The sequence below is a fragment of the Sminthopsis crassicaudata genome, chromosome 1 (assembly GCF_048593235.1).
Source record: "Sminthopsis crassicaudata isolate SCR6 chromosome 1, ASM4859323v1, whole genome shotgun sequence".
NCBI lineage: Eukaryota > Metazoa > Chordata > Mammalia > Dasyuromorphia > Dasyuridae > Sminthopsis > Sminthopsis crassicaudata.
Window position 1 is genome coordinate 564864871 of NC_133617.1, and position 144179 is coordinate 565009049.

Genomic DNA, 144179 nt, shown 5'->3' on the forward strand with positions numbered 1-144179 from the left:
GACAGTAAAAGCAACCCAAATCATGTGGGAACAATAAAAAATACATATTCTTTCCACTTCATTGAATCTAGAGAAAACAAGTTTACATCCCAAGAATTTCATTCGATGAAAAGGAACAGCAACAACAAAAAATAATTTCATCTTCCTGTGCAATAATCTATCAAACATTAAACACACAAAAAAAAACCCCCCAGGACTATAGTGACTTATCCATTGGTCATTTCTATCTGAACTCTAGTGAACAAAATGAGAAAAATGAAATAATACTCATTTTTAACCCTAATTGTTGTAAAATATCTCCTCCCCACAGATTGATGGGAACTTTTTCAACTATAAAAGGAGTAAAAACTCCTGTTTCGCCTTCAAAAGTCCATTTCAAAGGGGTAGCACTAACTTCAGTTGCTATTGATCCTCCTACACCAGACATGTAGGTGTCTGCCTTAATCTTTGGCCAGTGACTGGGCCAGTTGACAGCTCTAATGACTGTGGGATCTGCACCTGTGTCTACAACCCTTCTAATGGTATGCCATTTATATAGATAGTGAGCATAGGTCGGTCAGCTGTCACGGCTATTCTCCAGAATATTCCTGGATTTTGTTGCTTGCAGTCAGAATCTGGGTGACTATCACCAGATTGCTTATTAGGAGTCTGTATCAATAAACCTGATGCTACTACTTCCTCTGGTTGATAAGTCTCACATTGTCTACCTGTATTAGTGACTGGGATATTATCTACACATTCCCCAGTTTCTCACATCAGTCTATTGTAAGTACTCTCAGGAGGTGAAATGGTCAAGCCTACTGTAACTGGAGGCAAGGGATAAATAGGCTGGAGAGGAACAGATTTCACCTCTCCAGGGGGTATCTCAGTTGTCCCAGCTGCATACAACTCTATTCACCTCAATTGTAATCCCTTTTTCCCATCATATTGCTTCCTGGCTGATTGATTGGGTAATCCCTTTCTCCCATCAGGTTGCTTCTTGGCTGATTGGTCATATCTGGGTATTGGACTTGTAGGCACTCTCTGGGTGTGGCATCGGCTGCCATCATGCCCCAAGTGTTTTTTGCCTTGGGTCTTGGGGCTGGGCTCCTCATCCCATTTCCCTGAATCAGTCTACACTCTGATGCCCAATGGAAGCCTCTATTGCATTTTGTACATGGGATATTGGGTCTTGTTCTCCCATCCTATTTTCTCACTCTGTCTCTACGCCAACATTGAGCTTTCACATGCCCTACTTTACCACATTGAAAGCATTGACGAGTCTCTCTGGAAGTCCCTTGCCAAAAGGGATCCTGTCTTCCCATGTTGGGATCTTGGGAAGTCTGCATCATAGCTTGGCTATAAAAGGCATTTGTGCCACTGTGGCACAGCATCTTATGATCTTCACTAAACGAGCATCCTTATGTAGTCCCAGTATAATCCTTCTACAAACCTCATTAGCATTTTTTTTTGTAAGTTGCCTTATCAAAATGTCTGTTACTGCATTTTCACCATTAGTTTGTATGCTAGCTGTCTGCAAACGTCCCACAAAATCAACAAAGGGTTCATTTGGTCCTTGTACAATTTTTGTGAAGGACTCACACTTGTCAGTTTTATTGGGGAGAGAAGCCCATGCTTTGATAGCAGCAGCAGCAATTTGCTCCTATGCTGCTACTGAAATGTCTGCATAAGAAGCTACACCTGTTAGTTGGTCACAGGTGATTGAAGTATTAACTCCACTATGACTATTTCTTGGGGCTTGTATCCTACAGAGCTCACTATATTCAGAAACCCACAGCAAGTTTTGTCCAGGTTCTAAGCATGTCCTTGCTATAGATTTCCAGTCACTAGGGGTTAAGACTTCATAAACCAAATTCTGTAATAACATCTTAACATAAGCTGATGTAGCCCCATAAAGAGTGCAAGCCTTTTTCAGGTCTTTGAGGACGTCTATATTAAAAGGAGTATATCTTCTATTTTCTTGGCCTGAAGAGTTAAACTGTTGAATCACCAGAAATATTTGCAGCTTCATATCATCTATATCCTTCCCTTCCTCTGTGGCTTTAAGTACTGCCTTTTTGCAATCTAGTCATAGGAGGGGGTGATTGCTGGGGGGGGAGGTGCCAGTGGTATCATTGCCCCTCCCATTACTCCTCCTCCCTCCATCCCAGAAGGTGAAGCTGATGGGGGTATGTAAATAATCTACTCCCTAGGAAGGGTTGAAGATGCCTCATGAGAGTCGAAATCACCACATCCTTGAACCTCATTTAAGTCTCCATTCCTTCTGGCAATATGGTCATTAGACTGTTCTTTGACTTCCTCTTTTTCTTCACACTTCCTCATCAGCCCGTTCCTAAAACTTTTCCTTTTTCTATAACTTGCAAAATTCTTTAAGGCCAATTGTATTATGTTGTATGTATAAAATGCTTCTGTAGAAATTGAATGAGGACCCCTATCATTGTAGTACTCCCAGAGTTATTTTCCCACAAGTTTCCAATTATCGATATTTATTTCTTCTTCCTCTAAGAACCAAGGGGATGTGTGTCCTAATGTACCCAAGAGTCTAGCAATCTGTTCCCAGGTTATAATTAAACCTTGCCCCTCAATTAGCTTAAGCATGCTTTCTATGTCGCCCCTTTGGGGAGGGGATGGGGACAGGGGAGAACCTTTTCCTAACATCTGCCCATTTCAGCTAGAAAAGGTTACTAGTTCAGCCCTTAAACAAAGTAAGTTCCCTGTTTGTCTATTAAAATACTCGCCCTATTTCCTGGTCACCAGGGGACTTCTTAAGTGAAAGTAGGGTGCTTGGCCCCACATTGGGCGCCAAATGTAATGACTGCATTAGTACTCTGGTTATCTTAGAATTAGCCAGAGTCAGGATAAGCAAAAGTCTTTATTCTTGGTCTTTTGGGGTCACTATCAAGGGATTAGATATAGGAATCTCTACACCTTCTTTCTCTCTCTCCACCACCAAAGAATAATCCTGCTTGTCCTACACTACCCTCTCAACTCTCACACTTTTCTGTCTCCACCCACAGATCGAGCCAGAACAGAATAATTGGGCAGAGTTATCCTCCAAGCATATGTTAATAGAGTATTGTCCAATTGGTGATTGGCCTCAAGTGCTTAGTTAGACTCAGTGCAACTCAGATTTTCAGCCCTTTACAATTATCAGTTAGAAGAAGTATATATAGATAGAAGGCACGGATATAAGTTGATTATGAAGGGATAATATCTTTAAAAAAAGTGATGGGTCAGTTAGTTGGTACAGTGGATGGAGCACCAACCCTGAAGTCAGGAGGATCTGAGTTCAAATCTGGCCTCAGATATTTAACATTTCCTGGCTGTATGACCCTGAGCAAATCACTTAACCTTGATTGCCTCAGAGGGAAAAAATAAAATTAAGGGATGAGAGAGGAATGTACTGGGAGAAAAAGGAAAAGGAGAGGTAGAAAGATGCAAATTGTTTGTCTTAACAAAAAGAGGCAAGAAAAAGTTTTTACAGTGGAAGAGAAAAAAGAGAAGGTCGGAGAGAACTTTACTCTCATCAGAATTGGCTCAAATAGGAAATAATATACATACTCAATAGAGGTATAGAAAGCTATTTTACACCCTGCAGGAAAATAGGAGAGGAATGAGATGTAGGAACGTGATAAAAAAGAGGACATATTGGGAGAGGGAGTGGTCTATAGCAAAATATTTTTGAGGGGGCATAGAGTAAAAGGAGAGAGAGAATAAATATGGGAAATACAATTAGCAATAGTAATTAAAATTATTCAAAGCAAGTTTTTCTTATGGAATATTATTGTTCTCTGGGAAATGATGAGTAGGATGCTCTCAGGGAAAAAACAAACAAACAAACCAACCTGGAAATCCTCCATGAACAAAGTGAAACATATTGCATACAAAATAATTGCAATGTTCTGCCACAACCAGCTGTTAATGACTGTTATTCTTAGTAGTACAATCATTCACAACTACTGTGAAGGACTTATGAAAATCCTATCCATACCCAGACAGAAGGAATTGATCAAGTCTGAATAAAGATTGAAGCACTCTCTACTCTATTTTTAGCTTAATTTTTCTTGAAGGTTTTTATTTTTATTAGGGTGGGAAATCTATTTTTTTTCCACAATTTAACTTTTATGGAAATGTTTTGCATAACTTCACATGTGGTTTCTTAATTGTGGATGGGGATAAGGGAGAGAACCTAGAACCCAAAAATCTAAAAAATATTTTAATTAAAAATTGTTTTGAATGTAACTGTGAAAAGTATTAAATAAATTGTAAAAAGAAATCAAAATTGCATTGAGGTGTTGAGTGATGATGAAGTTTGGGTTGGTTTTGTAGGCAATGTAGAAGTCACTTTCTTTTCCATATTTCTGAACCATTGAACTATGGTGGTGAGATGATTGTTATACTCATCCATATTATTGTGCTAGGATTTGACAGCAATATCAAAAATAACTCTATAAATAATCTTACCAGTCTTTTTCTTCTCAAGGAATGTTACAGAAAAGATTATGGTGAGTGTTCTACCAACTAGCTTTCTGATCCATCAGATGTTATTCCTTTTTTCTTTTTTTTTTTTTTTAAAGTTGTAAGGCAACCAGGGTTAAGTGACTTGCCCATGATCACACATAGCTAGCACATGTCAAATCTCAGGCTGGATTTGAACTCAGACCTACTTGACTTCAGGACCCATGCTCTATTCATCAGAAGTTATTTCTGAGGCATGCTCTTGGACTGACTATTCTGTCCAAAAGTTGTTTGTGCTAATGCTCCCATAAGATTTCATATGAATTACATTGGCTCTGTGACAAATTTGATAATGAAAATAAAAAGATAGTAAATCAAATTGATCACTTTTTCAAATATCCAGACCATTTTTAATCCCAATGCTCATATCTGGGTATCACAGGTAATTACTATGTACCCAATCTTGGGTTTAGCTACATTTTCCTAATCTAATAAAAAGCATTTGAAGCAAATATGGTACAGCAGAAAAAAGTATGATTTGGAGTGAGATTTGGGTTCAAATCATTGGCTTTATCATTCACCACCTATGTGATCAACCCTTTATGTTCTTTGAACTTCAGCTTCTTTATCTAAAAATAAAGGGTGTTTGGAATAGTTGGCTAAAATTTCTCCAAGTTTTAAAACTATGATACCATGAGTTATAAAAAGTATGTGTGTAGTAATGTTCTTGTGAGGGTCAAATGAGAATGTCTTTAAAAATACTTTGTAAATCTTAACTATATAATTATCAATTATATCAGTTTTTTCTCTCTTGGTGGGTATAAGTAGGATAAAGCATATTTCTAATAATGGCTTTTGTACTTTTATAATAAGGATATATTACCCTTATTAATGTAAAATATAATAATATTATATAATATATAATAAGATATATTATCCATGAAATATATGATCAGAAAAGGAGGTAGGCTGGCTTCATCTTAACAGTGATGGATAGTGTTCCAATGGAGGAAGGAAAGACTATTCTATTTGAATAGATTCTTACCTTACAAAGGTAGTTTTTATATAAACATTGTTAAAGATGAAGCAATATATGCAATTGAACTTTAAGCACATTTATCATTTAACACAATACTTGTCATTAGCCAGCAGAAAAGTATTTTATATCATAAAAGGCTATTCATTTTCATTGATTGGTTAGGTGACTAAACATTTTAAAAATGAATTTCTCTTAGCAAAAAAGCTTGTAAAATTCTATGAATTTCCACCACATTTTTGTGAGGTAACATTTCTACTTTATTCTTGTTTTAATCAAAATACAGAAATAAAATTGATTAAAAAGCAGTTTTAAGACTGCATTTGTCTGGTAAGAAGCCAAATACTAAAAACTTTTGTTAAAACCAAAAAGACTAACTACAATTTTTTTTAACTTTTTATTTTTAAAATATATGCATAGATTTTCATAGTTTTCAACATTCACCTGGTGTTACAATTTTTTTCTCTTTCCCTTTCCCTCACCCCCTTCCTTAGACAGTAAGTAAAATATGTGCAATACTTCTATACATATTCCATATTTATCATGCTGCCCAAGAAAAATCAGACCAAAAAGGGAAAAAAAATAAGAAAACAAAATGCAACAACCAAAAAAAAAAAAAAAAGTGAAAATACTATGTTGTGATCCATACTTAGTTCCCACAGTCCTCTCTCTCTGTGATGGTTCTCTCCATCACAAGATCATTAGAACTGGCTTGAATCACTCACTTCTGGAAAGAGTCATGTCCATCAGAATTGATTTTTGCATAATCTTCTTGTTGATGTATACAAGGTTCTTTTGATTCTACTCACTTCAATTAGCAACAGTTCATCTAAATCTCTCCAAGACTTTCTGAAATTCTCCTGTTGATCATTTTCTTACAAAATAATATTCCATAATATTAATATACCATAATTTATTCAGCCATTCCCCAACTGATGGGCATCCACTCAGGTTCCAGTTCCTTGCCACTACAAAAAGGACTGCTACAAACATTTTTGCACATGACCTTTTAGGGATACAGGACCAGTAGAGACACTGCTGAATCAATGGATATGCACAGGATAACAACAAAATTAAGCTAACATATAACTACTATATGTTAAACATCAACTTTGTAACTTCACTAAAATACTTATTCAACAGAATTTGAAAAATAAAAAAATTATATTGTCTTACAGATAATAGTAAACATACATCTTGCTGAATTCTTTTGATTCTTACAGAATGTCCCACATAGACTATTTGTAAATATTTTATTATAAGCTGCTTAGAATAGTTGGCTAAAATTTGTACAAGTTTTAAAACTATGATCCAATGAGTTATAAAATATATGTTTGTAGTAACTTATAAGATTCTCTTGAGGATCAGAAGAGAATGTCTTTAAAAATTCTTTGTAAACCTTAACTATATAAATATCAGTTATATCAGGTTTTAAAATTTTATATTTAGTGTCTTTGTAATTATGGATAGAATAAAACACATATCTTGTAATTATAACTTTATAACATTTTAATTTGCAGCTTTTGGAGGGATAAAAGTCACTATAGTTATTGTAAGCACTTAATAAACCTAAAAGGTTATTATGAGTATTATATTAAATACTTTGGGAGTTCACAATGCCTTTTTTGGAGGGGTTGTTACTGAAAGCTATTTGTGGAACAAAAACCCATTGAAAACCACTGACTAAAAGAACATATACAATAAGTTCCCTTGTAGGAGATTCATGGGACAAGTATGGAAAAGGATGGAAACATGAGATAAGAAGGAATACACTTAGCTTTTTATTCCCTTGTTCAATCTAGATTAATAATAATCTACAGTGGAATTTCAACAGCTCAAATATTGTAACTGAATAGATATTAATTGCCAAAGTACAATGAAGAAAAGATACTCTCTTCCTTTACAACAGAACTCAGTGGAAAGAATGCTGTTTCCAAATTCAAAGGCCTGGGTTTGGTTTCAATTTGATTTGACATTTATTAAGCTTACTATGTGGAGGCCACTGCATATCAGAGTAACCACAACAAAAACAAAACAATGTTGGCTTTAAGTAGAAAGGAACAAAACAATAGAGACAAATATAATACACGAGGGGGCAAAATAAATCACTAGCAATTACTTTGATCAGGGTAGTCTTCACAAAAGAAGTTGTCTAAGCTTAAGCTTTAAGGAAGGCAACAATTCTGATAGTCTGAAGTGAGGAGGAACGAATTTCAAGCACTGGGAACGATGTACAGAGATGACAGAGAGAAGATACAATTCAGCAATAGTTAGTAGTCTATTTTGGATGACAGTTTTTGAATGGGACAAAGATGAAGTATGGAAAAGTAGGTTCAAATTAGTTTATGAAGGTACTTAAAACACCAAAGCGCATTTATATTTTATACTAGAATTCCTGGTAAACCATTCAAAGTTTTTGAGCAAGTAACATGTTAGGCCTTTGCCTTATATCACTGGCTATGTTAAAGATGAATTGGATCATCCACGATTAATCTGACTTATGAAAAATCCTATCCATACCCAGAGAAGGAATGAATTGTGTCTTAATATAAATTGAAGCATTTTTTAAACTAAATTTTGAGGGCTTTTATTTTCATTATGGTGGGAAATACATGTTTTCTTTCACAACTTGACTTTTATTGAAATGTTTTGCATAATCTCACATGTGGTTTCTTAATTGTGAGTGAGGATAAGGGAGAGAACCTAGAACTCAAAATCTTAAAATTGAAATTTTTTTTTAAACTAACTAGGGGAAAATATTAAAATAAAAATAATTGGAAAAGGGAGATATTAAGGTTAGAAATCTATTAATAGACTTTCTCACTCTGCCTTAACTCTCTAAACCTATCCTTTGTTCTTATTGTAACATCTAGTCATCCCATCCTTATTTGCTTTTCCAGTTATCATTCCTGCCTTACTTTCCTTCCTTGAAAATCTTTTAATGCATTTAAAACAAATGCAAAATAAGAAAAAATATAAAAAAAGTATAGCCCAGAAGAACATGAGGATTCAAAATATAATTTTCCATTTCAAGCAAGCATATTTAACAGGAGACATTGTATTCACAAGTGTGCATCTTTGCTACCTTGTACGTTTTTTGTTCTCAGCTGGGCACTTTTTATTTTCTCCCTTTTCTTCCCCCAACTTTCCCCAAGCATACTATAATTAAGCCGAGATATACACCTAACCTATACAAATATAAACCCCCTATGCATATACACATATATAAATATACATCTAAACAATATGGCTAATATCTAATGTAGATTTCTTACTTGAATCCTTTGATTACTATCCCTATTTTTCCCCCAATAAATTCTATTCCTGATCAGTTATTATATTTTGAGTATATCTTATTTCCTATTCCTGCTTACTTTACTTCTACCCATTAACTTCCTTTGCTATTACTTAAAACTTCCCTCTCCCACAGATCCTTCATTTTCTCCTACCCTTCCCCACCTTTATCCCATTTCTTAATCTACATACCTTTATATACCCCACCTAAACCTATTATCTTCCCCTCTTATTTCTTAGCTTTGGAGGGTGTTATATCCTTCTGGATGTATGTGTATTGTTCGCTTTTTAGCCCATTCTTGATGTGTATCCATTATTAGTTCTTTGGACAGATGATTTCAACTAGTCAGTTGACTGAAATCACTAGCAGTTAAAGAGATTATAACCTTTCAGAGAGTCTGTTAAAAGGTAATCAAAGTTGCAAGGCTTTAAAAAATTGGAGGGACTTGAAATGGAGGCAATGACAAGATTTTTTTTAAGCTTGACAGGAAATCTTTAACATTAAGAAAAATAGAAAACGCTAGTTTTAGGGAGTGGATTAAGATTTTAAATAAATTTTTAAAATTTTATTCCTGGGTTTTGTATTCCTTGGCTTCTTACCCAGAGATGGTGCCATTAAGCATGGAGACTCAGGTGGACATGATCTCAGAACTCATTCACTGGTTGTGTCTTTTTGTCTTTTTTGGAGGTTTCTGACAAGCAAAAAAAAAAAAAAAAAAAAAAAAAAAAAAAAAAGTTCACCCAATTTTTGCTATTGCTCTTGCTTCTAACATTCAGGAATGTATACAAAAGTGTAATGAAGTGGGCTTGTGTCCCCTCTTTTTGCTACAAGAGGCCTCTGTGATATTGCAAGCTCAAGTAAACTTGATGAGGACTGGAAACTAAGTTAAAGGCTTTCCTTGGAGTTAGGATTGATGGGACATGGTGATGAAATTAGCTAAAGGGAACTTTGCTTTTTTCCTCCCTTGTTAAACAGATTAGCTCCAAAGTTAGCTATTTGCTTGCTAAACTAGTGGGCAGTATCTTCTCTTTTCAGGAGATGGTTGAAGGACTAAGTGAAGTGCTGAAAGAGAAAGTTTCCCTATAAATTTTATTTTTGTGCAAAAAATTCTTTATCACTTCGAATTACTTCGAACCTCTTTCCCCTTTTCATAAAACAAAATTCAAGGAATTCTACTCATCTAGTGCAATTAATGGTGGCAGTAGGCAAAGATTTGAGGAGAGGTTTTGCCCATTAGGGGAAAGGTAAAACATATTCCTGCTTTAGTGGTTGAAGTACAAGGAAGAATAGAAACTGATTTTATTAAGAAATCCTAGAAGCAATGGAGGTATTGTTATACTATCAGAAAGGCACAAATTTCTCTGAACAGGAGTAAATATAGAAACTCCAAAATACAGAAAAAAAGGGTAGTCATTCTGGGGAAGATGAGCATGCTGCCTGTGATTTGTTTCCCTAGTAATCTTTTAAAGGAAATCTTCCTTAAATACCCAATCCCTGTCTCATTTTGAGGGGATCACTTAGAAATGCTTCAAAATTCCAAATGTGGAGATAGGCTCTTTTCATGCTACCCTTCATTGAAATATTGTTTTTACATCACCATGTCATCATGGTTTTTTTGTTTTTTGGTTTTTTTTGACAAAAAGGTGGGTTTACTTTGAACGAGGTTGTGGGATTTTTCCAAAAATGACCTCAATTGTAAAAGGAAAAGGACAATTCTTCATAAATGAGATTATTCTTAGAGTGGGCCCCACATTTGTAGTGAGGCTCCATCTGTAGCAAGGGGCTGTCCTTGTATGATCTGAAGGAAAGCCAAATAGTTCTCTCTAGCTTCTCCTACCTTTTTTCAAGGGAAACATTACTACTAGAGGGGAAGCAGAAAATTGGGGTAGGAAGGCAGGAGACACTATCTTGTTTTCCTCAGAAAAGATGAGGCTAGAATTATATATTCCCACTTCCTTAAAACTGTATAGGTAATATTAGATTCCACCTAATTTTTGATTGCTTTGCTAGTCTATGTGGAAGTCGATACCCTTTCTTACCTAATATTGGCTCCATAACGGACACACAAAGAATAGCAAATAAGCCTAATTTACTAAATCATAAAATAGAAATGAGAAGATTATATAGGAGAGCATGTGTCAGACAATACAGACTGAAGGGATTCTCATATTGGGAGTCTCCAGAGTAGGAAGGTACAAATAGGGACATATAGGGCTGTCAGGACCTCTCATGTTTTTCCAGAGAATTTTCCTTTAGGCTTCTTCCGTCTCTTCTTTCAAACTGGGAAGCTAGGGATACCAGAAGCTACTTTGTGCTTCAACACTTGATGAGCCCACAGAGGAAGACTATTCCCTGAATTATCTAAAAGTGGGGATTAGCTGAGAACTAAAGGTCTCACTAAGGGCAAGGCCTTCATCTCCACCAATAAGGACAAAGTCTCACACCAATGGACTTCAGAAAAGGGTTTACATTAGGATCATAGATAGAACTTGAAGATTTGAGAGGCTAAGAAAACTGAAGCTCAGAAGTTAGTTGTTGAAGATCATGGTTAATAGTGACAGTCAATACTGCCTTCAAATTTATACTCACTGTACCACAATGGCTCAGAAAATACAGCTGAGCCTGGGCTTGGTAAAATAGCCAAATTTAGGTATTCTCAGATTTGGGCATTTGGAATGAGGGTGACTTGAACATGTGGGAAGGTGTCCAGCATTATATCTAGCCTTCTTTTAACACCAAACTTAAAGAACTGGAAGAAATAGGACAGTTTGATGGTAATATTAATGGGAAGAGATATAGATAGGCCAAGCAGGAATGGATGGATTGGATAATTGGATAGGCAGAACATTCGCCAAAATTACACATATAACATTCCTTAAGAAGAAAAGGATCTCCTTAAGAAGAAAAGGATCTAGGATTTTACCAAGTTAATTTTGACATTACTATGTTATGATAAGTTATAAAATCAACTGTTCAAACATTACAAAAGTTTAGTTGTACAGAAGTTTGTCAGCATCTTGAAATATCACTAAAGAATGACATCTAAAAAAATACTAATTGCACCATACTCCATTAAAAATGTGCATAATCAAGCCCAAATTCAATTCTAGAAATGGTGATATGAGGATTCTGCATACCTACTTTTTTGGGAAAGTTTGTTTCAATTCTTTAGAAAGTTCATTTGAGACCCCAAGTCATTTTAAAAGCATATTCCCAGGAATATCTTAATTATTACTAACATTATGTAAATGTCATTTAAGTTTATAAAGCACTTAAAATCCATCAATTAATTTAAGGATTTAAAAATCCTATGAGGTATTTCAGGTATTTTTACTTCTACTTTACAGAAAAGGAAATTGAGGTTCAGGGGGATTAAGAGATTTTCCCAATCATATCAGTAGTATGCATACATTTAAACCTGGATTTTCTTGGAACCTAGGTCAAAGAAGTCTAGGGGGGAATCTCTTTCTAAACCTTTTCATCAACAAAAAAACCCAAAAAAACCCAAAACAAAACAGAACTATGAATTTAACATATAACTAAAAAAAAAAACAAATGTCCTTTTCACTTCCTTTTTCTCAGCAGCTTCCCACTCCCCAGATCACACTGGGCCAGGAGAGATCCAACAGAATAAGTGGCAAAGGGAGCTCTTCCCCTGAGTATTCATGCCAATGGCCCTTCCTCCCAACAGGTTGATGACTTTCTTAAAGGTACTTCAGAGCCAGTACTCTATCATATAAGTTATATGCCTCCTATGCAGCTCATACTATATGAATGAGTAAAGAATTACTAACTACAATGAGGAATAAGACTGTCACTACAGCTTACAAATTCCTAAATGCTACCATCCCATCTGCCAAGGTACTCTTAAGAATTTCTAGGTTTTTCCATCTATCCTGCAGCTGAATGATCCTTTAAGTGCCATTTCTTCCAACCAGAATGTGAGCTCCTTGAGAGCAGGATTATTATTTATTTTATGCCCAAGGCTCAATATGGTGCTTGACATATTTTAAGGGTTTACAAAATATTCATTCATAAACCATTCTTCCTTTCTCAATTTTACAAACTCATAACCATGCACTATATAAAAACTGCAAAGATAAGCAGCTCAAACAACATCCATAATATACCTTAATGTACTGTCAGGTTCTGTATATTGTAATTGAAAGTGATCACTGGCTATTTAAAACCAGTGACAGCCAATGACTATCCATAACTGAATGCTCTCATCTGTTTTATGTGATTAAGTAATGTAGGACTAGGTGATAATCTGAATCATATTCAGCAACAGTTAAGATTTTTACTTAACTTATTCTGATATAGGTCAGATATGATCTATCTTAGTAGTATTATAAAACTACAGAAATGACTCAAAGATGGAAAAAACTAGATCAAGAAAATATTTTGGGGAAAAAAAGATTGGGATTTTTTCTAGAGAAGGGTAAAAGAGTAATTGATGATTTTTACTTTGGTCAGTAAAAATATATAAAGGGTCATTATAAAGATAACCAAATACACACTGAACAGAGATGATTGGTGGTGGTAAAGGTGTACATCCTTCATTCTTGAAGATCACCAATGACATAATAAGGATAACATCTTGACTTGTGAATTAGAACTGAGACAGAGCTACACAAAACTTCATTATCTCCTTCAAAGTATCAGAGTCCAAAGGCAAAACATAAGTCAAAACAACTGGCAATGGGCTGAAGATTGGTGTAATTTGAAGGGAAAATCCATATCTTCACAGACATATTATACTATTTTTATATTACATTATATTAGTTGCTGAAATAATTTTTTCTTAAGACAAATCAAACATTTATGATCTAAATTTGGCTTAGCTAAGGTGAAGGGGTAATTGAAGAGAATTTTTTTTTTTTTTAAACAGAGGCAGCAACTAGTATATTGAGCTTTACTTTTACTCTTTAATATCTAACAGTATTTACTTATTCTAGTTGCTTAGTAGAATTAAGTTTGCTGCTAATAAGTTGGATGAAAAACTAAAAATAGATTTCAAAGTGATCTTTGTAAGTTCTAGTAATGAGTACACTGAAAATCAAACCAATTACAAGTAATTCTAAAAGATAAAAAGTGCCACTATAATATGTAAAAAGGCATGAGTATACAAATACAATAGATTTAAAGATTTATAGGAAGATGAAATACACTGGTTTTCTGGAATTGTATTCTTACAAAAGTATTATAGGTAAATTTGTTTTATGGGACATTTTTTCTTATTCTAGTAATTAAATGACTTTGTACAAGATGATACCAAAAAGCATCACATGGAAAATCTGATATGAAAGATTAAGGCTGTTTAAAATGAAAATTATAAACTAAATGATTAGGGGTCAGATTTTTATCATAGTGCTATTCCCATACTAACTATAACCATATTGAATTAATTTTAAAAAAACAAATAAATCCAAAGAAAAATAATTAGTAATTATTTAAAGGTCCAGAATATGTAAGAGCAACTATATATAATACAGTAGAAATATATTTCATAAAAATCAGTAATAGAACTGATGGTACTTCAGAGCTCTAGTTCAACCCATTATTCACAAGCTCTTGAGCCCTCAATTTCCTTCTTTATAAAACCTTTAAATAAAAACCTAAAAGTTTAAAGGCTGAAATGAGAACATATGAAAGTGCTTTAAAAATTGTTAAATATGATACAGATTTACATTTGTACTTATCAGAAAGATAGCAACAAAAGTGTTGAATAGCCTGTCTTGTCACTAACAGCTCTTCCCACACCTAGAGACAATTACTTGGTTGAAAAGACAGAAGAAAAACTAAAAGAACACTTTTATAGTCTTTAAGTACATGAAAGGATATTCATAAATCACACAACATTCATTTAATAAAGGGGATGAAAATGGAATAACCATTTATATATTACTATGTGCCATGCACTGTGCTAAACACTTTACAAATCTCATTTAATCAATAAAGTATTTATTGAGGATCTACTGCATTTGTAAGTCTGTGCTATGGAGGAATATAAATGAAAACAAGTTCTTTTGTCCTCCAGGGAGTTTACAGTTTAATTAGAGAAATAAGATATAAATAAAACAAGAGACAGTTACAAAAGCTTTTTACAAATTCATGAATATATAATAACATGGTACAAATTGTATGCATTAAAAGGCTATGGTTCACTGTGGAAAGGGTTAGTCAGGAAAGGTTCTGAAGGCAGTCATGTTGGACTTTAAGGAAATCATGGGCTTTATAGGTGAGAAGATATTTCAATGAATAGCAAATAGCTTAGACATTTAAATCTAAGTTTAAAAAAATTGAATGTCATAATGAAAGTAGGACATTGCTTAAGATCCTGTATGATAAGAATGTGTTAACCTTTTTTTTTTTTTTTTTTTTTTTTTTTGGTTATGTACCATTTCGCCAGTCTGGTGAAATCTGGACTCATTACGAAAAGGCTTTTAAATGTATGAAATAAAACACATAGCATTACAAAGGATTATAGAAATTTTATTATCAAAAATTTTTAAAAATCCACAGACCTCAGATTAAGGACCTCTGCTCTAAAATAATTCTCAATCATATTTCAACCCATCAGTACATATTGCTCAGACACCATTTTCTGCTAGAATCTTTTCCTGATGTCAAATGTTAATGCCCAAACTCCCATGGTACCTTGTCTTTATTTTATATGTATTATGTACATTTATTTTATTATGGCATGTTAGATAAGAGTGTGTGTAAAATCAAAAAGTCAACTTTGTGAATTAAAATCTGAATTAGATACTTACTAGATGTGTGATACTACGTAAGTTAGTTAACCCTGCTTGCCTCAGTTCCTTACATGTAAAATGAACTCAGGAAATGGCAAAGCATTCTAGTATCTTTATCAAGAAAACCCCAAATAAGATCAGAGTCATATACAATTGAAAGAAATAAGCAGAAATGTGTTTATTACATTATAAGTTTACATATATATATATATCCACACTCACACACACACACTCTATATGCTGTGTGTGTATATAAAGATCTGTATATAACTTTTTCTCTTATGTTGTTAGAATGTAAGCTTATTGTGAGGAAGAATAATTTTATTTTTTGTACTTATATTCCCAGTACACATAGGTGCTTAATAAATGATTGAAAGTAAAAGGAGTACTTTACCACTTACATGGTTTTTCCTTCCTGCTTTTCCTATTCCTTTTCTCTTATGAATTCTCTACCTATGGTAGAAACTTACATGCAGGCATTTTCTTCATCTATAAAATGGGGAGCTGGATGATCTCTATGGTCCCTTTTGGCTGTAAATCCTATTAGTCCCCTGAGGTTTGTGGGGCTACCACATGCTATAGAATGAAATGGTTTGAGTAAAATATACAAACTTCTACAAATGGATACAAACTGCTCACAATTTAGTCCCATTTTATTAGTGATCTACTTAGTAATTTGTTGTGATGGGGGGCAGCCAGTCAACTGAAATTAAAGGATACTAACCAGATGTTATCATCATCACAAAGTGGGAGTACTGAACAGGAACCAGAGTGCAGAAACTTCTGGTTTTAGCAATAAACAGTTAAGCAGCTAGACATCTAGTTGTGATTTCCCTTAGGCCTCATTTTTGTTGGAATAAATTCTACTCTGACAAAAAATTGCACCTGACTGGAACATATATGGAGACAATCTCAAAGAAAATGCCCAATTTAGGAGAATGCATTGTCCTGAATTTGAAGTCAAATCTTTTAACTCATAAATTCTTTCCTTCTGTACCTTTTTATGGAGATGGCTGCTGCTTTCAAAAGGAATCAATTACAGTGAGCTCTAAAATGATGACTACCACTCTATGGGTAGCTGCTCCTAGCCCAAGTGCCATTGTATAGGGTAAAAATGGGGCTTCATGAGCAAGATTCCTATAACAATCAGCAGCCTCAGAGAGCCCCATTTCATCACTCTATTCCTACTAGTTAGTATTACAAGTCTCCATTATCATTCTCTTCATCATCTACTTTGTACCTTCCTCTTGCCCCAGGTAACATCCATTTTTTTTTTTTTTTCCTTTTTGGCCAGGGCTCTCCATCAGAAGCTGATACTAGTGTCTAGTTGAATTACTTGAAGAGGGGAGGTAGGGTGCAATCTCTACACTTTTCATTCCAGCATCTTCTCTTGAAGAATCAGTACCTCAGAATTCCTGAAATTGGGACACCAAGTATTTTTGAGCTTTAGGGACTTTATGGGTTATTTAGTCCAACCTAATTCCCTACAAAGTCATAGTTTTGCTCAAGTTCACAGAGTAGAGTCAACATGTGGATCCGGATTATCTACTTCAGATCAAATACTGTTTTTCATTATACCAGAGCTTCAGGATCAGAAATGCTGGGAGTGGTTGGGTGGGAAACAACCATCACCTGTGCATCCCTGAGGATACTGATATCCATGTTATTTTTCTTCTCTCCTCTTTCCCTCCTCCCCCACCCTACATGGGGTTAAATCCCTGCTAGATAGGTCATTTTTTCCCAGAAGTCATTCAGCCTGATTTCTTTCCAGGCCAGCAGAATAGCCTTGGGCTAGGATGTTAAGGAGAGAGACATCACCTAGCTTTCCCCCTACCTTTTCCATCTTACAACTTACTTCCCAACACAGTCTCTGCAATAAAGGCCTCCTGGGCAGTTACAGAACAAACTACTCTGTTCTGGCATTTTTTGTCTTCCAAACTTTCCCTTTAAGTCTCCACTAAAATCTTACCTTCCGTAGGAAACTTTCCTAATGGTTCTCATTCCAGTGCTTCCCTCTTTTATTATTTCCTATGCAGCTTATTTGTTTTCATGTTGTGTAAGACAGATTGTAAGCTCCTAGAGGACAACCACTGTCTTTTACATCTTTTTGTTTCCTCCTCCTTTACCACCTCACTCGGTACGGGAGAATTAAATGTAATTGATTGATTCTCTCAGCCTATGCCCTTCCCGCCTCCGTAAATAACAGGAAAATCGTCGGCCAAAGTCAGTTGACGATTCAACAATCCTAGCTTTCTCCCGCCAAGACAGAAAGGTCAGAGTGGTAAAGTCATTAAGGGCAAGAAAGTCACGAGAAAGTACTGGGCCGGAAATGAAAGCCAACGGGTTTGGGGGCGTGTCCAAGCACAGAATCACCTGGACACCAGAGATGTTCAAGAACTGCGGAAGAAGAAAAACATTCACGGAACAGGCAAGCAGGCAACCTGCAGAGGGAGGGACACCTAACCGAGAAACCTGCTCAGGTGTTGCAGTCATGGGGGTTCTGGGGCGGGGAACTGTTCTAGCCACGTGTGTCCAAGGGCCGGTCATCCCTTCAGCTTCTTAGACTCCGATCTCCAGCAGTTGCTCGTCACTCGGGTACGGCAACCGTTCTCTTCCTCTGGTGTTCCGAAAGGCGCCGCGAGCCCAGCCACACGCACGCGCATGCTCACATGCCAGGCAGCTCGCGCGGTCGCAGCTCCTCCGCCACTTCAGGCCGGGCAGCCGCAGTCTCCCTCTTCCCTCCTCCCTTCCAGGCGCCGGCGTCAAGGACAGGCCCCCTTCCGACGTAGTCCCCTCCCCCTCGCCGAAGTCTAAGGGGCTCCTACGGAAGTCCTTTTTTGTAGAAGGCGCCCCTGCGTCCGCTCGCTGGCTGCGTGCCGCCAAGTCGGCTCTGCGTGTATCTGGAGAGGCGGGACTTCCTGTCCCGCGCTCTCTCGTTTTCCGGCTGGAGCCGGAAGACCCCCCGCTCCTGGAAGGAGTCAGAAATTCCCGGACGGGAAGGTGAAACATTCGGGATCGTCCCGGGGAAAACCGAAGGTGGGATCACCTTGCTCCGGCACCATGGTGAGTCTGCGTATTCAAGGAAGCGTGGGATTGGGGTGCATACAGATTGATGGGAGGTGGGGGAGACCCAAGTGACAAGCCCCGGAGGCGGAGCCCACCCGGCTTCTCGTCCTGCTCTGCAGGTGGCTGCAGGTCCCAGGGCTCTGGCAGAAGCGTCCCTCCCAGCCATCCTCGGTGGATAAGGTACTAGTGGTATCTCTATTTGCTTCTCAAGTTTCCACTGGGAAACTAGCATGTTCGAGACCGAGAAAAACCCTGCTCAGCAGACATCTATTAAATACCTACTGTATGCAGAGCTGAGATGAGGTGAGGACTTTGATGTTAGTAATCAAAGTCTCCGGATGTGTGCGCCTGTGGGAGAAGACCCACTCGCTATCTTGTCAGAAAATAGGATGGTTAGGAAAAAAAAAAGTCATTCTTGAGTATAAAAATGGATGTAAAATATTGTCTTCACGTAGTAGGTATATTTTCCTTCTCCAATTAGTAAAATCAGTCCCCCGAACCTTTAGACTTGAAAGGGTTTGATGCTTGTCTGCCCTCGGTGAATGTTATTAACCTTTATTTGATACTTTTTCAGGGTCAAGTTTGGGATGTCTAGAAAATGCGTCCATAAGGGGTTAGGTGTTTTTTTTTGTTTACTAACCTCTAAAAGATTTGGAAGTCTAACATAGCGAAGTGTAATGTAAGACCCTTTAGTTCATATTTAGTTTTGTACCTCTTAGATTGTATCATATATTGAACGTATAAGTTGGCAGTGTGGTATAATGGGGAGAACACTGGATTGGGGAGTCAGAGAAACTGTGTTTGAGTACAGTTTCTGCTATTTACTGCTGACCTTGAGCAAATCATTTAACCTTCTAGAGCTTCAGTTTCCTTATCTTATTGAGTTAAATGACCTCTAAACTTCCTTTCAGCCTTAAATTCTATGATACAATATAAAATGAATAATCCAATTAGGTGAGTTAGTACACTTTTCTTCGGAAAATTTGTTCACTTGTTCACTTAATTTAAATAGCTTAAAGGACTAGACTTTTACCTTAAGCCTGAAAAAAAGCCTAATTTACATAATTAAAGATTTTTTTTTTAAAAAGACTATATATTTATTGAACATTTCCCAGAATATTAAAATTAGTGGCCCACCCAGTGAATCTTTTAAAAAGTAAATTTGAGTACAAAAGGTAATATTAGTTTGAATAAAGGCTACATCCATGAAATAAGTTTTTTTTTTTCCCTTAAGAAAAAGGATACACTGATTATAAGTCATGCTCCAGTTTTATACAAACCAATCAATCATGAAAGGGGAAAGTGTTTCCTTAGACACGTTTAGTACTACCTGCTGTGTTAAAGATGAAAATTCAAATACCTTCTATCACAATTAATTAATTCATGGGACAGAGCCATAATGGACTTTAAGATCGGGTATGTATATCAGTTATTGGATGAACGATCATATCACTCCAGAAAGCATCCCTTCAAAGGTGGAATAATGAGCCATATTATCATAGATCTAAATCAGTGGCATTTTTTATGTTCTGTCATAGCCTTACCTTTAGCCTTAGTTTCTCCATCTGTGAAGTGGGCTAGAGATCTACTGCCATTTTTTGTGTTCTGTCAGTTAACTTTAGTTTTAGTTTCTTCATCTGTGAAGAGGGCTACAGATAGACATCTGCTTACTCCTGGCCTGAATCACTTAGTTTTTGTGGAAGTGAGAAGTGAGTTAGAGAAGTGAGTTAGATTACTCAAGTCTAAAATTATATTCCAGAGAGTTTAAAACTTTAAATCTTAAGTTGCTATCAGAAGTGATAGCTATAACTTTTTATAAAACCTCAGACCTTTGTTCTTGATGAACAAAGAAGAATATACTTGCATACTTCTTTATATAAACTTGATTTAATTACTGTTGCCATTGCTTAGCATTTTCAGTTCATTAGAGTTGGCTTCTTCTCTAGTTTATTTTTTCTTCATTCCTTAGTTGTGTTTGTTTTTAGTTCTCATAACTATTACTTTAATATATTGTAATGCTCATTTACTTTTTTTTAAAAATTAAGATATTCTGCTTTCCTTTTCTCTAATATGTCATATGCATCCAAATCAACTGGTATATGTAACTAAGAACAATATTCTTAATGTGTTAAATAAATGGGAAAAAAATACCTGGGATTTTTTTTTTTTAAGTTTCTATTTTTTTTTGAAAACTTAGCAAAGGAATAAAAGACTAATCTTCTTTGGTTATGTATCAAAAAGAAAAGGAAAAAATAAATGCAGCCAGTGTATAAAACATAGATCATAGTGTTTTTGACCAACTTTAAAGTATTTTCTAGTCAGGAGAAACATCTTTTTTTCTCCCTAATATATAGAGTCATTTTGTCGACTTTGGAGAAAAGATTTTAAACTTAAACAGATTTGGTTCTTGAAAATCAAAGAACTTTTTAAAGTTTATTTTGGTCCTGAAAGAACATTTCTGATAGAAATTTTACATTACAACAAATGGCAACCTTGAACAAGTTTGCCAAGCTTTGAATAGCTCTTGTTTGCATTTAAAGTTTAGCTCACAATTCATGAAAGGAGCTTGCCTTTAGACTATTAGAGAAGGTCTTCAGGTATCAAGTCACCAGGATACTAATTTTTTTGAGCCATGTAACTATATAATTTTACTCTTTGAAAGAAATAACTTTTAAAAATTTAATACTGCGAATACTTTAAAAGTTTTAATTAGGATAGGTTAATATTGCTTTTTGGCAGATAATTATTTAATTAAATTGGTTTTCAGGCATGATGTCCTATACTTGTAATCCTAGTTACTGGGGAGACAGGTAGAATCTCTTATGCTCAGAAGTTTCAAATTGTAGTGTGGGGTATACTGATTTGGGTGTTCTTCACTAAATATGGTATTAAAATGGTGAGCTCCCTGGAGCTGTGGGCCCAATAGGTTGCCTAAGAAGTGCCCAGGTCACAAATGAACAGGTCAGACCTATTATTAGTAGTAATAGGATTAGACATTTGAACAGACCCTGCATTTCATTTCCATCATGGACAAGAAGGAAAGATCAAGTTTTAAATAAATTTGAAAAACTTGAATATTTTAAATAAATATCATTTAAACAAAAATTTCTTTAAATAAAGAAAAATATGTTATTTACTTTTTACAATTTGTAAATCAGTGTTTTAGGATGTAAATATGTATTTTACTTCACATTTTAATGTCATTTTCCTATGTCTGAAAGGACAAAAACAAATGGTTCACTTATGTTAAAGGAGGGTAGGAAGTTGAATTTAATCTTTAGTTTTGTAATTAAAAGAAATACTTCTATGCTTCTGTTTTATTGTAAATAGTTTATAAAAGTAATAGAAAGTAAAGTAAATAGAAATATGTAAATAGTAAAGTAATAGAAATATGTAGTAATAATAATTTGTTGAATGAATGACTGTTAAAATTCTTCTCTCTTTAAAACCAGGTATTAGGATTTTCATAAAATCTTCCCTGAACAATTTAAATGAATGTAGGGCTTCTTCCTTCCTTTTTATACAAATCAAGTTCTTAGATACTATGGATTTTCTATGTTTTAAGAAGTAAGCTAGCTGAAGAGGACACAGACAAAAGTGAAACAGTTCTTGCCTTCAGTGAGCTTACATTCAAATAGAAAATATACATATGTTTGTGCATTTATATGTGTGTATGTACATATCATAGGTGTTTTCATATACAGGATGTACCAAAAGTCTTATTGTAGTTTTAGACTTTAATAATAGGCAAATTCAATGCAAGGTGGTTTGGGGAGGACTGATGCTGGCAGCTAGTAAGATTCAGTAAAGTTCTCAAGTTCAGGGGCCTAGGCAGTAACACATCTAAGTCAGAGAAGATGATTGGTAAGGTAGTTGATACAGTTTGACTTCCCTGGCACATGCTGCTCTTTTTCTCCCACAGGTACCTGGTTGCCCCTGCCAAACTAACTTGCCTGCCCAGTATATGGAAATTGTTGGGGTATGACTAGCCCCTTTTCAGGAGTTGCTTTTTAGATGATGGCTGTAAGGATATAATCAGATATATGTTTTAGGAAAATACTCATTTTAGTGACTGTGTGGAGGATGTTTTAGAGTAGGGAGAGACTTGATATAGGAAGATCAAATAGGAGACTTGTAATACTCAAGATGAACGCTGATGAATGATTGAACTAATCATAATTGTGAGAGACAGAGAAGAGGAGATGTTTTTAGGGATATGAACAAGATTTTGCAACTGACTGGATATGAGTGGTGAGGGAGAAGAAGACATCACTGAACTTGTGAATTTGACTAGAAAGATACCAATGCCTTCAACAGTAATAGGGAAATTCTGAAGAGGGGTGTTGGGAAGATAATGTTCTTTTTAGAGAAGTTGAGTTTTAGATTCCTATGAGACTTTTCAGTTCTAGTTTGTTCCTTTCTCCTTATTACATTCTACCTTGTCTCATACTCATACTTTTCTTATTAACTTGTAAAATTTTTGAAGGAAGATATTATGGTTGTTTTTAATTTTGTCACTGTAAGTGGTTAGCCTATTTGTTGTTTTAAATGGGATATGTGGAAATAATGACACTAGGCCATAAGGTAGGGGATACCCTGTCCTGACATTTTTTCTTTGTATAGTAACTATGTATTAGGCACTGTGAAGAGGGGGAATAAACATTTATATTGCACATACTCATGAGATACTGTGCTAAGTGCTTTAAAAATAATATTTTATTTGATCCTCATAATAACCTTATGAGCTAAGTGCTATTATTTTCATTTTATAGTTAAATGATATTTAAGATGCCAGATCCTCAGCTTCTGTGATTTAGTTTTATTGAATCTCGAGATTATAATCTGAGACTAATCTGGGGATGTTTTATCATAAAACTAAATATGGGCCCAAATGGTGTTTATAGAGATCGGAACTTGTGAAAAGTTAAAGTTCCTGCCTGCACTGAAAATTAGCTTACATTTGAACTAGATGACCTGTAAGTTTTTTCTGTGGTTTTAGATATTATTGTATATCTTTGGTGTTTGTTTTTAAACAAATTACAGATCTATTATATTTTCATCATGTTAACATGCATCTATGGAATTTTTATTTAGAGCTACAAATTGGGATGCCCATATCACTTTCTCATCATTTATGGAACAGTTAAGAGATCCAACTCTTTGACAATGGTTCTTGTGGAGTTTTCCTTCAGGGGTGGGAAGGGGATGAGTAAAAAACAATGTTACTGAGCAGGGTATCAGCAGCAATCTTTTTGAGTACAGCTTAAGGGAGATGGACTAGGTAATATCTAAATTCTTTTCTAGCTCTTAATATTTTATGAATGTGGTCTTAAGGATGTGGCCTACATGTTTTTATTTTGTTACTACTTACTTTTGACTAGGATTTTCCTTCTCTTCTCATGGCAAAGGCATATAATAGCATTCTTTCCTACCATTTTCTCTGGAATAAGCCCATCTTTGGAAGTTTTCTAAGAAATTTCCACAAATTGATAACAGTAGGTAACACATAGGATGATAGAAAATCATCCTATCCTTTCTTAAAGATTTTTTTCTCTTAATGGAAGAAAACTTTTTGGGGTTACTATCCAATCTTGGGAAGTAATTAATGATCTCCTTCACTGATCATTTTCAAATAGAATCTGGATAACTATTTGTTGGTAGTGTTTGTAGGAGGAATCTATTAAGCTGTTGGGATGCTTGTCTATTAGATATGGTAAACACTTCTGAGTATGGCCAAACCAGATTAAAGTGTGAATTTGGAAAAATTTAACAATAAATATAAATACAATAAAAAACAAATAATGTTAATGTGCCCACAAAAGAATCCTTACTCGAGTTTAATGCCCTGTTTCTGTTTGAGTTTGATGGATTAGATCACCTCTGCATTCTTTACAACTTTTAAGATTCTATGTTTCTGCCACTTAGGTAATTAGTCTTTGGACTGAAATACTGTCATAATATCACCCATTTTTCAGATAAACTCTGGGTGCTGAGGAAATTGCTGAATAGTCTAGAAGAAAGGTAATAGAAGTAGAAGCATGGTTTTCTTCCCTTCCTCATCATGAGTGGCCATCCATCATAAACTCTAGTTCTTAGAGTGGGTTCAGGATTGTAGGAGGATTAATGGTTGGGGGGGTATTAGATGAGAAAGGGTTATTGAGGGATGAATATGTGTATGTTTTCAATCCTTAATAGTAGGGATTTCTTTTATTTTTTGATGTGTGCTTCTTGGAATGTCTTGTGGTCTCCTAAGGTCATCTTTTTAGATTGCTATTGTCATTTAGGTGCTAATGTGCCTTGTACCTTAGACTATAGAAATGGCTCTTTAGGAAAGTACTTCAAAATAGCTAAGACTTTAAAGAAAATAAGCAGAAATCAGTAATTGAATAACCAAATTCGAGGTTGTGATTACTTTGTTCCTTTGATAAACTAATGTACTTACCATTTTTTAGGTAAGGAACCAGTATTTTTGTTATGTTTCTAAATTACTTATCAGTTATTTTATGTGGGTTATATATAAAAAACAACCTTAAGAAGGAATTATCTTTTTTCATAATATATCATTATAAACCCCAACAATTAACTAATGACTTTTGACTTTACTTTTCCTTTTCTCAGTCATATCTTCCTACTTGATTTTAAGAAAATTAATCCTTTTGGATTTAATGAGACAAGGCAAATAACTCAAACTTTATAAGGAATGTTTAATTTTCTCTTAAGTCTGGGGGGAAAAAAACAAAGAGTAAACATAACATAAGGGAGAGGGCATTTCTAAAATGTGAGTGAGCTTGAAATATTTCTGACAGTGTAACTTTGTTGTGTATTCTTTAGGAACACTGCTTGTATGAGGCAGTTGGGCTTTCCACATAAAGTTCTGGGAGAAGGAGGAGAAAATTATTTAGGTGATTTGAAGTGACTTGGATTGGTGAATTGGGTTGGAGGTTAAATTTGTGGAGGAGAGCTTTGGCAAAATTTGGGGGAAATTGAGGAACATATAAAGAATAAAGTAATTTCCTTGTCCAGATATTAATACTGATTCTCCTTCTGAGTTGTAAATGAGATGAGATCAAAGATACTTAAGACAAATATAAAGGAATTAAAAGGGTTAAGGAGTGAAACCTGAAGAGGTACACTCAGGAAGAATAAGTTGAAGTTAGTTGGTAAGACAGTAAGGTAAGTAAGAAAAAGCAAGTGGATAATTAAAATGTTAATCAAATTGATAAAATGGTCTTAGGTGAAACCAATTAAAATATGTGCCTCTGTTAGTATTGAAAAAGAACTTTAGCTTAGAAAGACTTAAATAAACTGATGCTGAGTGAAGTGAGCAGAACCAGGAGAACATTGTACACAGCAGCTACAAGATTGTGTTGAATGAGATATGAAGTGAGATCTTTCAAGACAGTTGTGAAAATCGAGTAAAGCTTCATCTACTTCAGTGTTTGAGTAGGCCTGAAGGACTCTGAACATCTAGTCAAGGACGTAATTGCGTTCCCCTCTCATGATATCTCCTCCCTATTTCAGCCAAATATGGGCAACTATGTACTTATTGGTCAAGTTCAATTTCTTGGGCAGATCTCGAGTTTAGAATGTAAGACTCAGCCACTGCACCTTTAATCCCTAAGGCAAAACACCGCCCCCCACCACCACTGACCCTCATCCTCATTGGCTGAGTCTTACATTCTAAACTCGAGATCTGCCCAAGAAATTGAACTTGACCAATAAGTACATAGTTGTCTGCTCCCAGGAGTGGGACACCCTTCTCCATAGAATGTACAATAAACTTTGCTTTTCTCTAGAGCGCTCTCTCCAGCTTTTTTACTAAATGGTGACCCCTCACCATTTCCGTACCACACAGTGTGATGATCAACTATGAAGAACTTGACTCTTTTCAAGAATGAAGTAATTCAAGGTGTTTGGATGGAAAGTGAGGAAAAGTGCCCTTCATATCCAGAGAAAGAACTGGGGAGACTGAATGTGGATCAAAGTAGATTATTTCCAACTTGTTTTTAAAATTGTTGTTTGCTTTTTTTACTTTTTGATGTGCAGCATGGTGAATATGGAAATATGTTTGGGGGAATTGCACATTTATCTTATTTTGATTGCTTACTGCCTTGGGGAGGGGAGAGGAAGAAAGGGAGAAAATTTTGGAACACAAATAAAATACTATTGGAAAAAAATAAAATACTATTTTAAAAAAGAAAAGGAATTTTAAATGTATTTTGTTGTTGTTGTTAAAAGTTCAGTGGGGTTCTTAAGATTGATGCATGAACAACTCTTAAGTTAATGAAAGAAAATAGATGAGAATATCTCGATTATGGCAGTAGGGAAAGAAATTTTTTATAGTGACCTGCAACATTGTGTTATGTTTGTATTTTGGTTCCAGTGACATGGAACTATTATTATTATTATTATTATTATTATTATTATTATTATTATTATTATCATAGCTTTTTCTTTACAAGATATGCATGGGTAATTTTACAGCATTGACAATTGCCAAGCCTTTTGTTCCAGTTTTTCCCCTCCTTCCCCTCACCCCCTCCCCCTATACATATACAATATATGTATAGATGTTCAAACAGTCATTTTGCTGTACAAAAAGAATCGGACTTTGAAATAGTGTACAATTAGCCTGTGAAGGAAATCAAAAATGCAGGCGGAAAAGAATAGGGGTATTGGGAATTCTATGTAGTGGTTCATATAGTCATTTCCCAGAGTTCTTTCGCTGGGCATAATTGGCTCAGTTCATTATTGCTCTTAGAACTGATTTGGTTCATCTCATTATTGAAGATGAATAGAATTGATCAGAATTGATCATCATATAGTATTCTTGTTGAAGTATATAATGATCTGGTCCTGCTCATTTCATTCAGCATCAGTTCATGTAAGTCTCTCCAAGCCTTTCTGAAATCAATGGAACTATTATGTTAACTTATTATGTTAACTATATTTGAAATTTAGGCTGTTTCTTTTCTTGGGTGAGAATGTGATGGGACTCAAAAGATAACTTCTTTTTTTACAACCAGATTTGTTATGAAGCATGAAGGCTTCTCAAAAAAGACGTGTGGCTTTGGGGGCTGGTGTTGTGTTCCCCTGAGGTTGAGGACAGGATTTTTGATCTAACGTTAAACAGAATAGAAAGAAAATAAAAGGATGGTTGTATAATTAGGACATAAAAAAAGACTTGAAGATCTTTTAGCTTTTTAAAAAAAGTTTCTTTTTATTTTCAGTTTTGAATTCTCTCCCCACTTCTCACCATTCAATGAGAGCAGGAAAAGCAAGACTTGTTGGAAATGTGTAATCAAGCAAAACAAATTCCTGAATTAACCACTTCAAAAAAAGAAGTCTTCAAAGCTTCACTTTGAGTTTACCTTAACTCTCTATCTCTGAGTCTTTTGGAACCGTAGTTGATTTCAGTATTGATAAGAAATACTAGTCTTTCAAACTTGTTTATTTTTACTTTGTTATTGTTATTATAGAAATTGTTCTCTTGCTTTTGCTCACTACACTCTGCATCAGTTCATACAAATCTTTCCAGATACATCCGAAATTGTCTCCATCATTTCTTAGAGCACATACAGACCATAGCATGTTCATTCATTACCCAATTTTTTGCTACCATGAAAAGAGATACTACAAATACTATAAATATTATACTATATATACATATATATACATATATATATATATATATATATATATATATATATATATATATATATATATATATATATATATATATATATATATATATAAAATAAATATTTTTTGTACTTTGGGTATTCTTTTTCTATTTTTTTTTTAATCTTTTGGGGAGTATAGACCCATTAGTATTACTTGATATGCATTTTTAAAACTTTTAGGGCATAGTTCCAAAATACTTTACAGAATGGCTGGACTATTTCACATCTCCACCAGTAGTCTATTAATGCATTCTTCTTCCCTTCTCTTCCATCCCCCATTGCTCCTTCAGCATTTGGCATTTTCCCTATTCCCTCCCCTCCCCCCCTTTTGCCCTCTTTTAAAATTCAGTTAGTTTTGCCAGTCTGATGGGTGTGATATACTTGATGACCTTTTTGAAGGAAAAGTAAGTTGATAACCTTTGAGGAGGACAAAGCTGCCTGCCTTCCTAAGAGTGATAGCTCAGCTAGCATTTTTCTTTTTTTTTTTTTTTTTAGATAATCTAGGAAGAATTAACCTTGGAAATGACACAGAAAAAATGAAAAAAAAAATCTAATTTTTGCCCACTTTAGAAAGAGGGAGAGGAGAAAAGGGGGACAAGAGAGAGAGAGCACATAAATAGCTGCCTTGGTGAATTCAAGTCATCTAGCCCAGATGAAATGCATGTTTAAATCCTAAAAGAACAAACAGATATTGAGAGTATATTATTGGTAATATTGGCAAATGTCCTGATTTTCAAAAAAGGGAAAAAAATAGACTTTGCAAATTTGAAACCAATGAGCTTGACTTTGGTTTCTGAGAAAATTTTACATATCTTTGGAAAATAGCGAGCATTAAGAAAGGAAAGCAGTTATTGCAAAGAGCTAGGGAATTTTCATTAAGGTCAGGAATTGCCATATCAATCTGATTTCTTTTTTGACAGGATTCCTGAATTGGTTAAGATAATTATACTATTATGAAAATTAAAAGTTATATATTTAGGAAATATGCAATGGGAAAGAAAGAGTAATCCATTGTGTGTTAGGTAATGTGCTCAGTGACTAAGGATGCCTTTAATAAAAAGAAAGTCTCTGCCTTCAAGGAACTTATATTGTAAATGGGAAGGAAAAAGTACTCAAAAGGAAGCAGGTAAAGGGGGAAGAGAAAGAAGAGAGGTAACCTGAGTAGGGGCATTATGTTCTTTGCTGTTAAAACATAGTAGAGCAAGCAGATGTGGAGTGGAGAGTAGGTTCAAGAGATAAGTTTTTATTAAATATAAAGGAAGGCTTTGGGAGGAGTTTGATATTCTACTTCCTAGGCCTCCAATCAAAAGTGAGTAGGCTGAGGGATTTAGTATTATTTAAGTCTAGAATTAGCATGGTGATGATTTTTATAGGTGGTGAGCTTAAATCTGGAAGCAGCATATTTATCCCTGGAGTTGAAATCAGGCAGCAGAAGATTCCAAATGGCACTTAATGGTTTAATGTCCATTAATTTCTCCAGTGGACTACTTCATTGAGTTTTGATTTATCTGATTTTATCAGTGATTTTCATAAAATGCATAGATGTTATGCTCATTGAATTTGTAATTGCTACAAAACTAGGAATGATAGCTAAATATAGCTTATAGAAATTAGATTAAAAAATGAATTTGACAGGCTAGAGTATTGTACTGAAATTCAGTCAAGATAATTGTACACTTGCGCTTGGACACAAAAAATCAATTGTACAAACATTAGGTGTGTGAAGCACCAGTTCTGAAACATCTAAGGGTTTAGCAAATTCAGTATGAGATTGCTCTGTAATGTGGCAACCAAAAAACCTAACTAATGTGACCTTGGATTTCATTAAGAACCAGCATATAGCTTTCAAAAATAGAGAGGTTGGGATGTGATAGTCCCATGTTCTGTTGAGGGCAACACCATCGTTTTTAGTTTTTTACCTTTTTTTTCCACACCTAATCTCTTGTCAAGTCTTTTCATTTTTATTTTTTCATATCTCCCCTTCTCTCCGCTCTCACAGCCACTACTCTTGTTTAGGCCTTTGTCACTACTTACTTGGCTTATTGCTGTAACCTTGTAATTTGTCTCCTTGCCTTAATTTGCTCATTCTAATTCATCTTCCTCACAACTGCTAGAGTAATTTATTTACCTAAAACAGATATCCTTATGTTGCTCTTCCCACTCCATTGTAACGTGCTCTCCTGGCAGTTACAATTACTAGTCTGTCCTAGACCCACCAGAGTACCTTTGACCACTGTCCTTTGCAGTGTGAACTCTACCCGGCTCACCTCCTCTGAGGCCTTCTAAGGTCTCTGGCCACAATCTCTTGAATCTATAGCTTAATAACCGGTAGCGCACTCAAGAACAACCACGTGTAATCTTAAAAGCCTTTATTATACCTACTCACATAATGCCCTAACTGATGCCCTGACTTGTTGGTTCCCTGGTGAACACCTGGTCAGAAGACCCATGTGTTCACTACCAAAACCCTTACCTCTTTTGGCTACCCATCTTGGCTTGGCCACCCAGGCTAGGGAGCCAGGGTGAAGAACCCCAGATTAAAGAGGGCGGTTGCTGCCTGCAGTGGGCTTACATAGGGCCTGTGAGGTCACACACACAGCCAATCAGCGAGAGAGTCACCCATTACGAAGCTATCTCAATATGGCCAGGATCCCGCCCAAGGGCAGTCCTAATATCCACAGAAATTATTTCCGGGCCTCAATCTCCCGATGCACTGTGTCCGCCCATTTAAAGGGCCCTTACACTCCATAAATTCTAGTAATTCTATTGTTAATTCTAGAATTAGATATAAATCAATCTTTGACATTTAAAACTTTTTAATCCGCCCCCTTACTACTTTTCTGATCTTATATTTTACTCTTCTGTGTACTCTATGGAATCATTAGCCTTCATGTTTGTCCTTCATGCTTGTCCTTTTTCCGGTTTTGAACTGGCTTCTACCAAAAATGCTTCCTTTTTCTTCCTTTGCCTTTTAGAGTTACTGATACCTTTTAAAGTCTCGGTTAAAATGCTATTTTCTACAGGAATCTTTTCATGATCTCAGTGATACCACAGCATTCTCTTTTAAGATTGCCTTCCATCTACTGTGTATGTATTTTGTATATACCAATTTCTTTACATGTTATATATCTCTAGTAGAAATCAAAATCCTGTAAGGCAAGTGTTATTTCTGTCTTTGTTCCCTTAGTAGTTAGTCTTATACCTGGCACATGGACCTCATCTAGAACATTGTGTTATTATCACAGTTTAAGTAGGACATTGCTGAGTTGAAGAGTATCCAGAAAAGAGTTGTGGCAAGGGTGGGGGGAGGGTGAGCAGGTGGTTTTCTAACCCACAAAGAATATATCTGCATCTTCTGAGGTGATAGCAACTTTTCCTACTTCTTAGACATGAGAATGATCTACAAATGATTATCAAGAATATGTATATAGGTAAAGAAAGAAGAGACTTGTCATGTTTTTAGGTAACTCCTGAAAGGTAGAAAGATAGAAATTGGTCTACTGGGAAATATGGATCTAAGTCATTATGTATCTCCTGTAAACTCATTAAACTTTTAGTAACATTTTCCAGAAGGTAAGATCATTCAGAGAGTGAGGTCAAAGGAGTGTTACAAGCTCAGGACACAGCTTGCTTGTTTTATGTCTTAGTTCTTGAAAATAAGACATCTCCTAATATCCTAATAATAGGTTGTGTTTTTAGCAAAAAAATAAGAATACATGTTCATGCTCTGAGGTAGCAGGGAAGAAGAGTCTATTGAAAAATTTTGAGAAGCAGAAATGAATTGAAAGCACTGTTCTTGAATGTTTTCGGTTTTCTCTGTAGACTGTCATCTACCATAATTGTGGCTTTTGGGTATGTGACTCAAATTTTAATAAGAAAAGATTTGCATCAACTGCTATAGTGGACAAGATGGAGAATTATCCTCAGTTCATATATCTATATCTATCTATATAATTTTTGTTATATATATATGTTATATATATCTATATATATTATATATCTATCTGTATATAATTGTTTATATATATCTATATATATCTATATATATAGATATATAGATATAGATATATATATATATAAATAAAATTGTTCAATATTGAAAATTTTGTTTGGAGATTCACTATATGAATTAGACCAGAGCCAGGTCTAATTTCATCTTGATATCATTATAGCAGCATGTTTGTTCTCTTTCTTTTTTCTTAATCTCTCTCTCTCTTCTCTTTTTCTTCAAATGTTCAAGTCTTAATTGTTAATATACATTTTTGAATGGGCCTTATGTGTCTTTGTAAGGTATCTAATTTTTGCACTTATAAATGGTTTTTGTTTTATACATTTGTATGTGATACATACAAATACATGTTTTGCAGTTAATTTGTACTCTAACTTCATTTATCATCTCATTGTTTTGGTTTTTATTTAAATACTTATTTATTCAGTTCTAATTTTTCAAAAAAATTTTCTTTTGGAAAATTTTTTTATTTTTGGGAAGAATCACAAGGAGCTTGCCTCCCTTTTAACCTGAATTATCCCTTCTTCCTAGATATCATTATTAGTAAAGTGACTTGAAGAATTAATCTTCCCTAAAGTTGTAAATGAATTGTTGAGTCCTGTGTTTTGGAAGGTCTCTAAGAAATCTCTCCACAATTCTACTTTGCATATTTACTGGAGGTTTTGGGGGGTTTCTAACGGGGAAAGAAGTTGATTTTTTTCCTTTTCTTCCCTCCATCCCCAATTGATGATGATGGTTGGGCCTCTGGACTGCAGAGACTCCATGCTAGAAGTCTCAAATTCATGTGTTATGTTGTCCCTTAGTGATGGCAGCCTTGAATATTACAAATATAGAAAGTAGTTGATGTGAACCCTCCAACCTCTTAAGTATTTTTTTAAAAAAGAAATAAAATAATTTACAGAATTGAGATTAAGGACCAAAACAATCACTATTTTTCTCATTAGTAGAAAGTAGTGGAAGAACTATTGAGAACGTATTCATTTTTTCATAATAAAGTGATTTTAATATAAACATTCATTTAAAAATTTCTTAATAAAATTTTTAATTTAATTTTTAGTGAAGAATGATATGGTATTCTGTTCATTAAGATAGAATATGTAATATGTAAAGAGATATTGTTTCTATGTCAGTTCAACACATTGTACTATCATTTTCCCCTCCTCTTTGTTATATCTCAAAAGTAAGCACATAATCCCCTGGTAGATTTTATGAGGAATTTTACTGCTAGCAACAATATAGAAGATAAAGAAGAGAGAAAATTTTCCTTGTATCTTTTTTTTCATTCATTCATTGTGTTTGTATATTCAATGCATTTGTATAGTGCCTTGCACATGTTATTCATTTGTTTCAGTCATGTCCTTCATGACCCCGTTTGGGGTTTTCTTAGTAAAGATAGTGAAGTGGTTTGCCATTTTCTTCAGCAATTCGTTTTACATATGAAGAAACTACACAAACAGGATTAGGTGACTTGCCCAAGATCAGACAGCTAGTAAAAATCTGAGGCCAGATATAATTGAGTATTTCTGACTCCAAGCCTAGCATTCTTACCTATCCACTGAATCACCTAGCAGCCCATAGTGATTGATTTGGCTTTTCAAGATGAATACTGATTTCTTTCTCATGCTTGATAATAGTGACTGAAGCTTTCAATTAAAAACAACAATTAGAGAAGGAAATAATAGAATCATAGAAAAAGAAAATGTAGCAATCAACCAGCCCAAATTCCCTGCCAATACAGAAATTCTAGCAGGTGTTTGCCTCTATTTTATTTATATCTTAATTATTCTGTTTTAATGTGTTTAATACCTCATATTTTATATTCTATTCTTAGGCTTTCTAAATTTTACAGACTTATTCTTATCAATCTTTTGGCTGGCTTTGTCATTGTTTTTTTTTGAAAGTCTGAGTATTACTCTGATGTTTTGTTGTGGTGGAATGGTGATTTTGATAGCTCCTGGACTTTGGTGGTGGATTGAAGTAAGAATTGGTAGATTTCAATTATACTAGAAATTCTTCAAGTATAGATGACTCAGTGTAAAGATTTCATTGCATAAAGAGATTTTCGATTTTTACCAAGAACTAATCCCATGACTGTAACAGCAATACCTGAGTTCGACTTACTTATGTAACCTTGGACAAAGCATTTTACTTCTTTGGGTCTTTTGTTCCCTAATCTGTAAAATTGGGCTTGAATTAATTGATCTCTGAGGTTTCTTCTTCAGTTCAGTTCTCTGATCATTAATCCTTACAATAACAGAAAAAGGATACTCAGTCCTCTTTAGTCCTTTTTGATTCATATGTAGTAAACAATGATAGAGTAGTAGAAATGGGAACCTTAATGTGTTAACTACTTAATTGTTTATGCTATCTGTAATTTTAACTATTGGTTACCTAAATGTGAGATTTTAAAGTTTTATGGATATCTTTTGTTTTTAGAACATAGTTATTTCACTTAACATGAGGTTTTTATCTATTGACCTACAAGTTGACCAGGGGGAAATCTGAACCACATCAATATTGTTATCTATATTTTCATGATAAATGAAATCAGAAGACAAAAGGAAGTTGTAGCTAAATAAAAAAATGATTGTGGGGTTGTGGCAAGAGAGCATCATGCCTGCAAGTTTAAAAAAAAATTCTCTTCAAATAATGGCTATGAGAGCCTAGAAATCCACCATTGTAAACAGAAATAACAAAAGTTGCCCCTAGATCCCTCTACCTAGTCCAGGTATCCATTAGGGTCCCCTAATGGGGCTCTCTGAAGGAGACAATTATTATTACTATAATTACTATTAGGTAGATAGAAAATAGTACAAGGCAATCTATGGGCATTATGATCAAGGTATTCTTGGTACAAGTGACTTTAAGGTCAATGGTAGGAGACAGGATTTTTGCAAAGAGCAGTCTGGGATATCCCTGTATCCCAATGAATTTCCAAAGGGAGCAGCTCTATTCAGAGAACTCCCAATGAGATTAAGTGTGGCACTTAGTAGCCTAAACCCAATGGTAGGAGAAAAACTTTTAAGTGAGATTGAGGTGTCTCTGAAGCTAGTACCCAGCACAGCAAAAGGGAGGTCCCAGGCAGTTTAAGTACCAAAGTAGTTCTGGACTCCCTTGAAGCAAGTACCTAATCTTAACTATCATTTAGTATTAGGCAAACCATGATCATGTTATTTATTAACAAAGCTTCCCTCCCCATCCCCACCCCCTACTTTGAATGGTGAGGCTGGTGATATGACCAAGCCAAGGAAAATCTAGCAACATAAACATTGAAAAATGCCCATAGAGTAAATTCAAATGAGAATAATGACCCCATTACAAGTTCAGATAAAGTCTTAGGAGGAAAAAATGTCCTGGTCATAAATACTACAAGAGTACAAATGATGAAGTGTTAGGAAAGAATGGCAAGGAGAACTGATACCTTGGGACCAACAATGGGACAATCTCACACAAGAATTGCGTGCTTTGAAAATTTGGTTGCATCAAGCAGAAAATGACTCGGGAATATAAAAAGAAATATTAAAGCACTGAAAAAAGAAAAGTCTTAAGAAATATTATTAAAAACACTTGATCCAGAAAACATCAGGAAGAGATAATACAAGAATTAACGAACTACCTGAAAGTCAAAGCAACTTTACCTACTTACTTATCACTCACCGTTACCAAAAAATTGGAAATTATTATTATTTTTATTATAACTTTTTGACAGTATATATGCATAGGTAATTTTTTACAACATCCCTTGCACTCATTTCTGTTCCAACTTTTCCCTTCCCTCCCTCCACTCCCTCCCCTAGATGGCAGGCAGTCTTATACATGTTAAATATGTTATAGTATATCCTAGATATGTGTGCAGAATTAAACAGTTCTCTTGTTGCACAAGAAGAATTGGATTCAGAAGGTAAAAATAACCTGGGAAGGAAAACAAAAATGCAAACAGTTTACCAGTGTTCCTTCTATGGGTGTAGCTGATTCTGTACATCATTGATCAATTGAAACTGAATTAGCTCTTCTTTGTTGAAGATATCCACTTCCATCAGAATACATCCTTATACAGTATTGTTGTTGAAGTGTATAGTGATCTGGTTCTGCTCATTTCACTCAGCATCAGTTCATATAAATCTCTCCAATCCTCTCTGTATTCATCCTGCTGGTCATTTCTTAGAACAATAATATAATTGGAAATTATTTCAAGAAATTATAAACGAGGTAGTATACTAGATAGAGTAATTAGCTCTGGAGTCAGGAAAATCTGAGTTCAAATCTAGACTCAGACAATTGACACTGTGACCAAGAGCAAATGACTGAATCCTGATTGCTTTGCCAAAAGAAAGAAAAAGATTATAAATGAATACTGCTCAGAACTCTTAGAACCAGAATGTAAAGTAAAAATGAAAATAATCTATTGGTCACTCATTTAAGAAACCCCAAAATGAAAACTCCAGGAATATCACATCATAGCCAAAATCCAGAGCTTCTAGAGAAGAAATACTATGAGCAGCCAAAAAAGGAGCCACATTCATGCAAGACTTTGCAGCTACTATTTTAAGGGAGAGGTGAGTTTGGAATACAGAATTCTAAAATGTGAAAGATAAGAACTTACAATTGAGAATAATTTATATGACAAAATTAAGTATATAGTTTAACTTCAAAAAAGAAAAGTAGGCAGGAACAAAGAAGAGAAGAATATAAAAGAGAAGACAAAATAGGTAAAAGGTGATTTAAGCAAAAAAAAAAATTGAATGTCAGAAATAGAAATTTGAAGGGAGGATTAAAAGGAAACAAAAAAAGTTAAGAGAAAAACTTTGAAATCAGGATAAAGGAGAAGAAAAGAGCTGCAACAGGCTATTTCATTTATAGGGAGAAAACAAACATTAAGTGCCTACTATGTGTCAGGCACTGGGCTAAGTTCTTTATGAATATCCCATTTGATCCTTAAAACTTTCACAAATAAATGCTATTCCCATTTTGCAGGTGAAGAAACTGAGGCAAGCAGATGCTAAGTGACTTGCCCCACATCACAAATCTAGTTGCCTTATATAGATTATAAGTGACAGGCATACTTAAAGAAAAAAGTCCTTGTGTATATTTAAAAAAAAAAAAAAAAGGAAAAAGTATAAGGATAAGATGGAAGGAAACATTTAATAATCACAATACTGAATATGAATAGATAAACTTAGTCATTAAATGAAAAGAATAGAGTGGATTAGAAAATGGAATCCCAAATTATGTTGTTTACCAGAAATAAGAAGCAAATTTGAAACACAAAAGATTCACGTAATCAAAATTAAGGAAGGTCTGAGCAAAATCTCTTATAGTTCAGATGAAGTAAAAGCATAGTGGCAGAAGGAGATTTGAGATGCCACAAATATGGACATGATTAAAAAAAATAGATAAGCAGGTAAATTACATTGCATAGTTAACAAAAAAAAATCAGCATTAATTATGTGTACCAAATATTAAAGCATTTACATAATTAAAGGAAAAATTAGTAGAAATGCCTAGAAAACTATAAGTAGCTGATTGTACTACTTTTAGTACTTAGTGTACTACTTTTAGACTCATTAGAGATGGTAAATCTCTGCTGATTAAATAATGGAAACAGGTTTTTATATACCACTCGCTTGTACTTGATGTCTATACAAAAAATGACTGGGGGACAGTAAAACCATAATGAAAACATTTCTATTCAGTAATTGGAGACGAATTAATCAGAGACTAAACATGATTCAAAGAACTGATGGGTTAAAAACAAATCGAAAAATCTCATCAAAGAAAATGACAATAAATTGCTTAACAACATTGCTTAAGGGATGCCACTAAAGCAATTTTTATGGAAAAAAATGTATATCTGTAAATTGAAAAACCAAAAAGAAAAAGAATAAGTCAAGTTGGGTCAGTAACTTAAAAAACCCTTAAACACTAGTACATTTAAGTCCTCAAGCAACAAAATAGAAATTTCAAGAATTTGAGATGAATAAATTTCTAAGCAAAAAGACGATAATAAAACTAAAAGCTGCTTTTAAAAACCTAGTAATATAAAGTTAGTTAATTTGATTTTTAAAAAAAGAAGAACATTACCAAATTGTTCATTTTTAAAAATGAAATTTTTATCAGAATAATTTTATTATATAAATGAATTCATCAGACATATTTTGCCCACTTAAATACTAGTGAAATACATAAAGCAGCAGTTCTCAAAATGTGATCCACTAGGATTTCTGATACTTTTCCAGTAACTTACAAGGTTAAAACTTATTTTTATAATAGTACTAAGACATTTTAATTTCTAATTAAGTAAATATTAATACACATAACTCATAAACACCTACTTTTGGTTCCTCAATTTTTATGTGAGTTGTTCTATGATCAGTCTAGCACTCTGCACCACACAATGCCTTCATCACTCCCACATCTTGTCTGTTCTTAAAATCACATAGTCTATTAAATGAACCTCATCATCTATATGTGGAATCATCAGTTACAGAAAATGGAGAAATTTTGAATACTGTCAGAAAATTCACTTACTTTGGCACTATACTTTCTGGGGATGCCCACATTTTTTTTTTTTTTAAATTTTATAATTATAACATTTTTTGACAGTACATATGTATACGTAATTTTTTTTTACAACATTATCCCTTGTACCCTTCTGTTTCGAATTTTTCCCCTCCTTCCCTCCACCCTCTCCCCTAGATGGCAGGCATTCCCATACATATTAAATATGTTATAGTATATCCTAGGTACAATATATTTGTGCAGAACCGAATTTTGTTGTTGTTGTTGCAAAGGAAGAATTGGATTCAGAAGGTAAAAATAACCTGGGGAGAAAAACAAAAAAAATGCTAACAGTTTACACTCATTTCCCAGTGTTCCTTCTCTGGGTGGAGCTGATTCTGTAATTCAACATAGAGAAGAGCTAATCCAATTACAGAATCAGCTCCACCCAGAGAAGGAACACTGGGAAATGAGTGTAAACTGTTAGCAAGTCACTTAACCCCAGCCTCAGGGGAAAAAAAAAAAAGAAAAAGAAAAAGAAATAACTATAGAAGCCATAAAATATTTTGGCTTCCCCAACTGATGGAAATCCACTCAACTTTAAGTTCTTTGCCATTACAAAAAGGGTTGCTACAAACATTTTTGCATACATATGTCCTTTTCCCTTTTTTTATAATCTCTTTGGAATGTAGATCCAGACACTGCTGGATCATAGGGTATGCAGTTTGATGGCCCTTTGGGCATGGTTCCATATTGCTCTTTAGAATGGTTGTATCAGTTTGCAACTCTACCAGCAAAGTATTAGTGTTCCAGTTTTCCTATATCCCCTCCAACTTGCATCATTATCTTTTCTTATCACTTTAACCAATCTGAGTGGTGTGAAATGTTATCTCTAAAGTTGTTTTCATTTGCATTTCTTTACTCAATAGTGATTTAGAGCATTTCTCATATGTCTGAAAATGGCTTTAATTTCTTTTTTCTATTATTTATTTATTTTTCACATATATTTATTTATTTATTTTATAATTATAAAATTTTTTTGACAATATATATGCATGAGTAATTTTTTTTATAACATTATCCCTTGTAATAATTTTTCCAAATTATCCCCTCCCTTCCTCTACTCCCTCCCCTAGATGACAGGCAATCCCATACATTTTACATGTGTAACCTAGATACAACATATGTGTGTAAATCCAATTTTCTTGTTGCACGTTAAGTATTAAATTCTGAAGGTATAAGTAACCTGGGTAGATAGACAGTAGTCCTAACAATTTACATTCACTTCCCAGTGTTCCTTTTCTGGGTGTAATTGTTTCTGTCCATGATTGATCAACTGGAAGTGAGTTGGATCTTCTTTATGTTGAAGATATCCACTTCCATCAGAATACATCTTCATACAGTATTGTGGTTGAAGTGTACAACGATCTTCTGGTTCTATTCATTTCACTCAGCATCAGTTGATGTAAGTCTTTCCAAACCTCTCTGTATTCGTCCTGCTGGTCATTTCTTACAGAGCAATAATATTCCATAACCTTCATATACCATAATTTACCCAACCATTCTCCAATTGATGGACATCCATTCAACTTCCAGTTTCTAGCCACTACGAAAAGAGCTGCCACAAACATTTTGGCATATACAGGTCCCTTTCCCTTCTTTAGTATTTCTTTGGGATATAAGCCCAATAGCAGCAATGCTGGATCAAAGGGTATGCACAGTTTGATAACTTTTTGGGCATAGTTCCAAATTGCTCTCCAGAATGGTTGGATTCTTTCACAGCTCCACCAACAATGTATTAGTGTCCCAGTTTTCCCACAGCCCCTCCAACATTCATAATTATTTGTTCCTGTCATCTTAGCCAATCTGACAGGTGTGTAGTGGTATCTCAGAGTTGTCTTAATTTGTATTTCTCTGATCAGTAGTGACTTGGAACACTCTTTCATATGAGTGGATATAATTTCAATTTCATCATCTAAAAATTGTCTGTTCATATCCTTTGACCATTTATCAATTGGAGAATGGTTTGATTTCTTATAAATTAGAGTCAGTTCTCTATATATTTTGGAAATGAGACCTTTATCAGAACTTTTAATTGTAAAAATATTTTCCCAATTTGTTACTTCCCTTCTAATCTTGTTTGCATTAGTATTGTTTGTACAGAAACTTTTTAGTTTGATATAATCAAAATCTTCTATTTTGTGATCAATAATGATCTCTAGTTCTCCTCTGGTCATAAATTTCTTCCTCCTGCATAGGTCTGAGAGGTAGACTATTCTCTGTTCCTCTAATCTAGGTAGACTATTCTCTGTTCCTCTAATCTATTTATGATCTCATTCTCTATGCCTAAATCGTGGACCCATTTTGATCTTATCTTGGTATCTGGTGTTAAGTATGGATCCATATCTAATTTCTGCCATACTAATTTCCAGTTTTCCCAACAGTTTGGAAATGGCTTTAATTTCTTAATCTAATTCATATCCTGTGACCATTTATTAATTGGGGAACAGCTTGTATTCTTGTAAATTTGAATCAATTCTCTATATAGAAATGAAGCCTTTATCAGAAACATTGGGTGTAAAATTTATTTCTCAGTTTTCTGTTTCCCTTCTAATCTTGGCTGTATTGATTTTGTTTGTTCAAAACTTTTAAAATTTAATCAAAATTATTCATTTTGCATTTCATAATGTTCTCTAATTCTTCTTTGGCCATAAATATCTCCCTTCTCTACATATCTGAGAGATTATCCCTTGTTATCCCTAATTTGCTTATAATGTCACTTTTTATGTCTAAAATATGAACCCAATTTGGCCTTGTCTCATTATAGGGTAGGGTGGTAAGTATTATTTTATGTGTGGTTTCTGTCATACAGTTTTCCCAGCAATTTTTGTCAAATATTGAGGTCTTATCCCAGAAGTTGGATTCTTTGGGTTTATCAAACACTTGAATACTAGTCATTGACTATTGTCTTTTATAAACCTAATCTATTCCATTAATCCACTACTCTTAGCCAATATCAAATGGTTTTGATGACTGTTGCTTTATAATGAAGTTTTAGGTTTGGTAGAGTTAGTCCACTTTCTTTGCTTTTTTTTTTTTTTTTAATTAAGAATTTGATATTGTTTTTTTAAAAAAGGTTATAGCTCTGTGACCCTAGGCAAATCACTTAATCCCAATTGCCTCAACAACAAAAAGGTTAATTGGTGGAACAGTTTAGGTATACAACTGTAATGTTCTGGTTGGTTTTCTGGAGGTCTTTGGACTGGCCTTTTCAGCAGAATAATCACCATGAGAATAGCCAGGGATAAAGTCCAAATTCTTTATTATCTCCTTCACAGTCTGTTCTCCTTGCCTGGGGCTTGGGCTAGCTTTCTGGAGGTTTTTCTGACTGGACTTGGTTTCAGTGGAGAAATGAAGGCGGACAAGCCAGCCACCACAAAGGTGGGAGATGGAATGAATGTCTCTGGCTGAGTTTGTCCCAACATACATACTCTATTATGTTGTTCATAGAATGGAAACCTATTGGCTTCCATAGTGGTCTATGTACTTCACTTTGATTCTTTAGTTTTTTGGGTTTTTTTGATATACATCCCTTCAAGGATATAGATTGCAGTTCAAGCACTGCTGCCTATTCGTAGTAACCCTTGTTTATGCCTACCCTAGGCGTTAGGGGCCTTTCTTGGCTTCCTCTTGAAAATCTGAGGATATCAGTGAAGAAGGTAGACTGAATAAAAGGTGGAATGAATATTCCTTGCTTTCAGTTTGTGATCAATCTGTATCCTCATTTGACCATACATTTTGGATATCTTTTACTTTACAGTTCATTGGAGATATATTATTGTCTGCTCATTTCTTTTTACTTTTGCCTTTTACATAATATACAACTCTACCTTTTTTAGAGACTATCATATTCCATGATTTGTTATTACATAGAATTGCTAGAAAAAATATTGCCTGAAATATTACTTTTATGTTAGATGAAGCTTAGAGTCCTTAAAAACTTTTTCTAAAGACACTCCAGTCTTTTTCTTGTCCAGTGCTGGGTCTGCATGTTAGATTGTGAATTTACCACATCTGCCTTATTATACATATGTATTAATGGACAAGTTGTATGGCTTTTCCATGTAATGACTTTTTATTGTCAGAATGGTAGACTTCCTTTTTTCTACTTGGTTTTTCCAGTTTGGATACTTGGTAAAATTGTAGCATAATTATAAATCTCATTTAGGAAACTGATCAGTTTTCTAAGGCTTACTACAATCAGAACTGTATTTTCAGCAAACTGGAAAAATCTGGAAAAATGTTTTATTCTGTAGAAAGAATCCATCTTGCATTTGGACTCAACTACTATGTTGTCAGATTCAGATAGAAATGGATCCCTACTGAATTGCATATTGACTTACAAAAGCACATATTATCTTTATATGTGTTGCATGTTTAATTATTTTGTTAAACGTTTTTCAATTACATTTTGTGTTTGAACAAGAGCAGTGACTTTGACATTTTTACACTACTAGACTCCCCTCCATGACAATGACATCCTTTTGATGACAGAATATCTACTTCTTTTTCTCTTCCCTTATTAGTAATCAGACATTGAACAAAATTATTTCACCTGTTACCATCACTCATACAATTTTCTATAACTTTTACATGTACATAGGAAAAACTTTTCTTGAAGGAATTTTTAAGATTTTTCTTTGCTCCACCATATTAGTTATTTATTGTTTTATATTTAGCAAATCTACAGAGTGGTATCTTGTTCTCCACACCTGTGATCAGCTGTGGGACTAAATTGTTGTGACATGTTGTGGAATATTTTCTAACTTTACAAAATAGTTGAGAATATTCTATATGCATGTGTATGCATCTAGAAGAGAACAAACAAGCTTTAGAAAACGATTCTTTCAAGGTGTATAAAAGTTATTAATGGTATTTGTTACCATTTGGCAAAGGTGAATGAATCAGAAAAGGTTTGACTCTCTATCTCCAGGTTCTGAAAGGTTTATAAGATAGGATTTTTTTTTTTTAATTTTTTTTTATTATATATATATATATATATATTTTATAATATTATCCCTTGTATTCATTTTTCCAAATTACCCCCCCTCCCTCTATTCCCTCCCCCCGACGACAGGCAATACCATACATTTTACATGTGTTACAATATAGTCTAGGTACAATACATGTGTGTGAATATCATTTTCTTGTTGCACAATAAACATTAGAATCCGAAGGTACATGCAACCTGGGCAGACAGATATTAGTGCTAACAATTTACATTCCCCTCCCAGTGTTTCTTCTCTGGGTGTAGCTACCTCTGTCCATCATTGATCAACTGGAAGTGAGTTGGATCTTCTTTATGTTGAAGATTTCCACTTCCATCAGAATACATCCTCATACAGTATTGTTGTTGAAGTGTACAGTGATCTTCTGGTTCTGCTCATTTCACTCAGCATCAGTTGATTTAAGTCTCTCCAGGCCTCTCTATATTCCTCCTGCTGGTCATTTCTTACCGAGCAATAATATTCCATAACCTTCATATACCACAATTTACCCAACCATTCTCCAACTGATGGACATCCATTCATCTTCCAGTTTCTAGCTACAACAAAAAGAGCTGCCACAAACATTTTGGCACATATATGTCTCTTTCCGCTCTTTAGTATTTCTTTGGGATATAATCCCAGTAGTAGCGCTGCTGGGTCAAAGGGTATGCACAGTTTGATAACTTTTTGGGCATAATTCCAGATTGCTCTCCAGAATGGCTGGATTCTTTCGCAACTCCACCAGCAATGTATTAGTGTCCCAATTTCCCCACATCCCCTCCAACATTTGTCATTATTTGTTCCTGTCATCTTAGCCAATCTGACAGGTGTGTAGTGGTATCTCAGAGTGGTCTTAATTTGCATTTCTCTGATCAGTAGTGATTTGGAACACTCTTTCATGTGAGTGGATATAGTTTCAATTTCTTCCTCTGAGAATTGTCTGTTCATATCCCTTGACCATTTATCAATTGGAGAATGGTTCGGTTTCTTATAAATTATGGTCAGTTCTCTATATATTTTGGAAATGAGACCTTTGTCAGAACCTTTGTTTTTAAAAATATTTTCCCAATTTGTTACTTCCCTTCTAATCTTGTTTGCATTAGTATTATTTGTACAGAAACTTTTTAGTTTGATGTAATCAAAATCTTCTATTTTGTGATCAATAATGATCTCTAGTTCTCCTCTGGTCATAAATTCCTTCCTCCTCCACAAGTCTGAGAGGTAGATTATCCTCTGTTCCTCTAATCTATTTATTATCTCCCTCTTTATGCCTAAATCATGGACCCATTTTGATCTTATCTTGGTATATGGTGTTAAGTGTGGATCCATATCTAATTTCTGCCATACTAATTTCCAGTTTTCCCAACAGTTTTTTCCGAATAATGAATTTTTATCCCTAATGTTGGAATCTTTGGGTTTGTCAAAGATTAGATTGCTATAGATGTACCCTTTTTTGTCCTTTGTATCTAATCTGTTCCACTGATCTACCGGTCTATTTCTTAGCCAATACCAAATGGTTTTGGTGACTGCTGCTATATAATATAGCTTTAGATCAGGTACACTTAGACCACCTTCCTCTGAGTTTTTTTTCATTAGTTCCCTTGCAATTCTTGACCTTTTATTCTTCCATATGAATTTTGTTGTTATTTTTTCTAGGTCATTAAAATAGTTTCTTGGGAGTCTGATTGGTATAGCACTAAATAAATAGATTAGTTTGGGGAGTATTGTCATCTTTATTATATTCGCTCGGCCTATCCAAGAGCACTGAATGTCTTTCCAATTATTTAAATCTGATTTTATTTTTGTGGCAAGTGTTTTGTAATTTTTCTCATATAATTCCTGACTTTTCTTTGGTAGATGGATTCCCAAATATTTTATACTCTCAACATTTGTTTGGAATGGAATTTCTCTTTGTATCTCTTGCTGTTGCATTTTGTTAGTGATATATAAAAATGCCGAGGATTTATGTGGATTTATTTTGTATCCTGCCACTTTGCTGAAATTTTGAATTATTTCTAGTAGCTTTTTAGCAGAGTCTTTGGGGTTCTCTAAGTATACCATCATGTCATCTGCAAAAAGTGATAGTTTAATTTCCTCATTTCCTACTCTAATTTATAAGATAGGATTTTGACAAGGTTATCTGAACATGAATCCTATTTACAAAGTTGATCAATCTTGATTGAAATAAATTTAAATGTAAAGATGAAATAAAATTGGAACCCCAGATCACACATGCTTGAGGGTATGCAAAACAAGTCCTGGATATTGTGTCCCAAAACAAAAAGATTTTGGGTTGGTCCAGGACTGAAGGAAACCCAAAAGTTCTCATAGCTTCCATTCATTGTTCCTAGAGTTACTGTAATGTAATCATTTTGATTCCCCATGAAATGTTTTTTGTTTCTTGACACAAGAATTCTAATTTTCCACCTTTATTTGTCTTTACAAAAAGAATTTGTGAGTTATCTTTCCATTAGGCTGCAATAAATATCCTTTTGTTTTAATTCATTTGCAACAGGTATCATGATTGATACAATTTAGTTCTTAGTTTATTTGGTCATTAATGATTTAACATTTAAAGTATCCACAGTTAAATTACTGTTTCTAGATATTACTCAAAATTGAAGTGAGGTTGCACAGCAATGAGGGGTATTTTATATTTTTCTTTGTTTTATGAGTTGCTAAGACTAAAGAATGGTTAGGATGAACCTCTTGGTCCTTAAAATGATCTTCAGACTCTGCTGTTGCCAATCTAAAGCCTCTTACACACACCATTGATAGGGCCTTCCAAAAACCAGATAGAATTTGCTAGATTTTTGTGCTCTGACATCACATTTGGAATCATAAGATTGCTTCTCCGTTATCATAATACAGTGAACTCCAATTTTACATCTTCGAATGCAATTCAAATGCATCTTAAACTGGGATCTCCAATGGACATCTTAAACTCACTATATCCAAAACATAACTAGTTACTTTCAGTTGCCTTCCATTCCCTTCACCTTCCCATATACACAGCCCCACAATCCTACATCCCCTCCCATAAAGTTTTACGGGAGCCAACTGCTAGTGGCTGCTGGGGATCTAATTCTGACCATCAGAATAGATCCTTTCTTGTGAGAGGATAACAATACAAGGAGACTGAGAGGCAGTTGCATCTTCTGACCTTTATTCTCTGACCTCTCTCCTCTTCCCTCTTGCCTCCAATTTATTTCATTCCAAATTCACAAGCAACATGCCTTTACAAATTCACAAGCAACATCTAGCCTCTACTAAGGCTAATTTGTTATTCTTTCAAGTGTATTTTTCACAATTGTGGGGGCTTTCAGAGAACCAATTTGCCCCTTAATGGTACAGTCCTCTTTAACCCTTTATAGGCTTTTTAGGTTTCCCACTTAGGTGTGGTCCTTAACAATAAATCTCAGTGATTTCCTATTGTTCCCAGGAGCAAATATATTTTATTTGACTTTCAAAGCCCTTCATAACCTACCTTTCTAGTCTTTTTACACTCCAATATGTACTCTTTGATCCAGTGACATTCTGGCCACCTGACTGCTCCACAAACAAGGCACTCTCTCTGCTCCAGAATTTTTTCTGGCTGGCCCAGTGCCCAGAATGTTCTCCCTCTTCCACTCTGACTAATGACCTTTCTGGCTCCCTTAACATTAACACTAAAATCCCAATAGCTAGGTGGCACAGTGGCTAAAAGTGCTAAGCCTGGAGTCAAGGAAACTCATTTTTGTGAGTTCAAAAAATCTGACCTTACATATTTTTTACTAGCTTTGTGATCATACATAAGTCACTCTTGTTTGCCTCTCTTTCCTCATCTATAAAATGAGATAGAAGATATGGCAAACCACTCTAGTATTTTTGCAAGAAAACCCCAAATTGAAGTGTCCATCATGACTAAAATGACTGAAAAGCAAAATCTCACCTACCAGAAGACTTCCTTTAACCTTTTCAATTCTATTTAATTCCTTCTTTTATTTTGTGTTTATTCTGTATATAAGATCACTTTATGTACATATATTTCTTTGTATATTGTATCCATTAGATTGTGTGTTCTTTAGGGCAGGGACTATTTTTTGCCTCCTTTTTTATTCTTAGTGCTTAGAACAATTCCTGATACATAGTAGGGGCTTAATGAATGTTATTTGATTGATTTATGAGATTCTCTATATTGACAGAAATAAAATTTCATCTTTTTAAAAAGAATCAGTGGAGGAAAGAAAAAAAAAACAATTCACTTTCAGTAATGGCACATGATTCTCTAAGATAGTTCATAAATTCATTTAGTTCTTAAAATTATATAATATTTATTGTTGAAAAGTTTGAAATCATATAATTCAGTCTGCTAACTCACAGCAAAAGAAAATGCAAAGATAAAGTATTCATTCAAGGGCACAATCAGTGGTAGAGTTGAAAGTATACAACCCATTGCTCTTGGTAGATTTATCTAAAATCCATATTTAAGTCCTGACAATCAATTTAATATCCATCAAAATATATCTAACTCAACATTTTGATTGTGCTAATATTTTATTATATTTTCTCATCTTGCCTTTTTAACTTTTCAAAATTTATAGAGGAAAGCTGAAATTTTAGTTTTATTTTGTTAAATATATAATAATTGTGGTTATCAATTATAATATTTAGCTTTATAAATATGAAAGAATGAAATATAAATCCAATAGGTTTTTCTATTTAAAATTTTGGTTTTTTCCATGCACTGCTTATATAGTATATCTGCTTATTTTGGACATATGGAAAGTAGTACAATACATACAGTATTACAAGTAGATTCTATCTAAAGTTAACAGAAATCTGCAAATTTAGCTGTTATACTCTTGTTTAAAGCTTTATCCTTTGATCACAGTGTTTACATATAGAGTAGACTGAGATTGATTCTTTTATGTGAAATGTAGTATATTAGTAAATTTCAAATATATTATTGAGATACCAATTTCATTCATGATTACAAGTAGCTTCTAATCAAGATAAGACCTGTTAGCCAAAGCAGTCAGCAATTAGTGAAACTTTTGATCTATAGCCAAGAGATCCATATATTTCCATTATATTGCTGAGGTACAAATAGTATTTTGATACTAGTTCGTTTTTATATTTCAAACGCGATTCCTTTAAAAAACTATACAAAGCATTAATTTGAATACCTTAAAAAGTGACAAAATATAACTGGCATAATAGATTGTGTATTGATAAGCATTCTATCATATCGTCTTTTTTCTTTTTATCCCTTTTTGTCTGAAGTCAAACATCACTAGTTTCCGTTTTAGATTTTTTTTAAGATTTCAAAGTGATAGCTACAAAAACTTCCTATGGAAAAAACCCCATCATTTTTCCAACGATATCTTAACATAGATAACATATTATATTTAACTTATTATACTTAGTTGAGGCAATAATATTCAGATTTTTGGCCACAGACATAATTATTGCATGTTTAGGCCATTGCTTTTTATTTTTTAATTATTAGCAGTTATTTTTATGTGAAGTAAGTTTGCTCTATTCTTAGTATAGTGTTGTTAAATTGTTTAACACATTTAGCTGCGTGTGTTTATGTGTATACATACACACATGATTTCTTCATTGAGCATATGGTATATGTAACTAATTTTTTTACATTAATGTAATTAAATCCAAGAAACATCTATTGACTATTGTGTACAAAGCAACTAGGTTGCACAGTGGCTAAGAGTGCCATTCCTGGAGTCAGGAAGACTCAACTTCCGCAGTTCAGATCCTTCAGTATCTTTACCAAAAAAACAAAACAAAAAACCAAATGGAACATGAATAGTCACACACAATTGAAATGACTGAACAATAGCCATAACATGCGATATACAGAGGGCATTTAAAAACTAAAAATGGAACTGTCCTTACCTGTCCAAGTCTAATGGGAAATTATATCATGCATACAGTTAAGTAAATAAAAAATAATAAAAAGTATTTTCAAGAGATAGAGGCTACTAACAGGGGATAAAAAAATTAAGAAAAGCCTTATTTAAAACAGTGGCACAGGAGAGGTGGAAATAAAGCAAGTTCCATATAGACAAATTGTACAAAAAATTAAGTGAGAAATGTGTAGGGAACAGCTAGCAAATCGGTGTTAGAACAAAGACTACTTTAAGTGAAATAATATGAAATAAAAGGTAGGTGTGAGTTAGGTTATGGTAAGCTAAATGTAAATTATTAAGTTTGATGGTAGAATCTTTAGGGAACTACCTAAGCTTTTAAAGTAGGGTAATGATACTGTCAGATCTTTGTGTTTTAGGAAGATCAAAATGACCCTTCTGTGGAGGGAGGTATTAGAGAGAGGAATTGGTTGCAGAAATACCAATTAAGAGACTTTTGCAATACATGTTTAGAGCTTAAACTAGGGCAGAAGTTGTATTAGAATGGAAAAGGAAGAGAATAAGCATTTATGTAGTGCCTATTATGTGTAATGCCCTGTGATTGTCTAATAACTCTTAAGGAAGTATGTGCTGTTTTTTTTACCATTTTGTAGTTGAGGAAAGGTAGGCAAATAGAGTTTGTGACTTTTCCAGGATAGCACAGCTAATAAATATCCAAGGTAGGATTTGAACTCAGGTCAAGCACTTTGTCCAGCTGGGTGTCACTGCTGTGAAATTTTTTTTTTTTTTTTGCTGTGAAATTGAGGAGAAATACTGGCCTTGAATATTGATTGCATGCTGCTTATGAGTATTTTTTACGTGGAAAAATATATTCTTTGAGACTTTTTTCATTATGATCTTTTTTATTTATTCAAGAAGATTTCTAAGTAGGAAATATTTACTCATTTCTTCTTTTATAAAACTTGGAACAAGTACTGAAAACACATTCTATTAGTCCTTGGACTTTGTTTTCTTTTCTTTTTTAAAAAAATATAACTTTTGTTTTACTTTTTTTAAAACTAACAAGCATTTATCTTATCTACCTTCTACCTGCTTGCTACCTCCTGCTGTCACAGTGGATAGAGTGCAGGGCTTGGAGTCAGGAAGACTTGAGTTCAAATCTGGCCTTAGATATTTATTAGCTCTGTAATCCTGTTTATTTTACTTTTCTCATAAGTAAAATAAATTGGAGAAGTAAATAGCATCCTACTCCAGTATTTTTGCCAAGGAAACTAAATGAAATCATGAAGAGTCAAATGTGACTAAACAACAAGCACTCTTATCTATTGAATTACTTAGGTACCTCAGAAGGACAGAGATGTTTAATATATCTGAAAGGAATACTACCAGTAATTTCAAGAGTCTAATAAGGAGTTAAAATATTATTTTGGCAGCATTATTGATATATTCGAAATACAGGGATCAAATAAATTTTTTTCAGTGCTTTCACCCTATTATTCTTCTGTTGGAAATGTTTGTAATTTCTCTAATCTCAAAGTGGATGGTATTTTATTAAGATCCTAAATTATAATAACTTTCACCTTCTTAAAACTGGAGAAAGATTGTTTATAGCTTTCAATAAGGAAATACATGCTTTAGCAAGCATTTATATTTTAGTAGCTCAATATTTTGGTTGTTGCTGGAATCTCATATCTTATGTATTATAATATGTCACATGATTTGTATCCTTTTTTTTTTAAAGGTTGTTTTAATATCTGGTTAGTTAATAATAGAAATAACTTTATTGACCTTTTTGTCTTCTCGAATTTGCATAAATAAAAATAATTTGGTCCTGGTGTGCTTTTACATTTTGCTGAGAATCATTTAAATTACTACCTTTATATGGATATTGAAGTCTTTATTATCTAAGACATAGCATGTTAACCATCTGAGGATATATTCCCCTTATAAAAGATCTGTTCATAATGGTAATCACTAAATTCACTGTGCATTTAGCCCTCCAGTCACTAGTCTGGCCTAATTTTACCTCTTGGAGTCTTCTCAATGGCAACTTCCTTCTGCTAGAGAACTTATCTTCCCCTTTGTTAATTGCTAAAACCTCTTTTCCTTATAGATTTAGCTTGCTTTTAGTTGCAAAATAAAATCTTTGCCCCTTGGTTTGTAGGATGTCTAAGCCTTCAAAATTTTTTAGGACAATTTGTGACACTTGATTAACCCCGTATACTTTTGAGTTATCACCCTAGTACCTCATTACTCCCACACTGAGCAAATCTCTGGTTCCAATGATGCCAGGGAGGAAAAGAAGGGCAATGTCAACTGGTCTATTGGATTTTAGTCTTTTCTCCTTGAAGACTTGGTGTAGCTCCACATGCTTCTATGCTGGTAACCCTCTGTTTGCTCTGTGGCTCCAGTTACCTCAGTTCTGTAATTTTCTGACTAAACATTACTTACAACTAACTAGCTGCTGCCTATATCTCCCTCTCTGCAAGGGCCAAGTTGAAATCTGTTCCTTGTTGCTATAGAAAGATAATATAACGTCAGGAATAGGGTGTACTTTGTAGCAACTAGCAGCAAGAAAATTTGCTAAATGGATCCCAGAACACAGTGTGCCTGGTTGTATTCCTTGCTAGATTGTGGAAGATTTTTTGAAAGGAGGTGTTGAGTGTGTAAAGAACTAGTGTTTTCTTTTCTGCTGTTAATTCATAAGGATTTTATTTTGTCAAAGAGCTGACATCTGTAAATTGTTGAGAGTTAATGAAAACTACATAATTTTTTTGATATTGTTGGTCACATGATCTGGAATCTATCTACACTATAAGTAAATAAATGAGTAAATAAATGTGAGTAAAAACTCACATTGTACATGTTGGAGATATTTCATGATATTTCATTGCCCAGATTCTACTCAGATCTTTCTAGATGTAATCTATAAACATTAAACTTAAGTAAACTGCCATGAGGTACTAATCATTATTCCTTTTTTCTTTCCTAAATCGATCAATTGTGACTCTTTTGGCTTATTAAAGTTTCTTCTTCATTTCCAGATCTTGTGTGATTTTAAGAGTGAGTTTACATTAATTCTCTTAGAGACATGTAATTTGGCTTTTGACTTTATTATATGTAAGACTTAGAAATTATAAAGATGATAGTAACTAACTTAGCTGTAGTATATTGAAGGTTGTAAAATGTTTATGTAATCTTGAATTTCATATTAATTTATATTAAGATAGGTGATGCTTTTACTCTCATCCCTATTTTATAGATGAAAAATTGTTCAGTTAATTTGCCTAGGGTTGCACAACTAATAGGTGTCAGAGATCAGAATTGAACCCATACCTCTTTTATTTGAGTTACTTTGAGTTCAGTTCTCTACTCATGTGCCGTATTACTTCTCTATGTCAATAAATATCAATATATTAGTAATAACAATTAAAAACTTGGATAATATGTACAGTGAGGTTAAGAATGATCTAGAGTAAATTGTATTTAACTATATTATGAGCTTTTTTGTGTGTGTGTGTGAAATTGAGGAGAAACTCTGACCTTAAATATTAATTGCATGCTACTTATGAGTATTTTTCATTATGTGGGAAAATGTATACTTTGAGATTATTTCATTATGATCTTTTTATTTATTCAAGAAGATCTCTAAGTAGGAAATATTTACTCATTTCTTCTTTTATAAAACCTGAGACAAGTACTGAAAATGCATGCTATAAGTTCTTGGATATGACAGATTTTGTTTTCTTTTTAAAAAAAATATAACTTTTCTTTTACTTTTTTTTTTTTCAACTAATAAGTATTTATCTTCTCAACCTTCTAGCTGCTTGCTACAGTTGGTTGCTGCTCCCAACACTTTCATTTCCCTTTATTTCCATAAGCTTTGACACATACACATACACATCCGTCAATGTCTGTATGACTTTCCAACTTGGAAGAGCAATAATTTAGTGCTTCCATTTTTTATTTACAAACTGTAACACTGGATCACTTTTCCTTTTTTATTTGGGAAAATTTGGCCCAGTAGACATGTATGCTATTGAATCTTTTTGTTCCTTTCTAATTGATTCCCAAGAAAACTAATATAATGGCTATTACATTGTTCCTACCACCTTATATTACCTTCTGCTTTTACTTTCTGTACCTCATTTTCTAGTTTACCAAAAATATCTGTAATATCTGGGGTGAATTTTTAGTTTTACTTTCATCCACTAAATTGGATGTTAGGAGATCTGATTTTTATGTAGCTCTCATTTCTTTCCCCAGTTTCTCCTCTAGCACTATTATTTGTTTTTGATCAATTTTTTGGCTTTTTTTTTTTTTTTTTTAAATAAATCTATTTAGCCCTTATAAGAATTCTCTTTGGACTTGTGCCCAAACTGTAATTTTCTTTGAGGTTTTCCGTTGTAGATATTTTCCAGTTATTGTCTTATTGTGTATGTCTTGAACTTGCTTCCCAGTTGAGTTTTTCATCTTCAATGATTTTTTTGGTTGTTGTGTGTGTGTGTGTGTGTGTGTGTGTGTGTGTGTGTGTGTGTGTGTGTGTGTGTGATTGCTTGTTTTTCCGTTTTACTTCTTGGCTTTGGACATGATAGAATTGAGCTTTGTTCACCTCTTAGTGGGACGAATACTTGCTTTTGTTTCTGTCTTATGGCCTTTCTTCTGCTGCTTTCACCACTCAGTTTGCTTCTAATATGGTATGATCTAGGTAGGGAAGAAATCTGTTCACTGCCTTTCTAGTCTATATACTCTGATCCTTTCACAGGGTGGATCCTGTCTCTCCAGAGAGTTAAAACCTCTCCTTTTTACCCTGAGACTCATTGGCTGCCAAATGGCACCTGATCCTGTACCCAGTTTTGGTGAAGAGGACTCTGGAATATCTTTCCTCCAGCATGTTCAATTAGGATAGGTACTAGCTCCAAGGAAACACTTAATAAATATTTGTTGACTAACAGTTTTGTCTATAGTTATAATTTTAAAAGTCAGAAATTGAAGTGCAAAAATCTTTTTAACATTCATCTTCGTTTCTAGGCTTGAGATTTACTGAAAATGAATTGAGGGGATATAGAAATCCTTTTGAATATTTTCTCCAGAAGTCTCTTTCAACATTTCAACAATAATCTTAAACAATCTTGAAATTAAAGAGTAAAACCATTGAGCTATATTCAATTTTTTTCTTCTCTCACTTTATTTAGAGCATTGATAATTGAGGGGGGTAAGTCCCAAGTATACATAGGGATATTCCTTCTAATGGTAATAGATCTATTCTTTGTTTGAATTGGTATGCCCAAATAAGGAAAACTAGTTTAAAGAAATATAACAACTCCATTGAGGTTTATACAGTTTTCAAAGTTTTGAGATCTTCCTCCTTCTATCCCCCAGATTCAGTGTTTGTTTTGTTTTAGTAAATTATTTCTGGTATTACCAAATATTTTCTTTTATTATTTTGATACATTGTAACCTTTGGAAAATAACTTTTCCATGCTATTCGGGGCCTCAGGTTAGTTATAAAAAGGTTGAAACCTAACTTGCCTCATTGTTTTATCCTTCTTGGTACTTATGAGTTATTTCATAAATAACTTTCCTTAGCCCCAGCTATCAAAAGAATCCAGAAAGAAACCATCTCCTTGGTCAAGTTATTGTCTTGATGGTATTAATATCATCATGGCTACTTGATCAATGACCCATATGGCTGTGAGATTTTGAGACTTGAGTTCATAAGGACTTGAGAATCTTCAGTACATCTCTACTCAGCTAAATGCATAATCATATAAACATTTAAAGTTATATTATAAAAGATCATTAAAATTTTTGTTTTACTCTTCTTATTTTCATAACATAATTCCTTAACATAATTAAAAATAATGTTATCCTAAGTTTATGTTTATGTAAAACATAGAAACTATGGAAAATGACATTTTTATAGCAAATGATATAATAAAGTTTAGTTTCTCTGAAATAACAAATGATTAGAACTTCTTAAATTAATACCTGTAGTGGTTTTTTTTTTTTTTTTTTTGTTTTTGTTTTTGTTTTTTGAAGCAATTGGGGTTAAGTGACTTGCCCAGGGTCACACAGCCAGGAAGTGTTAAGTGTCTGAGATAAAATTTGAACTCAGGTTCTTCTGACTTCAGAGCTGGTGCTTTATCCACTGCCCCACCTAGTTGCTCTGGTATTTTGTTGTATTAACTAATATGTGAAACATAATTGGCAACAATACAGTAAATCAGTTCAGAAGTCTTAGAAATCCTATGACATTTGAGCTGTAGGAAATAGTATATAATTGGGGAAAATTGTTTTAAAAATAATTGCTAAAACTTTTTTATGTAAGAAAGTTTGAAGAGTTTATGGAAAGAAAAGACAAAAACTTGGTTAAAGATTTAGTGGTTTTTATGGGGAGGGGGGAAACCTTAATGAAAAACTTGACTTATATCAAGTTTTACAAGTTTTTATATTGTGTTGATAAAAATATTTGCCTAAAATCTCATCACTTGCTAAGTGAAATGAGCAGAACAGGAGATCATTATAAACTTCAACAACAATACAATATAAAGATGTATTCTGATGGAAGTAGATATCTTCGACAAAGAGAAGATGTAATTCAGTTCCATTTGATCAATGATGGACAGAATCAGCCACACCCAGAAAAGGAATACTGGGAAATGAGTGTTAACTGTTTGCACTTTTGCTTTTCTTCCCAGGATATTTTTACTTTCTAAATCCAATTCTCCCTGTGCAACAAGAGAACTGTTTGATTCTGCACACATATATTGTATCTAGGATATACTGTAACATATTTAACATGTATAAGACTGCTTGCCATCTAGGGGAGGAGATGGAGGGAGGGAAGGGAAAAGTCGGAACAGAAGTGAGTGTGAGCGATAATGTTGTAAAAAATTACCCAGGCATATGTTCTGTCAATAAAAAGTTATAATAATAATAAAAAAAAATAAAATAAAATCTCATCATTTCCTTTTTCCATAAGAGGAAAAATAGAAAGAAGTTATGTATTTCCTATTCCATATCTATTTGGTTCTATTGAGAAAACTTCTATTTGCAAGGTCTTACAAAGACAAATCATGAAAATTCTCTAATTAAAGGATCTTAAATGAAATTAGGAGACAAGGTGTGTGTGCAGAGAAGTAAATAAAAGGTAATGTGGAAAGAAGGCATTAGCAATTTGGGAAGATCTGGGAAGGCTTCATTGAGGAGGCCATATGTAGGCTGAGTCCTGAAGAAAAGAATTCTTTTTTTTTTTTTTTTTTTATATATATATATTTTTATTATATATATATATATATATTTTATAATATTATCCCTTGTATTCATTTTTCCAAATTACCCCCCCTCCCTCTATTCCCTCCCCCCGACGACAGGCAATACCATACATTTTACATGTGTTACAATATAGTCTAGGTACAATACATGTGTGCGAATATCATTTTCTTGTTGCACAATAAACAATAGAATCCGAAGGTACATGTAACCTGGGCAGACAGATATTAGTGCTAACAATTTTGATTCCCCTCCCAGTGTTTCTTCTCTGGGTGCAGCTACCCCTGTCCATCATTGATCAACTGGAAGTGAGTTGGATCTTCTTTATGTTGAAGATTTCCACTTCCATCAGAATACATCCTCATACAGTATTGTTGTTGAAGTGTACAGTGATCTTCTGGTTCTGCTCATTTCACTCAGCATCAGTTGATTTAAGTCTCTCCAGGCCTCTCTATATTCCTCCTGCTGGTCATTTCTTACCGAGCAATAATATTCCATAACCTTCATATACCACAATTTACCCAACCATTCTCCAACTGATGGACATCCATTCATCTTCCAGTTTCTAGCTACAACAAAAAGAGCTGCCACAAACATTTTGGCACATATATGTCTCTTTCCGCTCTTTAGTATTTCTTTGGGATATAATCCCAGTAGTAGCGCTGCTGGGTCAAAGGGTATGCACAGTTTGATAACTTTTTGGGCATAATTCCAGATTGCTCTCCAGAATGGCTGGATTCTTTCACAACTCCACCAGCAATGTATTAGTGTCCCAATTTCCCCACATCCCCTCCAACATTTGTCATTATTTGTTCCTGTCATCTTAGCCAATCTGACAGGTGTGTAGTGGTATCTCAGAGTGGTCTTAATTTGCATTTCTCTGATCAGTAGTGATTTGGAACACTCTTTCATGTGAGTGGATATAGTTTCAATTTCTTCCTCTGAGAATTGTCTGTTCATATCCTTTGACCATTTATCAATTGGAGAATGGTTCGGTTTCTTATAAATTACGGTCAGTTCTCTATATATTTTGGAAATGAGACCTTTGTCAGAACCTTTGTTTTTAAAAATATTTTCCCAATTTGTTACTTCCCTTCTAATCTTGTTTGCATTAGTATTATTTGTACAGAAACTTTTTAGTTTGATGTAATCAAAATCTTCTATTTTGTGATCAATAATGATCTCTAGTTCTCCTCTGGTCATAAATTCCTTCCTCCTCCACAAGTCTGAGAGGTAGATTATCCTCTGTTCCTCTAATCTATTTATTATCTCCCTCTTTATGCCTAAATCATGGACCCATTTTGATCTTATCTTGGTATATGGTGTTAAGTGTGGATCCATATCTAATTTCTGCCATACTAATTTCCAGTTTTCCCAACAGTTTTTTCCGAATAATGAATTTTTATCCCTAATGTTGGAATCTTTGGGTTTGTCAAAGATTAGATTGCTATAGATGTACCCTTTTTTGTCCTTTGTATCTAATCTGTTCCACTGATCTACCGGTCTATTTCTTAGCCAATACCAAATGGTTTTGGTGACTGCTGCTATATAATATAGCTTTAGATCAGGTACACTTAGACCACCTTCCTCTGAGTTTTTTTTCATTAGTTCCCTTGCAATTCTTGACCTTTTATTCTTCCATATGAATTTTGTTGTTATTTTTTCTAGGTCATTAAAATAGTTTCTTGGGAGTCTGATTGGTATAGCACTAAATAAATAGATTAGTTTGGGGAGTATTGTCATCTTTATTATATTCGCTCGGCCTATCCAAGAGCACTGAATGTCTTTCCAATTATTTAAATCTGATTTTATTTTTGTGGCAAGTGTTTTGTAATTTTTCTCATATAATTCCTGACTTTTCTTTGGTAGATGGATTCCCAAATATTTTATACTCTCAACATTTGTTTGGAATGGAATTTCTCTTTGTATCTCTTGCTGTTGCATTTTGTTAGTGATATATAAAAATGCCGAGGATTTATGTGGATTTATTTTGTATCCTGCCACTTTGCTGAAATTTTGAATTATTTCTAGTAGCTTTTTAGCAGAGTCTTTGGGGTTCTCTAAGTATACCATCATGTCATCTGCAAAAAGTGATAGTTTAATTTCCTCATTTCCTACTCTAATTCCTTGAATCTCTTTCTCGGCTCTTATTGCCGAGGCTAGCGTTTCTAGTACTATATTGAATAGTAATGGTGATAGTAGGCAACCTTGTTTCACTCCTGATCTTACTGGGAAAGGTTGCAGTTTATTTCTATTGCATATTATGCTTACTGACGGTCTTAAATATATACTCCTGATTATTCTAAGGAATAATCCATTTATTCCTATACTCTCAAGAGTTTTTAGTAGGAATGGATGTTGGATTTTGTCAAATGCTTTTTCTGCATCTATTGAGATGATCATATGGTTCTTATTAATTTGATTATTAATATGGTCAATTATATTAATAGTTTTCCTAATATTAAACCAGCCCTGCATTCCTGGAATAAATCCTACTTGATCATAGTGTATTATCTTGGAGATGATTTTCTGAAGTCTTTTTGCTAATATCTTATTTAAGATTTTAGCATCAATATTCATTAAGGAGATTGGTCTATAATTTTCTTTCTCAGTTTTCGATCTACCAGGTTTAGGTATCAAGAAAAGAATTCTAAAAAGAAGACAATAGAAATTACAATTCTACCATGATTAGGAAATGAAAATGAGGAGATTGTTTGTAGATGTCTGAAGAAAGGATGCAAAACAGCATGAATAGTAGGTCATGAAGATATTAGATAGGTCAGTCTGGCTAGAATATAGAGTATTGTTTTGAAATAAATTTGGAAAGTTTGGTTGGAGTCAGATTATGGAGAAATTTATATGCTTGACTGAGGAGTTTGTACCCAGAAATAAATAGAAGACAAAGGAGTTTTTTTTTTTGTTGTTGTTGTTGTTTTTTGAGGGCGAACAAGGTAGATTTGGGGAAATAAATTTAGTGTATTAATACAGGCAGCCCCACAAAGGGTAAAGAGGATTTAAATGAGGATGACAATTATAAGATTAGAGTGTGGGAGGTGGATGGCAGAAGAATTGAAAAGTTCCATATTGGTGGAGGGTGAGGTAGGGGAAAGAATCAGGGAATCAAGTCAGAAATCCTATTGATTGAAAGGATCATAGAATCAGAATTACATAGTTGGAAGACTTCTCTGCATATGTCTGGTCTAATCCAGGTTTTAAAAAGGTTCTCTACTCCATCATACTTACCAGGCTTTGTTTGGAGATCTTAGATGAAGGAAGAACCTAACTCCTGAAGTGGCCTGTATGGTAGTGGTTGTTTTTGTTTATTTGTTTTCTTTTTTGATGTTTACCTCAGGAGACCAGGGAACAGAAATATTTTGCTTTTTGATTCTGAAATGTCAATGGCACATTCAGTCAAATTGGTCAACAAAGAGTTGGTTGGTATTGGGGTTCTGTAGTTCAAGACACAAGTTATGCCTAGATATTTATAAACATTTCTGAAATGACTGATGTGACTCAATTTTCTATTAAGCAATGATCTGTTAAGTAAATGTTGTTTTTCCTCATTTTGTTTTTAATTATAAATGGGAAAGGGGACAATAAACATAGCCTACTATGTGCCAGCCTCTGTGCTATGATTTACAAATATAAATATAACATTTTATACTTACAACAAACCTAGGAGATAGATGCTATTTTTAATCCCATTTTACAAATGAAGAAACTGAAGCAGACTGGTTAATTGATTTACTTAGGGTCACACTGTAAGAGACTAAATTTGAACTGAGTTTTTCCTGACTCCAGGTAGTACTCTTAGCCACATTTCCAATTCTTCACCACCACAAAAAGAGCAGCTATAACTATTCTTCATATATATCCTTTTCCTTTTTCTTCTCTATCCTTAGCATACAAACTTAGATATTATTGAGTCAAACAGTATGCAGTCTTTTGTACTCCTTTGGGCATTTTTCAAATTGTTCTCCAGAATGGATGGACCAATTCACAATAGCATTGCATTAATAGTATCTTGGTATTCATCATTAATTTGTTCCAGAAGGCAAGATATAAGTGGCAAAAAGGATGAGTATGTGTAATGTGCTTTCTAGAGCCCCAAGTTGGGGTGCCAAAATATACTGTCTGGACTAGCTCTCTGGAGTATCTTGGGACCAGTATGAGTCGTTAGTCTTAGTGGAGGAGTGATGAGGGCAAGGGACCCACAAGGATGGTCAAAGATGTAGTCCGTTTATTTCAAGTCCTCCCAGCCCTTAAATACCTTAGTAGTGATGTCATTGTACTAATGTACCAGGTGGCACCTGCCCCTTTGGGGTATTGGGCAAGTAGGGCTTCCAGCTATGGAGAAATAAGCCAGTCCATTGGAGCACTTCCCTTCTTGACTTTTATAATCTCTCCCCACACCACACAGTCTAAGCTGGGGCTGGAGAGCCCAGGGTGAGGTGGGGAGGGGAAGGGGGGAGAGACAGAGGGACTCAATTGTGGAGGAAGAGGCTATGAGGCTATAGCTATGCTTTTGTGTACTTTGCTGCCTTTTCCTGGCCTCCCACTGCTGCTGCTCTTCCTCCTGATGAGCATGTCAGCCCTTTCAGTGCTACTGTTTTGGAAACCAGGAGATTATATGCTGCAGTCACATCATCCTACAGGAACTTCCCTGAGACCTGCTCCCTGACTTGTGCATCCTTAGCATTGTGGGATCCAATCTTACAATTCTGCATAGGGCTGCCTTTGCTAGGCAGGAACTGCTTAGGGCTGAGGGCAATAGCAGTGGCAGCAGCAGGAACTGGGCAATATTCCTGGCCAATCTCACATCCCTACTACTTAACAGTCAACAAGTGAGACAAGTATGGAGCATATGGCAAATGCTGAAATATTTTTCTCTTTAAAATGTCTCAAATTTGAAATAGTTGAGTGCTGAGGTACTGCTAACCCATCTTCCTGGTGATTTGATTGATAATGGCACTGAATAAGTAAATTATTTTAGATGGAATTATATTTTTCTCTGTTTTATTCTGTTGATTTGATCATTCACGAGCAATTAATATTTCTACACTTGTTTACATCTGTCTTTATCTCACAAGTTTTTTTATAATTATCTTCATATGGATCCTGAGATTGTCTTGGCAGATAGACTGTTTCTGATAGATCTTGTTGATATGCTGGTGATTTTTGTGGGCTTAACTTTATATCTTTATACTTTGCTAAAGTTGTTAATTGTTTCACCTAGTTTTTTTCAGTTGATTTTATGATTCTTCAAGTATTCTATCATGCTAGCTGCAAAAAGTGTTAGTTTTGTTTCCTCATTGCCCAATCCTACTCCTTCACTTTCTTTTTTTTCATGTTATATTGCTATGCTTTCTATTTTTGCCACAGTTTCTGGTAATAATAAACATTTTTTCTTTGCCTTTGATTTTATTGAGGTTTCTAGTTTCTCTTCATTACCACTTGTTTGAAATAAATATTACTGCTTTTGAGAAAATTTCCATTTGTTCTTATGCTTCAATATTTTTTAAAGGAATGGATATTGTGTTTTATCAAAAGCTTTTTATGCGCCTATTAATATATTATTTTGTGGTGAGAAACTATTTTCTATCATATTAACAGCACATTATTGGTTAGGCTCCAGCTTTTTTATTTTTTCATTCAGGAACCAGCTTCTATAGGTCACTCAGCTAGTTTCTGAAGGACAAGGCTGATTCTTGAGATTGACCTAATCCTCTGGAAACATGCAATCTTGGACTAAATCACACCCTACTAGGAGATCTTACTTTTGTTTAGAATGTAAACAGAATCTAATCTAGTTGAATTTTAGCCCCTCTGCATCCTCTATGCCCTCCTTACTTTAGAGAGACTTCAGGGTGATCCACTCATGAAGGAGAAAATCAACCAGATTAGTTTGGGTAGAGGTGAATTTCTTTATCCAGATTGCTAGAAGCAGCTACATCTCATGATCAAGCCATATTCTCAGAAAGAGTAGCTGAAGGCTTTCATCCTATCTCCTTATTTAAAAGTCTTCATTCACCAATCAGGGTTAATTTTCACTCATCAGAGTGCATCTTTTTTTTTTTTTTTCCAAAAGTTTTTAAAGCATTCTGTGTCTCTATAGATGGTTTTTTTTGGGGGGGGGGTGTCTGAGAGAAACCATTAGCCCATCTATTTTTTATTATTATTTAGCTTAATTAATAAATTGTTACCCAGAAAGTCTCAATTTTTTTCATTTACCTCAACTTTTTATTATCAATATGTTTCTTTTCCTTGGTTTTGTGGTTATCTAGGCTCGTCCTCTGTTTCTCATTTTTATATTTTAAACCACCGTAGTTGTATTGGTGTTTCACAATAATGGTTTACTTTCTTTTATACTTTTGTATAAGTATTTTTGGGAATTATTTCTATCTTATTATATTTTCTTTTTAAAAGTTTGAGATTTTAAAATTCTTTGGATTTTGTTTTATGAGAATCATGAAACTATTTGAAATTGTCTAATACAATTTGTTGTACATTAAGATCTTCAGAAATAAATTCAGGTTGGAGATAACTGTTGTATTTTGTTTCATTTATATTTGAGAAATGGTTCTTAGACTAGACTTATAGACATATTTCATCATTGGCCTTTGTTACTCTGTTACTCTTATTTTATTGACTTCAAATGTTTTGGTTTTACCTATTGTAAGTGCTAGCATGCACTATGTATAACAAAAGATAGTTTAAAAAACTTATGATAAAAATACACAAGTTATCATAAAATTGGTCTATAGAGACAGAACAATAATTTACTTAGAACATATAAAACCTTATTGGTTAAATGATTGATATTGAATCAATAAAAAGGTAACTTTTAAGTCGCATGGTCAGCCAGTTGGTTTTTTTTGTTTGGTTTTTTTTTTTGTTTGTTTGTTTTTTGGTTCTCCAGAACTTTGACTGGATGTATTATGTGCCAGTAGGATAACAAAGTCAAATAGATTTTCAGTATGTGCTTGACCAACATTACAATCTTTTTCTTTTGATATGATAAACTAAGGGAATTTAATAGATAGCAGAAGATATATTTAAATTTTAATACAAAAGTCACCTTCTAAAAATTAATACTCAGAAGCTCTTTATGCTCGGTATGAAATTTATACAAAAACTTTCTTTGAATTCTGCCCTTTTATCATTTATAATATTGATTATGCTATGAGATTGCTATTTAGGTGAAATTTAATTTCATAATATGATTATTTTGGTTCATCATTGGCTTTTGCCTCCTTTATCAAGGCTAACATTATATAGAATTTCATTATATAGTAATTGGTCTTCTAGTCAGTATCTGGGAAAGGAATTAGCAATCAGTGTCAGGTATACTGAAGATGGCATCAGGGTTTGGGGATGGTATGTCTTTTATGTAGCACTATTATATACCATTTCGTAATTACTAACTAAAATTGATAAATTGTATATTCCAGAAGAATAGGCATCAACTGGGTGGGCATGTAATTTTGGAAAAGTTTGCCATCCTTGGTGGATTAAAAAGAATAAGTTGAAAAAAGAAAATGCTTTTAAAAATTATGCCTTCTTTTGAAAGGGTCAGGGTCGAAAATTTACCTCTGCATATGTTTTTTAAATAAAAAGCTATAATTAAAAAAAAATAGAATTGCACATGTTTAATCTATATTTGATTACTTGCTGTCTAAGGGAGAGAGAGTGAAAAAGAGAAAAGGAGAACAAATATGGAATACAAGGTATTACCAAGGTTAATGGTGAAAACTATGTTTGCATATATTATTAAAAAATTATGCCTTCAAGATAAAAATTGGGGAATTTTACTTATGCAGAAGTGCCTAGTTATCTGTACATGTAAATCATTTTATAAGTTTAGCTTCCCCTTGACTATTTCATATACTTGGATATAGTCATCTTTCAACTTTTACTTGAGAAATGTAGAATACCTAACATTACTATAGATTGCTATAGTATACAGACCTTTACTATAAAGTGTTTTTAAAAAACACTATTTGGAGGTTATGTAAGGTTCACTCAAGGAAATTTAACAAATCTGTATTGCCTCCCCTAATTGAGCATTGATTTATTAGTAATTTGTTTTTTTTTCCACAGGGTGTGATAGGTGTACAACTGGTTGTTACCATGGTAATGGCCAGTGTCATGCAGAAGATCTTACCTCACTATTCTCTTGCTCGATGGCTTCTTTGTAATGGCAGGTAAGTCAAGAATAAAATGATTTTGATAATGACTTAAAAATAAATTCAGTTTAACAGTTAAATTTGAATTGAGTTTAACTTCAGAAAATGACGTGATTTCAGTCACAATTTTTAAAAAAGCAAGAAAGGAACATTTTTAAAATTACATTTTTCTTAATTTTTCAAATATTTGATTAAGTTGAAAAAATGATAAGGTCAAGGTAATAGACTCAATTCCCATATGAATCACTTAACTTTACTATACTCTGTAGGCATTCTTAATTTTTATCAGATTCCTTGAAAATTCACGTTGTAGATTATAATGGTGACAAGTTAGTTATTTGAATTATGCACAAACCCATCTCTATTACTATAGAAACAAGTCAAAACATATTCCTCGTTAATAATGATCACTTGTTCCAGTTAATGGCATTACCCTCTACTTAAAGTAGAGTTTGTGATTTGTTTTGCTGAAAGTTCCAAATTTGAAAGGATGGAGATGAGAAAGTTATTTAATATGTGAATATGCTATTTTGTATATAGAATCTTAAGTTCTTTGAGGGCAGAAGCTTTTATTTTTGTTTTCCTTTTCATAACACTTCCACACAGTGCCTTGAATATAGTAGATACTTAATGATTATTAATTGCTAAGATCTTGATTGCAGTAACCCAAACTACCACTTAACTTTGTCTGTACCGTTTCCCTTAGTTTTTCATCTTTGTGAAATTATCATACTCTCGATGTATTTATTGTTCACCATTTTCTTATGTTTGGGCCTTTTGTGCAGAACAAGAATAAACAGTTGAATACCATTTTTCTCTTGATAATTTAATATTGTTAAAGATAGAGAAGTTTTTTATTTCTTTTAATGTTTCCTTATAGAGTCATCTTGACTAATTGGTATTCTCCCCAGTTTCTTTCTCTTTCCCCCCAATCTATTTTATAATATTGCACAACCCCATTAATTCAGTTTAGTGAGAAAAAGGTAAGGTAGTCTAAATTGAGGTTTATCACAATATCATGACAGAATTTTCTTAAGGCCTCTCTTTTCTTTTAATAAATAGTTATGGGTCATTTGTAATGGCTTAAGATTATATGGCTAGATAATAATTGTAAATTTTTTTAGGAGGGCTTAACATTTATTCTGTAAACTTATTTTCATAATTCATTTAGCTTATTCTTTGAGTTTGAATTTATTCTTACTCTATTTACAGTTAAAATCAAACTTAATGCATTAATGAAGTTTTAGATTCTTCAGATCAAACTGTATTGCCTTTGTTTTGTACTTATGACATTTGTGTGTGTTTGTGTTTTGACAGCTCTAAAAAATTTTTTTTTAAAGAAGAGTAGACATGCATGCTAACTCATTAAATGTACAGTTCATGAAGACTACAATTTTTCTTTCACTGACATTTTGTCTTTGGTGATCTTTCCCTATCTTCTTCTGTTATGTATTGAGTTTGCTAGTTTTACTAGGGATAAAATCCTGAAAATCCAGATTGCTATATTTCCTTTTTAGTACTCCTGAATTTTCTTTGTAATTTGAAGTATTTAAACCTTTGGTTTTGATATGAGTTTAGTGTCACAGTTCATAAACTTATAGTCAGTGGAACAAAGTAGAATTGTTGATCAGGGTTTGAATCTTGAAGTGCAAGGAAATCATTACATTTTTCTGAAGTTTAGTTACTGATATCTGAATACTTACAATGATAAACTTGCCCATTCTACTTCATAGTGAAGGAAATTACTTTGTAACATTGTAACACTTTATTTAGTCTATTGAAACTATGACCTTGTTATAAAGTAGATGACTTAATATTATTTAATATTGCATTCAATATCAAAATTGGTATTGGATGCAATCTATTGATGCTGCTTAAATTCTTTCTAGGAATATTGTCAGAATTTAGTCAAAATAAATTACTCCCTTTCTTTTTATATTTCACTGTCTAGTTTGTAAAGTGTTCTGGTGTTTACATAGTGAATGCAGGTGTTTACATAGTGAATGCAGAAGATTGGAGAGAGAATAATACTTAAATTCCCGTTGAAAGAGAAATTTATTTTGTTTTTATTAGCTAATAATATGAAGACAAAAGCTGTAATAACTTTTTTGTTGTTAACTCAAGTGAAAGCAAGTGTGCTGGAAAAGGAAGAGGGCTGGAATTAGAATGAAGAGCCCTGGGCTCAAATTCTGGCTGTAATTTGCCACCTATGTGACTTTGGACAAGTCATTTAATCTTTCCAGTTTTTACTTTTTTAATCTCAAAGGTGAAGATCTTAGAATTCATTCTAGGATAGGGATTCTTAACATTTGGTTAAAAACCTAGAGGCCCCTTCTCATGATGTATTTAAAATGTATAAAATAAAATATATGTGATTACCCCCCCCAAAAAAAAAATCAATTATATTGAAATCGAAATACAGTTTTTAAAAAAATTATTATAGCTTTTTATTTACAAGACATATGCATGGGTAATTTTACAGCATTGACAATTTGCCGAGCCTTTTGTTCCAATTTTTCCCCTCCTTCCCCCTACCGCCTTCTCCAGATGGCAGGTTTACCAATACATGTTACATATGTTAAAGTATAAATTAAATACAATATATGTATACATGTCCAAACAGTTATTTTGCTGTCCAAAAAGAATCGGACTTTGAAATAGCGTACAATTAGCCTGTGAAGGAAATAAAAAATTATAGGGGGGATTGAGAATTCTATGTATTGGTTCATAGTCATTTCCCAGAGTTCTTTAGCTGGGTGTAACTGATTCAGTTCATTTTACTGCTCTATTGGAACTAATTTGGTTCATCTCATTGTTGAAGATGACCATGTCCATCAGAATTGATCATCATATAATATTGTTGTTGAAGTATATAATGATCTCCTGGTTCTGCTCATTTCACTCAGCATCAGTTCATGTAAGTCTCTCAGGCCTTTCTGAAATCATCCTGTTGGTCATTTCTTACAGAACAATAATCCGTAATATTCATATACCACAATTTATTCAGCCATTCTCCAATTGATGGGCATCCACTCAGTTTCCAGTTTCTGGCCACTACAAAGAGGGCGAAATACAATTTTAAAAATACTTTTAAAAATAGCTTCATGGACCTCAGGTTAAGAATCCTTTGCTTTAGCTTTTCAGCTTTCCAGCTCCATATCCTCTGATCACAATGATACTTTGAAAGCATTGTGAACATACTAATTCTTTTATTTTATGTTATTTTAATAATAATATTTTTTTTTTATTTTTAAAACTACATACAAAGATAATTTTTAACATTCACCCTTGCAAAGCCTTGTGTTCCAAATTTTTCTCCCTTTTCCCCTCTTTCCTTCCCTAGACATCAAATAATCCAATATAGGTTAAACATGTATGATTCTTCTAAACATGTTTCCACATTTATATTAAAATGTAATTTAGAAAATATATAACAACATAAAAATAATTTGTGGTTTTCTAAGTCAGTATGTTGATCATCACATAATCTTGTTGCTTGTACAATGTTCTCTGAAGGTTCTTGTCACTTCACTTAGCATTAGTTAGTTTAATTCTCTCCAGACCTTTCCTTTCTGAAATCAGTTTGCTGATCTTTCCTTTTCCTCCTCCCTCCCGCCCCCTCCCCCCCCACCTTTGAGGCTATTGGGGTTAAGTGACTTGCCCAAGGTCACTCAGATAGGAAGTGTTAAGTGTTTGAGGTCAGATTTGAACTCAAGTCCTCCTGACTTCAGGGCTGGTGCTTATCTACCAACTAGTTGCCCCTGATTATTTCTTATAGAACAATAATATTATATTACATTTATATACCATAACTTATTTAACCATTCCCCATCTGATGGGAATCTACCCAGTTTCTAGTTCCTTGCCACTATAAAAATGGCTGTTATTGTGAATATTGTGTTGCTACTAGGTAAAAGAAAAAAAAAATTGAAAAACCATTTTAATTTGAAAGTGCTTTAAGGAATTTAAGGAGGGAATAGCTCAAGTGAAAACTTTTTAATAATATAAGAAACATTAAAAATAAGTTGTGTGAAAACATTATTGTCTAGGTCCCAATGGTTTAGGAAGACCATAGATAAGCTGGTGTCCAAAGTCTGGTTGTCCAGAAGAGCAAAACCCACAGTGGTGAATGAAGGTTTTTGAATTTTTTGTGTGACAATTGGTTGAAGGAAGTGGATGTGTCAAGTCTAGAGAAAAGCAGGCCGACACAATAGATTTTTTTCAGAAAGGCTGCAATGTGAAAGAGCCATTAAATATGTTTTATTTAATTCTGTTAGAAGTGGGAACAGTAATGGGAGGTTACAGAGACCAATTTAGGTTTGAGATTTTGGAAAAATTGCCTCAAAAACCAAAGAGTTCCCTGGAAGATTGCAAATATAATAACAAAATATGCATTCTTTTTTATGAAAAATTTGACTAGAGCAGTGTTGTCAAACTCATATAAAAAGAAATCTGTATGGGCTACATATTGACTTAGAAGATCACAAATTATTAGTTATGTTGTATTTTTATTTTATTTTGTTATATTTCCTAAATTATATTTTAGTGGAATTCAAAAGTCTAGAACTGTGAGTTGGATACCTCTGGTCTAGTGAATTATATCCCTTTCAGTACTGAACATCTGTGAGTTTTTAAAAAAGTGATTATATCTGTATCTGTTTATATACACATGCTAAAACGTGCTTTGTGGCATTTTTGTTTTTGTCTTCCTCTGTATAATTTTTCTTTAATTGTCTTAGTCATTACTTTTTGATAATGCTGCTCTCTTTCATAGCCTCTGTTCCCTTATGGAATGAAAGCCACCAGCTTATACTCAATTATAGTAGGTGTTTAAAAAGTAATCCAATCATTTTCAGAAGGGCTAATAAAATAAGGAAATAAGAAATTTCTGTTTTCTTTTAGTTTGTTCACAATCTGTCCCATTTACTATTTAAACTTCTATGACCTTATTTACTTCCCCTCCCCTGACTGTGGTTTATGAAAAATTTATGTTATTATTATTTGACTGGATCCATTCCTCCTGGCAAGGAAAGTTTAGTTCTTGACCAATTCAGATGAACAACTTTTAGAAGCTTATATTATAGAAAGTTGCCTGTAGCACTGAGTGATTAAGGGACTTGCCCAGGGTTATACAGCTAATTTATAGAAAGATGAATTATTTTTAAAGGAAAACTTTTCATGCTAACAACAGTGCTTTCAGAATTTTGTACATAAATGATATGATTCTGGAATTATGGTTGAGTTGTTTTATTAAGTGCCAAATAATTCTAGTTTTTACCTTAATATGAGGCAATTGGATTTTTGTTCTCAGAAATTCACTAAAAATTCTCAACTTCATCTACTACTGTAGATATAAATTAAAGCTAAACTATCTCCTTTAACTTCTGATTCTGTTAGTCAGGTTTAGAGAAAGAAGAGATATTAGACTTTTTAAGGTGCTAGTAGGAAAAATTGTATTGAAAGCAGGTTTTTTTCTTCTTTTTCCATCTTTTCCCACATATTCTCTTATGTAGTATATTCATAGAAAATTTTATCCTAAAATTAGAAGATTACTATAAAACATTGATAGGAATTACTGAACATAAGCCATGTGTGTAATACAATTTTAAAAATGTTATCTGTCCTAATAACTCACCTCTGCTATCCTCTGTGGGGACTATTCTGTGTTACTGAAATGACCCTTCCTTTGAATTTCCTTTTCTACTTTAGGTATTTTTCATATTTGGAAATAAATTTTTGACAAATTAGGGAAACTAAGCAACTTTTTGGGGGGTCCTTGTCTCTATTTCTTTGATCATATATTATTCCTATCAACTAATCAAAAGAAAAAACACTGAGGTATTTGATAGCATTAGGATATTACCCAGGAAATATGCTGCCTTTTTTAGGTTCTTCAGCTATATATAAGCTATTCTCTATAACCTTACAGATAAACTTGTACCCTTCCCTGTTCACTCATCTGCCTATTAAAAAAATCGTTACCAAAGGGTGACAGAGTAATTATGGAGTGAATTGATATTTATATGATACATTGTCCAGTACAGACTATTTTACCTAAACATTAAAAATATATATATATACAATCTTTTCTGTTCCATACCCCATCTGAAAGTCCAGAGCTACGGAGTAGTATACTCTGTTGTAATTAAAGTTCCTTTTTGTTTTGAAGTGTCTTGCTTGGCCCCTCTCTTCTTGGAGAGGTAAGTGATAGGCTATAATCTTTTTGTACATTTGAATAGTGGGTTTTGCATGGGGATTTGGGGAAGGTACTGGTTTTTCTCCCTGTCAGTGCCTTGTTAGACTTGCTTTTCTCTTCCTGATTGTGCTCTTCAACCTGATGCATTATCTTTGCCTCCTCTTCCATCTCCTTAGGCTCTTCAATTTGGTGAATTACCATCTTTTTCATGTCCCTCTTCAAAAATCTACTACTCTGTTCAGATGCACAGTAAATTTGACACATCATTTATTGGGTAAAGAAAAATATAAAAATGCCTCCATATTCAATTGCTGGAACTCCTTTTGCCTGTTTTCTTGCATGTTGCCTGATCTTAAGAGCCTTATTAGCTTCCTCCTTTAAACCTACTATTCAAATGCACAGTAGGTGGGACCTATGATCTTAGGTATGGGCTAAAGTTTAAATACCTCACCTCTGCCCTAAGTGATGCCTGAAACCCTTGCTCTCCTTGCCTTGGCCATTTTTTCCCTTCTCTCTCTGAAATGACCATGGTTTTTTATTAAAATTGTCAGCAGAGAAGAACAGGGATCTATTAGGTATATGTACAAGAAACTTAATTTAAAAAAAGTCAAGAGGAAAAAAAGGGTTCAAAAGTGAGATTAGATCTTTCCTTAGTTTTCTATGTTGTATATTTTGGGTTGGAAGCTTTTTGGAAATGGTGCGATTTTAACCAATGTTTATATTTCTTTCTGTGTCCTTCTCTGAAAATTCAGGATCCACTTTATTCACAGTTCCTTGTGTAATTAATTTTTAAGATTTGACTGGCAAACTAGGATTTTTTAAATTATAAAATAGGTTAATTGAAGTGATGTGTTGTTTAGTTTTGTGAAGTATATGAACTACATATTGTGTATATATATATATATATATATATATATATATATATATATATATATATATTATACATTGAACTATATGTTGTTGATTAATGACATTAGACCTTTGAATAGAATTACCAAAATGGTGCATTAGACTTAAGATTATCATCTTCTGTGAGTGAATCAGTGGGCAAGAATGTTTTAGATATTATTATTCATTTTGACATGTTTGTACTTGTATTTGATATAGAGTGATATTTAACTTTATCTTAACAACAAGGCTAAGAACTTGGAACTAAGAAAAAGAACCAAATCTTAAACAAAAACGAGTGAGGCAGGACTTGAGAAGCCAAAATAATGGTCAGAGTCTATGTATTTTATTGACAAGAGATTTCTCAAGTTCATCTTCTAGTCCTATTGACTCTTAGTTTTATTAACTATCCTTGTTATCTGATTTCAATTTAAAAATTAAAGTAAAAGACATTGTATATAGGCAATTGTATTGATAATTGTGAGAAGAACAGAGGAAAATAAGACTCAAAAACACACAAACTTTAAAAAAAAAACATGGCAGCCTGAGGCCAGTTAGTGTAGAGGCAAGCAAACAGCATCTCAAATCCTTCATATCTTACCTTAATTATAGCACAACACAGCTGTTTATCATGATGGCAATGCTGAATCATTAATATATTATTCATTTTACTTTTAAAAAATCCTTCATATTTCTATACTGAATAATTAACTTTTTTGAAAAGCTTCATGCTTATACAGGTATACCCTTATCCAGAAAACTTAAGTAACATGTGGAGAGAGTTCTAAATAGACAAAGTTTTAATGTATTAAGATAATTCAGAAATTGCTTATTGATATAAGGATTCTAATAAATGTTGCAAGTTAAGATTCTGGTCCCAAGCTAACATTTCTAAAAGCACTTACCTATCCTTTGTTGCTCTCCCCCTTCTAATAATATCCTCCCTAATAGCACCTCCCCCCTTATTTTTTTTTCCCCCTGAGGCTGGGGTTAAGTGACTTGCCCAGGGTCACACAGCTAGGAAGTGTTAGTGTCTAAGATCAGACAGGGCTGGTGCTCTATCCACTGCGCCACCTAGCTGCCCCTTCCCCCCTTATTTTTAAAATCATTCTCTTCCCTTGTCCCCATGTAGAAATTATGTCGATAGTATACGTACATTTTTTTTTTTTTAAGAAGTAAATAATACAGAAAACTTGATTATCATCAATTTGTTATCTTTTGTAGTTCATGTAGTTTCCATGCTTCCTTTCCTGTTTCATTATTTGATACCTATCAAAGAGAGCAAGAGACTGATTGGGCAATGCAAATTGGTCACTTTTGGCACTTGTTAATTTCTCTGGGGAAAAGTTTAGGTAAGACTTAACTCTTCCAAAAAGTGTAAAATTAAAAATACTGTCTAAAATGAATTCTGTGGTCTTGATCTTATCCATATAAGTAAAATCTGTAGATAAAGCAATAATTTTTTTATTGGCATGGTCTCATAGTTAAATGAAGAGGATAATAGAAGGAGTGGCTTATTATAATCTTTTGAATGAATGTCAATATTTTTTAAAAGCTCTATACTTTGATGTGTTTACCATTAATTTTGTTGAATTTTTTTGTTGTTGTTAGTTTGCGATGGTATCAGCATCCTACAGAAGAAGAATTACGTCTTCTTGCAGGAAAACAACAAAGAGGAAAGAGCAAAAAAGATAGGTAAATGTGTCATTATTGTGTTTCTTATGTGTCACATTATTGGATAGTTTGTTAAGACAGTATTTTTGTGTTAGGCTTTCAGACAGAGAAATGTGAAAGTTATGATAAATATCAGAGTGAAAAGACTAAAGAATTTGCAATAGAAACAAGTTGTAAAATGTCTGTATAATTGAAATACTTAAAGAAAATTTGATATGCAAAAATCAAAATAATGTAAAACATAAATTAGGTACTGACTAGTAGCAGTCTTGAGGCACTGTTGTATTGTGGATATATTTATGACGATATAGAACAAAAAGCAGACTGGGTTCAAATCCTTCTGCGATCTTGGATTGGCTGGTATTTCAGTATACCATCTATCTCTCTAAAAGAGGAGAGATTAGTTGCTGATCTGTGGTAGAGTAATTATTACCAGGAGTTCCATATAACAAAATCAAAGGTCTGTACAAAAAAAGCCCCATTACAAAAGAAATCTCAATTTCACAAAGTGAAAGAAGAAAATTTCTTTTCTAGGATAACTATGGAAAAATCCACATATATACATAAAAATATTTTTAAAAAACTTTTATGAAATATTTATGTTTACTATAAAATATTATAGACCTTTATATCCCAGAACTATTATATCTATAGATTTTTTTAGTTTGTTCAATTTCTAAGTGTTCAAAATTTTTACTTGACTTATTTTATAACCAAAAGTATAGGCTTTTTTCTTCTCATTAATACAATGCTTTAGATGTATTTAGAACACAGTCAGGCTACTTCACCATTTCAAATGTGCCCAGGACCATCTTGTAGATAGTAGTTGTCAATATTTGCTAGTTTATTAACATAAAATAATTTATTTTTAAAAATTTAAAATTTAAAAAATTAAAAAAAATTTAAGATTGTCTTTATTTTATTTTAACATTTTAAATTTTCTTATTTTAAGTTTTATTTTAAATATTTTTAAAAATATCTTAAGTATTTTAAATTTTAAAATAATCTTATTTTATATCTCAATTGTAATGTATGTATGATTTATATATAGTTTGTTTGTCTGGTCATTTTTTAAATTCTAGAATGATGGCAGTTTCATTAGCTTTTTTCTCTGTGCCTCTCCCCAAACTCGCAACAAAATTTCTATATCAGCAATCTCTTGGGAAATTCAGGTCTGTGCCTCTCATTCCAAACAGTGAGGATAGAATTAGGGTTTGAAACTATTTGTTAAGTTATCAATAAACTGATATTTTCCACAAAATGTTTGTTCCTTTAAGTTGGGTGCTTGGTTTATACACTTAAGGGTCTTAATAAGTACCAAATAATGCTTCATTGAAATAATTTACCTCTAAAATTTTTGCTCCTTTCTAATAACTGATTCATTGTTATGAGCTATTCATTCCCTTCACTTGAAAAAATTAAATTTTTTAATAGTAACCTAGACAGCAGTTTGATAACTTTTTGTCTATTTTATCTCATGTTTATAGGAAATATAATGGTCATATTGAAAGTAAGCCACTAACCATCCCAAAGGATATTGATCTTCATCTAGAAACAAAGTCAATTACGGAAGTGGATACTTTAGGTAAGAAAATTTCAGTAAAGGGTTTTTGGTTAAGAATTCTTTAAAGCTTAGTTACAAATTAACTTCAATACAGTTTAAAATAATAAAACTTATTATATGTTACTCTTATTATATGTAGGAGCTGTATAAACTTAGAACTAAGAAACTAATAGAGACTTCTTTTAATGACTTTTTTCTTCATGTATTGGTTAATCTATAATAAATTCTGTGTTATTTTGACTATTTTACCATGGGGAAAATGAGAGATTAAGTGGCTTGCAAAAAAATAGACTATTTCATAGGCATAAATGTTGAAACCACATAGCTTTCCTTTTCTTAATACTTTTAATTCGAGGTCTTATTCTACTATAATATTCATAATGATTAGTTTTAATTGATAGACGTTGTTGAATTGTTTTGTTTATAACATTTAGTTCTAATCCAGAACAGTGTGAATAGGAGTTATAAAACCTCATTTATGGTTCTAGTTCAATCCTTTCTATGTCACTGAAAAGAGATGAATTTCTGCGATTCAGTTTAGCTAATGATAAAATGAGTATATTATTTTTTCCTTGCCTTAATACAGTTATTTTGAGTATAAGTGCAAAAATATGTATAGTGCTTAACATTTCAGAAAGAATAATAATTTAAAGGAATCTAATTTGAAATTATATTTGAATAGCCACATTTAGTAGAACTAATAGTAAGTACAACAAATCTTAGTTTTGTTTTTATAACAGTGGCCATTATTACATAGTACTTTATATACCATGAGTACCTAGGCTACCTATATTGCCTTTCTGAATTCTGCCTTTTTGAAGCTTAACATTGTAAAAGTGTGATAAAACATACTTAACCTATAATAGAGTTATATTAGACTTAATGCTAGTATTGTAGATATGCAAAAGATATGATTGACAGTATCTTTCATGCACACTGGGGGGAAGTGTAAAATAAAATAGTGAAAAGACTAAAAGAATAATATGTCATTTGTTTTATCATTTTCATTTGTTTTCCCCTTATTAGGATAGATGGATAGAATATAATTTTGAAGGCTTTATAATTATTTTTAATGATGTTTAAAAATATCTAAACATATATGATCAAATGTTTGATTCACCTTTTTGGAGTTAAAGATTTAGAAACTAGCAACAACCTAGAACTCTATGGAAGTGAGTTTTTAATAAATGTTTGTTAAAAGAGGGAAACAACGTATCTTAAATATGTCTAGAAATGTGATAGGATGAAACTTCCTCTTTATTGAGAAATCATTAAGTATATGTGAGCACATAAGTGCACAAAAGAGAGCTAAAACAATTACCTGGGGTATGAAATTAGAAGTGTTAAGTCAATCTGAAAGCAAGTGAAAATTTTAGCCAAATTGAAAAAGCATTAAGGCTTGTTACTTTACATCTTGTTATTTTACCTCTTTTACCTCTTCACTGGGAGATCACCATGTTTTAACCTATCTTGTTTTGAATAGCATTATTTTATTTTAACATAAATTTTTCTTTAAATGAGTGATTTTTTTAAAAGATTCACAAAATTTTAAAGTGTTATAACTAAGGGCCCAAATTCCCACAACTTGTCCCCAAAACATTATGTCTTCATTTTATATGAGAAGTTAGTAGAAATGAAATTTGACAATAGAATTTTGATTTGGTAAATAGGATTGTATTTATGGGTATTTATATTGTTTACTTATGTGGGTGCCATGGGACTTTAAATTCCATATCAACAATTAAAAGTGTTTCCTTAATCCCTGAAGTTTTAACAAGGTAAGTAAGATAAAAGGAAGAAACTAAAAACAAGCAAATAATAATAATATTTCCCATTCAGTTTCAGGCCCCTGACCCTGCCTAGATTTCTGTCTGTCCTTTCCCTAAGTGGCAGAGTTTAGGAAAATTGTGGAAAATACTGGATGTTAAGTCAGTTTTAAAGGATCCTTTTAGGGAGACATATTAAGGAATATGAAGACCAAAAGAAAGTAAAAGCCTGTTCATATTACAACTATTCTCCTTGTAATGCAAACTGGAGATGGAAAAATTGTATCTAAGGAGACTTGGTTTTATGGAATCCAAAGGATTTCTCAACTTTTTAGTAAGGATCCATCAAACAGGGGAAAAAACAAAACAATACTTTACGGTTTTTTAAAAATTGCTTATATTAACTCATAAAATAACCCCTCCCCATCATTGATGTTAAAATGGCTTAAGTTTCTTTTTTGAGCAAAGCTCAAAAGACAATGTTCTTTACCCAGATTTATATGTATACTCATGATAAAATGCATAAATGAAATAATTCCCTTTTAAAAAATAGAATGCTTTGGAATTTTCTTAAAAATTAATCATTAAGCTACAATGTATTTATAGTCATTTTAACATAAATTTATATTGATGATGTTCAGTTTATTATGATAGTAAAATGGTAAAATTTGTAATGTTTAATTTTGAATATAACATTCTGTATTAAAACCATCTTAATATTTATAAACATTTATAAATCCACAAATAGAGTTTTGTTTGCTTAAAGTTAATTGTTAAGTCCTTTGTTATTGATAAAAGTTTAGATAAAAACTTTTGTATTTGAAAACCTTTATTTTTCAGCATTGCATTATTTTCCTGAATATCAATGGCTGGTGGATTTCACAGTGGCAGCTACAGTAGTTTATCTAGTAACTGAAGTCTACTACAGTTTGATGAAACCTACACAGGAAATGAATATCAGCATTGTCTGGTGCTTGCTTGTTTTGACTTTTGCAATGTATCCTTTACTGTTCAAACGATAGCTTGTAAATTTATTTTGCTTTTCCAGTGTATGCTTAAAGAATTTGTCACAATTTGAAAGATAGCAAGATTATTGAAAGCACAAGGCTTTATTTTTGTGTTAAAATCTGACTTTTTGAAGATATGAGCAAACAACAGTCTGGTGTAAACAAAATGTAAAAAGTACTCTGAACTGACTGTATTTTGAAAATTAGTTGACCTAGGAAAACAGATCCTGAAACTTAAGGTAGAATTTTTAGATCTTATATTTAGTACAAAGCTGTATCTGCCAGCATCTTTACAAAGCAAAATGCTGCACTGTATAAAAGCAGTAATCATCCAAATTAGCTGAAAAGCATGCATAAGATATCCATATTTCAATAATTGTACTAGCAAATTTAGTTCAAGCATTTAAATCTCTATGGATTTTAGCTGATAGAACTACTTCAGTAGTTAAAAATCATCATATAATTCAATTTCTTAAACCTCTATTAAAGCAGAATGTGTCCTCTCATAATCAGTAGTCTATATAAAGAATAATGAAAATATCTTAACCTTACCGACTGTTGTCCTCCAAATGTCATAGACATTGCATTTCAATACATTTGATACTGATTTCTGATGACTTTGAAAATTATGGTGCTAAAACAGTGACACTTCATATTCTGCTTTTAATTTTCCTTAAGTTTATATAGTGTTAATGTATATATGTACATATACACACATCCACATATACTCATGTAAAAATAGTATGTACATTTTTGTTTTAGACCACGACACTACCCTGGATATCTGTTGAGAGTATAGAAAAGAATATTTGCTAATGGCAAGACAAATTATTGATCATGTGAATACATTTCACCTTTTGCTTCACTGTCAGCACTGGCTAATAATATGAGAGTAAAGGTCCCACACATTCTCTAGCATTGAAATGACTTGACTTAGTCTTAGCAGAGCTCTTGTGAAAGTCACCAAACAATGCCAACCCTGCGGGATCCCAGGAGCTTGCTGTCTGCCTATCATAGAGAGATAGAATGTGCTGAAGAGCTTAGAATACAGTTTTATTTTCCCCCAACTCTGACTTTCCACAATGGACGAAGGGAAGAAGAGAGAAAAGGTTTTTAAGAGAACCTGTAGAATGTAAGAAAATCTACTCTTTTCTTGTTTTCAGCTTTATGAGGTACACTGGAATTTAAAAATCCTTTAAAATGCCAGATGATCTAACATCAACCATGATACTATTTATGGCCTATCTTTCATCTTAGTGATAGTGTATGTGGTATGCCTTTCATTCCCTGTGCTTGGAGAGTCTAGTTGGAATGACCTCTGTCTGGCTTCTGTTCATTTTCTTATTGTCTGCCTGCTTATTAGTCAAACACATGTCTCCATTGATTATGTAGGACAATAGCTCTTCTTAATTCTAGAATAGCACGTAAATCAGCTGAATCAGGATACCTCTGCAATCATACTAGTGGAATTGTGCTTCTAAGAAGACCTGAAATTGAAGATATATAGCTTAAAGTCAATTCTAAATTTAAAGGTGAAAAAAAGCATCACTTTAATTCTGTAATAGTTTTTACTTGTTATTTTTGACTAATCAGATATAGAACCATTAACTATACAGGAATTTACAGTAGAACATTGTAAACATTTCTGGAAGGTAAATAAATGAAGCACATAAAAAATGGCACAGAAACCCCAAACCTTATAGGTCCTTAGATTCTATCTGTTTTCAGCTTTATACAAGTCATACATTTAGCCTTGCCCTAGCTTTAAACTATTCAGGGCATTACACTTAAAACAATCCAAATGGATTCTTAATTCTAGCCCATTGCCCCATTTCTTATTATGAACTACTACTTTACCCAAATTCACTATCCCTACCCGTTTCTGAAATTACTTTGTGTAATTTTAAAACTACATTTCATAGAGAAGATAAAGGATGGAAGAGATGTATGAAAATATATAAAATACCTTAGTATAGTATTTTGCTAAATAATTTATATCTATACAAAATATACTCTGAATACCACCTTAGTCATCTGTATTGTCTCATAAAGCCTTTATAGTCAATCTCCCTGTTCTTATGATTTTCCAGTTATAAATGGGAGAAGCAAGCAGAAAGGGAATTCTTAAGCATTTTGATTAGGAGTGAAACTCTTAGAAACTTTAAAGTTTCAACATTGTATAGGTTTTTAAAAGCCTTCTGCATATTATAGCATAGGAACTAATATTGAGTCAATTACATGAATTTGAGTGAGTAGAAAGCTGTTTTACAAAGAAAGATAAAGCTTCTTAGTAGTCCTATTATATTTGGTTAAAGGACTGGATCATTAGTTACATTTCCACAGTGCTTGTATTTTACAATTTGATGTTTTAAGGTACAAAACTCTATTGTATATGTTTTTATGGCTGTGTTCAAAATGTTTAATTTGAAGGAAGCAAATTTTGCACCAAATAAAGTAATGATTAAGCTGGAATAACTTTTAGAATTTCTAAATTCTGTTAGTATTTAGCATTTAATTATTGGCTAAATTTTTAGATCGAAGATCACTGAAGACAATGGCAAAAGTCACCTTTCTTGAAGTCACCATATTAGAGTTTCATTAGAAAACTTTTCTTTAGACTGTACTTTTATTTTTTCTTTTAATGTCTTATCTGAAGAAAACAGGGGAAAATATGTTTATATAATTTGGGGTTAGATATAGTATAGACACTAATATACTTTGCTTTTTTTTTTTAACTTGTGAATTACACATTTTAAAATCTGAATAAGCAATTTGTAAAATGATGGTAATTAATGATAACTTTGATTAAGATCTGGGAAACTTCATGTGAAGCTGGGACAAGTCATTTAAATTCCCTGGGCCTCAATTTTTCTAATCTGTAAAATGAGATAGTTGGATTAGATGACCTTAATGTACTTGGCTAGTTTTAAATTTTTGGTCCTAGGATAATTTTTTAAGTTTTATTATTTAAAAAGGTTCCCAGTTAGACTCAAGAGCATCTATTATTTATAGGGAATAGGACAATTTTCATTAGTTTTCCCTGCTCTTACCAACATTTTTCTATCTCTTCATTCTTTTTCTTTTCTAAATTCAGCCTATTTGCATAAAAATTGAAATATCACTCCAATAGAGAAATATTAATATTCAATTAGCACTTTTAAAAAAGTTCATTTCACAAAGGATTTTTAAAAAAAACCTACTTGTTATATTTTCTTTGTTTGAGTTCATAAATATGAATATAAATATAAGCAGAATGAATTCTTAATAGCATGTAGTCTATAGTAATTGTTATTGAAAAGTTAAAGATAAAAAAATATTAGAGAAAGAAAATTATTGCATTAGTAGATTTTCATGTGCAGTTTTGAGAATCTACCAGTGAGATTATTTTCATAAGACCTAATTTGTAGAACGGTGTAAAGAAGGTAGAAGCTAAATGGCATTTATTTCCAATAATTTTTTCTTTATTTCACTTCAGTGTATTACTAATTTTATTTTATTTTATTTTTTGGTAAATCTGGAACTCATTTGAAATGTATTATTTTAACTTATATTAAATTTATCATTCCTAAATCCAGTCTTTATCCTAAATGTAAGTATCTGTTATTCACATGGTAATTTTTTTTAGTAAATTTTTATTTATCATTTATTAATTTTTAGTTTTATAGTAACAATAATAATAACTGAGATTTATATGGCATGACATATATAAACTTTAAAATTTACCAAGAAATTTACACATATTATCTCATTTAAGTTTTTCAACAATCCCATATATATCACTGATGTGTGATGATGACTAAGAAGAAATATTGAGGCATGATAAGCTACCTTCATATATGTATGTATGTATACCCCATCTCTATAAATAAGCCCCCCTCACCTTTAAAATATTCTGAGAACTAAATAGAGTTTCTAGAGCTGCCATTTGGATAGATAAATTAATGTATAGGTCAGAAAGTCTGTCAAAGTAGGATGCCTAAAATTCACTTAATAAAATGGTAACTATGATCTAGAAAATCTATTCTCTTCTCATCAGTCAGGGGTTTCTGAATTCACATGGTAATTCTTAACAGTAATTATAGAAATGTATACTACTTCAAAATAATATAATTTTTCCATAAAGGAATAAAATAAGGATTTAAACATTTTTAGATTGCACTTAGAATTTCTGTATTCTATGTAGGAAATTTTGACCTTCATAAACATCCCATAGAGGAGGAAGAATGTTTAAGTCATAGAAGCAGTCAATTTTTTCGTCTTTTCAGAAATGTTATACTATGGGGGAAAAAAATTAATAAATGACTTCCTGTTGTAGCAGAAGATTATCACTATTTAAACTAGTACAACAATTTACCAGGAAATTATGTTAATTAAGGTTAATATTGAAATAAATTAAAATTTATAGACTCGGTAGTAGCAGCTACATTCCTTGTAGTGTTAAGACCCATGCTTGTACTTTAAAATTCCTAATGTTAGTAGCAGACTGTTTCATTTAAAGGTGATATTTTTGCCTAGTGGTGCCAGATTGTAGTATAACAAATTCTAATCTTATAGAATAAATCTTGTTTTGAATTAGTAAACTCACAAAAGCTCGAGGCGATAGTAGGGTGATGGTTTCTTAGCTTTGCAGTATTGCAAAATACTGAGAGACAATCTCCTGCTCTAGATTTTTAATTACTATACCAGGGAATTCAAAGATATACTTTTTATTTTATCACAGTTTTGTATTTGTAATTGGAGAAATTTCAGAGCTATCTGTAGACATAAAGGTATAACCACTTTGGCAAGCTAGCTTAAAATATTAATGTTTACCCACTGGGATTCATTGTGGTTCTTCAGTAGTACCAGAAGTGTCCCCTCCTATTATTAGCCAGTGAAACCAGCTGCTGGTTCTAAACTGCCATTTTGAGTTTTTCACTACTGTGCAATTGAGATTACAAGTTATTTCATTGTACCTATTTGAGCTTAGAATATTTTTCAAAATTTGAATTTATTTCTTGATTTCAGGGCTGGTGCTCTATCTACTGTGCCATCTAGCTGCCTATTCAGCTATATCCAGTCCTATTAAAATTTTTTAGGATTATTGCTACATTCATTTACTCAATTTTAATTTGTACAAAAGACTACATTATTACAAGTTTTTCATGTTAACAGTGTGGTTTTATCTCAAAAATAATAATAATTTTATACATATAATCTTGTCCTGTTGGTTAAACTGGTGCTTTTTATATTTGCCCCTTTTCCATTTCCAGTACCACCATTCTCATCAGTAAAAAACAAAATCAAATAAAAAAAAACAGGGTCCCACAACTATTAAGGGTCTGAGGCCAGCTTTGAACTCAGGTCTTCCTGTGTCCAGGACTAATGCCATATAGCTGTCTCTAAAGATTATTGTGATAGTATGTAATATAATTAGAGAGAGAGAGAGAGATTAGTAGGAAATTAGGCTAGGTGTGTTTTTTTGATTTGATTTTGTTTTTTACTGATGAGAATGGTGGTACTGGAAATGGAAAAGAAGGGACCTAATCACCTGGCATGTTTTTATGTATTGTAGGCACTCAGTATTTACTTTGATAGTTTTTGAAAGTACAACATCTCAGCAGGCATCTAATAGGGGCCTGGCAATGGGGCAGCCCCATTCGGTTTTTTGAAAGCTTTAATTGTCAGGGATTTCTTTCCCTTATAGTTTATAATTTGCTGCTTTGTAGCTTCTTCATTCTAACCTCTGAATTCAGTAAAATAAATTTAAGCCCTGTTCCATATTAGAGACCTTCAAATTTTTGAAGGTTGCTATTCTTTTAGGTTATATATATCCTCATTCCCTTTACCTACTTCTCATATTATTTGGTCTTTTATGATTTTTTAAATTCTGAATTGAAATACCAAGTAAAACAAACATGTTATATAGAGACATACATAAATCTATATCTTTATAGATATGTATAAATTAGAAAAGATGATTGCATGTGAAACTGAATCTTACATAGTACCTTCCTTTTCCTTTTAAGTATTTAATAAATTTAGCATTCATTGTTTAAAGTTGTCCTGATTATTTCCTATTGGCCTTCCCTCTGTTATTTTCTGTGTATTTTTAAAAAACAATCATTGATGTCACTTTTTTCTCTTTTTTTTTTTTTTTTTTCTTTTAGTTGAGGAAGGTGAAAGGTAAACAAATTACTAGCTTCTTTTTACCCTCAATTCTGCCCATCAGATTGAAAAACAAAACCAAAATCCTTCTAACGATGCATTGTCAAGCAAAAGAGATTCTCTCTTGAGCTGTGTCCAAAGTATCTTTTTCTGTACTTTGAATTCTTTTCTTGTTGTATAAATTATTCTCTGGGTTCTTAACTTTCTATCATTTTTGTAAGTCTTGATTCACTTTTCTCTGATAGTTGTACTTTGTTTTTAGTTCTTTCCTCCTACAAAAAGTCCTACTATGAGTAGTTTTATAAACATTGATCTTTTCTCTCATTCTTTGACATTGTTGGTGTATGGGACAAACTGAGTGAAGATCTCTCATGGAAACGTGGCTTTGAACTATGCCCTACTTGTGACTTGAAACTTTGCAATAACAAATTGAGCTATAGCTAAAAAGCTGGAAATATTCAATTATCTTAGATGAACATTTTCCCTTCTGTTTCCTACTACCTTTTAATTAGCATATAAGTATTAATTTTAAAGGTGATGATAACTTGGGAATTTAGGTAACAGAATTCTCTCATCCAGGAGCATCTGCTAATATAACAGTTCTCTAGGGAAATTTGAATTAGGAATATGTTATTTAGGGTTATTTAGGGGGAAGTTAGGTATTACAGTGGATAGTGCTCTATCCACTCTAAAGTCAGAAGGACCTGAGTTCAAATCTGGTCTTAGACACTTAATACTTCCTGGCTGTGTGACCCTGGGCAAGTTGCCTCAGGGGATTAAAAAAAGATTATTTTTTATTTACTAATATTGTTATTTACTGATATTCTTTTGTTTCTGGGATAGACTTCTGAGTTTAGACAGGGTTTAGCTTAAAGTTTTCTCCCAGACAATGGGAGAAAAGGCCAGAGGGTTTGGGAGCTTCCTTCTGAATCTATTTAATCTTGTGTTTTGCAGTTTGTGCTTTGTACTTTCAACTGATTCCTTGTCTGTTGGGAATTCCCCTTTCTTGCAAGATCATAATAAATTTCTTTTTAAAATTTTTCTTACCTCGAGAGGTCTGATTGTTTTTGTGATTGCTATTGTTCCACACATTGGTGTATTGGCCTTAAGGGTTGTATACAGATTAATAACTTTTGGGTCACAATTTCAAATGAATATCTGGGCCATTTCACAGCTCTACATATGATACAGCATATCAGTTGAGTAGCATTTATTATGCATTTGCTTTGAACCCAGAACTTTAAAGAAAGACAAGGATACAGTCTCTACTTTCAAAAAGAGATAATATGTACACAATTATGTATAAGCAAGATACACAGAGAATAAATTGGAAATAATCAACAGAGACAAGAAAGTAACATTAAAGGAGATCCAGAAAGACTCCTTGAAGAAGACAGGACTTTGGCTGAAAAATTAAAGGAAAGCCAGGGAAGGTAGGAGACAGTGATGAGAAGGGGAAGATTCCCAAGCATAGGGGGCAGCCAGTGAAAACACTTGGAGTAGTATTTGAGGCAAAGCAAGGATTTTGGTATTATTAGATCATAGATTATGTCTAAAGCAGAGGGAAAAGGGGTAAATTGTTATCTTGTTGCAAAAGAAAAATCAGATTAAAAAAGGAAGGAAAAGAAAATCTGAGAAAAGAAACAAAATGTAAGCAAACAACAGAGTGAGAATGCCATTTTGTATTTTACACTATGTTCCTATGATTCTTTCTCTAGGTGTAGATGGCTCTCTTCATCACTGAACAACTGGCACTGGTTTGAATCATCTCATTGTTGAAGAGAGCCACATGTATCTGAATTGATTATCATATAGTCTTGTTGCTGTGTATAATTTCTGGTTCTGCTCATTTCACTTAGCATCAGTTCATGTAAATCTCTCCAAACCTTTCTGAACTCATCCTACTGGTTGTTTCTTACAGAACAATAGTATTCCGTAACATTCATATACCATAATTTATTAAATCATTCACCAATTGATGGTGAACCACTCAGTTTCCAGTTTCTTTTGGCAATTAATTGAATGAGTAAGGGTAGAGTTTTGAGAAGAGGACGTTTTAAAGCCCTGCTAACAATTGAATTTTCTTTCTATCTATCTATCTATCTATCTATCTATCTGATTATTTGTTTATTTATTTGTTTGTTTTTTATTGTTGTCTTTGCCAAGCCAATAGACACATGATGGAACCTCAGAGTTGTTTTACTTTTGACCATTTCCCCTATATAGCTGTTAACTTGTATTTATTCCTTGTATTCATATCTTTGCTATCTTTGTATTCATATCCTTGATGATTTACTTTTGTACTATGACTTTTAAATATATTATATTTAAATGTTTCTTATGTAACTAGGATTTTAAACTTTTGTCAGAAATTTCTTGCAAGAATTTTTACAATTTATTTTCTCATTGCTTTTGTATGTTCTGTTAAAAAAAAAGTTCTGATTGAGTTTTTTGTTTGTTTTTTTAACCAATACCAAATTCATTTGATGATTATTGCTGTACTGTATATATACTTTCACATATGGTACTGTTAGACTATCTTCCCACTTTTTACACAGTTTCCTTTGGTATTCTTGAACTTTTGTTCTGTTGGATGAACTTTTTTATTATTATTTTTAATAGATCAATAAAATGATAGTATTGGTTTAAATTAATTTAGACTATCATTTCCTATTATATCTATATCATTTAAGTCTATTTCTGTAAAGATTTTTTTATAGTTCTCATAGTTACTATGTGTCTTGGTTGGTAGATTCAGATATAATCTTTAGTTTTTTGGAATGGTATTTTTCTTTATTCTTTTTGCTAATTGTCTTTTGTTTTGGGGCAGGGTTTGGTATTAAAAGGCTGTCGATTTATGTAGCCTTATTTTCTATTCTCTAGCCTTACTGAAGTTACTGTTTGAGCTAATTTTTAGTTAATATTAGTCTTCTCTATACCATCATATCATCTTCAAAATGTATCAGTCTTGTTTCCTATTTGTCTGTGCAATATCGTTTTTTTTTGTTTTGTTTTGTTTTTTTTTGTCTTATTAATGTATATAGCACTTCTACCACCATTTGAAGAATAGTAATGATAATGGACATCCCTGCTTTTGTCCCTGATATTACTAGAAAGCTTTTGCCCTTCTTTCAATTTGGCTTAAGGATTTTTTTTCCTTAGTAAGGAAAGATCCATTTATTCCTATAGTTTGTTCCTTTTAATTAATTTTTTTAAAAAAGGAATGAGTAGTGAATTTTATCAAAAGCATTGTAAATACCTGCTGATTCATATGGATTTTTAATTTTTTGTTTATATTTATTATTTATTGATATTTATTTTTTATTACAGATTTTTATTTACTAAACATACACATGGGTAATTTTTCAATATTGATCTTCTATTCCAACTTTTCCCCTCCTTCCCTCCACTCCCTCTCCTAGATGGTGTCTCAAGAGTTGTCTTAATTTGCATTTCTCTGATCAGTAATGATTTGGAGCACCTTTTCATATGACTACAAATAGTTTCAGTTTCTTCATCTGAAAATTATTCCTATCCTTTGACCATTTATCAGTTGGAGAATGGCTTGATTTCTTGTAAACCAATTCTTATAATAGTAATAATAATAATCAATTTCTTATAAATAAGTTCTTATAAATGAGGCCTTTATCAGAACCTTTGAATATAAAAATGTTTTTCAAGCTCATTGCTTCCCTTCTAATCCTGTCTGAATTAGATTTGTTTGTACAAAAGCTTTTCAACTTAATATAACCAAAATTTTCTATTTTGTGATCGATCAATAATGATTTCTAGTTCTTCTTTGGTCACAAATTCTTTCCTCCTCCACAGATCTGAGTGGTAAACTATCCTATGTTCTTCTAATTTGTTTATAATATCATTCTTCATGTCTAGATCATATCTTGGTATAGTGTTAGGTGTGGGTCAATGCCTCGTTTCTGCTATACTACTTTTCCAATTTTCCCAGCAACTTTTGTCAGATGGTGAATTCTTATCTCAAAGGCTGGGTCTTTGAGTTTGTCAAACACTAGATTGCTGTGAATCTAACTTGTTCCACTGATGAACTTTTCTAATTATTAGCCATTAATTATTAATAAAATAATGATTTAAATAATAATTAGTAATGGCTACTAATAAAAATTAATTAATTTATTAAACTTTTAAAAATTAATAAATCTAAATTAGTTAATATATTAGTTTTAATAGTTTAAAGTATTGTCATCTATATTATATTCGCTTGATGAAGAGCACTTAATATTTTTCCAATTGTTTAGATCTGACATTATTTGTGTGGAAAGTGTTTTGTAGTTATGCTCATATAGTTCCTGACTTTCCTCTGGCAAAGAGATTCTCAAATATCTTTTACTATCAACAGTTACATGGAATTTCTCTTTGTATCTTTTGCTATTGCATTTTGTTAGTGATGTATAAAAATGCTGATGATTTTGTATCCTACAAATTTGCTAAAGTTTTAGAGTATTTCTAATAGCTTTTCAGTAGATTCTCTGGGGTTCTCTTGATATTTATTTTGTAAACATTTTTTTCAGCCAGAATTGCTTAGTGACGAGTCAAAGTGGATAGAATGCTGGACCTGGAGTCAGGATGACTACTCCTCCCGGGTTCAAATTTAGCCTTAGACATTAGCTGTATGACTCTGGTCAACTCATTCAGCTTTATTTACCTCTGTTTTCTCATCTGTAAAATAGCTAGAGAAAGAAATGGCCACTCCAGGATTTTTACCAAAAAAAGCCCCAAATGGGGTCCCAAAATGAAAAATGACTGGACAGGCCTTGGGGCCAGAAAAAATATGCATTTAAGTTTTGACTTTGATATATGCTGACCATCAATATAGGCAAGTCACTTAACTTCTTCATATTCCAATCAACTCTTAGACTCTGAATTTTGGAAAAGGTGCTGAACTGAATTGATAGAAGGAGCTGACTCATATAAATGTGAAAATCACAGACCAGGGACAGGTCTACTCCAGTCCCACTATGTTATAGTTTTCTTTACATTGACTCAATTCTGTCTTCCTGGTACATATATATGACCTGGTTTTACTTAAGTGGATACTCATTATCTAGTAGATTTTAAATAGAGATATTATAGGACTACATTATTTTTCTGCTTGATTTCCCCCTGATTTGGATATCAAGGATTGTAATATTCTAAAATGTAATGTTCTCTGTTGAGGTTTTCTTGGGGTCTCTGGGAGCAGCATTCGTTTCAGTTCAGTGTAATCACTACACGAGTACAGCTAGATATTAAAGTCCAAATCCTTTATTGCCTCTTTCAAAGTCTTGTCTCTTTTCCTGGGGCCCAGTTAGCTTTCTTAGAGGTCTGTCTCCTTAGTTCCAAGAGCTCCTGCCGCCAGTCCTTTGCCTCTGCCAGCTTCTGCCTCTAGCTCCTTCAGAATGTCTCTCAGTCTCCCTGGCTGAGGTTTTAGCTACACACTGAGTACAAATCAATCATTATATCACTAGGAAACCATTATTTGTTGTAGGATTAAATCAGTGCTAAACTAGATTTAACCATTGTCTCTCCTCAATTCCACTTAGTACCTTGTTTCAGGTTCTGGCCCATAACATCTCCTTGTGGGATTAAATAAATTATACTGAACCATGCTAAATTAGATAACTATTGTCTCTATCAATTCCACTGACTTAGTACCTTGTAAGAATCCTTTGTTTCAAGTTCAGAGTTCTGGCCCATAACAAAAGATATCAATATTATTTTTGGCATAAGGAACTATTTTTGCATTATTTCTATAGTTGTAGAATTAATTATTCTTTAAATATTAGATAAAATTTTCTTATGTATATATCTGGCCTAGAGAGTCTCTTCCCCCTCTCCCTCTTTGGTATCTCATGTATGATTTTTTTCAGTTCCATTTTCTAAAACTACGTTTCTTAAATTTTTTTTTCTTCTGTTAATCTGGATATAATATTTTTATACATATTATATTACTTGAGTTTACTGACACATAACTGGGCAAAATGCTTTCTGATAGTTTATTTTTTTCTCCATTTTTTTTTTGAATGTTTTTCACTTTTGATGCTGACAATTTGGTTTTCCTTTTTCAAAAACATTGGATTAAGTAATTATTAATCTCATTAGTTTTTTCAATTTTTTTTACTTTAAATTTTGTTAATCTTTTGAATTTCAGATTTATCATTTTAGTTAGGTTTTTTTGATTCATTGCTTTTTTATTTTTTAAAGCTTAATTGCCCAGCTCATTGACCTATTTTTCTGAAATGTTGATAAAATTTAGAATTTAAAGATACAGATTTTCCAAAAAGGACTAGCCAATGCTTTGGGCATAAGCCTAAAAGTTTTAGTATTTTCTCTCTTTGTGTTTTTTTTTTTTTTCTTTTTTTTCTATTACTGGTTCTCTGATGCACCAATTCTTTGGAATTAAATTATTTGGTATCCAATTGATTTTAGTCTTTTAAAAAAATATAGAGGCCTTATATTTTTATTGCTTTGTGACATGTATAAAATACTTTAAAAATTTTTTGCATTTGTATAGTTTTTATACTTTGCTAAATTGTCAATTTTTTCATTGATAGTTTGTCTAAAATTCTTTTCAGGTCAGTAATTTTATTCTCATTTTTCTTTTTGTTAGATTTTTCTACATGTGAAAAAAAGTACATTGAGGTTCACCGTTATTGTATTGCAGTTATTGTCTATTTCTTCTTGTCATTTGACTGTTTACCTTTAAGTAGTTAGATGCTATGCTATTAAGTGTTACTATTGATTTGTTATCTTTATTGCTTTTATGTATACCAGTTTTTATTTATCTCTTTTAAAAATTCTTTTTTCACTGTTACTTTGAGTTCATTTGGTATGGCTCATCCTTTTTTGAGTGAACCTGAAGTCCATCAGTCAACAATCGTTTGTTAATTTATTACTATGTATGAGGTACTGTGTTAAGCTCTGAGGAAAAAAAAAAGTTTCTGACCTTAAGGAACTTAAATTCTAATGGGAGAGAAAGACGTGTAAACATTTAAATAAATGTAAGCTGTAGATAGAGTGGTTGGAATCTCTTATCTGAGGGAGAAAGGGAATGACAAGTTAGGGGACCAGGATAGCCCTTTTGCAGAATGTAGGATTTGATTGAGACTTGTAGGAAACCAGGGAAGCTAAAAGCAGACATGATTTTCAGGCTTAGGAGATAGCTAGTGCAAAGGCAGGAGCACCAAAGAAGCTAGTATAAACTAAATCATACTGTATATGGAATAAAGTAAAACATAAGAAGAATGTAAAAATAAAAAGGGAACAGTTTATAAATAATTTTAAATGCCAAAAGGTATTTATATTTTAGCCTAACAGTAATAATGAGGTCATTAATCAGGGCATGTGTCATGGTTTAGAAAAATCTCACATTAATTGTGTTCAGGATGATTTGATCCAAGGAAATATTTAAAGCTGGGAGATAATAGAAGGCTATTGCTAGGGGCAACTAGATGATGCAGTGGATAGAGCAGTGGCCCTGGAGTTGAGGACCTGAGTTCAAATCCAGTGTCAGACACTTGACATTTACTAGCTCTGTGACCTTGGACAAGTCATTTAACCTAGATTGCCTCATTTCTGCCCCCCAAAAGAAAGATTGTCACAATTTCTAGTTAGAAATTAAACCAGAGAAGTGATTGTGTGAATGGGGATTCTGGTTTCCTCTTTCATTTGTTAAGGCGAAGACTTATGATAGCCTTCACTGTTCCTTTTTTAGAGCACTGTGATTGGCTATGAGAAAGGTAGTAAGCAGTCTTATGCTTATAAAGTTTCTTTGATGTGTCTTTCTTGATTCTGTCTCTTCTGTATCTGCTAATGCTCCTTGGGCAGGACACTGTCGTATTTGTCTTTCTGTAGAATTTTCCTGGACAGGGGCTTCTAGACTTTTAGCTTGCTTATCTACTGGCTTCTTTAGCAAGACTTCCCTGATCTAGCTTTTAGTTACTTGGGATTGCAAGAAGGAACTTTTTTTTTTGTTTGTTCAATTTGGTCTCCTTTTTAGATAATGTAGATAGCTCCTGTATCTTTCTCATGGACATCTTTCTGTGGAATTATATTCTTCAGGTGTTCTTTCTCATTCTGGCTACCTCATCTCCCCTCAGCCCTTGAGGTGTTGAGAGTACAGGTTCTTATATGACTCAGTTTTTAATCCCTTTGCCGTTTTTCTCCTTTTTTTTGATCTTCAATTTATCTGTGTCTTCACTAAAATGTGGCGTTGTATTGTAATTGATTAAAATATTCAGATACAAATTTATAAGGGAAGAAGTGTACATGAGGACCATGAAATCCCAAGTCCTCTCAAGTCCTGTTACAGTGCCCCTCAGCTTAAAATTGCAACTTTTTTTTTTTTTTTTTAATGCCATGTTAAATTGTTGATTCTTATCCTTTTCAGACAAATTCCTGTTTGGTCATGCCTCCCCAGGTCATACTTAGAAGATTGATATACATTTTTTTAAAAATTCAAAATGTTTTAAAAATTTTTTTTAATTCACTTTTTTCAATTCAAACTTTTTTTAAAATTCAAAAGTATATTTATGCCTATTACATGCCTTCTTAAGTACTGTAGACCAGCTTTCTTGACCAGTAAGAATATCTTATGCAGAAAAAAATTTCTTAATATAAGCATATTTTATATATATATAAGCATAAAACAATTTTTCTTGATAATACTGGAGAAGGACTCAACATTTAATCACTTTTAAATTTAGTCGATTTTCTTTCAACTTCATTATATTTTTTTGGAATTTCAGTAAACCATGGTAATTATCAGAAAAGAGAATTACTGCAAATAGTTCCTTTTACATACATTTATATTCTCTTCTGACCATTTAGATATACTTTGTACCACTTATCAACTCTAATTCAAGTAAAAATTCTTTGAGGGTAGTAGTCATGATTATTTGTGTCTTCACATTACATAAAGCCCAATTCATATGTAAATAATGGGTGTTTAATTAGTATTGAAAGGAAGAATTGATTTTTATTCTGATATAACAGCCTCCCTAAGTTTTTTTTCCAAGGGATAAATGGTTTACTCAACTTATCACAACAAATTCTTTAAAATTATGCCAAATAAGATTACACATATCAAAACCTAAATCTGTCAAGTGAAAAAATATCTTACAAAAAAGTCATGATAGAATATGCATAATAATTAAGTTTTATAGATAGTAAACATATAAAAGGTAAAATTTTTATGTTTATCAACATACCTATAATGATCATATTGAATCTATCAAAATATAATAATTTTAACTTTTAATTGAAATTGACAAGTTATATCCTGCTTAAATAAGCCTTCTGTCAAATCTAAAATGACACAGTTCTTAAATATTTACCAATTGCTAAAGCAATTACCTTAATCTTGTAATTAACAGTGTGAAAGCTGAGGTTAAAATTGAGTAAAAGTATGTTAATAGTTTGAGATCTTTAAAAGGAATTTTGAGGGAGTTAGGAGAAGGCTAATCTTAATAGTCCCACTTTGACATGAACATAGGGAACTTGCTTGCCAGTTTGGACAATTTATCAGATTTATTGATGAGTGAAATTCTACTATTCAATATGTTTATGTGTGTATGCATATATTATTGAAATATCTAAATACCTTGCTTGAAATATGATTCTCTTTCATTCCTTCATACTAAATATCTGGAAAAGATTGATGTTAGATTTTATGAAAACTTACGCAAACTCATTTTTTGATTCAGTAGAGTTTAGGAATTACTAGAAGTTGGCATAAATTCAGAAGAAGCTATAATTTTTTTTTAAAAGTTTAATTATAAGAAAAACTGGAAGGATGTTATTTAGGTAAAGTATTGAATATTAGGTGATATTTAAGTAAAACATTCAATTTAACTGAATTTAATTTCATTTCTTGTTGAAAAGATTCTTTGGCTGAAATTTGCTCTATCAATACACATAAGCTACAGTGAATTAAAGGACAGATTAATAGTGAATAGAAAGAATAATTTTTTTTTTTATTTGGTTCTCCTACCTCAACTATTTTTTCTTCTTTAACTTAAAATCTTGGGGGAAAAAACCAAAGATAATTAAAGCTATCAAGAAATGGAGTGGACTCTTTTACTGATAGTCTTCAAATGCATGTAGGAAGATCACTTACAGGAATGCTAGATGAAGAGAATGAATTTCTTTTGATGTATGGGTTTGACTAGGTGACCTGAGCTCACTTCTGTTTCAGATTTAACATATCCAGCAGTTACCATTCACTATTATATGGAACAAAAAGTACAGAAGGGTAGATGTGTAGATGTTTTCTTAAATTTTCAACATATAAAACAGACCAAAGAGCACAAATGGACCATCTTAATAGTTTCTATTCAATAAAAAGCTTATATAGTTTCAAAGTATTCAATATAAGTAAAATAACACAATTTAAAATTGTGTATATATAGCAAATAGTAATACATAGTATCAAATTACATCGCTTACATCACACTAAATGTTTTTAAATTGTGTAGGACATCTCAGGAATAAATTAGCAGATCTTATTTATGAATTGTCCATAGTTAATCATCACATTTGTGATTTAGGGCCTATCTCTTCCTGATTCCTCACCTTTCTTTTCATCATTCAGGACCATCCCTAAATAGTCTCAAACAAATTGCTGTGAACTGACCAGAATGAAGTAAGATTGTAAAAAGTCCTTAGCTTGCCACAGGTTGGCTTTGAATAACAAACCTAACTATACTGGCTTACAAATTAATGAAATCATTTTTAGTATGGTTTGAAGATGTATGTTACATGCTTTTCCTAGTAATATTTAAAAAAAAATAAAGTACACTCTTCTGCCTTTTGGAACTTAACAGTTTATTAGTATGGTACTAGTGCTATGCCAAGTGGTATTTCAGGTTCTGGATGATTGAAGTCAGGAGGGATCAAAACTGACAGGGGGCAGGGAGGGGTGTGTCAGAAAAGGATTCGTTGAGAAGAAATAACTCATCCTTTAAAGAATATATAGGATTTAATCAGGCAGAGATGAAGGAGGTTGTGAGGTTATTGCAGGCATAGGGATCAGTCTGAGTATTTGTGGAGGTAGAGAATGCTGAATGAGTTTAGGGAATAGGCCAGTTGCTTATAAAGGAAAGGGTATAGCATGAGATGAATTTGAAAAGATAGGGTGATGTTAGATTATAAGGGTCCAACAGAATAATATATATATATAATCAATCAGCAGTTATTTGGAATTTTGGAACACATTTTCCTCAAAGAAAGAATCTTTGGAATGATATTGTTTAGGATAGAGTCCTAAACTATTATATAAAATCTATTGACATTAATAATGTAACTTTAAAATATTTATTATAATGGAAAATAATATATTTTACATAGTAGTAAAATAATTAAATTGAATAAATGTCCATTGCTCTTGAATGCTGCTACTTGAAAAATAGCTTTCTGTGGAATATATAACACTGTAAATGGCAAAAGATAGGAAAAAGGGAGAGCACAAGATAGGCACAATTTATTTGAGAGGTAAAAATATATTGGATGAGATGGTATCGTGCTCTGGTCAGTGGCTGCTGTTAGTTTGGTTTTTGTACAGAGATGGCTTTATAGGTAGAGTAACAATTTAAAAATAAATGCTAAAATGAACCTTTAGAAATAATTTTACTATCAGTGACTTGTTCAAGTGGGTCTAGTGATACAGCTTGGACTGGAATCCAGGTAGCACATGCGAACATACATACATGCATACAGGCCGCACGTACGTGTGTGTGTGTGTGTGTGTGTGTGTGTGTGTGTGTGTGTGTGTGTGTGTGTGAATTTGCCTATATGAGACAGACATAGGTCAGTTGTTGATGTTTTAATTTGGGGAATGTCTATATCATTATAGAATGTCTATATCAATTATAAGCATATTAAAAAGAGAGATTAATAGCTTTATAAAGGTCAGGAAATCTTTTGCATTTGTAATTATATAAATGGTGAAAAGTTTTGTCTGTTTTATACTCTTAGAATCATACATTGGCTTGTAGAGCTGTAAGAAGTTTTAAGAGATCAACTCGATTTTGCAGATAAGGAAACTTTAAAAAAAGTAATTTGTGCATAATTACATACTAATGGTAGAAGCAGGGCATAGCTAGTTGGTTGGTAGAACCAGGGATAGAGCTCCATTCCCTTAACTTTTTCCACTTCAGTCATAGAATATTCCTCACTTTGTGAAGGTATTTATTGTGTTCTGAGTTGATTTCTGTTTGGTTATTTTGAACTCAGGAGTGTTATCTTAGAACTAATAGTTAAGTTCTCAAACTGTCTAACCTCATAACTCATAAGGTTAAAATATGACTAGTATTTCAGTTACATCTAATCCTTGAATAAAGAATTTTCTCTATGAAAAAATTCATTGACTTCCAAGTCCAGATACCTGAATAAATACATCTCCCCATGTTATAAGTAGAAGTTTCTTTTGTACATAAATGTCATAGGTTAGTAGTAGAATTTAAAGCCTAACACATAAGTACTTTTGTGTTTATATAGATTTTTTGTTTTTGTTTTTTTCTTTAAAGAAGACAATGATACTGGAAAAATCCCTTGAGAAGGGAAAGGACCTGGGTTCTAGTCCAAGCTTTATCACTAGACTCAATTTGATCAAGTCACTGACTGTGATTTGATTGTAAAATTCTTTCTGTGCTTCATTTTAAGACTAATTTTTCTAAATCTCTTCTCTCTTTTTGTTAAAAAATCTTGAAGCACAGAAAAATTAAGTAATTTGGTTAGAATCACAAATGAATTTAGGGCTTACATTTTCATATTTGAAGATTAAACTACAGTTTCACCAGATAGAGAACTAAAAATAATTTCTCAACTATGGATTAAAATAGCACTAGCTATTGGTTATTTTGATTTCAGGGTTGTTTCCTTAAAAACAATATTTTAATTAAGTTCTCAAGCTGTCTGAGCTCATATGGTTAAAATATAAGAATAAAAGGATAATAGACTATTTCAACTGCAGCAAACCCTTGAATATAGAATTGTCTCAATGGAAAAATTCATTGATTTCCAATTCCAGATACCTGAATAAATATATCTTCCCTTGTTATATAGCAGCATGGTCTCATGGAGTGTGCATTGGTTCTGGAATGAAAGGACTCAAGTTTGAATGTTGACACTGCCTGGGAAAGTCCCTTAGCCTTTGTAAGTCTCAGTTTCTTCCTACTAGGACAAGAGTTGCATTAAATGACCTCAAAGGTCCGGGGCTTCTAGTTCTAAATTCTTCCTTATCAATCCAGGAATTAGGATTTTTTTTTTTTTTTTTTAAACAGGCTCAACTAATTACAAATCAGTGGTGAAAAATCTTAGTTTCCTAAAATGGCTGCTTTCCTGGTCTTTCCTTTCTCCAAGAACCTATTGCATAGAAATTACTATAGTGACCTATAGTGCAATATGATACTCATTTGAATTTTAATATCTACTCTCTTTGTCCAAGGACAGTGTTGCTACTGTTTATGGTCTTTTCCTAAGTCAGGGCTACTCTAAACCACATTTGAACCTGCTGCATTCTTCAATGTTACATTCTGCTTCCTGGGAGAATGACCAGTTTTCCACAGATTTTTCTGATTTCCAAAAACTAAGGAACTTTCCCAAGCAGCATCAACTTCTGAACTTGAAGTTACTTTTCTTGTGTAATGTTGTAGACAGTGTTGAAATTTTAATGGCATTTCAAGTAGCATAAAGTGGTACTACTATTGGACTCCACAAAGTTTTGTGTTTTTTTTTCCTGAACTTTTTACTCCTACAGCAAGGTACTGTTTTCATTGACTACACACTATTTTAAAGTAGAAGAAGGTGGTGAAAGATCAGTTTGTGTTACCTTTGGATTTTTTTTCTTTGTCAAAGCTATGGCAATCTTGATTGTTACTGAAAACTACCTAGAATTTGGACTTGAAACAGGTAATAAATACTTTCAACTTTAAATGATTTTATAAATATGTGTGTGTTATATATGTCTTCCTCCCCCCCAAGATATATGTGTGTGTGTATACATGATATATATTAAAATGACTAATGTTTCAGGTATACTTTTAATTCTTTCATGTTGAAATGTGTCCCATTTTTTAAAAGCACAATTTGTTATTCATTGTTTTTGAAAGAATCAAGTCTTCATTGTGCTGTATTTGCTTTGTTGATATTATTTGCTTACCTTTCATTTTTAATCCACACCCCGCAACTTTCTTACAGTTAAATATTTCTGTGATGCAAAAAAATTAAACAAATTCCTGAAGAATTAATGCAAATTTTATTCACGTTCATGGAATGTACAAATATCAAAGGGATGTTTTCAAAGACTGTTCCTGTTAATAACCAAATTTTATTGCATTGTGGCATACTAATTAGCACATGAAAGAGCTAAGCTAGACACTTGAAAATTTAAGATGCTGTTTTCTAGCATTTTATTTCCAAAGAAAGATTCTGTATTTTGCCCCTATAAGAATAATACATTTTTTTTTCCTACAGGTTTTACAAATTTTTCAGAAAGTGCGATGCAGTTTCTTGAAAAGCAAGGTTTAGAATCCCAGTAAGTTTTGGAAGATTTTAAAAATAAAATCCAAATATTTTAGCTGAAAATTGAAGTTTGCTTTTTTGTATAGGAAATATCCTTTCTGATACCGTCTTTGTTGCTTTACCTATTCCCTAAAAACTTTGTCCTTGTTATAAGGAAGTTAAATAACTAATTTTTGTCTTTAGATTTTGCATCTATCTACTCTTATTAATGTTGATTTGACCTTTCCAGATTCAAAAATTCACTAGAATTTGCTTTCTCTGATATGTCCTTTTAAATGCCTTCTTCCAATGAAAATTTTAACTAGTTAAGTCAGAGTTGCCTTTGCCATTACATTGCCTTGAGTCAGAAATTGATCTGAATTTGTTTATAATGTTTCTGGCTATGATTATTAAATATAGTTCATGGGCTAAATTGTTAGGAAAAAGGAAATTCATAGTTACTTAAGGAAATATTGATAAATCTTTTCATTTTTTTAGGGGTCCTGTGTCTAAACTTACTTTCAAATTTTTCCTGGCTATTCTGTGTTCACTTATTGGTGCTTTTTTGACTTTCCCTGGGTTGCGGCTGGCTCAAATGCATCTGGATGCCCTGAATTTGGCAACAGAAAAAATAACACAGTAAGCGGAAAATGTACATAAGCACATGCAGATAAATATATGTTTTTCATCTCAATGCAGGTATATGCAATTTATTGTAATGAAAATTAATAATGAAGTAATCATTTGATCTACTTAAATTGTACTTCATATTTTCTACAAGTTGAACACCCTTTTTACTTTTATTTTTGTTAGTGCAATGTATTTTTAAAAGCTATTTACCTTCTCCTTCCCCCCCCCTCCAAATAAATCTTCTGTCCACTGAACATAAAAGACACAAATACCTATTTGTGCTTTTATTTAAATTATTACTACAATAGCATAATCACTAAAATTAGAGTACAAATATATGTATTTTACTTTCGTAATTCGAGCACATGTTTTTTTTTTTCATTTTTATGTTTGTGCACCAAATATACTGAAACCCTAGTTAACAGTACAAAAATTACTGTTTTATCAACAGTTCTGATAACATAATTTAAGTTGTTGATATTCTACAATGTTGTAAAAAATATTAAATTCTTGCTCTAATTTACGTGTTGCTGTTTGGTTTCTAGCCCTACTGTTGTATGTCATTGAACACTTTTTCAGTTTGAGATATTTTACTGAATTTCCAAAATAGTTAATGACATTTATTGCAATATACTCTTCATTATCAATAGATTGTTCTTTAATGCAGAATATTTGGGGAAAGGCAATTATTTGTATATAGTTACACTTATGTGTAAATCCAAGTTTTCCTTTAGTCTTTTTTTTTTCTTGCAATGTAAGTCCAAAGTTGAAAATAATCCATTTGATATATTTATTTACAATGATTAGGATACTCTGAGTAATTCATATCTCCTAACATTCTTAGTCTGTAAAGCCCTGTATTTAATGGTGGACCTTCTTTTATAGTCTTTTTCTTAAGGAGATGAACATTCATATCTCTTTTACCTGTGTCATTTTCCTTTATTTAATTTTGACAGTCCTTTTGTTTTGTTTCCTCCACCTCCATTTTCTGCATATGCTTTGTGTGTGGGTGTACTTATTCCCACCTCTAACCACACACCCCTTCATCCCCTTTTATTTCTTCCTTTTACTCAGCATGCTCTTGGCTACATCCTGCCTTTCTCCCACCACCCGTCTCTCTAATGGCTTCTTTTAAGAGAAAACCTGATTCTCCCCCTCTACTCTACACACACACTTCAGTCCACTAACCCCAGCGTTATGATTTAAATAAGCTGAAAAGGGTGGGTGGAGGGGAGCCCTTCACAAGCTACTGAAACCGCTGTGGGCTGCTCCTTGATACTATAGTGTTCCCTAGCAACACTGCATACCTAATACTGCCTCTTTCTTTGGCTAAACCCACTGCCTTACTCAGACTGCTGGATGAAAGAAACACTTCATAAAAATATTTAAGCATTTATTATTTTTGTGGATATTTTAGTGGTCCTTAGAATTTAATGTGGCTTTTTTAATATTCTGCTTTTGTGTGATTGGGAAATTTTTTTGGGGGGGTGTTGCTGCAGCCCTTTTCTGAACACCCCTACCACCCATTGTGTTACAGCACTCTGCCTATTTGCAGGGGGTGTGGGCATGCTAGCCTGGCTTTGAGAGTAGCGTGATTGGCACAAAGATGTTGTTACCCTCATGGCGGGCATCAGTTCTTACTATGTTACTGGAGGGCAGTGGCCAAACTTTTACCTTTTTCCTGTTACTATGCATGATTTCTTAACTCAGACACTATTTCCCACACAATTTATTATCATTTTGAGGCAACAGATATTAGAACCACTTCCTTTACTTTTAAAAATGGTTCTTTGAACTCTCAATTTTATTCTTTCAGGGTAGTTGACAATAAAACTAACACCTGTAAAATAAAATAATTATTCTAAAGACTTTGTCTTTGTTCTAAAATAATAAAAATATCTTTTCCAACCATCTGTCCCTATGGATTAAAAATTCTGAGTACAATTAACAATGAAATTACAGCTATAACTGAAACCCTTTGCTGTATTGGGAATATTGCCTTGTCAGAAGTGAAATAAATTTCCTTGATATGTATAGGATATGAAAATTAATTTCAGGTATGTTCTTAATGATCCAAGAAAAAAATGAAAATTTGTGAATCACATATGATTTTGATGATATGATTTAAACTTTTTACATGTATTTACTAAACTTTTTACATTATATACTAAAGGGATTCTAATTTAAACAGTGTTTCACTCAGGTTTGTCTGCCATATGCCTTATAATCTTGTGGACCTCTCACTTTCACTTAAATTGATATAACTTTGTTATATCTATAATGAGAAGACATGTTCTTCTTTTAGCTGCATTAAATATAAAAAAAACTTACTTTTCTACACCTCAAAATTCATTGTGGTCATTGAACACTTAATTCAGAGAACTGCTCATAGAGCTTTTTATTTAATCAGAGTGTGAATATAGTAGAAAGAGGCTGGTGAGGAAAGTTTAGAATAAGATTTAAGGGTTCCCATCCCAGCTCTGCCACTGACCAGCTTTATGACTTTAGCTATCCTTTCTGAACCTCAGTTCCCTTAAGTATCCCATATCTCTCTCACAAGATTATTGTCAAGATCAAATGAGATCAGGGTTAACACATTCTGGAAAATAGAATGCAGTATATTATTAGATTATGGTGGACTAAATTCCCAACTTCAGTCTATCCCAAGTCTACAGGATAATTATCAACATTTGTTCTCTTTCTGTATTCATGATTATTTCTTATGTGCTTTCAGAACATTACTTCACATAAACTTCTTGGCACCCTTATTTATGGTCCTGCTGTGGGTAAAACCAATCACCAAAGACTACATTATGAACCCAACTTTGGGTAAAGAAAGTGTTCCTTTGTAAGTGTCATTTTTTTATTTTTATTTTTATTTTTATTTTAAAATATTTATAAGATTTTCTGATTGATTTTGTTCAATTGTATATTTTGTATAATTAAACACTAGTTTTGACCTTATGTTATCATTGCAATGCTATTTTTAATGAAAATCAGTAGAAAAATTCATTTTAACAAAGGAAGATAGAATATTGTTTAAAAGATTTGCATCATTGATATTTTATTTGAAAAAGGTAAACTTAATACCATAATAAATTCATAGATCAAAAAATATGGAGTTTAATACAGATAATTTAAAACTATTTGCAATATGACAAGACTACATAGATATTGAATCGCTAAGGCCATATTGTGACTATACTTCTCTTAGGTTTAGAATATACTTATATTATATCAGAGGTGTTTGGTTTCAAAATAGTATTTGTATTATTCAAAGTTAAAATAATATATTTTTAGTTATATATTTTTACTATAGCTTCATTGGTCTGTATTTAAAATCACTCAAGTACAAGTTTGTCTTCTTATTTATTTGTATTTCTCATCTTTAAAAGGTTGGAGTAAATGACTGCTCTAGTGATAAGGGGGAATAGTGAGGAACCAGTAAGGTTTAGATTCTGTATCCTAAGGTTAGAGAAAATCTTTAATTCTGTGTGGGGAAGCCATTATGTCTAAACTTTGTGCCTAATAGCATTCTCTCTACAACGGACTCTTAGTGTTTTCTTTAATGAGTGATCTTGTTCCTAATTCTGAATTCTCCACTCAGGCATGGACTTCAGTCATTGGAGTTAAAATTGTTAGCTTCTCTAATCAGTTTTCTCAAGTTCTGGTAAAAGGAGATGGGAGAAGGGTAGTAGAATGCCAATTCCTCTTTAGCTATATATTTAAATTGAAATCTGAACAATGTCACAGGGGCAGATTTAGCATCTTAGCCTTTCTCTGCCTCTACTTCCACTTCATTCATTTATTTATTTATTTTTGGCCCCAGTTTCACAAACATTGCAAGGGAAACTAAACTTTCACCTCCGTTCCATCTTTGATTGACTTTCTTTCACATCAGACTGTTCAGTTAAGTAATTAGAGAGAGACAGTAAGGTTTATTTAAAATTCATGGTAGATTGTGAAAGGACCCAGGCAGGCAGCTATCAATCAGGAATGTAGGGTAATGGAGGAAGTGACAGTTTTCTCTTCTATCATAAAGGCACAATAATTTCTAGTTAAGTCCTTTGTTTGCAATTAAGAACAAAATTGATTGTAATTAAGATTCAACCTTGAAATGGATTCAAATATTTATGTATTCATTTGTTAGGAGTATTAGTTACTTAAATAAACCATATCCATATACCTGAATGCCTATATGAACAAATCTGAAAGGTGGCACTGACAAAAATAAAATGCCACTGTACAAAACACTTTTGTGTGTGGGTGGGGTGGGGTGTGGTTTTATATACATACATACATACATGCCTACAGTATACACATGTATGTATACATATAAAAATGTGTATTTTAAATACTTTCTTGCCAAGTTCTCAGGAATGATTGACAGAGAATTTTTTTTACCTTAATACTAAAATACTCTCTCCTGCACCTACCTGGGGCTTTTGAGATCTAGTACAGAATCAATTTAAGCTACTTACTGAATATTTGTTAATAATAACTAAACAGCATGATACAGTAGGGAAGAGAATTAGATTTGGCTTCAGAATACCTGGGTTCATGACTTAGCTCTCCACTTAGTACCTGTATGAATTTAGACAAACTGTTTAATCACTCTGATCTGATCTTCCCTCATTTGCAAAATGAAGGCTGTTAGATCAGGTGATCTCTGAAGATACCCTCCTTCTTAATCTCTGAAAGTATATGTTGCATCATTTCTTTTGATTCTCTAAACCTGCAGTCCTCAAACAAAAGGCCAGTTCACTGTCCTTCAGACTGTTGGAGGGCTGGACTATAGTAAAAACAAAAACTCACACTCTGTCTCCGCCCCTCAGCCCATTTGCCATACCCGCCAGGCTGCATAAATGTCCTCAGCAGCCCCATCTGGCCCTCCAGCCCTAGTTTGAGAACCCCTGCTCTAAACTTAAATAGTTGTGTCAAACTTAAATAGAAATAGATCTCTGCTGGTCAACATGTTGACTTAGAAATCACCGATTGATATTATCTGTGTCATTATTATCTATTTTTATCTTGTTAAGCATACAACAATTCCATTTTAATCTGGTAGGGCCTCAAGAGCTTATGAGTCAGGTCTGCATGTCTTCAGCATATAGAAGATGAATTGACTAAAGTTGAGTAAACAATCCTATTAGGTAAATCATGCAAATACTCTTATCCCATTTTACTGATTAGCAAGGTGGACTCAAAAAAGGTTAAATGAAACATTCAAATGACTAAAGTAAGCTGTCAACCCTTCTGCCACTCACATCTAGTTCTCTTTTCCACTGTATCATACTGCTACTTCAGTGGATGATTTGTTCTGAGTCCACCTTTTTCTGTGTACTGTTAATTAGGTTATGTAAATCATATGGCTATATAAAAGACCTCAGACTTCTTTAGGATTCTTCAGATCTCTTTTCTTAGACTGTTCCTCAATTCAAATCCAACTTCAGACATTTACTAGCTATGACCCTGGACAAGTCACTTAACCCTGTTTATCTAAGTTCTTGATGTTTAAAAGCTATTGAAGAAGTAAATAGCAAACCACTCCATCACATCCATCACAGAGAGTAAGACATGGCTTAATAACATTCTAACATTTCCTTTATCTACTCTGCCTATCCACTCAACTTTCTATCATTATCAGCATGGTTTTTAAAATCCTTTTTTGTAATGAACTTAACAAACCTCAACACTATATTGAAGTGGGGGGGGGAAGGGAGGACTATTTGAAGTTTTGAACTATAAGTTTTTCAAGGTTCTTCTATCACCACACTTAATCTCATTGTCTTTTAATCTGATTTGGTCTGACCTATAGACTAGCTGATCTATTCTTTGTAGTCTTTCATTCCCTCTCTTTATCCACTGACACTTCATGACTAGACTCTTTTTTTCCTAACTGCTCTACCTTAATCTCCTTCAAAGGTCTTTTGACAATTTTATTTCCTTAAGTATATTACCCTTTGTAGGAAAAATGGGTAACTGAGGAGACATATTCATAAGTTTTTGTTTTTATCAAATTGGTTTTCACTTTACCCTATTTCATATCCTAAGAAAACATTTACAGGATGGTGGTTGTTATTGTTCTTTTACAGATGTGTTTATTTTGTCATTTTTACAAAAACTAATTTTTACACATTTTTTGGTTTTAATTTATTGTTTGTACTTTGTCTGCCCTGAAGCACTTTGAAAACCTTGAAAAAGCCTCTAAAACTAGATGAGATGAAACCAACTTTTATTCTACTAATTAACTGGTTAGGTTGCTTCCAGCCCTCATTTTCTTTTTCTTTTTCTTTTTTTTTTTTTTTTTCTTTTTCTGAGACTGAGGTTAAGTGACTTGCCCAGAGTCACACAGCTAAGAAGTGTTAAGTGTCTGAAACCAGATTTGAACTCGGGTCCTCCTGAATTCAGAGCTGGTGCTTTATCCATTGCGCCACCTAACTGCTCCCTGGCCCTTATTTTCTACTATAAATCTTCTTAATTACAAGAGCTACTTTAACTTCAGTTGATTCTCATGAATCTCTATCAGATATATGCTCCTAACCCTAAACCTGACACATTCCAGAGTCTAAGAAGTTTGGACTTAGGAATCAAGCTTTTAGCTAAGCATTTAAGTTCTTCTAGGCCCAGTACCTCTTAAACTTTTTTAGTCCCAGGACCACTTTATACTAAGTTTTGAAGATCATCTCCAAAGTGATTTTGTTTACGTGGATCATATCTATCAATATTTACCATCTTAGAAATTTTGGGGCAGCTAAGGGGCACAGTGGATAGAGCACCAGCCCTGAAGTCAGGAGGGCCTAAGTTCAAATCTGGCCTCAGACACTTAACACTTCCTAGCTGTGTGACCCTGGGTAAGTCACTTAACTCCAGTTGCCTCAGCAAAAAAAAAGAAAAGAAATATAAGTGCTTCGTATTATTATGATATATTGTGATATGAGAGCCACCTGCCAGTGGCTGGTGGAGGTCTAACTCAGACTTTTAGAATGATCTCTTAATGTAAGAGGATGATGATGATACAAAGAGACTGAGAGGCACCTGTGTTCTCTGACCTCCTTATGAGAAACTGTTGCATTGTCTGACCTCTCTCCTCTTCCCTCTACCTCCAATTCATTTCATTCCCAATTCACAAGGAACATCTCTGAGGGCTGCTTTGCAACTCCTTCAAGTGCTATGATCCACAGTTATGGAGGCTCTCGGAGAATTGACCTGCCCCTTCACCTAGGCATGGTCCTTAAGTAGTTTTGACCTTACTATATTACTGTTGTGTTGAAAATTCTCCTCCTGTTACTTTGAACCTCCTACAGAGAAATAACATCATGGTTTTAAATGTGATTTCCAGAATCTTTGGGAAAAGGATGACTCATTCTTAGTCTAAGCTTCTGAGAGACACTGCTGGCAGAAACAGGCTTTCAAAAATGTAGAAAGTGAGCTTCTCCAGATGCATGAATTAACTAGAGTGATAGATGACTCCATAGTGAAATCCTAAGTTATTGAAAAAAGATTGGCAAGAAAACCAAAATAGATGAAATGGATGAAAAGGCCATTTAATTTCAATTTTGATATTCAGTAAATATACCATTAAGTTAGTTCATCAGTACATGTATATCTTAGATTGCTGCTGAAAATGGAAGATGAGTTGAGCCTAAAATTGAGTAGTAGAACTTTAGCTTGATGATATTGGAAAATTACATAATATTTTTAGAGATCCTAAACTTCAGAAGTCCTGACCAAAAGTCAGTATTTTCTCAATATATAGGCTGCAAATCAAACATCCCCATTATCTGAAAAATAAAATTTGATCCAGACCATTGTAAGCTTCCTTACATTAATCACAGTGGAGTTGAGCATAAGAAGTATCACAATAGGCATCATCATCAAGTGTATATATTGTTGGGAAAAAAAATCTGTTTGTTAAATCCATCTATAACTGCTCATCTTCTGTCTTCCCCTAAGTTTAACACAACAGTTCTACTTAGTGTGCTGGGAATTTTCCTCACTTCCCCTTGACATCTTAAAAAGGCCATTGACATTCACTGTCTGCCATTGATCTTGCCATGTGACTAGCACCTGTTATTTTTTATTACATATATCTTTGATGACATCTTTTCTCATTTCTTCAATGACTCCTTTGTTATGTGAAGTCTGCTACCTACACATTTCACCATTGCCTTCTGAAAGATATTAATTTTTAATTCTTTAAAGATTGTTTTTTTTTTCTGTGATTCTCAGCCATACAATACCTTCCATAGAATATTATTTAAAATTGACTTTGTTTTCTGAAATGTTTGAGGTTATTAAAGGAGTTTTGCAGTTTCCCAAAGACAATCCAAACTCCTCTTTTTTCCCTGTTTTATACTAGGTCCAAATCGTTTTTCAATTACAGTGTCTGCCCAAATATCTATTGATGAGTTCTATAATTTGACCAACTAACTGCACATCACAATCAAAACAATAGTTGTTCTCCACATTTGATTTTTTTTTTTTCCCCTGAGTTTTGTTGGGTCAAAATCTTTGGACTGGTTATAGATCTCTGTTGGGAAGCTCTGCAAACGTTCCAATTAGCATTCTGTATGTTGTCTAAAACAGAAGTATCCAGAGGACCTTTGTTAGTATAGATAAAATATCAAAAAAAATCAAGAAAAGCTTTTGGAATGTTGGGTAACACTTCTGTTTCCCCATGGAGAGTTTATGAATGAGAAAGTGTGATTGGTTTGTATTAATGGAGGGGAATATGAGCTCTAATGAAAGCACAGATCCACTGAAATAAAAGTACAAATGATGTCTGTTGTTTACTTAATCATGAGGATAAAGTAAAATGATATGTTTTAAAACATATTAAAAACCTTAAAGAGATAAAATAAATGTTAGCATTAAAGTATATATACACATATTAAGTTCCTATAATGTTTCAGGCACTGTGCAAATTGCTGGAGATGCAAAGAAAACCATATCCCCCACCAAAACAAAAAACCAATACCCACTTTCAAAGAGCGATATGGAGGAGACAATATATAAAAAAGATAGAGAGTAGCCGAGATTAAGATTAGTAAAGGGGCACATGGAGGCCAGGAAGCCTCAATACCCATATTGATAAGCCAGATTGAGCCAGTCACATACCTTTCTAATAAAGGGAAAATGTGAAAGCATCTGCACAGTAAGGGGCTCCTGGGATTTCCAGCTGGAAGTCGTCTATCCCTATACACAGCCTGATGATGTCTTTGGTTTTAACTTCTAATGTAGCAGCCTTCTGTGCCAATCCCTTTTTACCCCCAGCAGATGGGCACAGATAGGATTGGTATCCTTGAGTGCTGTACAGATTATCAGTCCCATTGACCTTCTTCCCCTTCCCCCAACACACACATACCCCATTCTAGTAAACCCACAAATTATGCATTCTTTGCTCTCTGCACACATTGTGTATACACCAGTTCATATAAGCATGCACACAGGCCATCACATATGCATGCATCTATATGTGCAATAGATGTATACCTACATGAGCAATTTGTATGTTTCCTCCCCCCAATCCTGTTCAATATAATATTAAATTACATTGGAATAATTTTAATAGATGGAATCACAGATGGACATTATTATACTTATATAATCCATGAGCTTATTAAAAATGGACTAGTGGTGATTTTTTACAAGGAAAAAAACCAAGCTACAGGTGGAAGATCTGGAGTCCAGTGCCCCAAATTTACAAGAGCCTTTTTCATGAAATCCTAATGTTGAGGGTGTCAAATCACTCTTCAGAATTGTTCTTTTTCAGAGTCTGACTTTAGTATCTTTGGTCAATTAAGGGAACCCCATTACAGAAGATTTTTCTGAAGAATGCAAAAGGTTCTACAGACCACTATCCTCCTATTCCTCAGGATCCTTCTTTGCTCAGGTATCCACAATGAAAAGTAACTCCATTGACCTTTGACAGCATTTTATCATCTTTGATCTGCAGAATGACAGAAGCTACATTTGATACCGTGAGACTCTGGTTGATAATCCTGCTGTGTGCCCTAAGATTGGCTCTGATGCGCAATCACCTTCAAGCTTACCTAAACTTAGCCCAAAAGTGTGTGGATCAGATGAAGAAGGAAGCTGGTCGAATTAGTACTGTTGATTTGCAGAAAATGGTAAATATTATGATGGAATGAGGCAATCTTCTTGTTAGTTAGAAAATAACATTCATTTATTACCCTATTCCATGGGTTGATTTTCTTTTCTGTATACACAATGGAATTCAATGTATCAGGTATTTATTAAATCTCTTTTGTATGCCAAGTCCTGAGCTAGGCACTGGCAGTGAGTTCAAAGCCAAAAGTTTCAGACTTTAAGGAGCTTGCTTTCTATCAGAAGAAAACCACACAAATTATTGAATTGCACACACACACCTACAGAAAAAATATAAAGTCATTTTTGGAAAGGAAAACGCACTCACCTGGGAAGATGAAGAAAGGACTTTGATTGGAGGGGATGTGGGAAATACCATTTAAGGGGGAGGAAGGATTAATCACCCTGTCCTTCAGGGTGCATCATCAAATGAACTGAGTAAAGAAAAAAATGAAGTATCAATTTGAACTAGGTGCTCTTTCCAAGCCTCACAGTTGCTAGAGCCTTCACCTCTGCTCCCATCTGTCTTATATACACACACACACACACACATGTATTTATGTATTTAGGCCTTTCCCAGTGAGAAGATAAGTTTCTTAAGGAGGAAGGGTCAGTTGCACTTTGTATGAAGTTTTAATACTCATCATAATTTCTGGTAATGTTTAGCAAAATACTTAATGATTGTCACTTAATTGAGATGTCTTTTGTAAAGGATATAAAATAGTGTGAAATTAAATCATGAGAAAATCAAACAGCATCTTCAAAGTCATCTTGCTATGTAGGTCACAAAACAGGAAGTTAAACAGTTTAAGGATCTGATTTCATCTCAAACATGGAAACTTCTGTGTTCATGGGAGCCTTAGAAACAAGCAGTCTCTGAGAAATCTCTCTTCCTGTAATGACAAGAAGTTGATGGTATGTGATATTCCATCCTATAAGCAAGAACGGTTCCCAAATACTCAGTTCTACCAGGGACTTTTTCAGTAAATAAGAATAACTTGTTTTTTGATAACTTTTTACAGTTAAAGTCATAAATGAAAATCATTAACTTGATTTCTGTGGTAGGTAATAGAAAAATAAAAGCCTTCAATTGTTATTCCTAGTTCTATCTTCAGTGATTTTAAGTGACTTAAGATAGAGAGGCTATTAACACTATGCAGAATAGGTTTTATCTGGGCTTTATGACTTACAAAATGAAAAGTATTTGCTTTTAGGGTTAGAATTTTTTTCCCTATTGTGCTCTTACTTGAACACCATAAAAGAAATATCTGATTTATGGTAAGAAACCCAAAGAAGAAAAAAATGTGAGCAATCCATTCTCTTCATCTCATGGGGGAAATAAGAAGAGTAAACGATTCTCTCTTTTTGAGTCGCCACCTCCCGCTATTAACAGTTATATGAATCCTGGACTCTTTTAGAATCAAATACCTTTCCCTTCTCTCCCCCATCTCCCGTCTTCCCCCCAGGTCTTTTCTTTCATTTTAATCACAACTTGATCATCAAGAGTAGTTTCACCTAAAGTAATAGAAGCTGGTTCAGTAGGTAGAGTACTGAGATTAGAATCAGGAGCACCTGAGGTCAAATCCAGCCTCAGAGACCCTGGGCAAGTCACTTAATCTCTGTTTGCCTCAGTTTCCTCATCTGTAAAATGGGAGTATAACAATCACCTCTCAGGTTTGTTATGAAGCTCAAATGAGCTCAAATTTACAAATATTTGTAAAGTCCTTTGCATATTCCCTAGCACATAGTAGGTGCTAGGAAAATTTTTTGTTTCCTCCTCTAGAGTTGAATTGGGTAGGTGCTAGGAAAATTTTTTGTTTCCTCCTCTAGAGTTGAATTGGATCTTTACAGAATAAAATGTTTACATTTTATAGATAGTTTTACATGGTATTTTTATTGACTAAAGATATCATTAAATCTGATTTTGGGGATATCACTTTCCTCAAATATTAACTTGTTGGTTTAATTTCCAAATACCAAGTAACATTTACTCCAGTAACATGGCCTTTTAAAAATGTCAAGATAAGGGATTTTTTAAACCCCATTCCCCATTTTGTCCATAAGAAAAACAATGAGTATTTAAATTGTTATTTAACTTTTTATATATTTTTAAAAGCCTACACAAGAATTTGAGATCTTTTTGAAACACAATGTTTGAAGTAGTTGTAATATCATGAAAATTTGTTAGAAATATTTCTTCCTTCTCATGAAAGGATTGATCACATTTTAAGGAGCTCAATTAAACTGATGATCATATTTATAAGTCTAATATGATTGTTGTATTAAAATTCTTTGCATTTTTAGTCACTCAAGACTTTTGTTGTTTTCAGGTGGCGAGAGTGTTTTATTACCTTTGTGTAATTGCACTGCAGTATGTGGCACCTCTGGTCATGCTACTCCACACAACCCTACTTTTGAAAACACTAGGTATGCATGCTTGGACAATGAAAATAGTGATTTTTGTATTCACTCTTGCTGTGTTGGATTAGAAACACACTGACATGTAAAATATGAAGAATGTTATAAAGCACCCATCTCAAACATGCTTGTAACCTAAAAAGCAGGAATAACTTTTAGCACAAACTACTGTTTCTTCTGCTTGTCTTTGAAAACTTGATATAAAGTTTTAAAACTTCTTGCCTAACTTATTCTCCAGTTTGTGTTTAGAGCTTTAAGAGGATTATCGGTCACCTATTTATTCTTCAATTTTAATGAATTAATTGATCAAACTTTGTTACATATTATTCATTTCAATTTGTAGCAAGAGAATAAATCTCTTAAACACTCATCTCTTGAATCAAGTTGCTGTTAATGATTTTAGAAATATAACAGCTATTCTGTCAATACTGACTTTCACTCTACAAAATGTTCATTTGAACTGTTAACTTTGTTGTCTCTCATTTGTACACTTCATTCTAGAAAATTTCTGGGGGAAGGATTTCACTGAAAGTGCACTAAAAAGTGTAAAGTCTCCCTAGTGTCACATCCCCTTCACTTGATTTTGATAACAGATTCCTCAGGAGGTGTGTTTGGAAAGATTAAAAGTAGCCACCAGTGCTATGTGAAATGCATTTAATAGATAACATGGTAAATCTAGAAATAAAATATAAAAAAATAAATATTTATAAATACAAAACTAGGATGTTTATATGATGAAAACTTTTTGAAAATTATTATTAGCCTCTAGCTTTGACATTGCTTATTATTTCTTTTTCTTTAATGTTATTGTGATATTAAGAAATTGTTCTGGAATAGTAAGTACTTTTAAGAAACCATCTAATCTGTTCTCTGCCTTACATATTCTGGTTAAAGATATGATTAATTAAAAACTCTGGATTGTCAGTTTTTTGTGATCAGTCAACTTCTGGCACATACTAGTTGGTTTAGTTTGCTCAAGTCTCTTAATATCTGTGATTCTTTTTTGTCATCTTTGAAAGGGGGAAGGCAGTGCCGATGGTGGCTGTTTCATAGGGCTGTTATAAAGGCCAAATAAAATAATAAATGCAAATTATTTTTTAAGTTATAAAAGAATATAAATGTTAGTAATGACCATTTTCAGTATAATCATGCCCTTATCCATTAAGAAAATATATTTTCATTATCTTAACTATATTTTAGTTTCTAGAGGATTGTAGACTCAGAGCTGGAAAGAACTTAAGAAGTCATCTAAGTCAAATCCTCTCATTTTATAAATGAAGAAAATGAAAAAGTTTGAAGAGTTTAAAGATGTTAAATGATTTGCCCCAAGCTGATTAAAAATCAATTCCAAAGAAGATATTTCTTTTTTTTTTAAGATGTTTTTACTTTTGATATCAGATTACAGTCTTATCATTTATTCAGGTTCAATAATGATTTTTATTAAGGAAATGTTACTGATTGCTCTTTGTTTTAATTTTATTTTCAATATCATGAAAGAATCTGATGGCAGTTTTTCAAATTTAAATTTTGCAAAGTTTGACTAGAGAATTTTGACATTCATGTCTCACTTTAAAAATCAATACTTTGTGAACCTCTTCCTATTTATGTTTCAGTTATTAATTTGGATTTTACAGGTAATCATTCCTGGGGAATCTATTCTGAGTCTAACTCTGACTCTCTAGTGGAGGACCATCCATTCTCTGGTTCTGTTCACTCTGAATTACCATCTACTGATGAAAAAATGAAGGTAACTGTTACTCAGATAACAATGGCATTGGGCAGCCTAAAGACCATCTTTACTCCTCTGCTCTTCCGAGGGCTCTTGTCATTTCTGACTTGGTGGATTGCTGCTTGTCTCTTTGCCACAAGCCTTTTTGGACTTTTTTATCACCAATACCTGACTGTGGCATGAACTAATCCTCTAACAAAGACAACAACAGCAAAAGATAGTGATGGTAACCTATTTAGGAGTCCATGTGCCTTTGAAGAAACATCTAAGGAAAATCAGAAGAAATCAGAAAGACTGAAGAAAAATACATATCATCCAAGTAGCTTTTTTTTTTTTTTTTTTTTTTTTTTTTTTTTTTTTTTTTAATTAATGCTTCCTCTGTCTTCTCAGGGTGAATTAATGTTTTAATGTTTAAAATCACAAGTTGGTTTATTAATTTTCTTATGTAAATAGTGAGTAACTATTGAATCTTGGCTGTGGAACTGTGACTTTTTTCCTTTATATATATGGACATATATATATCTCTGTGTGTATATGTATACATATGCACACATAATATACATATAAACATACATACACATTTACTAATGTGAGAGGGCTATTTAAATGTTTATGATCACTTTAGTTTACAGAAACACTCAACTGTCTTTGGAATTTTGTTTATGAGTTCAGTCATTGTCTGATGCCTTTGAATTGCTATTAAGGTACTGGTAAAATTAATGGTGGCTGCCTAGAGAACAATCTTGAAACTGAGCCATACTTGGGGGAGACAAGGGAGAAAAAAAATAAACTTCTGTTGGAACTGTATTTGTTGCTCTTCCAGATGAATAACAGCAACTACAACAAATCCAACAGGAAAGAAGAACAGCTGCTGTATATTACAGCAAAGGAAGCTGTAGTATTTTTTAATTTAATGGAGATATAAGTGCATAATACCAGCAAGTATTGCTGCCAGAGCATAGCAGGAATTCTTATTGTCTTTATATACATTGTCTTAATCTCTGCAGTTTTTTTTTTTTTTTTAATGGCCATATGAACAATAATTGCTTTTTGAATAGGCCTCAATTTCTGTTTTTTTTTTTTTTTGTTTGTTTTTTTTGTTTTTTTTGTTTTTGTTTTTGTTTTTTTTCCCCCATGTTATTGGACAAATTTATCTTAAATCAGTATAAAGATTTGTCAACACTGATCAAACTTTTAAAAATAAGTTTTAGTCCTGCTGAATGCATATGTGCATTGTACATATTATGTATTAGATATATAATATATTGAAGTTATAAAAGATGAATGTAGAGAAGTCTTATTTTAAGTTGCTTATTGTATATCAAAAGGTGATTAAATAGAGGTACATATGTTTCTAGAAGTTTCAGGCTTTTTGAATGAAAATTAAAAGTCATTTTTGAAAGTTCAGCAGAAAGCTATTGATTTGTACTTCCTCTATGACACTTAGATTCTTAAAAATGCTTGGGACTTTTTAGTTGTAAACTCTACTAGTGTACTGTAATTCTTACTCTGTCATTTCTTATGTTTTCCAGAGTAAAATCTTCAGTACCCTTTATATTATGACCAATAATAAAAATTTCATTTGAATCTTTATAAATCAAATATTCCTAAAAGAAATAAATAGGACTTTAAAAAATAACTTATCCTATAGTTTCAGAAGCAAGAAATAATCAGATATTTTATATAGATTTTAATTTAGTTTTGTTTTCTAATACACACATGCAAACACATGAACATGATGAATTTGAATATTTAAAACCTAAAATTCAGATTTAGGAATTTAAAGATTGACATGGGTTATAACTATAAAATATAGTATGGTTAATTTTTAAAACAACTTTAAAATAAATTGGATATCTTAATGAGAGTTATCACTCCAAGCAGCCACCAAGGAAGATCTATATTCTAACAATGCTACTACTGCTTATGAAATTTCTGTAGTTTTGTAATAGTCATCAAAACCTGCACATATAATCTTTTTAATATTTTCAGTGGTGTAAAAGTTTTCACCTTTATGAATGGTTTTGATTTTGGAAATGGCCAAAGATCATTTGAAGTTAAGTGTGATGAGTAAAGTGCATACTCAATCCTAGGTAGTTCAATTTGGGTCCACAGTAAGATATGACTAAGTAAATAAATGAAATTGATTTATCTTTGTATTTTATAAAGTGCCCTTGAAAGCAGTTCCTATTGGAGAGTTCCAAAATTGTTCTTTGAGGGGTACCAGTATTGATGACTTAAGTGTATAACCTCTTAAGGTTATACAGAAGGAACATTTATTTAGATGTATGACTTGACATATTTGGTAAAATAACAGTCCTACTACTTTAAAGTCACGTCTCATGTCTGCCTCTCTAAATGTCATTAAGGATTTAGGGATAATTCCTTGTGTTTATTGAACTAAACTGCCATATTTATGCGTGTGTGTATGTGGGTTGTGGGTGTGTGTATAAGAAAATATGTTTGAGTAGTTCTGAATTAAGAGGGCATAGTAGAATTTGTTGTTGCTTTTACAATTTTAAGTTCTTTCCAAAGGTACTACTTACTCCTCAGTGTTTTAAAATCTGTACTATAGAAATATAGTACAGAAAGAAGAAAAGATCTCTTCATAAATTGAAAGAAACCACATTTCATATAATCTTGTTATTTCAGATGGAAACATAATTTTTAAAATATTCAGATGATTTATTTTAAAACCTATTTGGTACCAAATTTCTAAGCCACAGTTTTGCACAATTTGCAAATTACTTCAGGCAATAAATATCTATACAGTTCTAGAACAAATTCTTGAGAAAAAATTTTTGAAAGTAAATTAAGGATAATGATTGCTAGCTAGAAAGTTTTCAAGGACTCATAGCAAGTAATATAACTTTATGGGTGCAAGTGTGTGTGTGTATGTATCATTAAAGAAGCTTGGGACTTTAGAGTTAAATCAAATTTTTATTTCTGGAGCATTGGTTAATTATTTCAAAACAAACAGTAGAGAAAATGTAAACTATTAGATTATTCTTAATTTCCTGATTTCTTTTACATTATTTTTTCCTCTTTCAGACTTTTTTCTCACTGCTATATGCTGAGTGAATAAATTATTTTTTAGTTTACTTGTGTGACAATAGTGAGTAGAAACACTTAAAATTCTATATTATATGACTTAGTGAAAATTTCCCCACAATTGTTTCAAAAAAAAAATTGCAACAAATACATGGCAAAAATTTATATAAAGGAGAAATGATTCATTTTTCATTTCTGATACAAACCAACAATAAAATGATTAGCAACATTTTTCCTTGGATTATGATTCAGAAGAAAATGAAGTTAATAGGTTCAGGGAAAAGGAAATAGTATTAATTATGGAGCTTTAATTATAATGTAAAAGAGTACATTTTGTTCTTGTAAATAAGAAGTTAAATGCTCTGTTTCCAAATATAAAATTTTAACATTCTGAAATCATCTAGTTTCTCAATCTGGTAGACTTTCTGAGGCCATCTCATAATTGAAATTTTCCTGTTATGGTCTTATAGCTCTGTTCAGCAAAGTAAAACTAAGTGATTTTTGAATGTGAATCATTCAGTGTCTTCATGAAGCTTTAGTTGGCTTAAAGAATCAGATCCAACCATACTTATGATCCCACTGTTTGAAATCAGTCTCAGTCACATAATTGCAGCTTTTTTCTCCCATTAATATCATCATATCTGTGCTTTGACTTTTTAACTAAACTCCTCATGGTGAGGAGAACACTGAATATGACCATAGGGCTAGTATCATATTTCACACCTTTTCTTTAAAGAATTAATATTTCTCCTTTATTCTTGACTGTTTCTATTTATGTACATTTCTTAACTACAAATTACTTTTAAGTTAGGTGAATCTTTTCTTCATGTGGAAAGAAACAGTAGAGAGTGGACTAAATTATCTCTAAGGTACCTTCTGGGACACTCTAAAATCCAAATCTGATATGAATTTATCTGGTTTGATAGTAATTTGAAGAATATTTATATATAATAATACTATGTATTTAGAAATGGCTGCTGACTTTTTCAAGTTGTGTGGCTTTTTTTTTTTTTTTTTTACTTATTTATTTATTTAATGGCTTTTTTCCCCCTAGTTACATTCAAACAGTTATTTTTTTTTTTTACATTTGTTTTTAAGATTTTTGAGTTCTTAATTCTCTCCTTATCCTCACCCACAATTAAGAAACCATTGCAAACCATATGTAAAACATTTCTGTAAAATTTAAGTTGTGAAAGAAAAAACCTTTGAGAAAAATTAAATTAAAAGTAAAGACAGAAAGAGAGAATGCTTCAGTCTGTATTCAAACACAATCAGTTCCTTCTTTGGATATGGGTAGGATTTTTCATAAGTCCTTTAGAGTAGTTGTGGATGATTTTACTACTGAAAATAGCAGTCATTCACAACTTGCTGACCATATTTCTTAGTGAACATTTATTGAATATGACTTTAAAATGATGATATATCAGATGTTTGAGAATCAAAAGTATTTTTTACCAAAAATAATTATTTTGGGGTAATCTGGGATTGCAATTTGCCATATTTGTTATGCACATAGTTGACTTTATCATCTGATAGCAAAAGAAATGACTAATATAGAACACAGGCGTCATGTTTATATTAATTTATCATATCTTTGAAAAAAAATTCTCTCCTCACCTCCCTCCAAAAAAAGTCTGGTTATTTTAAAATAACAAATTATATAAATTTAACCACTGAAGTACATTTTCACTGGATCCATTTCAATTTAATTGAACTGATATTTATTAAACATCTATTTAGTACACTGTGATAAGCATTTGGGATAAAAAAGATAAAAACAATACTCCTGCCCTCTTGGAGCTTGCAGTCTTCTGGGAGTTACCACTGGGACATAGATTTGTGTTTATATCTTACCCATCTAGTGTAGTGCTTTGTATAATAAGTACATAATAAATGATTGATTATCTAAGGTAATTTCAGGAGCCTAGAGGAAGGCACTTTGTATTGCCTTGATTAGGAAAAGCTTTATGGATGAGGTAATACCTGACTTAAGCTTTGTGTAAAGGTAAGAATTGTCATGTGCTTTGTCATATGCTATTCAGGTTAATTGAAATGCTATTTAAGCCATTGTTATGCATATTTGGGTTGCATATTTGAGACTGCCATGTGATTGTGGCAAAAACAAATCCTGCTCCTATTGGGAGACATCTCTTATCTGACAAATTAGCATTCACTTTTTAGAAAGGCTATCTATGCCCACAAGAAGCTCTAAGACTGGAGAACCTTTCTGCCATGTTTACTTCCCAAATCCATTCAGTTTAGTAAATACATTAAAATACTTACTTATGGTGTTCTAAGTGTTAAGAATGCAAAGATGAAAAGAATCAGCTCCTCCTGTCAAGAAATTTATATTTTACCAGGACATTCATGGTTTTCAAGAAGATTTTTCAGTTAAAGAAGTAGGGGGATTTGAGATGAGAAAATTTTGCCTCAGTTAAAAATGGTTCAAATGACATTAAAGATTCTAGTGTGGGAATCTAGAGAAATCTTTATGAGGGAGTTATTTTCCATTATCTCAAGCATTAACAAAATGCTGATGGTATTATATGCCATTCATGAATTTTTCCAAGGGAGTGGATATCTTCAACTTTTTTTAATTTTACTTTTTAAAAAGTATAATGCTTTTTTGAAGGGGGAAGTCTTTAAGGGAAGAAATTATTATTACTATTCTCCTATATTGCCTGCTTCAGCAAGTAGTAACTGATGCTATTAGTTATCTTCACACTGGATCATACCAAAGAAATTATCTTTTTTTTTTTTTTTTTTAATTCCATTCCTTCTTTTTTACTATGAAGCATAGTGGTTAGTGTTTTCTTGTCAAAGTCAGTAGCAGCAAGTCAAACTATAATATCTGAATCTAAAATTTCTTTTACTTCCTCCAGAAATTTCCTCATGCTACCCAGTTACCTGTAGAGAGAGAGAGATTTTCAAGGAAGTAATTAGAAGAGGCTAGGGAAACTTATTAGTTGGCAGAGGAACCTTGACTCCTAGTTTCTTGATAACCTGATGGAGATGCCAAGAGAAGTGATAACTGCAAGAAGCAGTTTGTTAGTTTGTTTTTCTGGACAAGTTGGAACCTAGAAGCTTATCTACTCTTTTTATATATATATATATATATATATATATATATATATATATATATATATATATATATATATATATATATATATATATATATATGTCATCTTCTCTATCAATCAAAAAAAAGTATTCTATAAGCTACATTCCTTCTTTCTGAGTTTAAATTAAGAAAACATAATGAGCCATATATATATATATATATATATATATATAAATGTAATTAATAATTTTCAGGATATAAATTATTCTTGAAAGGTATGCTAATAATGTCTGGATAGTCAGCTTTAATTTAATCAATTACTGCCCCACAAATAATACCTGTTTGGTCTGAAATTTTTACTACTCAAAATGCAGATTGCATCATGAAATTTCTTACTCACCTTTGGAATCTAACTTGGTGTTTACTGAAATTCTATTAAATCTATTAAATCTATTCAAATTATTAGAATGCAAAAGTTGTATCAATGATGCAGATGCCATCATTATTTATGTCTTGCCTATAAGATGAATGTATTTATTCCTTGTGTTATCTATGCAATAGTGGCAAATCAGATGGATGGCTTAAATTATCAGTTAAATTTCCAGAGGCTGTTTTAGTGGCATTCTAAGAGTGGAACCCATATATCTAGTACCTTGTCATTTGCCACATTTGTTTTGCAAGGTGCTAGCAAATTTGAACTATGTTAAATTTTATTTTCTACAAAACTTAAAATATGAAGATAACATAATATCCAGAGTTCATATATATTCATTGGAATACATTGCTTAATTTAAATTCAAATTAATAAATATTAGGCACTTGTTAGATGCAAAGATTTATTCCCTTAAGTGACTTTAAAAAGTCTTTTCCAAAAAAAAATGTGGAGGAAGGGGAGAAAAAAAAATTTTAAGTTATATGTAAAGCACAATGGAGTTAATAATTATCATTTTACCTTTTTTTTTCCTGAGGCTGGGGTTAAGTGACTTGCCCAGGGTCACACAGCTAGGAAGTGTTAAGTGTCTGAGACCAGATTTGAACTGGGGTCCTCCTGAATTCAAGGCTGGTGCTCTATCCATTGCACCACCTAGCTGCCCCCTCATTTTATCTAAAAATAACTAATAGTGTATAGTACCAACTCCCTTAGAAACTAGGGAAATGATTCAACTTATGATGAATCTTTTCCAGGATGTGTATTTATGTTTTGAACTAATTAGACAAATGAAAGTATCACTTAAGTCTCAGTCATTTAAATTTTTAAAAATTTACAAGCTTGAAAATAGGATGCATGGCATGATATTCTATATGTACTGCTAAGAATGTTGGAATAAACAGAAATTATATTCAAGAAGGTTCTTATGAATTGGCTGTGTTCCCTCTACCTTTATTTTTAAATGTTGCATTTTCTGTTTTGTGTTTTTTTTAATGGTAAAATAAGACATAATTCTTTCTATGACGAAAACGTGATTTTTTTTAAATTAAAAAAAAATGCCAAAGCACAGAAAATTACACTAGTTTGGCCAATACAGTAATGATTATGTGTATTTGTACTTGTTCTTTAAATATCCATGATTACATTTCTTTCCCTTTCTGTAACAGGTGGTTTGCATTTTAAAAGATCTCTTGAAGCTCAGTTAAAAGAAATGAAGTTTGCAATTTTCTATCTTTAGAGGAACATGAATATCAATTTAAAATTCATAAAGCTTTTATTATTATATAAAATATTCTTTAGTTTCATAACAAAGGAAGAGACATGCCTCATGTCCTGTAAGTTATCTCACTTTAGAATGTTGCTTAATTCTACTGATTATAAACACATTTAGCTTTTATCAAGGGGGAAAAACATTTTTCTACTTGCTTTTTTAGCAACAAACAATACTGGAACAATTGTCTGTATCCATATATATATATATATATATATATATATATATATATATATATATATATATAGTCATGCTACAATTCTTTCACATATCCTTTATAAAGTTTGTTGTTAACAGTATTTTTAGAGAATTATAAACCATGTCCTGAATTAATTTTTACCATTCTTTATAACATGTACCTTTTCTGTAGCTGATTTTTATGGCATTTAGTACTCTTAAGTATTCGATTTTATATGCATACTTATAAGTGAGGATATATTCAGAAGATGTAAATATCATTTTTCTCCAGTCTTATGTCGCTTATTTTATCCTGGTATTTACAGAATTACACTACATCTTAACATGTTGTCTCATACTTAAGTTACAAATAATAGAATTTTCCATCAGAGATAGGAATTTTTAAGGTACAAAATTACTTTATAATTTATAAAAATTGCTTTAGAATGCCTAAGTTTGTGTATAAACTAAACATTTAGATTTAAGGTTACATTTCAGTAGTTTCAGGACTCCTATTGGGTATCTTTAAATTAATTTGTATTTCTAATACATTATCTAATACATTCAAACAAGTAGCAAGAGGAAAATGAATAATTACTCTCTTCATTGGCACCTAAATATGCCACATATTTCAGTATAATGGAGAAAAAAGATTCTATCTTGTTCCTAAAGCAGCTGATGTTATTGGTTATTATCTTTGGTGCTTGCTAAAAATTTGTCCATTTATGCTAGTTAGTGCATTACAGTAGCCCATGGTTTGTCAAGAGGCATCTGTCATAAAGGAAAAGGTCAATCTATAGGGCAGCATTTAAACAAAAAAATCAATCTTTAAACAGTATCGTAAATTGTGTATATTAAAAAATACTATCTCAACTTTAGAATAAACTATATAAATGTTAAGGTGCTTCAGTATTTTAAATCTCCTAATATTACTTCATAAGGGACCAAAAAAAGAAAGAAAACATCTCAAAACTTTTAGTTGTGGCAAAAACAAAAGCCATTTTCACAGTATTATATTCCATAGGATTTTGGAATCAAAATCTATTTGGCAATTAGAAACCTCATGCTTGCCCATGTTATTTAACATTATAAATTTTGATGGGGCGATACAAAGCTTAATAATCTGCCATTGACAGTACCTTCTCACTATCCTGAAAAAATAACATTTTTAAACTTGTTTTGTTCTCTATTGTATCATCCACTCCAAAAGACATCTTTTCCTTCACTCTCATACTTGTCATAGGTGACTGAGAAAAGAGAAAAACATGATCTTATAATTTGTTGTATTGAAACTAACACAATGGGAATAATGTGGATAAAATTATTTAATTAAAACCCAGATAGGTTTACATACATAGTAAAAATAATTGTTTCATGATCATTACTAGTCTTTACGTTTGGTCAAATCAGTTAGTAGAATCTGACATTGCATGCTGGGAACTAGTCAGAAAGAGAACTTTTACAATTTGTAGCAAACATACCATCTTGTAAGTTGATTTGCCAATTGGTTTGGGTGAGAGTCAGTAAAACTTGGATATTCATACTGTCATGCCAACATGTACATAGACATTACCGAAAGAATACAACGGATTGAAGTGAGAATAATAATTGTAAAGTGTTTTTTTTTTAACATGTTTTTATGTTAAAGTCATATGACAAACTGTTCAATTTGGAAGTTTTATTTTTTTAAAAACTAAATTTTTTGGTATTTAAAAATATTTACATAGTGATTCAGCAGAAAAAAATATGGCGCAGTCGTACATGATAATTCAAGAATTTGATCTTTTTGCATGTAAAGAATTAAATTTATGTATAAGCTGTATTTTTGAATTAATAGCATATATACCAAAGGAAGCACTCCTTATAAAAAAGCCTTATATTGTCTTCTGCTTTTTAAGCTAAAATGAAATGTCATTAGTAATTAGCGTATTAATGTAATGATGGGGCAAGGGAAATGTGTCTCTACCCAGCTACTGTATAGCTCTTTTGTTAATTTTTTTGCACCATGTGTAGGATGGTGCATTGTCTTTATTGCTGCTAATGTTTTATTTAAGAGATTTTTTTAAAAGCTTTTTATCCTCTTACTTGATAGATATTTGCATGTCATTAAAAAAAATAATGATGTTGAAAATGATGAACAACTTGCTGATTTAAACTTTTTAAAAAACTATTTTGCCAAGTAAGGAAATACTGTGAGATTTTATTGCAACTATGATTTGTGATTTTGGTGGTGTTTTTTTAATGCTCCCATTAATTTATTTGAAAATCAATGTTTTTCTTTTAGGAAAAAGCACAAGTTAAATATTGATTAAAAGTTTTGAAGTCAAGATACTTCAAATGATTACAAATAATCATATGATTTAAAAGAAGTTTTTTTTTTTTTTTTTTTTTTTTTTTTTTTTCCCAAATTGGTTGTGATCATGTGTAGATACTGTGAAATACATTCAGATGCAGAGGGAGATATTGTAAACAGTGTCTATAGTTTTAAAAGAAATATTTTCCCACCGTCATTTTGTGTATTTTCCCTTTTCATCATTGTAATACATACAAACTTTGTTGTTTCTGTTCCTTTACCTTTGCATGTAGTATATTTGTTAAATTGTTTTTACACAGTACTGCCTGAATCAGAAATACAGCAACTTTGAAACCAAAGATCAATAAAAGAATTTCCCCCGTATATTAATTTTTGTATATCTTGTCTGTCTGAAATAATTTTTAAGTTGTTACAAATCATGCGCAACACATGAATAACTTTTCAAAACATGTTTCTCTATTCCTTAAATTATTAAACTAGGTATTGACCTAGGAGATTGAGCAAGTTCCAGTGATGTATGCTGTTTTTCAAAGTTCTGTGCTATTGAATTTCCTTTCATTTAATGTTAGATGATTACAAAAGATACCTTTTGATTAGACAAAATGTAGTTCTTTTAATTAAATCTATATAGCATTTGAAATACCATAGTTTATCGGATTTCAGTACCCATATATAATTACCATCCACAAAGTAATTGTTGTAACAAAATGTTTTTCTTTGATGTTTAATAATCTCCAGAATTAGGAGTATCTGTATAATTCTGTGCACATATCAATGGCACTGGTCTCATTGATACTCTTCAAGATTGAAAGAAACTTTGATATACTGTTAGTTACTTCTCAGGATCAGGTTATTCCAGAGAGCACTGAAGCACTTTTCTCAGAGCATGTAAAATTACTCGTTAATAGTAGGGAAATTGAACTGTCTCAACTCTTGAACTTATTTAGGTTTCTGATATAGAAAACAATTAGTGAACTCACCTTCAGATTCTAAAAGGTAGGTTAAATCTATAAATCTTACACTGAAACAAGGAACATACTATCTTTTTTAGTAACTAGTGCAGTGGGCTCACAGTGAAATAAGGAATTTTTTTTTACCATCTATTGTTACTAGTACAAGAATTACCCTTTTTTAATGTTTAACTATCTGTTGAAATAGTTCATCTTGGTCTTCTAAAATATCCTTATTGGAGTAATGAAGATGAGTCAGTAGACTGGAACATATCTGGTGGCCATAGCTAAATCAGGAAGGTGATTAGAGGGTAACTTTCTAGATCTATTTCCATCATTTAACTAAATTAAACATTTGAGTGTCACAAGCACCAGACAATGGAATATTAGAATGGAATACTAAGCATTGATTATTATTAAATAGGGCACTGCATTAGAAGTCAGAAAATCCCATTTCTACTGTAGTCTGAGATCTTGGGTAAGTCACTTAATATCTCTGAGTTATTTTTCTCAAATAATAAAATAGGGGAAGCAGTTTAACATATCTGTGAGGAACAGAAACCTGTTTGCCTTTATGATTTCTTGAAATATGATGTGTAGACAAAATCATGGTTTTCAGGGAGTTGATTGGTTTTTTGAATCAACTCACCTATTTTCCATATCAGTATGTTTTTGGTGTCTGATATTTTTCTCTCCTATTTTTTTTTTTCAATCTTATGGGTTTTAATTTTTTATTCAATTTTAATTTTATTGATTTTAATATTTTTTGCTTTCTCAAGGAATCATTGATTTCTATCTGGTCTCTTCTAAATATTAGGACTTCCAATAGTTTGAATTGCAGCTGAAAAGTCAAACAGTATGAGGACTGAGAAAAGACCATCAGATTTGGCAATTAAAAAGTCATTAATAACTTTGAAGAGAGCATTTTTAGCCGAACCTTGAAGTTAGAGGTCAGATGAGGGAGAAAGTGGGGAATAAGTGAGAAAAGATATGGCTATGGAGAAAGGATAAATCATGAGATTTAAAATATCTAAGGAAATGTGGGCTTGAGTGAGTATGAGTAGTTCAGTAGATACTAAGTCCCTTAGTATCACAGTTGAAAAACTGAAGGAAATCGTGAGCTAAATATTTACAATACTTATGATCAGTATTGATTCATAAAAGATTTTTTCAGTGTCCAGATGACCTCAAGGGAAATTTTAAAACAAGCTTTTTTTTCTTTTCCTTCAGTAATTTGCCTCATCAATAAGTTATTGTATAGGAATATAATGTATTTTTCCATGATACATAGAAAGGAACAAATCTGTGATCATACATCATTGAATTAAAGAGAATTATAGAGAAATGGGGGAAAGGTAGAAATTACACCCCGGATTCCTATCCTAGCTCTATTACTTACTGTTTATGACTTTTAAGAAGTCTTTTAACTTCTCCGAACCTCAGTTTCCTCATCTATAGTGAAGAGCTTATGCTCAAAAACCTCTTTTAAAATCTCTTCCAGCTCCAAAGAAGTGATTCCAATTACCTTGGGAGACCTTTTAATGGTATTTATGACTTCCGTGGTCACAGTGGGTTCCTGGCTTGGGATGAATCAGGGTAACTCACAAATTACAGGACACAAATTACAGGGGAATGTTAGGGTAGGAAGACTGCTTCAAAGGCCTACTGGTGACAGTAGTTCCCTATTAATTATAAAGCACTTATCTGTTTTATTTGGCCTTAAGCATTATTTCCATTTTGCAGATTGGGATCCTGAGCTTCAGACTTGGAGTATTACTTAGTAGCTAGACAGTTGGTCTCAGGGAGGAATACCTAGATTTAAGTCTTTTAACCTTTTAACCTCTCAGGGGCCAAACACAACTTGAATATTATAATTTGTAAGTACCTATCTCTCTAAGGTCACAGAACTACGTGTCACAAATGAGGTTTTAATTGAAGTTGGAGAAAGTGCAGGGAGCAAGAGAAGGGACAGTTTTCTACCCTTTGAATGATGCTTGATAACATCTTTCATCCCCCCCTCCCCCCATGTTTTGTTAAATGAATCTGGCAAAAGACTATACTACAAACATTATGTATAACTGATAAGGTTATCATCAGTGGCTATTTTTGTTGTTTGCAATATAAAGTTGTATGTGCTAGAAATGCTGAGTGCATATTTGAGCATGCTCTGGGTTAGTGGGATTCAAATACTTGCATTTCAGAAACTGCAAAGCAGAATTCAAGAGCTGCTTTCTCTCCCTGTGCTCTGGTTAGCCTATAGCTTATAGTAGGTCCTAGCACTGATTGACAAGGTGTTCATATAGGAGTAGGAAAGTAGGGAAGGTTAATAAACCTCTTTGGACCTCTACCTCAGCTCTAGTGAGAAGTAAGGGAAAAGTCTGGGCAAGTGGAAACTCCTGGAGAATGAGAGATGACTAAGATGACTGGTCTGAGTGCGAGATTGTTAGAGAATACTTTGTGGCTAGGATTTTATACTGAAAAATAGTACAGGGCAACATCTGTAGATAGGCAGGATTTCCTAAGGTTTCCTAAAAGTAGAATCCTCTAAATTTGTATGAAGGACTGGAGTAAAGGGGATAGATTGACACTGGCTGATTAGAGTATATTTATTACTAGGTACTCCATAGTTCTTGGTTTATAGATTTTTTTTTAAATTATTATTATTTCTATGCTGTAAAATGTCAATACCAGCTGGGCTAACCTTGTTAGTCATGCATGAGATTTTTGAAAATGAACAGATCCATGAAATCTTTGGGAAAACTGGTCTATTCTGCCATCACTAACTTCTGGCTTCCAATTTAGCTATCTTCCAAGACCTTTATCTGGCAAATTGGTAAATGCTTCTGATCTCTACCTTTTGACACATCATACCCAAATTCCCTTCACCTCTTTGGATTCATGTTTCCTCATCTTCTCTACACTGTAGTATAGTTATCTCAGTAATAACTCAATTGGTGATCTCATGGATTCCATAGGTTCAATTTCATCTTTATGCTGATGACTCTCAAATCTACTTATTCAACCCTAACTTCTCTCCTAATCTTCAGTTTCACATCTCCAACTTTTTAATTCAACGTGCCCAAAACTGAACTCATTAAACTCCTCAATCCCACTCCTTTTCCCTAACTTTCTTATTTCTGTTGAGGGCTCTACAATCTTCCTAGTTACCCAGTTTCTCTATCTAAGTGTCAAATCTTGAATGTCTTCTTACATCCCAAATCTAATCTGAAGCCAAAGTCTATAGAATCTATCTTTATATCATCTCTCCTATATACTCTCCTCAGTCTTTCCTTTCTACTTCATCACCCTAGTGTGGAATCTCTGCAATTCTACCTGGTCTATTTCAAGAGATTTCTGAGTACTCCTCCCCTCTTAGATTCCTCCCACTCCAGTCTATCTTCCACTCAACTGTTAAAAACTTCCTTAAATTCAATAAGCTCCAGTGACTTCCTTTTATTTCTAGAATCAAATATAAAAATCTCCTATTTGACTTTAAAGCCTTTCAGAATCTATTTTTTTCCTACCTTTTCCATCTTCTTTTGCCTAAGTCCTCCCCACATACTTTATGACCTCCTGGTTGTTCTTTGCACACCACATTGTATCTCCTTTCTCTGGGCATTTTCATTGACTATTTTCCCTTTTTCTCCCATCAATGAATTAAATTCTGACCTTCCTCATTTCTACCTCTTGACTTTCCTCATTTCCTTCAAGCTTTTCCTGATCCCTCTTAGACTAGTGCTTTCCTCCTGTAGAGTATCTATCTTCTAGTTGCGCTCTTTCTCTCTCTCTCTCCATTCTTTCTTTATGTACACACAATCTATTTCTATATCACCATTAAACCATGAGCTTTTGTAGATCAGAAATTGGTTGTTTGCTTGTTTTTGTGTGTGTGTTTTGCCTTTCTTTGTGTCCCCAGTGTTTAGCTGGGAATATTTATTGGCAAATAATAAGTACTTAATTATTCTTTATTCTTGATTTTCAAAGAGGGACAATGACAACATAGGATGATGTCTTAACTAGTCTACAAGTTGGATTTTAGTGAAGCAGAATTGCACTAAGAACTCAGCCTCATTCTCCATTCCAGAGTAATCCAGGTCTAAAGTCAGGATGACTGGGGAAGGCCTGGGATACAGTGGATGACCTTGAAATCTTCAGCGTCTGGCCTGCTTCTGCTACTGTCATGGCTTTTGGAATAAACTGTTTTCCTCTGCCCATTCCACTGGGGGAATTTTTCACTTACTTGTGATAGACATCTTCCTAACTCATCAACAGTTGTGAGACCTGTTAGTTACCCTCAACCTGATTTAGTGTCTGCTGAGCGTTTTCTTGAGGTATAACAGTTGCACATGCTACAGCTTCTTGGAGCCACAAGTGAGAGTTAGGTGAAAGTGGCTAACACTGATGGATGAGCAGCCCTGAAAAGGGCCCAGCAAGCCCTCACACTAGAGATGATAATCCTCCTAGAACATCCCATATACTCCATATTTATGTTTAATAAATGCTTATTGACTCAATTGCATTCATTCTTAAGAGTCATGCTTTGATTAGCATCAATAAATCCTGCTGCTTTATGATGTCTATCCAAAAGTAGAAAATTTGAGCTAGCCAGATTGATTTTTTACTGCTTTCCCTTAAGTACCTTACAGGATCAGATTTAGGACTCAAAGGAGTCAAAGTATCATAGATATAAGCCTGGGATGAGCCTCAGACTTCATTAATTTCAACTTTCTTATTTTGTATAATAAAGAAAAGGGGGTCAAAGTCACAGGGATAAATGGCACAGCTGAGATTTAACCTAGATCCTTTGAGTCCAAATCCAGCTCTTTAAGTTATAGCATAAGTTCATGCTTAAGTTAACAATGTAGATACATATGCTGACTCGAGTGTCAATGTGAAGTCTTCATTCTCTTGCTACAGCTGCTACTGTAATGTATAGCTACTAAGGTAGAACACATTTCAATTAAAGATTTTTTGCTAACTCATTCAACTTCTCACACATCTCCTGGCTAAGAAGTCAGCTTAACATAGAGACAGTAATATATAAGTGATCTGTGTGTTATGAAGAATATCACCCTAGAAAAGTGCCGTTCTAAAATCTTAGTTCAGATAATAGAAATTCTACCATTTAAAAACTTGTCTTTGACTCTTCTCAAAACAAAGGATGAGGAAGCTATCTCAGGACAAAGCACCCATTAGATAGAGGTGTACAGAAAATAAGAGTATGAGAAGGCACCTTCATCAACCTCTTAATTTTGCCCAGAACCAGCTTTGTCTGTACTTATTGACTAGCAGTCTTTTACTGATAACTTGTAGTATGTAAAGTTTCAGAGGAAGGCCAACTGTATCAAGTCCACTCAAATCCACCTTATCTGCCATCTCAGGCTAACTAGTTTCTAAGACTGGTCGCCCAGAACTGGTTGCAGTGGTAATATCCTGTCTTCCATTCATGCTTTGTCCTTACAATACCTAATCTGTTCTCACTCTCTCCTCACCTCAGATTCTACAAGTAATCACTTTAAATTCACACAACAGTCTGCTCAACTTGACATTTACTGGTAGCCTCAACCCTTTACCTTCACTCTATTTCCACACATTATCTCTGCCTATCAGCTTCATCTAACTTGTTTTATTTACTTATCCATTTAATGTTTTTCCCCCTTGTATATAATTTCCTTGAAGGCCTGGATTAAACTAATTTTTGTCTTAGTATCTATCACCAGATCCTAACAAAGTTCCTGGCCCACAGTAAATATTTAATATATGCTTATCAAATTAAATATAATTGCTCTCCACCTCAGTGGGCAAGTCTTAGAAATAATTCCCAGTCAATCCTGGTAGACTGACCAATTCCAGACATCTATTTATAAGTTGCTACAGCCAATCCTTTAGTTTCACCACAAAAACCCTCCCTTATTTCATTTGGAAATTTTATCTGTATCATTTTGATTCAGCTGGTAGCAGCATCTTCTGAAGCTGACCTGGATGTTAAATGATTCATAAATGTTTCTACTGCATAATATGCTGGCTGGCTGTCTGTCACAAAGGATATTAGCATTGATTGTAATAGTTTCACACAGAAGTTTAATAAATATAAACTAATTGCCATAACAAGGAGGCCAAAGAATGACATGGTCAATGACATGGTTCTTGTTAAGAGGGAGATGGCAACTTAAGACCACCTTAGTTTAAAATATATACTTGTTTGTAAAATTTGAGAAGGATCATGAAATGAGAAAAGTGAAAAGTATCTAATAAAGCAAAAAAAAAAAAAAAAAAAAAGGAGGGTAAAAATCAGTTTAAAATTTTGGTGAAAGACCCAACTAACAAAATCATCCTGAAAGATTTTAAGAATAAAAATGGAAGGATAACAATGAATGGAAGAAAAGATCTATGAAACTTGGATAAGTATTTTCAGCAGCAAAAACAATAAACCTTTTTGACATTAGTCTCAGATTAGGACAAGTGTATTTAAAAGAAATGCATTCTAGAGACGGCACAATTGTGAAGGTGATCTATTCACAAAGTCTCTGAAGGAGGGATAAGATTCCAAAAGGTTAGAAAAGTCTTGGATCTTATATTGTAGTATAAAAAACATAAGTGTATGTAGATAAGTAGATACATATATACATGTATAGATGCACAAACACACACATGAGATACAGAAACCTGAAAATTATCAGCTACCCTCTATATGCCTACATGATTATCTGTATAAAAATGTTTATGAGAATCATCTTCACAGGTACCAATAATACCCTCAAAAAAGAATAAGCAGTTTTTCTCAATATTATACAATAGAGGGGAATATTAACTCCACAACCACCAATTTGACTGAAAGATACAGGAAATTTAAAGAACCGACTAAACTTTTAAAAAAAAAATTCGATTCAGTATGGCAAAGTATGAGAATTTATTCAAATAAGGTGATTTCTGTACATACATCAAAATCATTTAAGATTGCAGTTGAGAGTGATGGAAAGGTGCATATTGAGTGTGAAGAGAACAAATAAGGAACAGAAAGGATGTCAGAAAAATATGTGTAGTAGGAAAAAAAAAGCTGTTTGCTATACGTGGTGGGTTGAGGAATTTCAGGTAGACAGCCTGAGTTAGTATTCTTGTGATGTTAGGAAGATGGCTATGAGAATTTTGGAAAGTCCTCTTGCAGTAAATTTATGGGAATATATGGATAATCCCATATAAGGATGGACAAGTGTGGATGAGTGTAACATACATTGTTGGAAAGGTATAATCAAATCAATGAAATATCAGTTCCATTTGAACAAAATACTCAGAGTTTGGTAGTATAAAACAGCTGAGTTTTGCTGAAAAAGAAAATTATATAGATTATAATTTCTCTTGTCATATACATATAATGACAGTTACATTATTTGGAAATAGAAACTAAACTTTAGAACAGGGACATGGTATTTATTTGTGTATCTTAGGCAAATTGCTCCCTCTGGGTGTTACTGTCCACTGCAGACTTAAAACTTTCCCTGTAATACACACAACTTGACAGCACAAGATAAATATCTACAATATATGCCGTGGATCCAGAATCTTCTGGCATTAAAAACTGTTCATTTATAAAAACTTTAATGTCCTCACACGTGACATCTCTCACAAGTACTGTACCCTTGGCAGCTTCTGACACCTGAACTGGATTGTACTCATTTTCTACTTTCTTTTTGTGGCACATCTAAATTGAAGGTGCATTAAGTGCTTAGGAATTATCACTCTGATGGCCTTTGAGTCTGTAATCAACTTTCAAAACCAGAAGTCATCTCAAATACAAGAAGTTATTTCATGCATATGAAGATTTTTGCTGATAAACAACATTTACATTTTAAACTATTTCATTTTTATAATGCCAACATGCAATGATAATTCTGACTTAATTGTCCTTGTGGAAAGAAAAACAGACCTGTTTATCAAATTTCATCAAACTTCTCAGTCTACATGTAAATCCACAGAATATCCCTGGGTAGATAGGGCCATTGTTGAAGATTGTATGGAATATTCCTAAAAATACTTTGCTTAGTTCAGTTTTATGTGTTTTTAATGCCATTTTCATTTCTTCATGTAGCATATTCAAATATTGCAGCCCCACAGTTCTTTCTTGATGGTGAAAAGAGTTTATCATTTTAAAATATGCAGATGCTTTCCAAATTTCACCCTTTAAGTCAGTCTCGGGATAACTTGGCTTAGTTGACTCTCTTACCATGCTTTTTTCGAATTCTAGGACTTATTCTTTCCATAAGACAATATCATTGTTCTCCAAAAGAATGTGTTTTGATCTAAATCAAAACCACTTTTTTTTTTTTCCCATATCCCTCTATGCTATCTGAAGCAATATCTAGATTCTTTGAATCTCCTTGGTAGAGGTACATGGAATATGAAAGGAGGATTAGCAAAATGTATGGAGTGGGGTGATTTGAGCTTGTTCAGACATCAAAGATGACAAGGTCTTCCACTACATCCTGAGCCATTGCCAGTTTTGACTTTTGTCTTGCCACTGGATTGACAACTGCCTCATTTAAATCCAATCCATGCACAATTAAAGACATTCCATGTCATTAGTCTACTTTGAGAATAGAGGAACAATAATTATGGTAATTAACTTACAATGTGTATATCTACACACATTTATAATATATTCATATATATATATATATATACACACACACACACACACACACAATACACAGACATGTATATTAGTTAAATTGTTCAAGGAATTTCCCTACCTCATTATCCAAAAACATGCAACATATGCTGACACAGAAGCTACAATTATTTTCACAGTGACATCTTTTTAAATGTTTATTATGAGAAGTACCAAGAAGGCTAATTCTCTTGAGAAATTTCATTCCATTCCATCATGCCAGGTCTACTGCTTGGTCTCTAGTCTTTGGGAGGACGAAAGAAATGACATTTCATCAGCTCTTCCTACTGGTCCTTCCACCTAAGCTACCTAACGCTCAGAGAGGATTGCACCCTGAGACCAAATCCCTAGATGTTGATAACCTACAGGAACTCACTCTTTAATATTTAACAAACTCCTATCCCATCATATCCTCCCTATTCTTGTGATACTGAACTCCTGGTTCTCATTATTCATATTCCATTCCTTATTTTCCATCTTTTATTCTCATTTCTCTTAATTTTAGATATCTCTCAAAATGACCCACTCTAAGGCTAGTCACTTGACACGGTCCACAATGCTCTCTGGAATGTCTGTTCCATAAGTAACAACACTTCTATTTAAAATATTTATCTTTATTGCAGTTTCCATCTTCCATCTCTTATTTCCATTGAGAACCATTTCATTACTACTTTTATCTTCTCTTTTATATTGAGGAAGTCAGGATTAATATTATTCAGCTTCTCCTATAGTGTATTTGCTTGTTGGTCACTAGACAGGGATCTCACATTTAGAGTACCAACAACTAAGTTAATGTTTCTAGGTGGAATAAAAGTCATGATATTCTTAGCATCCTTTTCCTCCTTTTTAGACTCTCCTATTGTTGCAAAAGGGGAAGTATTGACTATACAGGACTGAGTACCATTCTGCATGTGTGTGTGTGTGTGTGTGTGTGTGTGTGTGTGTGTGTGTGTGTGTGTGTTTCATGAGTTGCCATGGTCAAAGAATTCTTTATCTTCCAGGTGATGAACTTCTCTCCTTTTAGCTACACTGGCCTTTGGAAAAGAGACAGAATCTGTTGACAGAACCATTTTCAATGTTCTCTCTAAGCTGATAGAACTTGTGAGAACTTGAATTCTACTCATTTAATCTTTTCAAAGCTAGGGCCTCTTCCATACTATGATGAACCACTAGACGACTTAGTATGTTGGAATCATAATTAATTCTTGGGGATGAAAGGGACAACCTAACTTCCTCATTTTATAGATGAAAAAACTGAGGCTCTGGGAGGGACATATGAGTTCATACAGGCAGAGGCAAGGTTTGAACCCTCATCTCCTCTTATCAAATCTAGTGGAACTTTGCTATTCTGTTTGAAAACCAAAGATGTTATATCAACAAAAGATATTTTATGTATATGGTCCAAGACATTTCATTTATCAACCTAATTTTGGAGATGAAACTGAAGCTCAGAGACATGAAGTAACCACATAAAAATCACAAAGCTACTCAATACTTTGGGAGGGGCCTCAAGCCTTTCTTGTTTCCCAGCATAATCCACTTTCCAACACACTATGATGCTTCTTCCCACGTTGCAAAACCTTATTCCCAATTATGCTTTATAATGAGATTTACCAATTTGAAAATTAAAGACTTCAGCTAATCAGACTGAAAAATTCAATTGTGTGCTTATGTCCTTTTACTACAAGAATATGCTATAAAATTTATGCATGTAATTTGCAACTGATTTCTCAGCCTGAACAGCTGGGTAGCACAGTACATAGAGTGCTGAGTTCAAATCCAGCCTCAGACATTTTCTAGCTGTGACTTGGGGCAAGTCACTTAACTCTTTTTGCCTCAGTTTCCTCATCAGTAAAATAAGCTGGCAAACCATTACAGTATGTTTGCCAAGAAAACTTCAATGCTATCATGAAGAGTCAGACACAACTATAAAATGACTGAAGAAATCCCTAAGTTTTCTTTTAGAAGTGAAAGAAGAAGCAAGATTCTTAGTTTTACATCCACTTTGCTCCACAGAACCAGATACCCCTCCCACATTAAGCTCATCTCCCCCAATCTCACCAAACCTTGATTTTCATCACCTCCTTCAGTCTCTTCTTTGATTGGAGGACTGGGCGATGGCATTCCAAACTTCTCCCCATCTTTCCTTTATAGAAGACAGATATTGGACTCAGCTCATACCACTTTGCATCTGCTGCCCTATTTACTTTCACTTCCACAGAATAAAATATGTCCACACCTATATTCTCTAGTGTCCCTTTTACCCCAATACTTACTCCCTGTTTTCATGCCTCCCTTTATGTCTTCTATAGATTATAAATTCATTGAGGACAAAGACTAGTTCTTTAAATTATTATTAATTGTATCCCCAGCAGTAGCACAGTGCCCGATATATTGTTGTTCATCCTACTTTCTCATCACAGCATGATGCCTTACCTTACTTTGAATTAGATTTAAGAGAAGCAGAGTTGCAAAGTCATCCCCTTCAGTGTCTCTTCCACTATGGCAGAACAAAATCAAGACAAGTCAGGAGGTCAAGTGGATGACCTTGATATCTTCAGTGAATGAACAGCTCATACATTCCATATTGTAGGATTGGGTTGGAACTGATTTTCTCCCTTTTTAATTTTGTTTTAATATCTAGCTTGTTCATTTCTCATGTGCAGATTCAGGAGGACTAGTAGCTCTGATGTGAAGGCTTGCAAAGTTCTTTTCAGTCCTCCTTACCCACTTGTGGTGTCTACCTGGCACTCATCTCTCCTGGGACTCCAAGAAGCTGTAACATTCACAGAAGCCAAACCCCATCTCACTGGGCTACACCAGATTGAAGATAAACTGACAGGCTCAGATCTGGGGGACATCTAACCCAACCATGTGAAGAGGTCCCCTGGAAGAATGAGCCGATGAGAACAATTTGTTCCGAAGGCCATGAAGGCAGCCAAAGAGATGCTATGGAGCGGTCAGACATTGAAGGTGCCATGGTCATCCACTGCATCCTTGGCCCTCACCAGTCATCTTAACTTTTGTCCTATCACTGGACTTTGATCACTTCAGAAGAGAGAGAGAGAGACAGAGAGAGAGAGAGACAGAGAGAGAGAGAGAGAGCGCTCAGAGCATTGTGCAACTCTGCCTCTATTAAATCCAAGTCACAGACAAGTGAAGAAATCCTGTGATGTCACTGATAGAACTTGTGAGAACTTGAATTCTACTCATTTAATCTTTTCAAAGCTAGGGCCTCTTCCATACTATGATGAACCACTAGACGACAAAGGATGAACAGCAATCTTTACCTGGCCCTAATTCATGCCAAAGAAAAGGTGACATGGGGGATAAAGTGTTAGACTTGGCATCAGGAAAACCTAAGTTCAAATCCTTCCTTAATTACTAGTTGCATGACCCAGGCAAGTGACTTATTCTCTCAGCTTCAGTTTCCTCATCAGTGAAAAAAGTGGGGGGAAAGGGACACAGAACTCAGAGCATCTACTTCATAGGATTATTGTGAGAATTAAATAAGATTATAAAGGTAAAGAGCTTTGCAAAAATTAAAGCCCTATATAAAATGTTAGTTATTATTATTATTGTAATTATTAGTACCTTTATTATTATTAAACCTACTGCCAATCAAGCCTGCTGTGGTGTGCTATAACAGCTTATAAATGTGTTCATGGCATGACAGAAAACCATTCAAGAAATGTGAGGGTTTTACAGGGCTGGCCTGAGGCCTCACCTATATTGGAAAGAAAAGGGATTTTTTTCACGTGTAGCAAGCAGCACAAGAAATTTAACAAGCTTGAACCATGGTTGATACGACCCATTTCCTGGGAGTAACTAATCGGAGTGGAGCGGATTCAATAGCCCACAAGACAAAGGTAGACTAGGAAACCGTGTCAACATGACAATGTTACACCGCTCCTCCATTCGTGGAGCAGGCCACAGGGGAAAAAAAAAAAAATTTAGCTGAAAAAGAAATCCATCAGCCTGCAGAGGGCCGCTTCCATTTAGACATCTCCCTTTTGCTCCAGCGTTCATTGACAATACAATGCATTGAGACGATTAGGAGGGTATTCCTGGAGCTCCCTCCCAGCATCCTCGCCTTCCTTTCTCGTTTCTGTTTCCCTTTCAGTTAGGATTCCAACTGACTTAAACATCCATTCCCACACACATACCCACATGGCTCAGGAGATCTTGTGCAAAATTTCTGGGGGTTGGGGGGAGAAGGGAAAGGGTTTCTGAATCAGAAAACTTTTTTGAATTTTGATTACTCCATGATATTGAAAATGGAAATTTTGTACATCGTGTCCTTCTGACCATTTTTTTTTTTTTTTTTTTTTTTACTTGGTGAACAACAAAAACAAGGAGGGGAAATACAGAACAATTTCACACCTGAAATTGAAGGAGTTGATTACTGTCATTTTGATGATGTGCCTTTTATAACGTTTGCAGTGGTTAAGAAAGACTTTATGGTTTGGAGCCTGAGCACTTTAGAGTGATTCAAAATTATTGAAGAGCTACAAATTTTATAAAGTGCCTCAATTTGTTACTGACTCAAGCAGCCCTGGAGCGGCTCAGCAGAGCTTTTAGTGCTATGCACAGCCTGCAAATGCTCTTATAATCTTCCCAGGTGTCTCTCCTTCACATGTGTCCATCCTGGATCCTCATGCTCATAGACATACTCCCACACCATCCCTAGCAGCAACCTCACTGCTCTCATCTAAAGGCCCACATGGCACAAAAGCAGCATTCTCGCAGGGGAATAATTTGGGCAACTCAGAAAATACAAAAGCAGTCCTCGATTGTCATTTTGGTTTTGCCAGAATAAAAATTTCTGGCCATCTAATTGGGAGTCTCAGGGGGAAGAAGACAGCTTGGAAATTGCAAAATGAGAGGCATCATATTTTAAAGTCTCTAGGAAACACTTGAGAGACTAATGTTGAAAAAGTAGGTGCTTTTAAATTAACTGGAAGTTTTAAAAGTACAGATTAGTAAGAGCTTATTCTCAGTTTTCTTCCTGCTTCGGACTTTGCTTCACCAGGCTCTGATATGTGTCTGTTTTGGTGTAACAGGGAGGTCCACTGACCTTGCTTGTAACAATAAAGGCATAATTTATGAAATGTCAAATGAACAAGTAGTTTAGGTATTTGTTTAGAACTCATGGTACCATTTGTCATTCTTGCACAGGTTGAGCGATCTCTCTCTTTTTTTTTCGAGGTGTTTATGCAGCTTCTGAGTATTTTTTAGTATGATTCCTCATGCTGCTGATATGAAAGTCATGTTTAGTATTTTCAGAACTATTGTTATCCCTCTCAGATAGCTCAGCACTTTTACTAAGGCATTATACAATCAGGAAGGGTAATCAAGCTTATTGAATGTAAAGTAATTGAATGGAACAACAAAACCTGGGGGAGGGACAGTTATTGATTAAAAAGTAAACACATATTTGAGAATAGTTTGTGTGTCTGAAACAACATGGAATGTTGGGAGGAAATTCATTTTCCTGATGAGGAAACTGAGGTTCATTTCTACTAAGGAAGTGAAAATGACTTGGCCAAGATTAGAGTTGCAAGGTTCTGCCATCCACAGGAAACCCTTTCTTATAAGACACTCTATCCTGTCTCTATCTTATTCAAATATGCTCCTTTGCTTGTTTTCTCCCTCCTTAGACTATGGGCTTCTTGAGAACAGGAACTGTTGGTGGTTTGCCTTTCTTTGCTCCCAAGGCTTAGGGGATGTGGAAGAAGAGGAGAAATAAGCATGCATTAAGCACCTACTATCTGCCACATACTGTTGTAATCACTTTATACATATTATCTGATTTGACTTTCAGAACAACCCCAGGAGATAGGTGCTATTATTGTCCCCAATTTGGAGTTGAGAAAATTGAAGTAGACAAGATTAATGTGATCAGGATCACACAGCCAGTAAATGCCTGAAAGTGGCTTTGAATTCAAGTATTCCTTATTTCAGGTCCAGAGCTCTAGTTACTGTACTCACCTGGGCCTGCCATGGTTTAAGGCATATAGTAGGCCCTTAATAAATGCTAGCTGATTGATTTCTAACTTCTAGGCTAAAAATTAATTTACTACGCAATGTTCTGGGTACATCCTGATCTAAAGCTATATTATATAGCAGCAGTCACCAAAACCATTTGGTATTGGCTAAGAAATAGACCGGTAGATCAGTGGAACAGATTAGATACAAAGGACAAAAAAGGGTACATCTATAGCAATCTAATCTTTGACAAACCCAAAGATTCCAACATTAGGGATAAAAATTCATTATTCAGAAAAAACTGTTGGGAAAACTGGAAATTAGTATGGCAGAAATTAGATATGGATCCACACTTAACACCATATACCAAGATAAGATCAAAATGGGTCCATGATTTAGGCATAAAGAGGGAGATAATAAATAGATTAGAGGAACAGAGGATAATCTACCTCTCAGACTTGTGGAGGAGGAAGGAATTTATGACCAGAGGAGAACTAGAGATCATTATTGATCACAAAATAGAAGATTTTGATTACATCAAACTAAAAAGTTTCTGTACAAATAATACTAATGCAAACAAGATTAGAAGGGAAGTAACAAATTGGGAAAATATTTTTAAAAACAAAGGTTCTGACAAAGGTCTCATTTCCAAAATATATAGAGAACTGACCATAATTTATAAGAAACCAAACCATTCTCCAATTGATAAATGGTCAAAGGATATGAACAGACAATTCTCAGAGGAAGAAATTGAAACTATATCCACTCACATGAAAGAGTGTTCCAAATCACTACTGATCAGAGAAATGCAAATTAAGACCACTCTGAGATACCACTACACACCTGTCAGATTGGCTAAGATGACAGGAACAAATAATGACAAATGTTGGAGGGGATGTGGGGAAATTGGGACACTAATACATTGCTGGTGGAGTTGTGAAAGAATCCAGCCATTCTGGAGAGCAATCTGGAATTATGCCCAAAAAGTTATCAAACTGTGCATACCCTTTGACCCAGCAGCGCTACTACTGGGATTATATCCCAAAGAAATACTAAAGAGCGGAAAGAGACATATATGTGCCAAAATGTTTGTGGCAGCTCTTTTTGTTGTAGCTAGAAACTGGAAGATGAATGGATGTCCATCAGTTGGAGAATGGTTGGGTAAATTGTGGTATATGAAAGTTATGGAATATTATTGCTCAGTAAGAAATGACCAGCAGGAGGAATACAGAGAGGGTTGGAGAGACTTGAATCAACTGATGCTGAGTGAAATGAGCAGAACCAGAAGATCACTGTATACTTCAACAGCGATACTGTATGAGGATGTATTCTGATGGAAGTGGAAATCTTCAACATAAAGAAGATCCAACTTACTTCCAGTTGATCAATGATGGACAGAGGTAGATACACCCAGAGAAGAAACACTGGGAGGGGAATGTAAATTGTTAGCACTAATATCTGTCTGCCCAGGTTGCATGTACCTTCGGATTCTGATGTTTGTTGTGCAACAAGAAAATGATATTCACACACATGTATTGTACTTAGACTATATTGTAACACATGTAAAATGTATGGTATTGCCTGTCGTCGGGGGGAGGGAATAAGGGAGGGGGGGTAATTTGGAAAAATGAATACAAGGGATAATATTATAAAATATATATATATATAATTAAAAAAAAATGTTCTGGGTACATATTTATTTCTAGGGAGAGTATAAAGGCCTTATGTCAATGTTTTTATTGTTATTATTTTAATTTAATGCCTTAAAGTTTACATAGTACTTTTCTTGTAACAATCCAGCAGGTAGTCCAATTATTATCTCCATTTTACCAGCGAGGAAATTGAGAGGCAAATTGACTTGTTCTCAGTTAGAGACTGGCCAGCCACTTTTTGTATTTCAAACTCAATGCTTCTTTTACTATGCCACTTAATATGGCTTATAAGTGATTTAGAAATATTATTTTAATACAGGTTCATTAGAAATCAATTCTTTATTTGGAAATATATTTATGTAATGAAAGAAAAATGGAATTGACTTGAATTTATAATTTTTGTTTTTTATTTCAAATTCTAAAACATACTTTCCTCATTTTAATGATGCATTTTGCTATAGATATTTGTGTAATAAAACAGAATAAAGTATATCAGGTATTCCTTCCATTTTATTTTCCTTGGCAGAGTTTCTAAAGCCATAGAATGAATATTTGAGTGAATGCTACTTTTCTCTCCTCTTCTATCCCCACCCTCTTCCACTAACATTTCTTTGTAGTAATGGACTCATTCCTGACCATTCTAAGTAATGCACTTTTCTCTTTTCCAGCTTATTTTACAAATAAGGAAATGGAGGCAAAGTTCAATGACTTCCTTAGGATCATACAGCTAGTGTCTGAGGTCAGATTTGAACTTGGGAAGATGAATCTTCCTGATTCCAGGTCTAATACTCTGTCTACCATACTACTAGCATTATATTAGGTACTTATATGTAGTAAATCCTTTATAAATTCTTTTTGAATTGAACTTAATTGAATTTGGTGGTGGTGGAGAATTTCAACTATATATATTTCTGCTGGAGTTCTCTCTGTGCCAGAAGCAGAGGAGCTGATAAATTATTTATTTCCATTAATCATGACCTCATTTTTCAAAAGATGGAAAAAATGAAGGGAATGTCTATTCTAGGCTTGATTTTAAACAATTTTTTAGGAGGGAATAGTAATGATGGAACTTGGGAAGAAGTGATTATCCCATTTTGGAGTTTGTGACAGAGAAGAAAAAGTCATCCCAAACCAAAGGAAAGATCTTAATCTTGAAATATTGACAACATGAGCAAAAAATTCTGATGAAAAAAAAAAAAAGAACAGGGAAAGTGTTTAAGATTGATATAAATGAACACTGTTCAGTTATGTCTGATTCTTAAATGATATTAAAGATATAAAAAGATCTATAAAGATATCTTAAAGATAAGGGAAAGTGTAACTAAAAATGAGCACACAAAAGAGATAGTCCTGCATGGAGAAAGTGAGGAGCACTGAAGCTTATAATGATCTGAGGTTGGTGATGAATGCTAAGTTTGGTACAAAGGGCTATTGTGAGTGATGTTGAGAGAGGGTAAATTCAAAGAATAAGATTAGTTAGCATTAATATAGAACTTGAAGGTTTTACATATGTTCTCTCCATCTTATAGATAAAGAAACTTAGATTGTTTGTGTTAAGTGATGTGCCCAGAATGGTACAGTCAATGAGTGTACCAGGCTGTTTTCAAATTTAGGTCTTGGCTCTAAGAGCAATGCTCTATATATCCACTATGCTACCTAGATACCCAAAGATATTATTGCTACTTTAGTGAGAGAAATTCAGTTCAACAGGTATGTGACTACCTATTATGTGGAAGACACTGTGTGAGGTGCTCTTTGAGGACAAAGGACAAATAACAACAGGTGTTGGAGATGCAAAAAAAAAAAAAAAAAAAAAAAAAAAAAAACCTTTAAAAAAATGAATTTAACTCCTCTCTTCAAAGAGATTATATTCTACTAGGGGAGAAATGAAATGATAGAGTGAATATAGAAGTAATTAGCTCTATTTTTGTTTCCAGTTTCTATTCTAAGAGAAACCCTCTTGGAAGAGAAAAACAGTTTAAAAAAAAAGAGAGATCAGGGAGTTTGGAGCCAGAAAAGACCTAAAAAAGTATATAGTTAAAAGAGTCACAGAGACATTTACTAAACACCTATTGTATGAAAGGCACTTTACTGATGTTAAGGAGCACCAATTAAAATGAGCACTTCTGTGTTCTTGATTGAAGAGAAGATTGTTCATGAAACTGAATTTTTGTTATATTTAGTTTGCTTTTTTAAGTATATAATAAATTGAATATGTAAATTATAAAGCTATTCATTATTTTGTGGTGTCTTCTGTCTATTTTATTGCACACATTTTAAAAAGTCTTTCCTTCCTTCTTAGCTTCCCTCCTTCCTCTCTTCCCTTTCCTCTAAGGTTCTGGGGAGAACAAAAGATGGAGAGATGCAAATGATGGATAGAATGTAGGAGGCACAATGTGGAGATAGCCTAATAATCTCTTATTATAAAACACACACAATACATAAACACAACACATATACAACCATTTTGGTGTTGTATTCCTTTTTTCTCATGTATGTCCTGAACAAGAATATAAAACTACAGATACCAGACATTATGGACTACATTTTATCAGTTATGATTATTTTGTCCCTACCACATCTTTCCCTCCCCACCCTCAGTTATTTGTTGTTCTCTCCTTTGCAAAATTCTGCTTTCCCTTGTCAAGCTTTGCATTTAAAAAAAAAAAAAATTAATCTTGACTCCTAACTCTCCACTCTGAAGGGAGCTCTAGATGATGGCCTTGGCACATATGTGCACCGATCCACAACTGTGTGTCACAATCTATCCCAGTCAGTGTTCTGTGAGGAAATTTCAAC

At 33.2% G+C, this 144179-nt stretch overlaps 1 protein-coding gene across 1 annotated transcript; it reads left to right on the forward strand.

The window, feature by feature from the left end:
* The first annotated feature begins 18481 nt into the window (after positions 1-18481).
* On the forward strand, positions 18482-114107 carry TMEM161B (transmembrane protein 161B). The gene is made up of 12 exons (XM_074282135.1): positions 18482-18610; positions 65097-65200; positions 73878-73961; positions 75428-75525; positions 78111-78267; positions 98193-98344; positions 98909-98969; positions 99434-99574; positions 102300-102413; positions 109524-109698; positions 112006-112102; positions 113728-114107. Exons 1-12 carry the CDS (start codon positions 18608-18610, stop codon positions 114003-114005), a joined length of 1464 nt encoding a protein of 487 aa, XP_074138236.1. The 5' UTR covers positions 18482-18607; the 3' UTR covers positions 114006-114107.
* Positions 114108-144179: the final 30072 nt, after the last annotated feature.

What these genes read in the sequence shown, in the direction of transcription:
- TMEM161B (XM_074282135.1), top strand. An exon ending in CTTGTTTTGACTTTTGCAAT is followed by an intron (nt 78,268 to 98,192) that starts GTATCCTTTACT and finishes TTACTCCTACAG; the next exon opens with CAAGGTACTGTTTTCATTGA. An exon ending in AGAATTTGGACTTGAAACAG is followed by an intron (nt 98,345 to 98,908) that starts GTAATAAATACT and finishes TTTTTCCTACAG; the next exon opens with GTTTTACAAATTTTTCAGAA.